The sequence below is a fragment of the Schistocerca cancellata genome, chromosome 4 (genome assembly GCF_023864275.1).
Source record: "Schistocerca cancellata isolate TAMUIC-IGC-003103 chromosome 4, iqSchCanc2.1, whole genome shotgun sequence".
NCBI lineage: Eukaryota > Metazoa > Arthropoda > Insecta > Orthoptera > Acrididae > Schistocerca > Schistocerca cancellata.
This window is the reverse complement of record NC_064629.1, coordinates 832,725,677-832,869,855: the sequence shown is the minus strand read 5'-3', so window position 1 is coordinate 832,869,855 and position 144,179 is coordinate 832,725,677. Positions and strand designations below refer to the sequence as shown.

Sequence of the window (144,179 nt, the reverse complement as noted above, 5' to 3'; positions counted from 1 at the left end):
TGGAACTCAATGTACTGAGGACAACAATCTGAGGTCAAACGAAAACAAATTTCAGGTCACATTTTGAACTGACGATCATAAACAAGTTATGGGACACGGATCGACATGACTGTGTTTTAAAATCCTGTGCTTTGTTAACTCAATTTCCAAACATAGTGAACCATTTCAGGGTTATGAGTAGTATATTCATGGCGATTCCAGCTCAAAGAGCATTTTCGAGTAAAAATTCCAGGCTTCAAACCAAGAGTCTAATTTTGCAATATTCCCAATCAAATTGTTCATAGAAACAGTGAAAACAAAATGATCAACAAAGCTGAGTAGTTTTAAAACTTAGAAAATTATAGTAAAGAAAATTTAAATTTAATTAAAAATAAAAAAAATTTAAATTTATTCAAATTCAGTAACATGAGTAAGACGATCTTTATTGATAAATAAATTTTTTTCCTCCAATGTTATTTAATTTACCATCTTCATTTGTAAGCACTTTGGTATTACGATCTGCAAGTGTAATTATATATTTATCATCTAAAAGTAATAAAATGTTGTCACCAAATTTAGTTGGTAAAATTTCAGCATTTGAAATAACGAAAGATTCATGTTTTTTTAAGTTCTGATTACTTATTGAACACTTCTGAACAACCAGAACTATAATGAAGTACACTTAATAAATTTTCAATGCTACTGTTCATGTTGATATTTATTTATACGGAAAATATTTAGTGAATGAAAAACATTTGGAGACAGTTTTAATTTTTGAAGAACCAAAGTTTTAACTTTTTATCATCTCTATTTTTCTGAAAATATTTCAAAAGGAAATGAAAACAAGATGTTAAGATCTTTATATTTTTCTTATTTTTCATTCAATTATATAATTGGAAATTTTCAGTTAGCATTCTATGTTGTGAATCATAAGCTAAATCCTTTTTTCCATACGTAATAACATAAGCAGTTGTGTCATTTAGAATGTTATCATCAAAGAATGCACATAATTTCATTGTTCTTTTTTGAGTAATTAAAATATTCATATTAATTACATAAATAGGATAATTCTGAATAAAATTAGATGGACTAACATTTACATCACTATATAATAGAGTTATTCTTTTAAAATCTTTATAAGAATCATCAGCTTTTAAGAACTTATTGGTGGCTCAAGATTCAGTAATACTTGTGGAAAAACTTCATTTCCTCCATTTTTAACATAGATAGTTTGTAATTTAAAATGATCGAATAAAGAAAATTATTTTTTCGATTAGTTTGTAAAACAACGAAAGTAAAGTCAGGCATGTCAAATTCTGTAGAATTATAATAATCAGTAATATCTAATTCAAAATTTTCTTTCCCTGTAACCAGCGAATTAAGTTGTTTGAAGTCCAAACAAAGAAATTGGAATTTTTTTATTTTTAAACGTTTCATGATCTAATTCAACTGAATATTCTGGTTTATATTTAACAAGAGGAACACGTAATTCCATACTTTGCACAACAATTTTACCTTCTTTTCAAAGTGTAGAATTATCATTATCAGTAGTCCAATGAAGAATAGAATCTTCTTGATCATTTATCAAACTTCAATTAACAATTAAAGTTAAATCACAATGAAACATAATTTCTTTATAATCTTAACCTCCGCTAAATAATTCAAAAGGATATAGAACTTTTTCCATTGTTAAGAATATGTCCTTATATGTTTAATTCATTTGAAAGGGAAGAAGTTAATCGAATTAGAGTTGAAGAAGAAATATAAGAATGTTCAATTACAGATAAAATATCGTTCCTTTTTTATTGTAATAAAATCAAATAATTTTAAAACACAATTATCAATTACTTTAATATTTGATTTAGCATCATATGCAGAAAAATCAGTTCCATCTATGTGAATAACATCAATAGTCATACAAATTTGTGAAAGAATGTTAGAACTTCAAAAATCATAATGTAGATAATGTTTTTGGATTAAGACCTGTTGGTCAATCTAAATTTGTTGGTAAATTACCTATAGAGTTCAATGGTGATAAATCAAAAAAGTGAAAAATAAGATAAAGGCACAGGTGGATTAATATACCTTTAACTAGAAAACAAATAATTGTCTAAGATTTAGGAACAGAATTTGATTCTCTTGATTTACCAAATTATGCAAGAATTTTAGTTGATTCAAATGCTGTATGTAATGAAAGTAATTCAACCAAAATGAAATCAAGTAGTGGAAATAAATATAATTATTTGATGTAAACAATTGTTAAACAATATTTTCTTACTGTATCAGAAAGAAGTTGTGGTGATTCATTTGAAAAAGTTGGTGAAGGCTAAGTAAAAAAATATTCAGAAAAACCAGTTGAATATGTCTGGATTAATGCTTGATTACCAATAATACATAGTGAAGTATAAGCTGGAAATAAAAATTATCATAATGAAAAAGTTGATCTAATTCAAATGTCAACAACTAAATGTAGTCATTTTTACTATTAATAATACTAGAGAAATTCCACATTTGATGAGAATTTTAAACTTTACCTCACATATTTTGGTAAAGTGAAAAATACAGAAAAAGATTAGTAAACACTTTGATTAGTAAATTACCATTTGAGATGCATCTTCCAGGCTATCGTATTTGTGGATCAGGAAGAAAATTATGTGAAAAAAATAGCTAGAGGAGATCAAGGGACTAATCCACTGGGTGAGGCACATAAAGAAAATGATATTTCTTATAGAAATAATAAAGTTTTAGAAAAAAGATATGAAGCAGATAAAAAACATCAGTTACCTACTAGCATGCATGCTAGTGATGCTTCTGTAGGGGGAAAAATCAGCAACTACAGTTAGAGGAAAAATGTATGGAAAACGAAAATTAAGAATGGCTTTAAATGTTGATAAAAATGGATGGGATTTATAAAAATCCTTTATTAATTTTTAACCTGCTTAAATGAATAAATTTTCAATTGATTATCCTTTCTTACCTAGTCTCAAAACAAAATCAAAATCAATGAACATAAACTCAATAATGAACAATTAAATATTATTGAATCATTTTAACTGATATTCAAAAATGAAAGAAAGAGAAAAATCTGGTGGAAATCTACTTGTTTTGTTAACTATTCCTGTTGTAAAAAAGATTGTTGAATTTCTAAAAAACAAAAAAAGGAGCAAAAGATGAAGGTGGATTTTTACCTTCATTATTTGCTGCATTTCATGATTTATCAACAACTGGTTCACTTGCTTGTGGATCAGTAGCATCTGCTAATGTAGTTGTAAACAATAAAAAAGGTGATAGAGAATTAGAAGAACAAAAATTTGGAACTGGGGAAGAAGGAATAGGAGTAAAAATAATTTCAAACCAATAATTGAAAAAGTTAATAACCTCTAATCTAATTTTGACATTGAAGAATTTGTTTAGCAATTAAAAATTGGCGTTGTTACTACTGATGTATTACCTAATGAACCAAAAAATTTAGACTGTAGAATAGGAAATTTAGATATGTCTGATAATGTTGGATTTGTTATTATAAACAGAAAGATATAAATTTTGTTTTTGATTCATATGCAGGAAATTTTCCAAAACAGCTGGTTAACTTTTTTGGAAACTTCAATGAAGTAATTTGTGGACATTACTACTTGTTTGTTTTTTAACTATAATGTATGAATTATAAGTTTAAGTGTCATTTAAATTTAATAAATGGACATTTTTGAAAAACTCAATACAGGTGTAGGAAACATAAAAAAATTTCAATCATTAGAGCTAAAAATTCAAAATGAATTAACATCAAAATATGAAGAATTTTAATCAAAAATTGAATATTTTCAGTCATCAATAGATACACAAAACAACGAAAAAATAAAACCATAATTAGGGTCGTTAGACAAAAAAATCGATTTTCAATCTTCAGTATATAAAACATTAAATGAATTATTAGACAAGTTCAGAAAATAATTTAATGCTATTTTTAAAGTAACTAGAAGTTTCATTGGTTTTAAAGGAAGAGGTGCAGATTTAAATCATACAATTGATGCAGAAGATGTAGTCTACAAATATTATTTACTGAGTGAATTATCAAATTTTGTTAGAAACCTGAATATAAAAGTATTTTAACACAGTTGAATAGTTAAATTAATGAACAGAAACTATTATATATGAATGAAGAACGATACTCACATTTACTGTTTGAAGTGCAAAAAGGTTCCTGAAACGCTTCATTCATATAGATTAACAACTAAAAATGGAAAACAAAGAAAAAATATTCTATGTGAAATTGTAAATATTTGTGAACAAGTTATTGATGAATTTTATAAACCGTTTGTAATGAATTTTAAAAGAAAAAATGTAAATAAACGATATCAATATCTATTAAGTGTCATAGATGTTTTTTTCAAAATTTGTCTGTTCAATTCCAGGCAACAATAAAACTGGTAAAAATATAATTCATTCCTACTAAAAAATTTCATGTCAAGAAAACCAAAAAATTTACAAACAGATAGTGGTAAGAACTTTATAGTAAAGAATTTCAAGGACTGTTTAAAAATCTTAACATTAATCATTATTTAAGTTTTAGTGAATTAAATCGACTGTTGTTGAATGATTTAATACCACATTGAAAGAAGAAAACGTGGATGACATTTGCTTTTAAGGAAATTATAGATAGAGTGACTTAGTTTCTAAACTAATTGATGAGTATAATAACACAAAACATTCAAAGATAAAAATGCGATCAAAAGGTGCAAATAAGGAAACTGAAAAAATCTTATTAAAAACTGTTTATCTTACAATTTTTTTAGATATTTGACCTAAATATAAAGTTGGTGATAAAGTAAGATTTAGTACATTGATAGGAATGTTTGAGAATGGATATGCAACTAATTGGTCAACAGAAATTTTTGAAATTGAAGATGTTGTTCATTTTAATCCAAACACATATAAATTGAAAGATAGAAGAAATAAAACGAAATTTTTATGAATAAGAAAAGTTAAAAACGAGATTTCTGATTGTTTCCCTCGTTGAGAATGTTTCAGATAAGAGAGGTAATAAAGTTAATTTTAAATGGTTAGGTTTCAATAATTCACACAATAGTTGCTTAAATGAGGAAAATGTATTTTTATAGCTTTTGTATATCTAAATAATTAGGATTTTTCAAAACCTCCAAATTGGAAGAATTTTAACATTTTTAAATGCTAATAACACTTTTATATATAAATGGAGATATTTGACGAAACTTTAAACATTTTTGCTATTGCATGTAATTTTTATTATGTTTATTGTTTCTTTAAAGAAGATAGAGTTATTTGATAGTCAAGTGAAGCTTAACCAAAAATATTTAATGTCAACATTATTTGAAGAATTGATATTAGGGTTGATTGAATCATATGCTTTTGACACATTTTGTTTATTAGATGCATATAAAAATTCTTATTAGTATTAATTTAAATTTGGTTATGATAAAAGTACTTGGAAATTTAGTTTTATATTTTAAGAAACATTTTTTAGATTATTTATATGTTCATACAACTATTCTTTTGAATAATTATTCAAAGTATTAAATTAGTTTTTGTTGCAAACAATCCTTAAACTCTGTTTCATTTGTTGATATAAATTTATTGAATTTGGCACATAATTAATTCTTAAAAATTGTTCTCAATTTTTATGTCTATTTCTGGTTATATCTATTTGATTTTGCACATTTTTAAATTGTGTTTCAATAACATAATATTAGTAATGAAAATCACATAATTTTAAAATAACAAAAGTTGGTCTTAAATTTTGGTCACTTAATTGGGGAACAACATATGGTAATACTGTATTTATTTCTTCATTTCTTTCGTTTGTTAAATTTGCAAGCAAGTTGTTTTCTCTTTCCTTTTATATTCAGCTTGTTTTCAAATGAGTAGTAAAGCTACTTCGTGAACCCAATCTCGAAAATTTTCTGCAAATGGTGAATGTGAACTTATAATTTGAGAATGTAAACCAGGTTCATTAATAAATTGTGTATGTGGATGAATATTTTTAGATGGTGGTGAAGTACCTACATTGAAATTATCATGTTTTACAATGTTTTACTTAATTTATGAAAAAATTAATGAGCTTTTACATTTAAACTTCATATTTAGAAAAAACTCAAATTTTATAGATAATTATCTCAGTTTTTACCGCAGTTTTTAATAGATTTGGAAATTCTAGAGTTTGGTTTGTTTGCTGTGGAAAATTCATCAAAGAATCTTTCTCACTTATCAAGAAAAGTGGACCTATAGCAACAAATGCAGCCAATTCTAAGTGAATAAATGATGAAATTTGACATGTAAAAAAAATTATTTCGTTACGTTTTTGAACTTCCACTGCTATGAGTATGAATCCTGAATCTTTCCTGGTCATCTTGACAAAGTTTTATGAATTTATTTGAAAAGTATAGACAGTGAAAATTAAAATGTCCTGTGGTCCCTCTCTTGCTATAAATTGGGGCATTTGATATCCTGCCCCATAAAATAAACAATAAATTCCAAGTGGTGATCCCCAGTTACATTTAAATAACCATTTTCTATACAATAATTTTCTAAATCTTTATAACTCAATCTATACTTTTCTTTACTATAATTATCTAAGTTCTCAAATAGTCATCCACAGCACCCTTATAGCACATCGGTATGTTGATGATATTCTATGCCCCATTTTGTTGCTCTTCATGGCAAACCATCCAGGGCTTATGTTCCAGCGAGATAATGCCCGCCCCCACACGACAAAGTTTTTGTTGTAATTCTTCATGCTTTCCCGGCGATCTGTTGACATCTTGGATATTCAGGAATCCAGTCGGATGTTCGCATCGTTCTCGCACGATATTTCAACAGCGTGCATCACTGTCTTCTTCAGGTGCTACCTGACGCTGGTCCTTGGGTCGATCGAGTACAGTATTTATGCCTGGAAGGAGCTGGGCGTTTCTCTAATCGGTCCGCGCCGGGTCGAGTGTTCCATCTGTGGTCCGCGCCGCCAGACTCGAACGCGAACATCCGGCTGGATTCCCGAATAGCCAAGATGTCAAAGTTTTTGTTGTTTGTCTTAGGGCTTGCCAAACTCTACTTTGGCCAACAAGGCCGCCTGATCTCTCCCCAATTGAGAACGTTTGGAGCATTATAGGCAGGGTCCTCCAGCCATCTCGGAATTTTTACGATCTAATTGGCCAGTTGGACAGAATTTGGCACGCTATCTCTCAGGAGGACATCCAACAACTCCATCAGTCAGCGCCAAGCCTGCTTGTATATGTGTCAGTGGTGGACCAATGCCTTACTGACTTGCTCGATTTGTGAAGTTCTCTCTGTTGAATAAGTCGTCCAGTTTTTTTCTGAAATTGTAATCATTTGTTTGTCGATTTCCGTCCCATCTGGATAACTCCTGCATGGAGAATCGTTTTTTCCGTCTTGGAAAGTGTATTATCAGGAAGAAGTGTTTCATTCTTCTTCTTATACTGGTTTTCACTAGTACTGCAGGACCAGTCTGTTGCTATGAAGTTCTGGTGATGAAGATGTTTCACCCATTCATCCATGGTGATGAATGACGACTCCACGGTAACGTGAGCAGGGAGGTGGTTTTACATTGAAATAAAAAAACATGTATAACTTAAATCTTTTTATTTATAAACTCTTACAGATTATTGGTTGTATGTACAAGTACATGATTAAAGTAGAACGTAGCTCTGTGCCTACATCTGGCATAGCTTATTCATATGTATTTGCATCTATTGATGCACTGCAGGCATTGTATAAAGTTGAGCCAGGACTTCTTCTGATGGATGCTGAGCTTGGCGTGTTAACTACATGAAAGTGGTCAATATTCTCTTATAGAACCTGTACACATGTGCCTACCAGCTTAGACATTCTTCTAGAGAATGCTGGATAGTGTGACTGGAATACATTAAGCTTTTAAATGGATACTCTTGTGTATAAGTGCACTCTCTTTTGTTAAAAAGTTTAACTGTTCAGAGAAGTCCCTTGTTGAGACTGTACAATCACCTAATGCCTCTGAGAAAGCTTGAGAAATTCATTTAACATGGCAGCAGTTTGCGTGATAGTATTGCATAGGCAAATCTATTCATCCACGGATAATATGACTTTTATATCACAATATCGAGGATTTTCGAAAGCCAGCACTGGGTAGAACTCATGACTGGACATTATTCCCACACTGAAGCATTTACTGTCGCTGGTGTTTAAAGTGGGTGAAAGCAATTGGAAACTACAGCCATAATTTTTTCTTGAGGGCATGCAACTTTACTGTATGGTTAAATGACGTTGGCATCCTCTTGGGTAGAATATTCTGGAGGTAAAATAGTCCCTCATTCAGATCTCTGGGCAGGGACTACGCAGGAGAACGACATTATCAGGAGAAACAAAACTGGCGTTCTATGGATTGTAGTGTGGAATGTCAAATCCCTTAATCAGGCAAGTAGGTTAGAAAATTTAAAAAGGTAAATGGATAGGTTAAAGGAGGAGGAGATTAGTGTTTAACATCCTATTGACAACAAGGTCATTAGAGACGGAGCACAAGCTCGGATTAAGGAAGGAAATCGGCTGTGCCCTGTCAAAGGAACCATCCCAGCATTTGACTGAAACGATTTAGGGAACTCACAGAATACCTAAATCAGGATGGCTGGAGACGGGTTTGAATGGTCATCCTCCCGAATGCGAGTCCTATGTGCTAACCACTGCGCCATCTCTCTCGGTGGATAAGTTAGATAAAGTTACATATATTGGAGTTAGTGAAGTTCGTTGGCAGGAAGAACAAGACTTCTGGTCAGGTGAATACAGGGTTATAAATACAAAATCAAGTAGGGGTAATTCAGGAGTAGGTTTAATAATGAATAAAACTATGAACAGCATAGTGAACACATTATTGTAGCCAAGACAGACATGAAACCCAGCACTAGCACAGTAGTACAAGTTTATGTGCCAACTAGCTGTGCAGATGACGAAGAGATTGACGAAATGTATGATGAGATAAAAGAAATTATTCAGATAGTTAAGGGAGACGAAAATTTAATATTTGTGAAGGACTTGAATCCAATAGTAGGAAAAGGAAGAGAAAGAAATGTACTAGGTGAATATGGACTGGGGGCAAGGGATGAAAAAGGAGGCTACCTGGTAGAGTTTTGCACAGAATATAACTTAATCATAGCAACACTTTGTTCAAAAATCATGAAAGAAGGTTGTATACGTGGAAGAGACCTGGAGACACCAGAAGGTTTCAGATGGGTAATATAATGGTAAGACAGAGAAAAAGGAACCAGATTTTAAATTGTAAGACATTTCGAGCCTGTTTCGCCAAGTCACTGGTGAATTGCTGTAAACGTTTGCGGGTGTGGATGGCATCTTGCTGGGTACCGTTCCTCATACAACCGTCGAGCTTCATGCACATTACCATCGGTTAGTCCATAAACAAAAACCATATCTCGTTCTTCAAACGAATACTGTGCCGCCATGCTTACTGTATGACTAAATCGCAGATGAAATATGTGTGCTCCGAATTGAAGCTTACGTGTGAATGCCTCTGACGTGAGGTGGAGGCTAACAGCAAGACCTATTCGACACGCGTGCGTATCACGTTGGGGCTGTGATGGGGCTAGGGACGTTTGTATGTGTAAACCACAACCATAGCGCTGCCTGTCAACCACTGAACGGCCGTTCCGAGCGTGTGGCACCAAGTTTTCGTAGTTTGAAAATTGTGCGTTGTCGACCTACACAACATTAGTAATTTTGGTTCCTACTGCTATCAGCTATCCAGGGTTCTCCATCCTACGTGTGTGTATATATAAACTGCCTTAAAAGGATCAAAACTTACTCAGCCAATCTTGCCATAGAAGTACACAGATTAATAAAACTTAGCAATCAGTAAATGAACCATATAATCTTTACTGAAAGACACTTTTTGAAACAAAAGTAAAATTCTTTATCAGGAAAATCCTAAGAAAGCTTTCTTTAAAACAGATCTTAAAACAATAAGGTTAAACAAATGTAAAACTTATGAGCTCTTATTCTCGGCTTACAATAATCAGCCGATCGAAACCATTGAGAATTTATAGCCTAGCTAGAATCTTTTGCTAATAACTACTTCAAAATACAATCGTGAAGAAACAATTTATTTCTAACTGCGCTGAGTGGCAGTTACAGAAAAATTATCGCTACTAGAATAAGTGAGCCAGCGAATGAACAGTTTAAAATAATACACTAAGCAAACCACATAATGATACACAAAGCAGTTTATCTGCCATTAAAAAAACTGACAAAATTCCTAATCAGGCAGGTGCCTTCTCCCCGCTGAATACACAAAACTTGAAGGCACAGTCACACACCGCAATATCAGGGAAACAAGTGAGCCATTTCTCCCAGAGTGAGCCAAAACTGTTCACATGCATCATTAAGCTCACCATTTCATGGACTGAAGTATTACTCATTTACCTCCAAAAAAATCTGTCAATCTTGTATTGGGAAGCATCCACAATCTACAACTAATAGAGGCAGCGCCTGTCAGTTCTGTCTGATCTGCCTGACCGCACAGAGAAACATGTCTATTCTGTTGAAGAGTCTTATTCACCAAGCATACACCACAGCTACTGTGAGCGATGTCTTCCAAGGTGCACTGTGTCGACCATCAAGTAACAACTATGTGTCCATAAGCTAGAGCGATGCTGCACAGCCTGTATTAGTTCTTCCCTCAAACAGAGACAATAGCAACTGACTAACGAGAGAAGACACTGTCTGCTAAGACCATCATAGGCAAGACACTCATGGATGGGGCACTCTGAGATTTCTCACTCAGCTGGGCCACATGCGATCCTTTATCCCAACTAATGTGAGTCAGCTGGCTACTAGTAAGGCACTGCGGTTGTCCAACCACAGATCTTTACCTATCGAGAGCAGACTAACTCAAATACTGTACATCTCTTGATGAAGTAAAAAACGAGTCAGTGAATTTTTTTAAGATTATGATTTACAAATCCCATGTATAATAAATATTATTTTGTCACATTTTTAAAATTCTTTTTCTCAGTCCTCTCATTCAAATGTGAGTTAAAAGTTTATAGAATTATGCAGCCATTGTAGCTCAGTGAGTAAGGTATCTGAACGGTTTTATATGAAAAATAGAGTAAACCCCTACCATACCCCCACCAGACTGGCTAAGCCACAGAAAAAAGATTAATAAGTATTTTATTTGTTCCTTTTGACAGTCCTCACAGTGCTTTGAGGTTATATATATATATATATATATATATATATATATATATATATATATGTGCAATTTATTTGTGTTTTCACTGGGCTTGTGTCCACAGTCCTTCCGTGTCGTGTCTGAACTGAGCATAGTTGGTAATTTAGTTCAATGGTATTAAATTAACAGCTCAACATTTTCCAAATGATTGTATGGCCCTGTATGGCGTTCAGACACGTAAGAGCAACAGAAAAATTTTACATTGAATCTGAAACTTTGGCTTTTGTGGACTTAACACTTATGGAGGTGACAGAAGTTGACTTTGACAGTGTGCGGACGCATGAACTCATACAGTATTGTATGCCATACACATGTACACTGTGCTCACACAGGTAACACACAACGTCATTGAATACAGCTTTACATATGACCACTACCAACTCATTCTGTGTAACACAATACATAATGCTCTATTTAGGTCATGTTATTTGATAACACTTGAGTGATGTAAATAAATGGAAGAGCCTCCAAATTTCACCTTGAGTGCTGACTTCCCTTGCAGTTCTATGATGAACAACTTGAAACCAAAGAAGCCGATATCTCAATGAGAAAGTGATGGGTAATACTTCATAGCCATCTGATCTTCGATGTATGGCATTGCAGGACATAGCTCGTATCTGTCCATCTCTGTAAATTAAACATTAACACCACGTTTGACATTCTCGACTTCTGTTACTACATAACAGTCAATGTCAGCTTGTATACATATATTTTTGTTACAACCCAGTACTGCGGTCACATTGTAATCAGGAGGTTGAGCGAAGTGTGAGGCTCAGTGGTTCAGTACACGCCAGAGACACCAGTGTGACACAGTGTTATATGTAAACACATTTATTGTCAAGCAAAGTTTATAAAAGTTTTAGCTTCAACTGAGCCGCAACTGCAGCCAGGAATGAACCACACATGCCATGAAGGAATGCTGATGCCTCGTCACCACAACGTGACATTGCTGCCACAGATCAGTCCCTTGACCATATGTAGAGTGGGCATCAGCAGTGGATGCAACTGGTGTAGCCCACTGGACGTGCAATGGCGACCCTGTTCAGCTCCCACCTCAGTGCTCTCGATGAACACCCTGTCTAACATTCAGGTGGAGTCTGCTGATGGTGGTCCAGGATGCTGCTTGTGCAGAAAGGCCTTGGTCATCCACCATGGATAGACCAAGACTTCAGCAGATGTTCATGTGTTGGCCATGAGGCTGTGTGGATACACCTTGACTGGTTGGTACTAAGATGGCAGCTTGTAGATCATCTGCTATGACCCAGTGGAGGAAGAGAGCTGGCCGTTCACCAGTCTTTTCATCCATGATGACCCAGCATGCAGCAGCAGCAGTCATTGGATGTGGTATGCATTGGGTTTGACTGCCCCAATATCGAAGTTAGCAAGCAGGTAGTAGGCTGACCATCTTCGAAGTGCATGTTGTGGTTTCACTAAAACTTAGGCTGTCATTCTCTCTGGTTCTTCAACATGGACAGTGGCAGCATGGCAGAATGTGCCTTGTGCCCCAAAAGCTGCGTTATTTATAAGTGATGATGATGATGTTTGGTTTGTGGGGCGCTCAACTGCGTGGTTATCAGCGCCCACACAAATTCCGAATCTTTTCTCAGTCCAATCTCGCCACTTTCATGAATGATGATGAAATGATGAGGACAACGCAATCTTTGCTCAGTCCAATCTCGCCACTTTCATGAATGATGATGAAATGATGAGGACAACACGAACATCCAGTCATCACAAAGCAGTTTATATGTGGTGATCCTTTACATATGATGCAGTGGCTCAGAGTACATGACCGTATTTGTCCCCATTCATCAGACTTGTCAGCACTCGTTGCCTCGCTGTAACAATTTCATTAATGATTCTAGGCTGTGGAGTTTGGCTTCTCTGTCAACGTCTGACTTTCTGAGGAGCTCGGCTGCATAGTTACATGGTGGTATCTCAAAGTGCCTTGCTAAGTAGTCAAGTGCGCTAACATTTCTTTATGCCCTCCTCCCAAGGTCTACTGCATTGGCAGTAAACCATGATGACAGAACAATCGACACATCAGTTCAGCTCAGCCTGCTCTGTTACAAGTTCACCTGATGGAACTTTAATAAACATTTTAAGCCCATGCAATAAAGTTATTCTGCTGTTCAGAATTCCTCCGTCACTTCAAAAAGTTTTTTCCAAATTTTGCATCTGCTTAACTTCTACACTGTCTCATACATTTAATTAAATAAATGTGCCTGATGGAAACTCTGTTTCATTAGATGGTTAGTTACATAGATTGCTTCCTTATTCTACACTATCATTCCAAAGTTGGAACCTTTTTCTACAGTTGTGCTTGGTTACTGTTATTTACAATTCTGTTACTCTATGTTGCGGTTTGTGTTAGTTAACCAATTGTCAGGTATCTAATGAGTTGGTAAGTCTGGTGGGTGTACAGTCTTATGCCTATGAGAAAAGTCAATTATGCAAATTCCTATCAGTAACATGGTGAAGCTAGTGGTTGTAGTACTTATGGTTACTATATTTTGATGTCACTTCTCCTGACAGTATTGAATATATTGCAACATTTGTCCAATGGAAAGTTTGCCCTGACAAGATGTTATCATTGTGTCTACAGAATGTATGAAATTGGGATTCAGAGTGTTATTAAACTCTCTGTCTGAACAGGTCTTGGAAGACCCTAATGGTACCGACCAACCTTTATTACCTTTATTATCAATTCTATGTCATTCACCAGCCACAGCTGGACAGACAGTGTCAAGATACAACATTATCAAAATACATGAATACAACCTTACTATGATAGTAATTTAATACTGCAAGACATATTTAAGTTATAAATTAGATTACAATAATATCACAACTATAAAATAGATACAAGTACACTCCTGGAAATGGAAAAAAGAACACATTGACACCGGTGTGTCAGACCCACCATACTTGTTCCGGACACTGCGAGAGGGCTGTACAAGCAATGATCACACGCACGGCACAGCGGACACACCAGGAACCGCGGTGTTGGCCGTCGAATGGCGCTAGCTGCGCAGCATTTGTGCACCGCCGCCGTCAGTGTCAGCCAGTTTGCCGTGGCATACGGAGCTCCATCGCAGTCTTTAACACTGGTAGCATGCCGCGACAGCGTGGACGTGAACCGTATGTGCAGTTGACGGACTTTGAGCGAGGGCGTATAGTGGGCATGCGGGAGGCCGGGTGGACGTACCGCCGAATTGCTCAACACGTGGGGCGTGAGGTCTCCACAGTACATCGATGTTGTTGCCAGTGGTCAGCGGAAGGTGCACGTGCCCGTCGACCTGGGACCAGACCGCAGCGACGCACGGATGCACGCCAAGACCGTAGGATCCTACGCAGTGCCGTAGGGGACCGCACCGCCACTTCCCAGCAAATTAGGGACACTGTTGCTCCTGGGGTATCGGCGAGGACCATTCGCAACCGTCTCCATGAAGCTGGGCTACGGTCCCACACACCGTTAGGCCGTCTTCCGCTCACGCCCCAACATCGTGCAGCCCGCCTCCAGTGGTGTCGCGACAGGCGTGAATGGAGGGACGAATGGAGACGTGTCGTCTTCAGCGATGAGAGTCGCTTCTGCCTTGGTGCCAATGATGGTCGTATGCGTGTTTGGCGCCGTGCAGGTGAGCGCCACAATCAGGACTGCATACGACCGAGGCACACAGGGCCAACACCCGGCATCATGGTGTGGGGAGCGATCTCCTACACTGGCCGTACACCACTGGTGATCGTCGAGGGGACACTGAATAGTGCACGGTACATCCAAACCGTCATCAAACCCATCGTTCTACCATTCCTAGACCGGCAAGGGAACTTGCTGTTCCAACAGGACAATGCACGTCCGCATGTATCCCGTGCCACCCAACGTGCTCTAGAAGGTGTAAGTCAACTACCCTGGCCAGGAAGATCTCCGGATCTGTCCCCCATTGAGCATGTTTGGGACTGGATGAAGCGTCGTCTCACGCGGTCTGCACGTCCAGCACGAACGCTGGTCCAACTGAGGCGCCAGGTGGAAATGGCATGGCAAGCCGTTCCACAGGACTACATCCAGCATCTCTACGATCGTCTCCATGGGAGAATAGCGGCCTGCATTGCTGTGAAAGGTGGATATACACTGTACTAGTGCCGACATTGTGCATGCTCTGTTGCCTGTGTCTATGTGCCTGTGGTTCTGTCAGTGTGATCATGTGATGTATCTGACCCCAGGAATGTGTCAATAAAGTTTCCCCTTCCTGGGACAATGAATTCACGGTGTTCTTATTTCAATTTCCATGAGTGTATATAATGAAGTTAAATATAACAGTTGCTGTTGGAGTCATGGAACTGAGCCGCAGCTCAAGTAAACACTATGCTATTACTAGAGAAGAATTCTTCAATATTGTAGAATGGTTGCTCTTTTAGCTTACACAAAACAGTAGTTTTAAACTGCTCCCATGGTAAAGACTGAATGTGATCAGGTAGAGCATTAAACAACTTTAGGGCCACCATTGGGAAGCTGTTTTGTGTCTTTGCTAATCAACACCTTGGCATGTCGATACTGTCTTTGTTGCAAGTGCTGCATTTGTGGACTTGATTTCTCTTTCTGTAAATATCATGGATTCTCTTCATGTTGAAGAGGCAGTTCAATATATACCGGCTGTAAACAGTCAGAACTCCTAACCTGGTGAAAATTGGTTTATAGTGGTCTGTTTTTTTGCTCGAAGTAATGATCCTCATTGCTTTCTTTTGCAGTAAAATCACGTTCTTGCAGCCTGAAGAATGGCTCCACAACAACAGCCCATAACTGATGTGGCTGTGGAACATTGCATAGTACACAGTTAGAAGGTACTGGTCTGGTATAATACTTTTCAGTTTCCTCAAGAGGTACAGGACCCGTGAAACACGTTTGGTGTGCTGTTGCCATGTTAATTTGGCATCAATGAGAAAGATCAGAAGTTTAACATCTGCTGCGTTACCCAGTGCTCCAGTATTGCTGAGATTGCATATCATACGCCGAGTTTTTTCTTTATTAATTTTCGCTTTGTTCAACATAAACAAGGGCTTAGCTTCGGTGAACAAGACTTCTGCTTGTTGGGCTGCCTGTTCGACATTCTCTCCTTTTGAGAACAAGGTTGTATCATCTGCAAACTGCAAGGTATGCCCATTGGAGCCTATGTCATTTACGAAGATAAGGAACAGCAGGGGCCCTATTACCGATTCCTGTGTTACACCATGCTGTAGCTTCTTCTCACCTGAATCAGCTCCTTGCACGGAGGCAATCTGTCATCTGTTTCTCAGGTAGGATCCAAGAGTTTGCAGGACAGATCCCCCTGCACCATATGGTTTCAGCTTTCTGAGCAGGGCCTTATGTGGGATACAGTCAAATGCCTAACTAAAGTCACAGAGTACTAGTGCTATAGACTCTTTGTCTTCAAAACACTGACTTATGTTTGTAACTAAGTCAAGTACTGCTGTTGTTGTTGACCTGCCTTTCCGAAAGCTGTGTTGCGCATCATAAAAGAGACTATTTCCTTCAAAGTAACTTAATAGTTGTTCTTTCATTATCGATTACATCACCTTCGCTAGTACTGGTATTATAGATATGGGCCTGTAGCTTGACACTTCATGTGGACTGCCTTTTTTGAAAACAGGCACTGTGCATGCTACTTTCAGGAAGTCTGGAAATTCCCCTGCATGGAGGCTTTTATTTATTACTACTGCTAATAGCTGTGCAATTTCACTGATCATAGTTTTTAACATAGTACAGGACATGCCATAAATGTCAGGGCTCCCTGAAGATTTGTAGCTTTTCACAATTTTTATTATTCCTTTTCGATATACTCTCTTCCACATTACCATGCTGCATTTATTCTCAAATTTCACAGCAGCTGCAGGATCTATTCCAAAGTCAGGAATTTCATCTACTGTCTTTTCAACTATTTTTATAAAATAGTCATTAAACTCATCTGAACTGCAAGAATTACAGCAAGAGGTAGGCTTTTTCCTGTGCTCATTAACGAGGTCCCATGCTGCTTTACAAGGACTGTGTGCTTCTCCAATAAATCTGGCATTGCTTTCCTTTTTTGCTTTTTTTACTTCCTTTCTGTAGATCCTTTTGGTCTGTAAATAGCTAGAGTACAGTCCATCCTTAGTATCTATATCATTTAGTATTTGGACAATACATTTTATTTTCGCTAGTCTTGGAGTATACCACCTCTTTACATTGTTAGTTTTTTGTCTACATTTTGATTTAGCATTTGAATATCTCTTGGGTTTTTTATGGGAAATGTGCATCAAATTTCACTTTAAGGATCTGGAACATGTGATTGAATACAGAATTTGGTGGCATATAATCAATTATTTGGTACCAATCTATAGAAGACTCTGTAGTTTTGAAAGCATCTAAGCTTTTCTTTGTAATAACTCTATTTCTGAATACATAATTTGAATGCCAGCTGGGAATTTGCTGTGTACTTACTGAGTTTGTCCATAACTTCATGATTACTGCATGGTGATCTGCTAGTATAGGGTCCACCACACTTACTTTGTAGTCCCAACTATTTAGGTTTGTCAAAATTATGTCAAGACAAATAGCTCCTCTTGTTAGTAGAGAGTTTCCTACAAGTAGCCCATAGCTGCTTACTAAGTTCATGAAAGCTCTTTCTTTATCATTACCTTCTCCAATATGAATGTTGAAGTCTCCACATAAAACAATTTTTGTCCCTAAGTGCACTAGGTGACACAGACAGCTTTCCAACTGGTTGAGGAAATTTTCAAACTTTCCATCTGGGGAACAGTAGACAGAAACAACAATTAAGTTTGCATCTGACAGTCCCAAAGCCGCTAATTCTAGGTCTAGATCTACACAAAATTTACTTAAGTCAATTTTATTGGCACTGAGTTTACTATTTACATACACAGCCACACCACCATGGATAGTAGTTTCTCTACACCATGCATTCACCATTTCTAAATGAATCAGTAATTCTAAAAACAACATTAGTCCAAAAAAGTAAATTTTTCAGGAGAAGCAAAAAACTGTATACAGGCTAAATAATGGACAGAAGGATAAATCCATTAATTTTAATATTGACTGTGTATGTTAGGTAAGCTTTAACAATAAAACAAAGTACTTTAAATGTAATAACTTTGCATGAACGATTTTTTTTAATTGTACGGACTTATGTTGTTATTGCAGGATGAACATTTTGGACTGACATTTTAACATCAACATTTGTTTATGTTATCAAAATTTACTTTATTGTATAAATTTAATATACAATATTACTTGTACATTGTCTAATATTGTTTTACAGAGAAATTGAAAAATATTGTTAATGTATGCACACACTGTATGGAAAGACTAAAGATATGACGATGTAAATCGTGACATTAGGAATTAAATTTCTTTTTTCACTTAACAGGACAATGAAGGATTAACACTACACTATACAGGTTATTTTATACCAAAATGTATTATGAATCATCTTCAGGAGTGTCCACAGAGGACCACTCAGTCAATTCCAGATAAAAGGCTTTGTGCTCATCGGGAATATATTGCATTAATTGTCCCACATCTTTCAGTTTTTTGACATCGATTGCAACTTTGTTATTATATGCAATTTCTGCAGGCAACTTTGGTTCTGTCTGTAATGAATGTCGCAATGAAAAGCGGTGTTTTACGAGACCATCAATATGATAGTAACAGTCAACTTTACCTGGAAGCATTTCACTATGATGGAAGCTCATAAATGAGGACACTGTGAATTTCACTTTACCGCTTTTGTCCACATTCGTCCCATAACTGTCGTCAGACAAACAGGATCGCTTATAAAATTTGGGCCACCATTTTTTGTCACCCAAAATCTCTTCCGAGGTAACAAGCTTTACATTAATATTTTGTTTTTTTGGATGATGTCACCATGCATTGAACATACTCATACAAAGAATATATTCTGTCTTTTCTTCTTATCACCCTCTTTATGGAAGCAAATGTACGATCACATGGTAAAAATGAATGGCCACGCACAGGAAAATACTGGAATACATCTTTGAATCTGCCAGAACTTACAAGGCAGTTCATTACCCTAACCACTGTGTTGTTCTTATTTTGTGCAGGACACCCATCCGAGAACAGGTGTAATTCAGTAGCACTATCAGGTATATCTGTGTTGATGTAATCAACCAAAAACGAGCATACTTCGTTAGGTCCTTTGTGGGCAGTACCTTCGTGATACATATATACCTTGGATTTGTTGCTCTTTAGGTCTGTAATACAGAATGCATTAACGTTAATTTGCCGTAAATAAAAAGCTTCCTGTACTGGGAGCTTAGGCAACTGCAGATTTTGCATATAATCGAAACACGATGCTACCACATGCTCATTTTCGGCACACTTCTCCTTAACAGCATCCATCTTTAAATAGAATTTTTTGCTTCTTCTTTTATGTACCATGAGTTCCGCTACAGCCACTCGCTTTGCAGTATCGTTCAATGATGGACTCTTAATCTTCACTGAAAGTGACTCACAGGAGCAGTAAGTATCGACTTGCGGCCGTCCAAAGCGTAAGTTAAAACGCTCATTGAAAACCCTTAAATAAATTCCATATGACACTCTGGTATGAGGATATAACTTCATGAACAGTTCGTACATCCTTTTACAGATAATTCAGGATTTAAGTAATACATTTCTTTGCTTGAATAATGTGAGATTTTCGTAGGGAATGTTTTAATATGCTCCTCAATTATCGATAGGACTTCCTGTGGTGTTGCATTGGTTGAAGCAGTACGTCCTCTACTGTCACATGGGCGAACATTATTTTTCACACAGTTACAAATTCGTCGCACACGTTCATTTGTAATGCCAAAAAGACTACAAAATGCCTTTTTGCACACTTCGACCCGCCCAGCATCTCCAGTTACCACGTGATATCGATAATTTAGTGCTCTTGGCTTAGGCTGGCCATCACTTTTCCGGGGTCTTCTGCGTACCACGTCTTCTTTTTCGATCAGCTCTGCAAGGTAACCATCTTGTGTGTTCTTACTCTCAAAATCGTGAAATTTAGTGAATATATCTATCTGTTCATGTTCAGAGATCCTCTTGAAACACAGTTTCTTACATCTGAAACATATTAATACACGAATACCAATGTCAGGAATTGTAAAAGAGTTGCAAAAAAATTATTTACGTAAAATCAGTTATTTTTATTGATAGAGTAAATTATCCATATGATATTTACGTACCATAAACCTTAGAACAGATGGGAACCTCTAAGAAGTAAAAAATACACAAACAGGAGATTAATTCACATAGCCTTTGAACTCACCCACAGTCAGGTCCTATTTTTACAGCATTAATTTCTCTTCCACTGTGATTCACGTAACCAATTCCCTTCGTTCTGGCAGCTTTTATGACATTTCTTTTATATAGTTCCGGTTGCGCACCTCTCTTCTTCGACATTGTGCATAGATAATCCAAAGAAACGTGTTCTATAAACAAAACTAAACGGCAATGTATACGCAGCTGATACAACAATGCACACAGGTAATTAGATCACAGGCGTCAGATATGCTGCCATCTGGCATGCATTATATTCACTACATGGAAAAAGATCCGAGTATGTTCGTTTGGTGCTGCCATCTGCCATTTCTTGCAATAATAACGTAAGTCCTGGACTGATGTTGTTACTGCAAAGAACACGAAAAACTGTATGCCTGTAAAAGCATTAAATTGTGTACGATAAGTGTGATTTTTACATAGATGCTGCATCTAAGTATCCTGAAGGCTTCTCTGCATATATTTAATTTTTGCCAAAAAGTGGACATGTGTTGTTTTTACAATTACCGATTCAAATATTCAATGTTTCTGTAGTATTCTGTTTGTGGTTGGGCTACCCAGTGATCACATATACAGAATACATCGGGTCTCAATTCGTCAAAAAACAGTGATAATGTATCAATTATTCCAGAATGAGATTTTCACTCTGCAGCGGAGTGTGCGCTGATATGAAACTTCCTGGCAGATTAAAACTGTGTGCCCGACCGAGACTCGAACTCGGGACCTTTGCCTTTCGCGGGCAAGTGCTCTACCAACTGAGCTACCGAAGCACGACTCACGCCCGGTACTCACAGCTTTACTTCTGCCAGTACCTCGTCTCCTACCTTCCAAACTTTACAGAAGCTCTCCTGCGAACCTTGCAGAACTAGCACTCCTGAAAGAAAGGATATTGCGGAGACATGGCTTAGCCACAGCCTGGGGGATGTTTCCAGAATGAGATTTTCACTCTGCAGCGGAGTGTGCGCTGATATGAAACTTCCTGGCAGATTAAAACTGTGTGCCCGACCGAGACTCGAACTCGGGACCTTTGCCTTTCGCGGGCAAGTGCTCTACCAACTGAGCTACTGAAGCACGACTCACGCCCGGTACTCACAGTTTCATATCAGCGCACACTCCGCTGCAGAGTGAAAATCTCATTCTGGAAACATCCCCCAGGCTGTGGCTAAGCCATGTCTCCGCAATATCCTTTCTTTCAGGAGTGCTAGTTCTGCAAGGTTCGCAGGAGAGCTTCTGTAAAGTTTGGAAGGTAGGAGACGAGGTACTGGCAGAAGTAAAGCTGTGAGTACCGGGCGTGAGTCGTGCTTCGGTAGCTCAGTTGGTAGAGCACTTGCCCGCGAAAGGCAAAGGTCCCGAGTTCGAGTCTCGGTCGGGCACACAGTTTTAATCTGCCAGGAAGTTTCATATCAGCGCACACTCCGCTGCAGAGTGAAAATCTCATTCTGGAAACATCCCCCAGGCTGTGGCTAAGCCATGTCTCCGCAATATCCTTTCTTTCAGGAGTGCTAGTTCTGCAAGGTTCGCAGGAGAGCTTCTGTAAAGTTTGGAAGGTAGGAGACGAGGTACTGGCAGAAGTAAAGCTGTGAGTACCGGGCGTGAGTCGTGCTTCGGTAGCTCAGTTGGTAGAGCACTTGCCCGCGAAAGGCAAAGGTCCCGAGTTCGAGTCTCGGTCGGGCACACAGTTTTAATCTGCCAGGAAGTTTCATATCAATTATTGTTCTGAGGCACTGAACATTTACACTCGCTATAACTAAGACAGCATTTTCTTCAATGATATCATTTCTTTTTTCACAGGAATGTTCTTGGTCTTGGGAGTTTATTGCACTAGTTCACTGGACATCCTCTAGAATAAAAAACCTTTTATCACAATGTTCTTTGGCCCTATAATGTTGTCCATTATTTTATCTTTTAGGTCGAAATCAACACCAATTTTGAAGCTAATATTTATTACCTTTGTTTCTAGTTTTTCAACTGTAAAATTGTTGTGGTTTGGGAAAGTGTTCTGTAAGAAATTAGTTACAGTTTCAGCTGTGGTGCCACCTCTTAGTTTGCTTAGGTGGAACCAGGCTTTTTTGTCACCATACAGCATTCCTTTTTCATCACCAATAACTATTATGGCTTTATTTCTGTTTTTAGTACTGGCATTCACAAAGGTTTGTATAGTAGGCCTCAAACATTGTTCACCAGATTTTCCATTTTGTAGCACACTCTTGTAAGATGTTTTGTTTTCCTTTCCTGTGTCTTCAGCGGTTTTGGCCAGGTCATTTTCTTGTTTCGCTTCAGTCGAATTTCTTAGCCTCCTCGCTTGTTTTTCCCTTCTTGCCAGTCTGTATTGGTGCCTTCCGAAGAGTTGTGATCCATCAGACTGTTTACGTCTGTATTTTGTTTGTTTTTAATGTGGGGTTGAGTTTCACTGACACACATTGTTTACATTTGAACTAGATGCCACTCTAGCAATGTTTGGGTCTTCAACGTTATTTCTCATTGGAAAATTACCACGTGAAGAATTTGTAGGCTTTTTGCTGCTGTTGTGATTGGCGATGTCATCATCACTGGACAGGTGTCATTGGATAGGGATATTGAAGGGTATGTGGCCAGCACGCCACTCTCCCGGCGGTTGTAAATTTTCGCGACCGAAGCTGCTACTTCTCAATCAAGTAGCTCCTCAATTTGCTTCGCAAGGGGTGAGGGCACCCGATTTGCGAACAGTGCTTGGCAGTACAGATGGTCACCGATCCAAGTGCTAGCCAAACCTGACAGCGCTTAACCTCAGTGATCCGATGGAAACCGGTGTTACCACTGAGGCAAGGCTGTTGCCAGGGTATTATTGAGTCAGATTTTGGGCTGGCTGTTCAGTACCTTTCCATGGCCAATGCTATGCAGACTGAGTAAACTAGAGTACTGTCATACATGTGAGTGTGGGTGGGAGGTGGAAGTTTGTCCTGTCTATCTCACATGTCGTACTGTTTACCAAGATACCACCATCAAGTAACTCGAATTTTTCCATGCCCTGAAATTTCCCTATCTTGAAATAGCTCATAATTACACTTTCTGGTGCAAAAATTAAGTGAAAGCATTTCTGTCTTCTGGAAATTTGGTCGTGGGGCTGCTACTTCTCCCTGGCACTCCATTGCCCTAGTTCTCCCTAGTAACAGTTGCTTCTCGCGTTTGTCTTTTCGTCACTCTGCACTTACCTGGTCCCTCACACACTCTTGTAGGTCACTCAGTTTTGTGAGATTGTGAGCTTCTCCATGCACCAAAACCATTAATACTTCCCACATCTTTACCTGAACCCATTTCTGCATCACTCTCAATTTTACCAGAGGAAAGTATACCATGTAACACCAACACTGTCCATTCATCTCTACCACTGGTAGTCAAACCAACATGTGATTCCCACCTCTCTTCACACACATCAAACACTTCCGTATCTCCTATGCTATCTGCAAACTAAATTCCAATACCACCATCGTTTCTCCTCTTACCACCAACCCTGGTATGTTGCCACACCTTTGTAAACAAGTAACAAAATCCATATCAGTAGTATCCTCTTGTATGTTCTGGTTCACAAGTTCAATTTTATAAAAAAGTAAAAAAATTGTTTGTTGACACTAACAATTTTTTATTTTCCATAAAATTGACCTAATTACCCAGATCATACAAAAGGATACTACTTTATTTACTAAGTACTTTACTAAGTAGAATCATTTAATAAGGTACTAAAAACACACTTATCTTACATAAGTTTTCTATTCGTGAATGCAATGTATTAAATATAATAAATTAAATATATAAAATTATTTACTTTCTGCTTTTAAAGAAAATCAAATTAATGAGAAAAATAAATTTACATTGTGAATGTGAGTAAATTAATTAAAATGTATTAGTTAACAAAGTACATTATTTTTAAAAATTTTACATTGTGAAAGTAAGTAAATTAATTAAAATGTATTAATCAACAAAAGCAAAATGTTTTAAAAATATTAAATTGTGAACTCTATATCAAGCAATTCATTATTTCTAATTTTAAGTTTCTTCACTCCTTTGTATTTCAAATTCATTTGTCCTTTTTTAATTGTTTTAAAATCAATTAATTTAGTAAATCTATATGATAAAGTAATGTTAAAATTATTGTTGAGTTCTAGACAAAGTTGTTCTCCATATCTAGTATTTAAATATTCACAGTTAGTAATATTATATAAGACATTTATCTCTAGCTCACTTATTTTTTTAATCTCTTTTGAGACACTTACATTGTTGAGCTTCTTGATTAAAGTAATTTCCATTTATATACAAAAAATTTTATGTATAAAATTTTTTTTATTAAATAACGGCCATATGGTAATGTACCTATTTTATTTTCCAAGACATACCTTTTATTGTCATGAAGACACGAAGGTTTTTTGTTTACTTGAATTGTATAGATTTCATGCTTTTCACTTTTAATTAAATTATTCTCTTTTGTTCTATATTGTTCAACAAACGATCTTTGTAATCTTCTAAACTTATTTTGTTTTTAACAACACATTTCTTAATTCCTTTAGATTTTTTCTACATGGTCAACAACATTATAAGCATACATCTTTGGTCTTAAACCACAAAATTCTTCATTTATTTTTCCATTACATTCACCTTTCATTTTACCAACAACTTTCTTGTTCACTTGTGGAATACCATATATGCTATCTGTTGGTTAATCTCTTATATCAAAGTAATCAATCATTGATTTCAGATCTTCATAGAATTCTTCAGTCTGTATATTGTAAATATACATATCTGTACCTTGATAACGTAGTTCAATACTACCTCCATATATAGGTTTCATAGCTCTGTAGTGAGAATCATATATCAATTCTTTAGACAGATCAAGTATACTAATTCCTGTATAAATAGTTTTACCAAATGTAATATTCGTATTATACATATGGATAGCCACAAGATTTTCTTTAAATATGGTTTTGCATTTAAAGTTTGGTTTCGCTACATGTTTATCACATACTTTACTATTTGAAACTAATTTTATATCTTGTCTGTTTCTTGTATTCTCCATTGATTTACCAAATACAGAATTATTCATTAATTTATAGAAGTCTTTTTCAAAATCATTTGTAGGTTTAGTTCTTAACTGTGTGTTTAGATCTATATTCTTCTTTAACCAATTAGTTCATTTAAATTTTAGAACTTTATGTATATTTGCAAGTTGCATTCCTAGAGATTGATATTGTTTAAGATTTCTATAATGTATTATATAATTATGCTTTCTATCTAAAGTAGTTATTAATTTACTTTCATTTGTACCTAGAACTAGTTTTGCTTCAGGAGCTAAGGGTAAATCTTTACGTAAATCACGTAATTCTTTTGGATATTCTACATCTACTTAAAATATATAACCACTTCCACAATTATTTGACATTTCACCTATTTTTGAACAATTAAAGTTATTTGTTTCATCCCATTGAAATCCACCATATGGTAAATATCGGCTCATAGCATAACCATATAAGTTGTTTGCATGTAGATATGTTATATAATTTGATATTTCTTTATTATTAAAATCTTTTATTATTTGATTTTACATATCTTTTACAACATTGTGCTATACCTCCTCTTACTCTTTTTTAACGATTAGAAGCATATCATAATCATGTAATAATTGAAATTTTTGTTCAGTCATCTTCAACATTGAATGTCAAGCTAAACCTGGTGCTGTAAAATACCAAGAAGGTTCTAGATCATATGCTTGCATAAATGTTTTTCAAAAATATTTTAATACATCAGCTAACAGTAGTACATCAGTTTTAAGATACAAATCATGATATTCACCAAGATTTTTCGTATTGAATTTTTCCCAAACTAATTTTGCATGTTTGCAATCTGTATCACTTATGTCACAATCATTCAATTTATGCAAAATTCTTCTTTTGATGGTAGTTGTGTTTCTTCAAATCTTTCCCTAAAATCCATGTAATCATGTGGATAAACACCTTTTCTGTTTTACTAAATTAAATACTGCTGGAGACAAACACTTTTAATATTTTTAATTGATTTTTCTTTAAATTTGTTGAAAGTTTATCAAGTAAATAAGCCATAAATCTAAATGTATCAACTAAGCTCATTTTTAATTTTTTTGTCTATTTACTAAGACTAAGGTATTTATTTTCATTACATGGTATTTATTCTATTTCTTCTTTATCATAACCAAGTTCTTTTACAAAAAGATATAAGTCATATCCAGATAAATTACACTCCTGGAAATGGAAAAAAGAACACATTGACACCGGTGTGTCAGACCCACCATACTTGCTCCGGACACTGCGAGAGGGCTGTACAAGCAATGATCACACGCACGGCACAGCGGACACACCAGGAACCGTGGTGTTGGCCGTCGAATGGCGCTAGCTGCGCAGCATTTGTGCACCGCCGCCGTCAGTGTCAGCCAGTTTGCCGTGGCATACGGAGCTCCATCGCAGTCTTTAACACTGGTAGCATGCCGCGACAGCGTGGACATGAACCGTATGTGCAGTTGACGGACTTTGAGCGAGGGCGTATAGTGGGCATGCGGGAGGCCGGGTGGACGTACCGCCGAATTGCTCAACACGTGGGGCGTGAGGTCTCCACAGTACATCGATGTTGTTGCCAGTGGTCAGCGGAAGGTGCACGTGCCCGTCGACCTGGGACCGGACCGCAGCGACGCACGGATGCACGCCAAGACCGTAGGATCCTACGCAGTGCCGTAGGGGACCGCACCGCCACTTCCCAGCAAATTAGGGACACTGTTGCTCCTGGGGTATCGGCGAGGACCATTCGCAACCGTCTCCATGAAGCTGGGCTACGGTCCCGCACACCGTTAGGCCGTCTTCCGCTCACGCCCCAACATCGTGCAGCCCGCCTCCAGTGGTGTCGCGACAGGCGTGAATGGAGGGACGAATGGAGACGTGTCGTCTTCAGCGATGAGAGTCGCTTCTGCCTTGGTGCCAATGATGGTCGTATGCGTGTTTGGCGCCGTGCAGGTGAGCGCCACAATCAGGACTGCATACGACCGAGGCACACAGGGCCAACACCCGGCATCATGGTGTGGGGAGCGATCTCCTACACTGGCCGTACACCACTGGTGATCGTCGAGGGGACACTGAATAGTGCACGGTACATCCAAACCGTCATCGAACCCATCGTTCTACCATTCCTAGACCGGCAAGGGAACTTGCTGTTCTAACAGGACAATGCACGTCCGCATGTATCCCGTGCCACCCAACGTGCTCTAGAAGGTGTAAGTCAACTACCCTGGCCAGGAAGATCTCCGGATCTGTCCCCCATTGATCATGTTTGGGACTGGATGAAGCGTCGTCTCACGCGGTCTGCACGTCCAGCACGAACGCTGGTCCAACTGAGGCACCAGGTGGAAATGGCATGGCAAGCCGTTCCACAGGACTACATCCAGCATCTCTACGATCGTCTCCATGGGAGAATAGCAGCCTGCATTGCTGCGAAAGTTGGATATACACTGTACTAGTGCCGACATTGTGCATGCTCTGTTGCCTGTGTCTATGTGCCTGTGGTTCTGTCAGTGTGATCATGTGATGTATCTGACCCTAGGAATGTGTCAATAAAGTTTCCCCTTCCTGGGACAATGAATTCACGGTGTTCTTATTTCAATTTCCAGGAGTGTATGTAAATAAATAGGTACCAACTCAGGTTGTTGTAGTTTTAAATTACAATTACTGCACAATGGAGCAATGTATTTACCAGTTAGATGATCATGAAGATGAACCTTTTTATTACTTTTTGTATAATGATATTTACACAAAGTACAAACTTTAGAATTATTATGTATTTTGTTTTCTTCAAATGTAAGTGGTTTCATTTCTTCAATTTCAGAATAGATTCTTCCAATTTCTTCAGCTTCTTGTATTATACATTAAATAAATTTTTTATGACAAATTGGTCCTTTATATACAACATTATCTCTATAATTAGTCCATCTTTAAAAGTAAACTTTCAAAATCAGCAAAAATTACAAATGGAACTCTCTGTGTGTATTGATAATTGTTAAAATATACACATCTTCCTTCACATGGCATTTCAACTTTTAGTGGTATTTAGTGAAACAATTTGGTGTATGATTGTCTATTGTGTCTTTAGTATTGAAATTTAGTAAACATAAATCACAAATAAATTTTACTTCAGCGTGTTTGTCATTTGACATGATACAAGTCTAGACAAATTTTTGTGTAGCAATAGTGTGAATTACCATCTTTCTTGAAATGAAGTAGATTTTCTGTTTTTCCTGCTGGCATTTTGTAATTTTTAGTGGATATACTTGATATTCTTCATCATCAAATGAATAAAAATTGATAGCTACATTAATTATATTTTCTATTTTTGGAATATGATCAACTACTACAGGAAACTCAATATTTTCAAGTTTTTGATCAAGATCAAGACCAACATATTTATATTTTGTTACTCTTTCAGCATTTTTATCTCCATGAAACAAAGCTGCTTTTATAGACCACAGGAAACACTTTTGATCATTATTTTTTACATTAATAGAAGCTTTCTTGTTTTTTATTACTTCAGGTAACTCAATGTAAGACGATCCTCTTAGTAGAACATATTTCTTAATTGCTAGTTGTAAACCAATAATTCTATTTAATCTCCATACTGATCCGTGTGCTTGAAAATGAGATATATTTTGTAAAATATCTTGCTTTCTTAGTTCGAATTTTTTACTATAACCTTTTACTATCAAAATAGTATAGTTTTTTGTTTGTTATGCAAATTCTTGAACTTTGCCACTTGTTTCATTTGTTTGTAGTTTATATTCTCAAAATAAATGAAAATTTATCTTTAAACCATGATGTAGTTTCAAATAGTCTTTAACAATTTAAAACTTTTTGTTTTTAATACAGTTGAGAAATAATTAGGATCAAGTATATCGATACTATTTTTAAATCTATGGTTTGTTATTATCTGCAAATGCCTTTTCAACTACATAATCTCTAATTGTATTTCTATCTTTTGCTTTCTAAAATAAATCATTATAAAAAGGAAATAACACTTTTTTAATGTTCTAGTTTTCGGTTTTACAAATACATCTGTAAGAAATGGAAATATTCTTTTTAATGGTTTATCTTATTGTTTCAAAAACACATCTTTAGAAAATGGAAATATTCTTTTTAATGGTTTATCTTATTTAGTTATGAAAAGTCTTCATTTTCAATATTATAATATGGTAACTGTTTCAGAAGATTGTCACTTAATTGAACGACATCAGATCTACGTTCAACAACAGCTGCAACAGTCTCAAATCTGCAATCAGTGACAGATGAAGCAGTATTAGAACTGCATTCAGGAGTATAATTTCCAACGATAATGGGAAGATTTCTTATAATTAATGCAATTAAATCAGTTTCATGTAAACTTGAAAATCCTCATAAATCTTTCCATTTTGCTCTTTTATTTATTACAAAAAATGCATTATATTTGTAAAAAATATTTTTTAACAAAATGATAATTATTTAATAGATATATAAGGTATATTATTTAATAGACAATAATAATTAATCAACAAGAGTATTAGTTTATTATTGAGTTTGAAAATTTGTTTTTAAACATTGGTCACTCATAAATAAATAAAAAAGAATTTGTTTATTATTTAATTTAACAATCAATTAGTTTTAAGGTACTAGTTTTAATTATTTATTTAATTGCTCAAGGTATATTATTATTTAATAAATAATAATTCATAAGGTTAAAGCTTTCTAATTCTTAATATATTCTAAATTACAGTTCTTACATTTATTTTTATGTCTATGTTTATGTGAAGGATTTATGAAAACCAATTTAAATCTTTAATCTCTTGACAACTTTTACATTTCTTTGTAAATGTAGATGTTTCTTCGTTATTCATTGTAGATGTAGATGTTTCTTCACTCTGAAGACTTGAGTGCAAAGCCCGATCAGTTACAATTTCTTCGTTATTCACTGTTAATAATATTTCCGAATGTTCTCCAGTTGGATTTCGTCGTTAGTGTTCCTTGAAATAATATTTAGCAACACTTTTTCCATATACACAGGGAATTCGATTTTTATTCTAATTTTTTACATGATATTTACTTATACATGGACTACCTACAGCTCTATAACCATCTTTCATGTTTTTCTGTATAGTAAAATTATCAATTGATTTCACCATACGACAATACTTACAAAATTTTGATTTCACAGAAGTCTCTTGTTCAAATTGCTCCATTTATAAGATTTGTGAAAAAGTAATTTTTTAACTTTTAAATTTTAATTTTAAATTAAAAATAATCATCATAATCACCATAATATGCTGCTTTATCTTGAGCATTCATCAAAGCATAAATATCAATTATAACTGTTTCTGGTACTTTATTTTTGATAATCGTTCTACAAAATGTACAATTTTCTTTTCCTTTAACCTTTTATCAATACATTCTTTGTGGAAAATATGCTTGCAGCTTGTTTTGACAAATTGATTATTATTTTTCTTACTTAAACAAATAGGACAATCATTGTCTTCAGCTTGCTTAGTTAGTTCATAAGAGTCTTTTGCTTTAGCTTGCACTTCGTTTAGGTGCTTCAGTTATAAGACATAACTTTTATTAGATTAAGCAAAATAAAAAAGAGTAATGTTCCATGAATGATTTAGTTATAACTTCAAAACAATATGTTGAATACAAACTACAAATTTATTTTTCTTTATATATGGGAACTTTTTACAAAGATCAGATAAAACACAAGGATCTTTGGATACAAAAACTACAAACATTGAATAAAATAAACAACGAAATAATTAAAATAAAAGATGAAGGATCCAAAGTAAAATTTGAGAAAAGTAGTTGATACTTTTTTCAGAAATAATAAATAAGAAACCAATTGTTTAAAAACCATTTGATTGATAAACTAATTGATTGTTAAATTAAATAGTAAAGTAATTCTTTATAAAATTACTTTTTGTTTATTTATCCAACTATTGTGTGAATTATCAAAACCTAACCCTTTAACACAAACCTTATCTCCTTTGTTTCTTAAAACTTCTTCAACTAAGTATACATCTGGATATTGCGTTTTCTGTAGTTCTTGATCATAAAAATTTCCTTTTACATCTTTTAATTTACATGTAATTGGATTAGAATGGATAACATCTTCAATATCAAAGATTTCTGTTGACCAATTAGCTGTATATCCTTTTTCAAAAATACCTTTAAGTTTACTAATTCGTACTTTATCACCTTTTTTAAATTTAGTTATTTCATTAGAAACAATGTTACTTATTTTTAAACTTTATTTCAGTAACTTCTATGGGCTTCATTCTTATTGTAGAATGTTTTGTGTTATTGTGTTCATGAATTAGATCTTTAACTAAATTTTACCATTTATAATTTCTTTGTAAAGTAAATTTCTCCCACATTTTTTCTTTAAATGTTCTGTTAAATCGTTCAACAACAGATGCTTTTAATTCTGAATAAGTTGAATATGATTAATGTTATATTTTTCATTAAAGCTTTAAATTCTTGCTTATAGAATTCTTTACCATTATCTGTTTGTAAATTATTTGGCTACCTAACTATAAAATGTTTTTGAAACGCCTCAATTACATTCTTACTTGTTTTATTTTCAATAGTAACAGCAAATGCATATTTTGAAGAAACATCAATTATTGTTAATAAATATTTATAACCCTTAATTATTTTTGAAATTCCTTTTAAATTTCCTAAATCTATCTCTACTAGATTGGCTTGCCATAAATCATCTATACCACGTAAAGTGCCCTCCACCACACACCGTTGGGTGGCTTGCGGAGTATAAATGTAGATGTAGATGTAGAGAAACAACATGTCTTCTTTTAAATTCTTTCTAATTAGTTTATGAAATTTATTAATTATATTTTTATGACTATTATTTAGCGACAGCAAAGCAGTCTTAGACTGTATCAGATCTTTACCATCAACCACTGCAGCAGTCTTAGAACTTAAATTTTTTTATGAATTTGCTCATGTTAAATTTACAAATTGTACAAATACCTTCAATTCTTTGTCTTCCGTTTTTAGTTGTTATTTTATGTGGATTATGTGTTTCAGTAAACTTTTTACACTTTAAACAATAACTGTGATCGTCTTTAAGAACTAAATGTGAATAATGATTCCTCTGAAGAGCTGAATGCAAAGCATGATTTTCCATTTTATAGATAAAAAATAAATATAGATAAAATTTTATGTAGAAAAATAATTTACATAGTTTAAATCATTTCACCAAATACAATTATATTTACATCCACAGGAACAGTTTTGACAGAATCTTTCACTCTTACAATAAAAAAATTTGATTTGTGTACCATTATTGATTGATTATTAATTATTTGTTATAGCTTAACAGCTATACTTACTGCTATATTAAAATCATAAAATTTGAAATCTCTATTTTATATTTTTACCAACAACAATAATCCTTTTACATAGGAAACCATATTCAAAATTCTATATTTTTTCACCACCTGTTATAAAAGTAAATTCAATTATTTGTTTATCATGTACTTTATCTTTAAGACAGCTTAACTCAGTTAAGTAACGAGTTAAAGCTGTTTTTGAGAAATTATCTGAAAAAGCTTTATCTACTTCTTTTTTGGTAAAATAATTATTGAACTCTCTTAGAATGCTTGTTTAATCAGATATTGTAACATAAACATTTCCTAAGTATTGTTTAGTAACAGCATCCTTTGCATCAATTGGATGATTTACATTAGCAAGTCTTCTTTCCTTAAAACAATATAGCCCTTAGCTATTTTAAAAAGTAGCATTAAATTCTTTAAGAAATTCTTTAATTACATTGGTTATCTTTGTATCTATTGATGATTAAAGCTGCATATTCATATTTTCAATTTTTTAAAAATTGAGTGTAGGTGTACTAAGTACTTCAGAACTATGTTCAGTTTGTTTAGTTAAATGTATCTTATTGCCAAAAACGTCCATTTATTAAATCTAAAATATCATTAAACTTATAATTCTCCCAAAGCAATTTTAAAACAAATAAACATAAATGACCACATATTTCGTCATTAAAATTTTGTATTCTTTCTGTATTGTAGTATAGTTCATTTTTTCCTAAATAGTTAACTAGTTGTTTTCATATATTACGCCAAATGAATCAAAAACAACTGTTTTACAGACACAGTCCAAAGACTGCTTTATTTGTCGCTCATTATTTTTATAGTAACAAATCCAATGAGTACCAGGATTATTAGATGTATCTATATTTACTATACCACATTCAATTTTAAATGGTTTATTTGTCAACTCATCAATGTATACACCATGAAAGTGTTTAATTTTTATTTCTTTAGTAAGTTCTTCTACATCAAAATTACTTAATGCATTAGGATATTTACCAATCACTTATTGAAGTTTTTTTTGCTTTCTGTAGTCCAGTTCCTGCTTTTTTCTCCATTGCTTTATTAGGTGTTTTTTGTTCATCTAATTATGTATCCGCTTTCTTCTTGTTTATAAATGCATTTGCAAATGCTGCAGATCCTCCAGCTAGTGAACCAATTGTTGCTAAATATGGTAATGCAGCTAATAATAATGGACTGAATCCACCTTCATGTTATGTTAGTCCTTTACCTTCTTTCTTTTTTGTTAAATATTCAATAATTTTTTTTACAACAGGAATACCTAATGCTAATGTAAATTTACACCAGCTTTCTTCTCTTTCTATCTTTCTTCTTTGAACATCTGTGAAAAATTGTGCAATTGCACTTAATTGTTCATTATTCAACTTTAATTTAATTGATTTTTGTTTAGTTTTGCCACTAGGTAGCTAGTATAATCAATTGTAAAGTTATTCAATTATATTGTTAAAATTTAATAAATACTTTTTACATAGTTAAAAGTGTATAACGATTTTTTATACAGATTAAAATTCTTCATCTTTCTTTCTATTTTGTTTAGCTTGTTTAAAAACTTTTTCATCATACTTTGCAAACATTTATTAATGAAGAAAAAACATTAAATTATGTTTACGTTTAATGTTTATGTATTGCTTTTGTTTTTGTTTTAATGTTTAATGTTTTTGTTTATTTTAATGTTTATGTTTAATGTTCAGTGGTTATGTTTATGTTTAACTTTGAGTTTATGTTGTTAAGAAATATTGTATATTATTTCTAAACTTACTTTCATTTGGTTTTCTAGGCATATCTATTGTGAAAAATCCAAAGTCATCATACCAACATTTACTACACATCTCTTTAAAATTACCAAACTTTAAATCTCCACCAACAAATTCATGGTAAATATGATTTAGATTTGTAACATCTTTTCTAAAAATATTTAAAAAATATAAATTATCTAACTAATTGTTTTGTTATTTTTGAATACATTTGAGCTAAAAAAGCGGTCTATACCTTTGTGCCTTCCTCTAGTAAAATAACCTCTAACAATATCTTGATTTTCTAGAATGAAGTCATGAAATACAACTAAATTTTCTTTACATTCATCTAATTGAATAATTACTTCGTTATTTTCAATAATACTAACAATACTTTTATTAAATTTATCTTCAATTTTCTTACATTGTGAACTGTGATTTTACTTTCAAAACCATTTCTTAAGAATTTACTTTATTTACTAGCGATTCATCAAGAACATTAACACATTTAATCACACTATGTGGGTAACTGATGAAATAAATTCAAACTTCTTTCAACAAATGCAAATTTTATTCCTAAAAGCCTTTTTTAATTTGCTTTAGAAACAGATTTAAAATTATAATCAGAAAGCACCTTCTATATATCAAGTTACAATTTAGTCAGAGGCAGAAAGAAGAAATTTTTGACGGTATGAGGATTCGGGCTGAGAACCTTGCCACTCCTTTTGACATGGCTGTAGTCACGACTGCTCACAACAACCTCTGAAAGACTACACTGGTGCAAATTTGCAACACGCCAGATTACTTTAAACTAAAAATTTTACCAACTCACACAAGCATATAAACTCTGCACCCCATAGGAGGGATGGAAATGGTACAAAACACTGACATTAAAAGATTAATTTGCCACTGAAGATGCAACTTGATTTTTTAAGAAACAACTCTTATGGTGGAACGGTGGCAACTTTATATACTAAAATACCCATTTAAATAAAAAACCATGAAATGCAGTCTTACATAAAATATAGAAGGTTGGCCAAACATGCTCTACATTACACATATACAAGATGATAGGGAAGATGAAAAGATATTTCAGGAATTCAGCCGTTACACTTCAATCAATAAATTTGTTAACACCGAATCCGTCAAACATGACAGAGGCAGCTATTAATGTACGGCAGACTGCCACACAGCCAGACAGACACTAACTGCCTAACAAATGCTGACAAGGGACAGACGAGCAAGCTGGGGACGAGAGACTGATCAAGAAAACAAGTAGAATATAACAAGTAAGCGAAACAACATATCACGAATCACTTAACTTCTAATAAACTGCGATGTCAGGCGAAGACCTGGCGCGGCACCCCCAAAACGCTCTCCTGAACCGTCCGCTGCCAGCCACTTCAACCGACGCAGGAAGGTGGGCCGATCTCCCGGCTCACAGCGTCGCAGCTCACAGAGGCCAGACCGATGTCCTGGGTTGGCTTCTGTTGCTCTTGTGTCGGTTGCTAAGCCACTACCCCTGGCTATACAGCGCGGCACACTGGACTGACATGGCGACCTCACATGCACCAACACTCAAGACAGACATGTCATCTTGTGTCCCAGTGCGCGACCGACCAACCAATCGATCCAACATCCAATGACCATTGCCAGAACAAACTCGAGCAGACTGGCGGCCTAACACATACTAGCTCTCTGGACGACAGACAGACACTAACTGCCCTACACTAACTCAGCTGACCAACTGACCAGACTCACCCTAGTGAGCTCATAACACCCCTTAAATGCGTGTGAACAGGCTACCTTCCCCCTTTCACACCAGAGGGAGACACCAAAGCTGTGATTGCCGCAGTGGCGCCACCGCAAGAAATGGAGGGCGACTGCTTTACACTACGCGCTGCGGCCCACTATTCAAAACAGAAAATTTTACCACGGCTCACATTGTTTTATAAGTTCTTGATACTTTGGATGATCTAAACTTTTCGAATAAATATACAAATGTTTAATTTTATTCCAATTGAACCATCCTGGAGTTAAAATATAATTATCAATCACTAATGTTGTTTTACCACAACCACTGGGTCCATTATTGCATATATTATAGAATTTGGTCGAAGCTTATCATGTTTCTTTTTAACTTTTTTCTGGAATTCTTAGTTTAGGTTCCCAATCTGTTTTGTTCATTTATAAATCATTTTTTCATTGATTAATAATTTTTTCAGCATTAAATGAGCTGCCTGATGCAGTCTAAAGACAGCTTTGGCTGTCGCCTATTTCAACTTAGTGATAAATCATCTGTATTTAGAAAACGTTTAACTGTTCCAATACATGATAATTATAGTAATGTTTCATTAGTTGGGTTTTATTCAACATTCGTAACAACAAATATTACAACAAAAAATAATAAACATTACTGTGATGGAGAAACAACAGAAATTCCTGTAGGTCAATATGGTTTGAAACATTTAAAAAAATTATGCAATTGAGAAAAACCAATAAACACTTTAAAGCAGATGAAATTTTAATCAGAGTAACTATTGAAAGTGTGTAAAATTGTACATGGAAATGGCAGACAGTATTGGAAGTTTACTTGGATTTAGTAATCAAGTTGTTCAAGCTAATGAAAAAGCTGTACCTAAAGATGTTCCTAAAATAATTCCTTTGAATTAATCAATATAAATTTCAATCTTGCTGATGGAATGTATGTAAAACATAATGATCATTTTCATAAAGAAGCTAATATTATTGCTTCATTCAGACAAAATGCAGTGTTTGTTGGACCAATAATTTATGAACCAAATTATCCTGTAAATGTTCCTATTTTTAATACAATTCAAGATTTAGAAGTTACTATAAGTGATAAAAATGATAATTTAATTGACTTTAATGATGCTAGTGTAACAGTTATTTTAGAAATATACTAATAAATTATTCCTTAATAAATAAACAATACCTAAAGCAATCTTACACTGTATCATGAATAAAATTGAAAGTTACCAGTTTTGTTCATTCCCTGTTAATGAAAAAAATGAAAATAATTTAAATGTTCCTAACAAAGATACAGAAACTGAAATAAATATTGGTGATGGTTGGCTTCATCCAAATCATGCACAATTGTACATGAATTTTAGTATTATTGGAATGATGGTACAGATTATCCAACTTATGATGGAAAATGCAATAAAAATTAATTGATAATTATGTAGCAAAACTGTTTGACTTTGTAACAATAAGGAAAGGAAACAATATATTATCTAGAATTGAACATCCCTTTATTTTATTAATAGTTTTACTACATCTTACTTCATCTGTTACTGACAAAATAAATTTATACGGACATATTCTTAATACTGGAAAAATAAATAGTAAAAGATATGAAGTACTTTATCCATTGTCAATGGTTGGTGAATTTTTAAAGATTATAAAGAAATTATGTTTGAAGGAGACTTAAATGTAGTTTTTACATGTAGTTCATCTTCTGGAGATGTAATTCTTTGTTGGTCTGATACAAATGATGCTGGTGTTGAAATAAAAGATACACTTCGCAAAGATGCTAAAATACTTATAGAATCTATGGAAATACGTGTACCAGTTGTTAAATATGAACCAAATTTTAAAAAATCCTAAAATTCCTATATCTTTCTATGAACTCCAAACAGAAGAAGTTGCTGGATTATCCGGTAAAAAAGGTTTTGAACTAGATATAACAAATTACTATAACTCTACAGAATTTGATGTGCCATATTTTGTTTTTGTTGTATTTCAGACAAATCGTAAAAACAATCAGTTAGCTGATTCATCGTTATCTGATCTAGTTAAACTACAAAATTTATATTTGAAAAATAGAAGAAATGAAATTTTTCCTCAACAAATGTGGAATATTAATCCACCAAATAATTTTCTTAAAGCATATGATGCATTTCTAGATTTTAAAAGAATTACTTTACTAAAACCAGATATTGATATTAGTCCATTTAGTTTTATAACTAATTAGCCAATTTATGTAATCAATATGACATGTAGAAAGAATTTTGTAACTACACAAAAAACAACTATGAAACTTCGTGCGACTTTTAATGATAAAATTCCAAATGACAAATTACTTATGTAATTATGTATAGTAAAAAGGATCTTACATATAATGAGAAACATAGAATGTTTACTGAAAATTTTTAATTATTCATAATTGCTTCTATATAAATGAATGAAAAACTTACAAATTTTATAAAAGTGTTAACTTCATACTTATGAAACATTTTAAGAAAGATAGCAAAAATAAAAACTGTTACTTTTGTTAACTAATACATTTTAATTAATTTACTTACATTCACAATGCAAAATTATGAAACTTCCTGGGAGATTATAACTGTGTGCTGGACCGAGACTCAAACTTGGGACCTTAGCCTTTCTCAGGCAAGTGCTCTACCAACTCAGCTACCCAAGCACGACTCACGCCCGTCCTCATAGCTTTACTTCCGCTAGTACCTCGCCTCCTACCTACCAAACTTTACAGAAGCTCTCCAGCGAACCTTGCAGAACTAGCACTCCTGAAAGAAAGGATATTACGGAGACATGGCTTAGCCACAGCCTGGGGGTTGTTTTCAGAATGAGATTTTCACTCTGCAGCGGAGTGTGCGCTGATATGAAACTTCCTGGCAGATTAAAACTGTGTGCCGGACCGACACTCGAACTCGGGACCTTTGCCTTTTGCGGGCAAGTGCTCTATCAACTTTTTTTTTGCGGGCATGTGCTCTACCAACTTTTTTGTTCATTTTTTCTCTTTTTATTTTTTGTTTTATTTAATTTTTATTTAATTTAATTTAATTAATTTATTTTTTTATTTTTAGAAGGAAGGGAAAATAAACATTTGTTCCAATTTGTAATGAGAATAGAATCAACAAAGTATGTATCATTTCCAGGCTGCCATTGCGCAATATAAGAAATGAAATATCTTCTTGAGGTTTTTTTTGCCACATAGTGAACGGAAAATTTAATGGTGCGCAAAGGACTATCACTCCATTGTCGAAGGAAGGTTGCTTCGCTGCTCTGCGAGAGAAGGAAAATGTTAAAACGAAGATGGGAAAGAAAAAATGCTTTCTGCATTGGTGCACATCTGGATATTATCTTAAAATTCCGACAAAAACTAAAGTCCCAGGAAGGAATTAGAATTCACACATACAGATCACTACAACCTCTGCTATCCGAAATATTGTATTTGAAGTATTTAACCGTTAATTATGATTTTCAGCATATTTCCAAATATCCTCCTGGACTCACAATGTTGGCTCATTTTAAAGTGTTCATTTTCTATGTAAGAATAATAGTCTAGGAAAGTAGCATGCCTATTCTGCATAATAAACGATGCTGTGTGGCCCATGATCCATGTTGCAGTGCTGTTTTTTGCTCGTGGATATCTCAGTTTTTGTGGCTGAATGATCTCTAATAGGTCTACACCACTGGGCGTCGTACGGTCTATCACCAACAATCGTTGACGAAGAAATGTTGTAATTTCTTCTGCATGCCCTCACGTGAGCCTATGAATAAGCGTATCGACTCTTCCGCATGCGTGACAGTTGGGCGTTCGGTGAAGGCCTATCTTATGTAGCTTTTCATTCGTTGCCACTTTATCGTTGACTGTTAGATACCAGTCGGCTATGACGCGTGATGGTAACATGTCATTGTGCACATTCCGCCATACTATACTCCAATGTGTATGTGGGTGTTTTTCTTCGAGGCGATTCCTGTGGTTTGTTGTCATGAGAAAGTCACAAAGTTTCCTGTTCGTCAGGCTTCCATTATCGACGATGTAGTGTCGAATGTAGCTCATTTCCATGTAGTACAGTCACACATGTCAGTAAGATAATGGAATGCCTGTGATATTAACGGGTGGGTCAAGGCTATGAGACTTCCACCGCTGAATAAGGTTTGCGATGATACTGGTCCTCCGGGTACGAAACTCCTTCCTGATGCGATTTAGGAGCAGGGTGATACATTTTTTGTGTATCTTAATGAAGTTAAGGCCACCTTTGGACGAAGGTAAGGTTAAGGTATCGAACTGAACTTTGAAAATGTGCCCCCTAAAAAGAAACCAACATAACGCTTATTGTATACTCTTGGCTACATGGTCGGAGATTGGAAGAATTTGCGCCAAATAATTTATCTTGTTCGTAATGGCTATCTCGATGGTCTTAACTTTCTGTAGTATGTTCAAGTCACGGTCGGAGTGAAGCATCAAAGCAGCACGTAATTTATTAAGCATGTGTGACGAGTTCTTCGTCAGGAATTTGTCTGGTTTGGCCTCAAAGGTAACACCGAGGTTTGTGTGATAATCCTTGACAATGCACCAGGTAACATGAGATACGTCCCCGATACCGCCTCCGATCTGCAAAACTGTGGTTTTAGTTCTATTTAGTATTGCTCCTGAAAGAAACGTAAGTTTGTAAAGGAGTTTCCATCGACAGAAGTTGTTGCGATGATGACACAGTTACGCATATATCGTCAGCATACGCAATGCATGGTATAGTGACAGACTCGACGCTAAGCCTGATCCCGCTATGCGCTAAGTTGTTCAGTAGCGGCTCTACTGCAATGGCGTACAAAATCATTAACAGAGGACATCCTTGGCGGATGGATTGCCCAATGGAAACTTCTTTTGTAAAATGGCCATTAATGAGAATCCGTGAAGAGGCGTTTGTTGTAAGTTTGCGAATTAATTCTATGAGATGAGGTCCAAATCCTAGTTTCTTCATGCTTTTAAAGAGGAAGTAATGACATACACGGTGATAAGCCTTCTCAAAATCTAGAAAGATCAGAGCGCCCTGTCCTTTGGTTTCAGCATATGAACAGATGATGTCCCTCAAATCGCAGGTAGCTGAGATTGCACTTCAGCCTTGCACTGCACTGTATTGGTAACTGCCTAAAACCTTGTACATAATGGTTTGCATCCGTAGCTTAAGCGATCTGGTGATGATTTTGAAATCGGCATTCACGAGTGTGATGGGTCGCATGTTTTCTACCTTCCTGCTGTCACCTTTTTTCGGTAAGGGCAAGATGATACCTTCCATAAATGCCTTGGGTATTACTTCCAGGTGCCAGAGTTCATTCGCTATTAGTACTTTACTAAAATGATTCTACTTAGTAAAGTAGTTAGTAAATAAAGAAGTATCCTTTTGTATGTTACGGGCAATTTTATGGAAAATAAAAAATTGTGAGTTTTAACGAGCATTTTTTTAATTTTTTTATAAAATTGAGCTAGTGAGCCAGAACATACAAAAGGATACTACTATCTCAATGCGACTTCAACCAACTCCCTCTCCCAAACAATGAAATATTCTCCAATATTCATACAGCCTACCATTTATAGCTTTTTCCACCTATTTCCCTTCCACAACAGGGCTTCTCCCTCTTCCCTCCCTCTCCATTTCGTCCCTCCCTTCCTCTCCTGACATCATGGCCCCACCATCATCCCAAACTCATCCTTTCTTTCCATCTTTCGCAATGCACACATTACTATCTATCTTTTTCTACGGGTATCAACCAACAGCTTATGAATTTATGTCCAAAACATATAAACGTTTAATATCCCCACAAGTTCTTCGCCCAGCACTAGTCCTTCAGCTTGTTATTGAAAGTGCAGTATTTCCTTTTAACAAACGTTGTCATGGCACCACTCCAATGTTAATGGCAGCCTACATATGGGGTGGTAATCTCCTTGTGTGACTACTTCTAGTTAAACGTCACTGATCAGTGGTGCAGAATGATACAGAATTTTGCAGGTAGACATTACTTGTTCTTGGAGGGCAGGTGCAAATGAAGGGATTGCATGTCCTTGGTGCACAATACAGCGGCCCTCAAGTTGCCATGGTACCCAGCAATGGGACACTCTCACATCTGAATGCTCCACAAATCCGAATACTCCACGATTTGACCAGCCAGTCAAATGGAGACTCACAATGAGGCCCTTTTGAAACTCTGTCAGGGGCTGATAACGCTGTCTCACATGAGTATGCAGCATCTCCATGTCGTTCACAGTGATCATTCAATATCTGTTGCTGTTCATACCCCTACATACCCTACCACATCTGGCAACAATACTAAACATGTACAGCACTAACGCATTCTAGTGGCCATTCTATCTGGCACAGACAACTGCAGATATAACCATTTTCAAATCTGCTGATGGTTTGCACATGTACGAAGTTACATTGATATCTGACCACGTCTTCCAAGTGCTTCACCTCTTTTTTTGTGGACAGAGCACGTAATGCGAAATTTAGGTGTCATTGCTGATATAATGAGAAATGATCAAAGAAGTCTTGTACATATAAGAAAAGGGCATAAGTAAGTGTTTTCTGTGCATCCAGGGGAAATCAAAGGTTTCAGCATTTCAGGTAAAAGTTGCAGGTGAAACCATATATTAGTTTTTCATACAAAACCCTTTCCCACATCACTGGTTAAGCACAATGCTGTAGATAGGGAATTCACCAAAAAGAATGGACAATGTGCCTAGGACTGGATACCAGGAAACTGAACAAATTGGTTTGAGCTAACAGATATGTTGTTGCAGCAGCTTAGTGGTGTTTTAGATATCGTAGCTGAGCACTGTTGCCAGCACTGCCTTCCTGTGCAGCAGAAGAGATACCAGTTCAATTGGTTGCTCTTTGGCCTAAACGTCCCAACCTCAGTTTTAGTGCAAGACCTGGGTCATGTGCTGAGTCAAGGCTTTGTAAAGTATGTCACAATTTACATTGATCATTTGCTCTGGGCAGAACGTTCTCAAATGAACACAATGAAACATAAACCAAACTGTTAAAAGCGTTTTCAGTGATTGTTATCTTGAGATAGTTGGTCTTTGGCCAAATATTAGGTTTCCACACCATGTAATCAGCTGTGATGGGATCTTGCCCTGTTCAGGAAACTCAAGGTGATACAAGATGCACAGAACTATAGACTGTCAGGTAAGTATATGTGTTCATAGAAATAGCTGGGTTCAGTTGTAAATTTTCAAGGAATCAAGGATTGAATGCCTCGCACTTATTAGTATTTACAAGAAGTAACTCCTTGTGGCAATGGGATTAGTAGCAAAATTACTGACTATCAGATTTCATTTGACACTGAGCTGAACGAGTGGCAACTACAGTGGTTGGATAAAAATATGGAAACACCTTGAGGACTGAATGCTTAATCAAAAATGTACATGACAGTCAGGCTTGCAGGTTGCGTTGTTATGTTTGACAATGAATGGCACTTGTGGAATGTCCTCAGTATGTTGCAACTGTCAGTCATGGTCAGAACAGTGTTCTCTGTAGTCATGAGTCCATTATGTGGGAGTTAATTAATTATAATGTGGGAAAATTGTGATACTGGACAGCTATACCACATTCAGTGAACGTGACAGAAGGTCAACAAAGAGAATTGTGAGAATGATAACTGCAAGAGTCACTGAAGGACTGAATGTCACATTCACGAACCTTGTCAGCGCCATAACATGAAGGAATCTCCACAAGCAGAGAATTGTAGGACGAGCTGGAATTCCAGAACCATTCCTCACTAACGCAAATGCCCTTCACAGGGGAAAACGTGGTGCTGAAGCCATAAAGTCTGGGCTATGGAAGAAAGCCATTTTGCTGAATGAGTGTTGTTGCACAATTTTTCAAACTTCTGGCCAAGTTCACGCCCCAAGCGCGAAACATGCCATGGGTTTCAAGATGATTTGGTAAGCCATATCATGGTATTCCTTGGGCACCAAAGATAACTCTGTGAGGTCACATTACTAACAAGGATTATGTGGCCATTGAGGCTGATCAGGTCCACCCATGGTACAATGCTTGTTCCCCAATGGTGATGCTGTGTTCCAAATCGACAGGGTCAATGTTGTCACAACTCGCATCGTCCACGATTGGTTTTGTGAGCGCAAATGGAAATTGTTGCACCTCCCCTGGCCACTGCAATCACCACACCTCAGTATTATTGGGCCTTCGTGGTCTGCTTTGGCGAGAAGGATGTCTAATAATGAGGAGAGTATGTTTCAAAACACAATAAATGCAACAGATACAGTTTTTCATAAAACGAGTTTTTCTATGTTCACCTAGATACATAAGATAGAGCATTGAAATTTTTACATGATTACTAGATACCACTAATATAAATAAAACATTGTAGTGAAATATATTAAATTTTAACTTTTATGACAGTATATTAATGTGATTTTTGCAGTATTTTTCAAAATTCGATAAATGCTTATAATTATTGCTGGTAACAGTTATGTTGCCTTCTTTAATTCCACGTATTTTTTCCACAACTAATTTCATATTTGCTGTAGCATTTATTATATGCCTGCATTGTTGTACAATTCATATTTTCGCATATGTTATTACATATAGCATTTTAATGTATAGTCTCTGACTATATTGAGAATACAGACAATAATAATAGAAATGCAGTGGAATACTACAATAATGACATTGATAACTGCTTTAACATAATTATTTGTCTTCTATCATTATTATCAATACTACATGAAGTGTAAAACGAATAACACGAAATGTATTGCATTTTACAGTCACATTGTTATTGTCAGGTTATCCCTCTTACATCTATACATTATTCGTTTGGGACATCTTTTTAACTCCTTTGCATCATCAGGAATTTCAAAATACTTTAGCAAGGCAGACACATCTTTCAAAACGTGGTTCAAATGGCTCTGAGCACTATGGGACTTAACATCTGAAGTCATCAGTCCCCTAGAACTTAGAACTACTTAAACCTCACTAACCTACGGACATCATACACATCCATGCCCGAGGCAGGATTCGAACCTGCGACCATAGCGGTCGCACGGTTCCATACTGAAGCGCCTAGAAGCGCTCGGCCACAACGGCCGGCAGATACATCTTTCTTCTCTTCTTTGCTTACCAGATTTTGTTTTGGTAAAAGGGTGGATGTTATTACTATTGGATGGTGTGGTTCCTTTCTTGTATGAGGTGATACAATGGCTGTTCATTTTGAATGGTAACTTGGATTTTAGCACTTTCAGTTGACTACCTTTTAGACTTCTAACAGTCCAGTCGGTGATTAGCTTTGAAAGTATCATGCTCTTCTAAAATATCATAGCATTCTTTAGGAGACAAGATGCTTTCCTTTTTTCCTGTAAAACTTCTCAGTACACCAAATACTCAGTCTGAAGGCATGTATCTATGGCCATGAACAGAGGGAAGTGACAAATATTATCGAAATGGCTGTTCATTTTGAATGGTAACTTGGATTTTAGCACTTTCAGTCGACTACCTTTTAGATTTCTAACAGTCCAGTCGGTGATTAGCTTTGAAAGTACCATGATCTTCTAAAATATCATAGAATTCTTTAGGAGACAAGACGCTTTCCTTTTTTCCTGTAAAACTTCTCAGTTCACCAAATACTCAGTCTGAAGGCATGTATCTATGGCCATGAACAGAGGGAAGTGACAAATATTATCGAATTTTGTACTCTTTTCCAAGAACGCTGTAAACATTGCCGTCATGCAACTGTTTTTATTTTGGCTGTTGCAAGAATCTGAGAATAGATGTGTAGTATTGGTGCCATTATTTTTTTTTTATTTTTTTTTTACCGAAGTTAGAAAGAAAGTCCAGTAAAGCTGAAGCAACTTGACTGCATCCTTTTGAAGACTCTGTCTCCAACCAGGTGTAGAAAATGCTTTCTTTTTTTGGTCTTTAGTATAGATCACGATGCAACGATTATGTAACTGTATTAGTCTAGATAGAAAATCTCACTGGCTGAAAGCTTTGGAATAGGCAGGTTTTGATGCCTGTCAAAGTAAATCTTAATGACAGTTGGATTGTCTTTCTTCAGTCTATAATAAAACTGCTTTGCACAAAAGTTTTGTAATCCATGTGTATCTTGTGGTTCATTCTTCTTCTGCAGACACATTTCTGCTTTTATTTCCATTGAACCAGTGCTGGAAGGTGCACTGGATGGTCATCACCGTTGTGGGCTGGCCATGCAAATCCAACGGACGTCCAGCATGTCTAGTCTGCTGATCGGCCCACATCAGTGACCAGTCCAATTACTGCTCACACTGAGGTTGACCACTCACCCGTGGTCGAGTGGGAAGTCGCCTCGGGGTGTGGTAGGCGGCAAAAGACTTCCCAAGAGGCCACACTTAAGATTAGTGTGACAAAAAGAGTCCAGCTGCTGTATGTGGCTGACACTGACCCTTTGCCAGATGCTGTTACTTGTTCTGTCTCAGAGGGAACCTCTCAGCCTGAACCATCTGAGCAATCACAGAGGGGTGGGATTATTGGTATTGATAACTCCAATCTTAGAAGCATTATGGGGCCCTATAAGGACGTGGCTGCCAAGGAGAGGAAGAAAGGCAATGTGTACTTCATGTGCACACCGGGTGGACGCATTTCAGACGTGAAAAGGAGCCTTCCGGATGCCAAGAACAGCACAGAATGCAACCAACTGTGGTGGTGGCTTATGTCGGTGCCAGTGATATGTGTCACTTTGGATCAGAAGAGATTTTCTTCGGTTTCAACCGGCTAACAGAAATGGTAAGGGCTGCCAGTCGTGCTTGCTACGTGAAAGCATAGCTCACCATTTGCAGCGTAGTCAATAGGACCGATTGTGGACCTTTGGTAAAGAGCTGAGTGGAGGGTCTGAGATAGAGGCTTAGACGGTTTTGTAACCGTGGAGGCTGCAGATTCCTCGACTTGCGCCACAGGATGGTTGGGTCTTGGGTTCTGCTGAACAGGTCAGGAGGCCACTACACGCAGCAGGCGCTGTGTGGCACGTACTGGGCGGTTTTTTGGGTTAGAAGGTCTCAGAGAAATACAAAAAGGGCTTCAGTCTCAAAGGGTGCATAGGAAGACTGTATATACAGTTGTAAATTGCCATAGCTGTGTTGGGAAAGTACCAGAGCTCCAAACGCTAATAGAAAGCACTGAAGCTCAAATCATTGTACTCACTGAAAGCTGACTGAAGCCAGAGATAAGTTGAGCTGAAACTTTTTCGAAGAACCTAACGGTGTTCCGAGAGGATAGGCTACGCCAACCATAGTTGGTGGTGGCGTGTTTTTTGCTGTTAGAAGTAGTTGATCTTGTAGCGAAATTGAAGAAGATAGTTCCTGTGAGTTAGTATGGGTAAAGATCATTCTCAGCAACTGGAATAAAATAATGATTGGATCCTTTTACCGACCTCGCAACATACATGACACAATTACTGAAAGGTTCAAAGAAAACGTGAGTTTAATTTCAAACACGTAATTGACTCATACAATTATACACTCATGCTCATAAATTAAGGATAATGCTGAAACAAAGCTCTGGTGGGCGGTTTGCGGGTTTAAATCACCTCGGGGTATGACCATGTGGTGCATCTGACCTGCGGTCGTAGCACGGTGGCGCTGGCAGCAGTCCACATATGCAGAGGCGTGTTGGTGCATGTCAGAGAATGGTGCAACGAGTAAGTGTGCAGACGTTTTCAGACGTGCTAATGGTGACTGTGTGTTAAAAATGGCTCAAAGAACACATATTGATGACGTTATGAGGGGTAGAGTACTAGGGCGACTGGAAGGTGGTCAAACACAGCATGTCGTAGCATTGGCCCTCCGTGTGCCTCAAAGTATGATCTCACGATTATGGCAACGATTCCAGAAGACAGGAAACGTGTCCAGGCGCTACAGTACGGGGCGCCCACAGTGTACAACACCACGAGAAGACCGATATCTCACCATCAGTGCTCACAGACGGCACGGAGTACTGCAGGTAGCCTTGCTCGGGACCTTACCGCAGCCACTGGAACAGTTGTCTCCAGACACAGTCTACAGACGACTGAACAGACATGGTTTATTCGTCCGGAGACCTACAAGGTGCAAGGTGCATTCCACTGACCCCTGGTCACAGGAGAGCCCGTAAAGCCTGGTGCCAAGAACACAGCACACGGTCATTGGATCAGAGGTCACAGGTTATGTTCACGGACGAGTTCAGGTTTACTCTGAACAGTGATTCTCGCTGGGTTTTCATCTGGCGTCAACCAGGAACAAGACACCAACCCCTTAATGTCCCTGAAAGGGACCTGTATGGAGGTCGTGGTTTGATGGTGTGGGGTGGGATTATGATTGGTGCACGTACACCCCTGCGTTTCTTTGACAGAGGAACTGTAACAGGTCAGGTGTATTGGGACGTCGTTTTGCACCAGTATGTCCACCTTTTCAGGGGTGCAGTGGGTACCACCTTCCGCCTGATGGGTCATAGCACACGCTCCCACCAAGCTGCCATCGTGGAGGAGTACCGCGAAACAGAAGATATAAGGTGAATGGAGTGGCCTGCCTGTTCTCCAGACCTAAACCCCATCGAGTACGTCTGGGATGCTCTCGGTCGACGTATCGCTGTACGTCTTCAAACCCCTACGGCACTTCAGGAGCTCCGACAGGCACCGGTGCAAGAATGGGAGGCTATACCCCAGCAGCTGCTCGACCGGGTACATGCGCAGGAGCCGGCCGGAGTGGCCGTACGGTTCTAGGCGCTACAGTCTGGAACCGAGCGACCGCTAAGGTCGCGGGTTCGAATCCTGCCTCGGGCATGGATGTGTGTGATGTCCTTAGGTTAGTTAGGTTTAATTAGTTCTAAGTTCTAGGCGACTGATGACCTCAGAAGTTAAGTCGCATAGTGCTCAGAGCCATTTAGCGCAGGAAACAGTGGCGTGTTGTAGCACATGTGTTTCGGGACGGTTTGCTCAACTTATCACCAATACCGTGGACTTACAGATCTGTGTCGTGTGTGTTCCCCATGTGCCTATGCTACTAGCGCCAGTTTTGTGTAGTGCCACGTTGTGTGGCACCACATTCTGCAATTATCCTTAATTTATGAGCGTGAGTGTAGATGGTGGTGACTTTAATTTACCTTCAGTATGTTAGCGAAAATACATGTTTACACGGAGGTACACATAAAACATCATCCGAAATCGTGGTAAACGCATTCTCTGATAATTATTTCGTGCAGTTAGTTCATGAGCCCACGCGAATAGTAAACGGTTGTAAACACAAACTTGACCTCTTAGCAACACATAATCCGAAACTAATAACGAGCATAAAAACGAATACAGGGGCCAGTGAAAACAGGGTTGTCGTAGCGAGACTGAATATTTTAACCCCCATATCCTCCAAAAATTAACGAAAAATATACCTATTCAAAAATGCAGATAAAAATTCACTTGACTCCTTCCAAATTAACAATGTAAGTGTAGACCAGATGTGCCTTGAATTCAGAGAAATAGTATCGACAGCAGTTGAGAGATTTATACCAAATAAATTAACAAACGAGCTGATCCTCCTTGGTACACAAAGCGGGTCAGAACACTGTTGCAGAAACAAAGAAAAAAGCATGCCAAATTTAAACGCGCGCAAAATCTCCAAGATTGCCGATCTTTTACAGAAGCTCGAAATTTAGCGCAGACATCAATGCGAGATGTTTATTATAGATTCCAAAACGAAAATTTATCTCGAAACCTGGCAGAGAATCCAAAGAGATTCTGGTCGTATGTAAACTATGCTATCGGCAAAACACATTCAATGTCTTCTCTGCGCGATAGCAATGGAAATACTATCCATGATACTGCTGCCACTGCCAAAGCAGAGTTGCCAAACACAGCCTTTCGAAATTCCTTCACCAAAGAAGACGAAGTAAGTATTCCAGAATTCGAACCAAGAACAGCTGCCCACATCAGTAACTTAAGAAGTAGATATCCTCGGAGTAGTGAAGCAACCTAAATGACTTAATAAAAGCAAGTCTTCTGGTCCTGACTGTATACCAATTATGTTCCTTTCAGAGTATAACACATATATTGTGTTCGAACATTATGAATTACATCGAAGAAAACGGTCTATTGACACAGTCAACACGGATATAGAAAACATCATTCTTGTGAGACACAACTAGATCTTTACACACATGAAGTGTTGAACGCTATTGAGAAGGGATTTCAAATGGATTCCTTATCACTAGGTTACCAAAAGGCTTTTGACACTGTACCACACATGCGGCTTATAGTGAAATTGCGAGCTTATGGAATATCGTCTCAGTTATGTGACTGGATTCATGATTTCCTGTCAGAAAGGTCAGTTTTCGTAGTAAAAGTCATCGAGTAAAACAGAAGTGATTTCTGGCGTTCCCTGAGGTAGTTCCTTATCTATCTACACGATTTAGGAGACAATCTGAGCAGCTGTCTTAGGTTGTTTGCAGATGATGCTGTCTAGTAAAGTCATCAGAAGATCAAAACAAATTTCAAAACGATTTAGAAAGAATATCTGAATGGTGCGAAAATTGGCAGTTGACCCTAACTAATGTGACGTCACCCAGTGCTAAAATGAATCCGTTAAACTTCGGTTACACAATAAATCAGTCAGACCTAAAGGCTATAAACTCAACTACATATCTAGGAATTACAATTACGAGCAATTTAAATTATGAAGAACACACAGAAAATGTTGTAAGGAGGGCAAATCAAAGACTGCGTTTTATTGGCGGAATACTTAGAAAATGTAACAGATGTACTAGAGAGACCTGCCTACACTATGCTTGTCCGTCCCCTCCTGGAGTACTGCTGTGTGGTGTGGGATCAAATAGGTTTGCCAAAGTTCATTGATTAAGTTCAAAGAAGAGCAGCACTTTTGTATTATCGCGAAATCGGGGAGAGAGTGTCACAGACATTATATGTGATTTGGGATGGACATCATTAAAACAAAGGCGTTTTGCCTTGCGGCGGGATCTTCTCACAGAATTTCAATCATCAACTTTCTTCTCTGAAAGCGAAAATATTTTGTTGACGACGACCTTCATAGGGAGAAACGATCATAATAATAAACTAAAGGCAATCGTAACTTGCACAGAAAGATATATGTGTTCGTCTTTTCCGTATGTTGTCTGAGAGTGGAATAATACAGAATTATTGTGAAGGTGGTTCGCTGAATCCGCTGCCAGACTCGGAAGAGTTATTTGAAGAATATCATGTAGCTGTAGATATAGAGGGAGGGGTGTGTGTGTGTGTTTTTCCTAAGGGACCAAACTGCTGTGGTCGTCGGTCCCTATACTTACTACTTAAACTGACTTAAACTAACTTATGCTAAGAACACCACACACACTTTTGCCTGAGGGAGGACTCGAATCTCCGGTGGGAGATGCCACGCAGTCCGTGACATGGCGCCCTAAACCACGCGGCCACTCCGGGCGGCAATATAGATGGAGGAGCATTGTTACAGCTCTAAAGTTTTACTTTCTTCACAGAACCTCTTGAACATTTTATTTACTGTGAGATCAGTAGGCAAATAACCTCTCATAGACTTCCCGCTTCCGTGGTGGCTCTCTCTGCATTTATATTTTTCTTATATCGTTCTTAATGGCAGTAGTTACCGCCTCATGATCCTTGCCTGTTCCATCGCGTCCTTTCATTTGGCAACCTTCCGCCTTCATGGATCCTGCTTGCTATATATGATAACTTATCCTTTGACACGCCAGACACTCCTTGGAAAGTAGAAGCACGAACAGGCATAACTTTACTCTTCCTGTTTCTAATGGTATCCATCACTGTCACTGGTTTCTTCCTTTTTGCATGCTCGGTCCATCACTCTACGCCAGTGGTCGTTGAACTGCGGCCCGCGGGCCGCATGCAGCACAAATCATGTTTTCGTGCGGCCTGCGACCCTCCTCGGCTTCGCACGGGTAGCGTTGGTTATATACAGGGTGTTTCAAAAATGACCGGTATATTTGAAACGGCAATAAAAACTAAACGAGCAGCGATAGAAATACACCGTTTGTTGCAATATGCTTGGAACAACAGTACATTTTCAGGCAGACAAACTTTCGAAATTACAGTAGTTACAATTTTCAACAACAGATGGCGCTGCGGTCTGGGAAACTCTATAGTACGATATTTTCCACATATCCACCATGCGTAGCAATAATATAGCGTAGTCTCTGAATGAAATTACCCGAAACCTTTGACAATGTGTCTGACGGAATGGCTTCGCATGCAGATGAGAGGTACTGCTTCAGCTGTTCAATTGTTTCTGGATTCTGGCGGTACACCTGGTCTTTCAAGTGTCCCCACAGAAAGAAGTCACAGGGGTTCATGTCTGGCGAATAGGGAGGCCAATCCACGCCGCCTCCTGTATGTTTCGGATAGCCCAAAGCAATCACACGATCATCGAAATATTCATTCAGGAAATTAAAGACGTCGGCCGTGTGATGTGGCCAGGCACCATCTTGCATAAACCACGAGGTGTTCGCAGTGTCGTCTAAGGCAGTTTGTACCGCCACAAATTCACGAAGAATGTCCAGATAGCGTGATGCAGTAATCGTTTCGGATCTGAAAAATGGGCCAATGATTCCTTTGGAAGAAATGGCGGCCCAGACCAGTACTTTTTGAGGATGCAGGGACGATGGGACTGCAACATGGGGCTTTTCGGTTCCCCATATGCGCCAGTTCTGTTTATTGACGAAGCCGTCCAGGTAAAAATAAGCTTCGTCCGTAAACCAAATGCTGCCCACATGCATATCGCCGTCATCAATCCTGTGCACTATATCGTTAGCGAATGTCTCTCGTGCAGCAATGGTAGTGGCGCTGAGGGGTTGCCGCGTTTGAATTTTGTATAGATAGAAGTGTAAACTCTGGCGCATGAGACGATACGTGGACGTTGGCGTCATTTGGACTGCAGCTGCAACATGGCGAACGGAAACCCGAGGCCGCTGTTGGATCACCTGCTGCACTAGCTGCGCGTTGCCATCTGTGGTTGCCGTACGCGGTCGCCCTACCTTTCCAGCACGTTCATCCGTCACATTCCCAGTCCATTGAAATTTTTCAAACAGATCCTTTATTGTATCGCTTTTCGGTCCTTTGGTTACATTAAACCTCCGTTGAAAACTTCGTCTTGTTGCAACAACACTGTGTTCTAGGCGGAAAATTCCAACACCAGAAAAATCCTCTGTTCTAAGGAATAAACCATGTTGTCTACAGCACACTTGCACGTTGTGAACAGCACACGCTTACAGCAGAAAGACGACGTACAGAATGGCGCACCCACAGACTGCGTTGTCTTCTATATCTTTCACATCACTTGCAGCGCCATCTGTTGTTGACAATTGTAACTACTGTAATTTCGAAAGTTTGTCCGCCTGAAAATGTACTGTTGTCCCAAGCATATTCCAACAAACGGTGTATTTCTATCGCTGCTCGTTTAGTTTTTATTGCCGTTTCAAATATACCGGTCATTTTTGAAACACCCTGTACTTGTCTGGCGTAGCGATGTTTTGTTTACGGAAACTGCGTAGAATTGTGATTAAAGTCGGGGAAGTAATTAGGTAACTGAAAACCATCCACCACATTCATTTAACATGCCAGTTGCCGGTGTTCCGCAGCGCTAAAGGTGTAAGCGGCCTGTTAGCCAACAATGTGAGTCGTGCATCAAACGTGCCGCGTGCCCACGGCCGCTCGTTTGTCGGCTGCGGGCTTGTACCACAGCCGCCTCATTGTTAGCTTTGTCGTGTCAGTGTGTCAGTCGTAAACTAAGTTTTGGTGCCCCTGATGTCCTTAGGTTAGTTAGGTTTAAGTAGTTCTAACTTCTAGGGGACTGATGACCTTAGATGTTAAGTCCCATAGTGCTCAGAGCCATTTGAGCCATTTCTCCAACAGTAGACAAATATCAGCTGAAATAAATAAGCTCACACTTTCAGAATCTACTTTTCGACGTCGTATAGAAGATATTTCAAAATATATGTTTGAGGCAGTAATTAATTAAGTCAAACTATGCAAATACTTCAGTATTGCACGTGATTCCAGTACAGATTTAGCTTCGATGGCTCAGTTTTCATTATTTGTGCGTTACTGCACAAATGATGGGGTAATAGAGGAAGATTCTTTAGCAATTATAACCATGAAAGGTCACACAAAAGGATGTGATTTTGTGGATGCAATTAAAGAATTTGTAAAAAAAAAAGACATATCTATGAGCAAATTAATATCAGTGTGTACAGATGGTTGTCCATCAATGACGGGCATCAACAATGGTTTGATAGCACTGATTAAGAAGGAATGAAATTTGCCAAATTTACTCTCCATTCACGGCTTACTGCATCAAAAAAGTATGGCATGTCAAATTTCAAATACGAAATTGAAGAATGTTATGCAAACGGTTATAAGCGTTATAAATTTCGTTCGTGCCCGTGAACTTAATCACCGAAAATTTAAAGAAATTCTGCAGGAATTGCAAGCTTGTTACATTGATGTTCTCCTACATACTGCCGTCAGATGGCTAAGCAAATTAAAAGTGCTGGAACGGTTTGTCAATTTAAAATCTGAAATTATTTTATTCTTACAACAAAGTGGCAAAAATTATCCTGAACTTGATGGTGATGAATGGTGGATACTTAGTTTTTTTTTTTTTTTTTTTTTTTTACACAATAATTCAACACACTGAACTTGGAATTACAAGGACCAAATAAGATAATTGGGCAAATGAGTAACAAAATATTTGCATTTGAAGCCAAACTGCAATTATAAATATAAATGAACTCGAAGATCTGTCTAATTTTCCAACTGTTGCTATGCTCCGATCAGGCTTAACTGTCGCCGAAACTATTTACCAAAATGTGAAAGAATATTTGGAAGCCTATTTGGAAGAAATAAAAAACATATTTGCAGATGTTGGAAATATTCGAAGCTGTTACATTCTCGTAGAGAACCCTTCGTATGTTGATCTCAAATTTTTCTGCCAATTTGGATTTCCTAAAACTAATTTGCTAAATTAAATAATCAAACTTCAGCATGATACACAGCTTAAGGCTCTGTTTATAGAACATCGTGAAACACAACAGTACACTGAATTTTGGAAATGTGTGCCTAACAATTATAAAAATTTACGAGACTGTGTACAGTTCATTTTAACACTATTTCCTTCAACTTACCTTTGTGAAGCTTCATTTTCAAAAATGAAGTATATGAAAAATAAATATCGTAATCGGTTGTCCAGTCATTTAGAAGACGCAATGAGGATTGCATGCAGCCCAGACGACGCAGATATAGACGACATAGCCAAAAAAGTTCAACACCACAAGCCACATTAATGAAAAATTATATTTTGTATTTACGTTTGTTTTGCAATCATCATGAATAAAACCCAGAGTCAATAAGAGACCTGTAGCTTTCTTATATAGCCTGTTGCATGTTCAGCGCATCTGTCCTTTTCTTATTTTTTTAATTTCTATTTTTTGAAAGTTTGAGATTAATGCAATTATAATAAAGTTTTTGTGGCCATTTGAATAATGTAATATTTTAATAATACATCTAATCTTGCATGAAAGTACTTTAAAATTAATTTCAGGAACAAGATACACTGATCCCAGATTTGTTTTTGGTAGTGGCTGAAAATTACCAATGATTCCCTTCCTTCCCTTCACCCTTCATATGCACCTGTAAGATTGTGAAACATATGTGAATTTTATTTTCACACAGATAATTAAACTGGAGTGAATTAGATGCACTGTATGCTTTTTTCCAGTTTATTGAAATTTGATCAGCAGCATTTTATGCAGTTTTCAACACTCGTAAACACTGTGAAAGTCTGTGAATGGCACATGTCATCATTGACTCGTGCTACCACAACAATTATTCCAGTCAGTCTCAACACTCGACTCCTGTGAAGACTGACTAAAAATGTAATTGTTGACAACGTGACAACTACTCGTAGGTCTCCTACGAATATATCCCTCATAATATAATAGTTGTCAAACCAGTGGACGGGTATTTAAGAATATATTTTTCCCTGTATTGCAGAATTTCAGTGTTACAAACATGGCTTATTGTTGTCAGCAGCTGCACAGTATTGTTATTTGGCGAAGGAGTTACATACATCCAACAGTTGCGAGTGGTTTGTCTCCGAAAGTACTATTTCAACAGGTTGTAATGTTTACATTTCTGAAGTACGATAAATGATATATATCCAAATCGGGTAAAGAATAAATGGTTTACAGCTCGGCTGTACCTGCCTCTTCCGTCAAATGAAAAATATACTGGAAGGATTGTAAGTATGAGCGCGTAAAGTTGTTCTATCACCTTTACAGGTGCCACTTGGTACAGCCCTGCTTGGAGCTGGATTTTCTCCCATCGGAAAATTCTTTGACCTGTATGCTGTGTTCAGAATCACAGGAATCATCATCAAGTCTCATTCCCACTTCAGTACTTCTTTGTAGGCATACACGTGAGCATCTAGTGAACACTTGACTAAAAGTAAGCTGCAGGTGTTCCGACAACAATGTAGTCTGGTCGCAATACTATTCCCACCAGTAAATATTGTTACAACAATGAGTAACATCGATTAAAGCAACCATTACACTCAATTATTGTTAACTACTTTCTGCAGAAAGAGAGCTGAGGCATCAGAGAGTAATTATGTCGCATATTGCGTAACTAAAAATGCATATATCGTGTTTTGCTAAAAATCTGGTGATATGGAGTGCTCACACAAACGCAGCAGTAGTCTACTTTTGCTTAAACTTGGTTCAGGATTGATAAAGGCCAAACATTATGTCATGACCGTGCCTACCTCAGGTTTTAAATTTTTTGAACATATCGAGTATTGAAAAAACGTTCCTTTATTGCTATCTACGTAAGTTTTTACCTGAACTTGCCACTATTTTATAGGAAGAATGGTATAAGATTGCCCTGAAAACCATAGATGACTCATATTTATCCTGATGACTGGGAAACTGTTTTGAATGCCAACGAGTTTCCTATGTTGTATTCAGCATGGTAGCATGTTTCTGTGGTGTTTCCATATTTTTGACCACTCCCTTTAGATGTATAGCAAAGAGATTGGAACTCCAGACTGACTGGCACATTCATGAACTGCTGCACACTGTGAGGAAAAGGCTCACGCTGTGTGTCTGCGAGCAGCCACAGCCCAGCCTCACAGTGTGGCAAAACATTTATCACTGTGTGTGCTGATATCAATGTGTTAAAAGACTTAGCCAGTGTCATACACATGCGCAGGGGGCTTCAAAAAGTAAATTACACATGTAAGTGGGAGGCCAAGTAACATATTGGATGCAACACTACACTTCAAAGTGACACTATTTATTAAGTCACCAATTCTCTATAAGCGATCACTGAAACGTTCTTCCAACTGTTTAATTTTTCAACGGCAGAAATTCACTTCTTGACAAAGGGACATCCGAGAACTTTCGTGCAACGTTGGAAAATCTGCAGTTGCTGTGAATCAGTTTCTTGGTTGCCTGGAGATTGTCGTCTGCGGTTGTTGATGATGATTATGGCCTTCCTACCTGGTCAGCATCAGCAATGTCTGTGCAGCCTTGGTCAAATACTTGGCTCTATTGCATCATTGCCAGACGTGAAACTGCATTTGGTCCATATACCGACAGAATTTCATGGCGAATCTGTGTGCAGATTAGATGTTTTGCGTACTTCAACTTTGCAATAAATTTCTGTTTGCCATGCCATTAAAATTGTACTCTGTGATGCACCTGGCAACTGTACTGCAGTGGAAGTGTGTCTACAGGCAACTCAGAATGTGTGTTCTCTTTTGACAGTGCACCACTCTTGTTGTGCTATTGTTTTTGCTTGTGACAAGATGTGTAATTTACTTTTTGAAGTCGCCCCTTAACTGAGGTCAAAATGTAAGTAATACTCTGCAACATATACACATTTTCGAAACGAAAACTGAGAGGAGTGAGGGCAGGGGAAGAGAGAGAGAGAGAGAGAGAGAGAGAGAGAGAGAGAGAGAGAGAGAGAGAGAGAGAGAGAGTGGTGGGAGGGGCAGAGAAGGGGGGGAGTGTCAGGGGGGAGTGTCGGGGGGGTGCGGGGGAGTGACGCAGTATAGGGGGAAAGGGGGATAAGTGGTAGAGAGGGGTGAAGGGGTAGAGAGGGGTGATGGGGTAGAGAGGGGTGAAGGGGTAGAGAGGGGTGAAGGGGTAGAGAGGGGTGAAGGGGTAGAGAGGGCGGAAGGGGTAGAGAGGGCGGAAGGGGTAGAGAGGGCGGAAGGGGTAGAGAGGGCGGAAGGGGTAGAGAGGGCGGAAGGGGTAGAGAGGGCGGAAGGGGTAGAGAGGGCGGAAGGGGTAGAGAGGGCGGAAGGGGTAGAGAGGGCGGAAGGGGTAGAGAGGGCGGAAGGGGTAGAGAGGGCGGAAGGGGTAGAGAGGGCGGAAGGGGTAGAGAGGGCGGAAGGGGTAGAGAGGGCGGAAGGGGTAGAGAGGGCGGAAGGGGTAGAGAGGGCGGAAGGGGTAGAGAGGGCGGAAGGGGTAGAGAGGGCGGAAGGGGTAGAGAGGGCGGAAGGGGTAGAGAGGGCGGAAGGGGTAGAGAGGGCGGAAGGGGTAGAGAGGGCGGAAGGGGTAGAGAGGGCGGAAGGGGTAGAGAGGGCGGAAGGGGTAGAGAGGGCGGAAGGGGTAGAGAGGGCGGAAGGGGTAGAGAGGGCGGAAGGGGTAGAGAGGGCGGAAGGGGTAGAGAGGGCGGAAGGGGTAGAGAGGGCGGAAGGGGTAGAGAGGGCGGAAGGGGTAGAGAGGGCGGAAGGGGTAGAGAGGGCGGAAGGGGTAGAGAGGGCGGAAGGGGTAGAGAGGGCGGAAGGGGTAGAGAGGGCGGAAGGGGTAGAGAGGGCGGAAGGGGTAGAGAGGGCGGAAGGGGTAGAGAGGGCGGAAGGGGTAGAGAGGGCGGAAGGGGTAGAGAGGGCGGAAGGGGTAGAGAGGGCGGAAGGGGTAGAGAGGGCGGAAGGGGTAGAGAGGGCGGAAGGGGTAGAGAGGGGGGAAGGGGTAGAGAGGGGGGAAGGGGTAGAGAGGGGGGAAGGGGTAGAGAGGGGGGAAGGGGTAGAGAGGGGGGAAGGGGTAGAGAGGGGGGAAGGGGTAGAGAGGGGGGAAGGGGTAGAGAGGGGGGAAGGGGTAGAGAGGGGGGATATTTGAAAAGGGAGAAAGAGATGGGTAGGGACAGGGAGAGAGGGGGGTAGGGACAGGGAGAGAGGGGGGTAGGGACAGGGAGAGAGGGGGGTAGGGACAGGGAGAGAGGGGGGTAGGGACAGGGAGAGAGGGGGGTAGGGACAGGGAGAGAGGGGGGTAGGGACAGGGAGAGAGGGGGGTAGGGACAGGGGGAGAGGGGGGTAGGGACAGGGGGAGAGGGGGGTAGGGACAGGGAGAGGTTTAAGGATGGGAAGAGAGAGGGGTAAGGACAGGAAGAGACAAGAGGTAGGGACAGGAAGAGACAAGAGGTAGGGACAGGAAGAGACAAGAGGTAGGGACAGGAAGAGACAAGAGGTAGGGACAGGAAGAGACAAGAGGTAGGGACAGGAAGAGACAAGGGGTAGGGGGAGAGGGGGTCTGTTTAGCCATGAGTGATGTACAGATGAAATTGAAAATGTGGAAGTTGGAACTGTGCCAGAGGAAATTGGAGAAACAAATAATGCCAAAGATGTGAATTTGAAAGGAATGCCCACAGGTAGCATGAGCTTCAATGATACCATTGATGGCATCCATCAAAAATGACAGGGTTGCAGCAGTACCACCAGACCAACATTCCATTAATGAAGCCTTAATTGCAACAAATACCAATGTCGTCATCTGTGTGTGCATTTTCGGGACAGGACCCGTTCCACTCGGATGAGAGCCTTCTATTTTCTCAAGTTAACACACTTTGAGAGCATTGGGCACTTCTGCCTCTATGGCTTGCAAACTCCCACAGTCCCATCAGGGAAACATACAGGGAAATTCGAGTTTGTTCAGTGTGTACTAATATGAACTCCATTGAAACACAGGTACCAACCTTGTACATCCACCTGGAATCTGTAATGGCTTATCATGTGCTATGTTTCTGAAGGTACTTAGCACTACACTTTGTATAGATGTCAGGGACTGATGTATATTTCAATGCCACACAGCACAGTCAAAATTATGGTTGTGGTTAACCGATAACTTAAAAGAACTTTAAATTTTTCCCCCCTTCTCACTACTCATCTTCCATTTTGTGATTATATACCTATGTAAACTAACTCATACATAATTTGGAATATGAGAACAATTATTACTTATTCTGTATATACTTGTGTTGTCCTGATACGTCCAATCTAGCATTTTAGCACCATATTTATTGCGTTTACATATTATCAAACTTTGATCAGTACTAGTAGTTTGAATTTTTTCCCCTCGCACACATTTTTGTATCACATGCAAGAGTTTCCAGCCTCTTTTTTTCTGCCAATTTGAGCAGATGTTTGTGATTGATTAGTTGCAGTTAATCTTCTTACATCAGGCTGTCATACACATATGATTAATGCAGTACAACTGGGATGTTGCAAAGTGAGTTCCATGTTTAGTATGCTGCTACTGTGCCTTTGCATTTCTTGTGTAGTTTTGTTAATGAACAGCAGTATTTCGATGTAGGCTCTTGGCAAAACACCAGATGGTTAACATGCTTAATTCAAAGTCGTTATGACTGAGTAACAATCTTTTATGCAACTAAAACTGCAGCCAATACATTAGAATATTTAGTAACTGTAAAACTGTATTCATTTTAAAGGAAGATTTAATAATCATTCCTACATTCCATATTAACAAATAAGTGCTTGAGCACACATTTTTGTACTACTAACAGGTTCAACAAACAATAGGTTTTCAAACGTATTGCATTATGCCTTGAACCAAATTCCAGTGTTCTCATTAATAGCATCGTGCAAAAATTTCATGTGATTCATTTCTGTGGCAGATCTGTGCTCTAACCTGCTCCAAAACATTCTGCATCTCACTTAATAGCTGCGAAGCTCTTGCAAAAAAATACTCTTGACCACAAGACAGGCATATGCATTCTCAGTGCAGTTCATTTGAGCAGGTTGTGGCTCCAGTCATGAACAGGACAATGCTGTTTGCATAGTCTGCCCAGTCTCGACACGTCTCGAAGGGTCAATCAGACCACGAAGGCATTGCCACTTTACATTAAGATGACTTGTCAGGACAAAATTACCCACCGAATTTATGCACACTGCATTATCACTCAAACATTCAACTGTTATCCTGAGGCACAAACCACAGATGATCTGCTTCATGGTGGTCACCTGGACACAACCAATACACTGGCTGTTGACAGTTATCTATAAATATTAGCTAGTAAGTGCCCATGTAGACTGTAACAGAACTGTACACCGTCTTTTAGTAGGTAAGCTGGAGGGCTATGTCAGCCTAGACAGTACAAAACTATTTCCAGCTGGCCAATATAGCCTCTATAGATCCATTAAAAGCGCTAAGTAGTTGGGTATAGGGATACCTGGAAAGACACTTGGATCAAATGCATCTGGCTGTCTTCACCAATAAGTACTCTGTCTGTCTGATGGCTGTGATTGTCAGAGTGTGGAGCCACCATGTAGCAAAGCCCATCAGGTGTGTAGCCCTAGAAGTCGGGCATTGAGATGGACCACATTTTTGGCTGGTATCACATATAGATACCAAACATCCTCATCACTATCATGATAAAACCCTCCAACTTACTATCCAGACTTACAGTAAACATTTTGATGAGTTCCTCTTTCAAGTAAATAACTAAAGAGTATTCTACATCGGACTAGTTTACACCATCCTCCTGATGGCAAGACTCAATGAAATGAATTTGCCTGTGGTATCTGCTGCCACGAATCCAAAAAGCAAGTGTGGGACTAGTTGAAACTTGCTGGATTTCATCTCAGACACTGGATGACATCTAGAGGGCTGCTGTCAAAGAGTGGGTCAGGAATGAGCAGCAATGTCTTGTGCGCCTTATGGGCAGCAAGTCAAGGAGGATCTAAGCACATTGCAATGCAAGGCATGGAGAAGCAACATCACAAATATGCACATGGCGCAAAGCTATTTTTGTGCAATTTACTTGTGCGCTCCTTACTTGAACATTTAAGTTAAATGACAGTGACAACTGCAAGGCAAACAACAAAGTACAGAGTATGGAAAATTTGTATATAACCAAATACAGAAAACAAATGTCTAAATTTAGTTTTCAGACTGAGACAATCTCTCTCATGACAGCCACCATATGTTACTGTTAGAGTTTTCGAACAGTTTGGTATGTCATTAAAGGTTTTGTGTGAGCATCAATTTGGTGAAGTCTTTGTCCACAAGGACGATCAATTTTGTGCAGTGGTTATACCCCTTTTGCATTCAATGAGTATTGTGCCAGGAAATAAATACTAACAGCTGTTGTGATATTCAAATTCAGCACCAGGTCTGCGTAGGAAGTAGGTTAGAACCTGTACTTTCACGGAGCTGGTACGTCCATACTGTAGCTGCCAATGCCGCTCATGAGCTAGTGAGGCTTTGTACAACTGTTTGTCATACATTTAGTATGGGGTCTCAAAATTAAGGCCATAGTACAAGATATATTTTTCCAATAATAAATCTACACCAAAACAGTACAGTCAATTATGTTGCAAATTTCACATCTTTACTATTATTTTACTTCTGTCAGATTTCATGTGGCCTGACTTAAACATGAAATTCCTGAACCAACAAGTCTCCTGTATTTACATTGTAACCAAATACTAATCGGTTACACATTTGTGATTTATGACTTCTCTTTATGGTAATACAGTATTACTTCCCTTTTACACTTTCCAGGGGATCAGAGGATTGGTGGTGTAAACAGGGGGAAATCACTTTCAAAGGTAGAAATGTTCTACAAAAACAGGCAAATGTTTAACAGTGCATACTGATATATAATAGTGTGCATAGGTCTTATTCCCAGTACTTACCTTAAATATCCAGTGGAAAAGCAACTGCTGATATTGCTCTGTCTTCTAATTCTGTTTTTCTGCTGGCCACTACATTTTGAGATAGCCTTCCTGTGGTCTGATTCTTGTGTTTTATTATATTTTACAATAAGGAAAATGGAGCTATCCATAATAGAAATGTTATATCTTTTTGAAAAACATTCAAATTTTAATAACAACTGAATATTTACAATTAAAAAAATCACAGTTGTAACATTTATTATTATCTACAAAAGAAGTCCATAACAGACACTTATTTGATATGTATTCACTCTGCTTCTCCATTTCATAAAGAGTCTCATGCATACTTTCACACTTCAACAGAAGAAAAATATCGTAGTAGTACTTCCACTGCTGCACTTGCCTGAGCACTGGTACACTCACTTCCCCTTCATCATCTTCTTTCCCATCACAGAGAGGAATTAGCTGACAATTTTTCTGCAGCTAATTCATCTACAGTTTGTTCCTCTGCAGTTATAACATTGTAGTTTAACTGTAGAAATTCATTAAAAGAGCACTTTGGCTGCAGTGTTTCCCATATAGCAGGAAGCAAGCCGCTGTCTCCTCCTCCTCCTCGGTCTGGCAGCTGACACATATCTTTAAAGAATCCTGCTTTTAAAAAACAGTTCTTTGTCGTATTCTCCTTCACAGCCTTCCATGACTTAACGATGAAATGCTATGCAAATGACTTTAAGGGGTGTTTAATTCCCAAATCCACACACTGCAGTTTGCTTGTGCAGCTAGCTGGGAAAAATTGTAACTGCACATTTCATAAGTTCATATCGATAGGATGTGCAGGACTAACCAACAAAAAGAAGTGTTTTTTTTTCCTTCTATTTTGAGCTTCCATTGTCACATCAAATGCAGCTAACTTTTCTAAAAAAGAAGTGAGGTCACCCTAGCTGTTTGGCTGACATCATATGAAGTTGGAAGTGAACCTATACTTATAAAAACAATGAAGCTTTTTTTGATTATCCTATCACAAAGGGCTGGAGCTCCTCAGTCACCAGCATTAGGCTGCTAACATCAATGTTGGCCTCAGTTTACTGTGTTTGCCACCATGGCATTCAACCCCTTTGAATGCCGAATGTTTGTTTTGGTAACACATTAAAAAAGTTCAATTTTGTAAATGTTAACTGGTTTTTGCTTCATATTTTGCAATTTAAATCTCTAATTTTTCGTTTACCCTCTGCTGGATACCATCACTGTCTACATCATTTGATTTGCTAGGGACAGTTCTATAAGAGACTTCTTCTAAAACTGTCAATCCATCCATTGGAGGCACTACAATTCTCAATGCCAACAATGTCAGCTATTTTAAGTGCTTTCTCCCTTAAAAGCACACCATCAATTGGAATACCTGCTGTCCGTGACATCTGTAATCAGCATTTCTTTACTTCCTCCAAATCGTCATATTTTAAGCAGTCATGTACTTTCACTTTTTTAGCATTTGGCCCACTTTCTGTAACACCAGATATGACATTTCCTTTTTTTTCCCAAACTGAATTCAGCATTTATACTAAAAGTTGCAATTTGTGTGCAACTGCTACTCGTGTTCCACGACATCCACTTTCTCCAAAATCTGGACCTTTTCCATAGTAAAAGATTTTCTTTCTTTTCTCTCCATTGGTCAGAAAGAACTGATAACAAAACAACAAAAATACTGAAACATATGAAGATTAACAAGAAAACGATCCAAGAAACAAGAGAGATTGTGGCAAATGAAATAAACTAATAAATCACCAATAACAACTTTTATGCTTCAACAACAAAAATAATAATCACCAAATGAGAAACTTTACCGACAAAAACGCTACAGATTCAATCAGCTATCGGCTCACGCTATGACATCACTTCCAAATTGTGCTTGGGATGCAGCATATTTATGATACCTTCAAACCATACACCCAGCTTTAGTTGTAATATATGGCACCTGAGCTTAATTTTTAATACCTACAGAAAATTGTATTTTAGTAAAATAGGCCCAAAAACGAGTTTCGTTACCTAACAATGATTTACAGTGTAGGTAGCATTATTTCAGAAATGTTGAAGTTGATGACAGTACACAAAAATAACATTTGATTAAGTTCACTTGTCAAGTGTTTGTTCGATATTTCAGCTCGGGGGCTCAGATTTTCCCAATCTTCATTAATTATATGCAGTTCAAACTACACATTTTAAAGAGAGCACTCTTACAGAGCCTGCACAAAAGCTGAAAAATTCCTTTTGCTCAACATTTTCAAGTTGAAGTCCCAGGAGTGGTGTAAACAGTGAGAAATACAAAATTTCAGAAATGTAAAATCCAGGTTATCAGTACCATTGTGAAAATTTAAAGGGATCAGGAAAAATAAATAAATTGTGTAAATGGTGGGAAAACATGAAAGTGGGTAATACTGTATTACTTCTGAAGGACAGCTCACTGAATTTGAGGGCAATAAAGATACGATACAAAGAAAAATATAAATATGCAGCTCTCCTTCCAGTAAATGTATGCTGTACATAATAACCCATTGTTCAGAGGGACAGACTGTAAATGCAAACATTTGTTGCATTTTGTAACTAACAACAATGGACAGAATAAGTAATATCAGGATATAGCAGAATGGCAAGTGTTCACTGCATGCATCCTTGGCTACTTGCCTATTTCCCCCAAGTTACCACTGGCTATGTTACCTTGGAGAATAACAGGTTTTCCTGCTGTTGAAGTATAAGTGTGTGTCATACCTTTTGCGTTACTCTCTCCAATGGATATATTTGCTGTAACACTTGTACGGCACTTGTGGAATTTAAGCAAATGACAAACTTTTTGTCTCTGATGGCACCTGATCAGTGGTTGCAGTCATGCACTACATACTGTGTACTCATTATTAAGGGAAATCCTGAAGATATGATCAGGAAGAACAACCAAAGGAGCCCTCTTACTTCAAATTGTTAGTGCATACTACATTAAAATCTTTGTGTTTAGCTATGATTTTATGAAATAAGAACTTGATATTCCTGTATATAAAGTTTGTCGAATCTGAAATAGTTATGCGCCTCTTAAGAAGCCAAGGCAAATATCTGCTCCAATATTTGAAATAAGACATACCTATCCCCCAAACTTTTGCCTAGATAAAAAAAAAAGGGTCAGCAAGAGACGTGACAATGCCTTAAAAGTGGTGTGTGAAACTTAAGGATGAAAGTAACTCTTGCCTGTGTCACTGTAAAGTAACATAGTCCAATGAACCTTGGACTATACACAGAAAGAACTGCTACAGTATAATGCAAAATGTAACTGAAAGAAATATGCAATAGATGAACAGAAATGACACTTGTGTATACAAAGACAATAATGCCACTGATACCACAGCAACTCATGATGGTCCCCTGGACATTAACAAAGATGGGACACAGTTCTTTAATTGGCTGTGATTACCTCGGACACCAAAGCATGCTCTGCAATGTACCCCCATGGTGGGAGTTCTTGCGGTAGGGTATTACATTTCTCCACCAGCATGGCTAAAAATTGCTGGAATTGCTGGATGGTCATTGGTGCAAGTGAATGTGCTTTAATACATCTCCCCAATGCATTCCTCACATGCTCAAAGCAATTTAAGTCACAGAAAGGGGCAGGCCAGTCCCTCTCATTCCAAGAGCTCTTCCACCTTTGTTGTTTGATACAGTTGTGCATTGTCATCCATAAAAATGAAGTCTTGGTTGAATACACTTCTGAAAAGACACACATGATCATCATTTCATATTTCTTTCAGTTACCTTCCGTATTATTCAGTAGGAGCTCCTTCTACATAGGGTCCAAGTTTCATCAAGATACTTGGCAGTGACATGTCATGCGAAAGTCACTTTCATCCTCAAGTTTTGTACAACAGTGCACAAGATATTTGAGAAAGGAATATAAAGAATCACAGGAAAGCTGTTATTCAGCATTCTTTCTTAGGTACCTCCAATGCATAAAAGGAGAGAGAAACCTAGCTACTCGGCCTAAGTGATGAAAAAACAAAATGGAGGTGCATACTGGTTTTAAAAATCATTACAATTGGAAAAAGATTGCAACACCCAATACTGCAATAAGTTTGCATACATTTCACAACTGGAGAATGTTTATGGACAGAAATGCAGTTTTTTTTAAGTCTCTGTCCGATATTTCAACAACATTTCTACATTTAGTTTGGGTATTCCCATACTGATTCAAAAGATCTAAACTAATTTAGAAATTATCCAGTTTCAGTTACAGTACTAGAAATAATGAGAAACATGTGCAAAAACAGTAGGTAATAAACAAAAGGAAAAGTGACAAAAAACAGCCTGAGAAATTCATCCTTCCACTATAAATTTGAGTGAAAAGTTAATAGTGTTTCAGGCTCACATGAACACTAAATTATTTGCTAATCGACAACATAATTTCATTATTGAACCTCTGTCACACAGGTTTGGATAACAGCAATTGCCACATCTGCATTACAGACCACTACGGAAAGCATTACATTCCTTTTTTTGTGGACACTAGAGGATTCTACAGCGGAAAAAGTGAGTATCACCATGTGGAAGATAACACTTGACATAATCAGTGATCACAGCCTACCAGACTTTTCTAAAGGAATAGCCACAGTCCTCCCCAGACTCCTTTCCCCAGTTGCATTATTCCCATACATCACATGGAACAATTTCTGACAAGAGTATTTGGAAATCATAGGTGGAAACATCAGCAAAAATGCAAGCGAGTGGTGCCTGGAAATGAGGTCAAACACCTAATAGTTAAAGCAACTGCTCGATACGTGCAGAACATTTACACTCTAAACGCATGCTGCCACAAATTTTCAGTTATTACTGTGTTATTTACTTCGCAGGTTCTGAATATCTGAACAGGATGTGATCATATTTCATGTCGCTACAACTTCATTGATTTCATCCTCTCTGATCCATTTGTTTATTTCAGTGCATTTAACTCAATATTTTTTTGGTAGTTTACAGTGGTATTGCATATAGTTACCCAAATTTCATTTCAATGCTTTCCTTTTAATCTAAACAGTAGATGCAATATATCACACTACAGATATGAAAATATGACGTGTGAAACTGCAGAGAACGTAATGCTCACAGAACATCATACTCACAAGATGTCTTCTAGAAACAAATGTAGATACAGGTAGGGAAAAAAGAAATCCTCAAAATGTACATACAGGTAGGGAAAAAAGAAATCCTCAAAATGTACATACAGGTAGGGAAAAAATCCTTAAAATGTACATACAGGTAGGAAAAAAAAAGAAATCCTCAAAATGTACATATTAACATGTACGAGGGAGACACTGGAGAAGTAGTTCATAAAAGCAACACAATATCTACTAAAAATTATTTTCAATTTATTTTCGTAATAGTAATTGGAAAATGTGTTCCAAATTTGACAACACAAAGGAACACAAATCCAGTTCTTAGAGATTAGTGGTGCTTGTACTCACATTTGCATGATAAAGTTTCATTCCAGCTTTTGCTTTAACAATAAACCTGTAACAGTTCCAGCTGTAGTTGCAAATAGCATATCTATCACATATTTGCACCATGTTAACTTTCCTTGCTACTTCCTATTCAGTCTATAACAAACAGGATCAGCATCCTTTCACAACTGCATATAAAATCAACTATTTACATAAAAAAATGCAAGGTTCAGTTGAACTTTAAGTGGGAGGACAAATAGTGGAAAGAAGGAAGGAAGATGATGTTTGAACATCACGTCAACCTCAAGGTCAAAGAGATAGGACAAGCTCACACTCAACTAGGATAAGGAAGGAAATCAACTTTGTCTTTTTAAAAAAAACAGATGTCTTGGCATTTGTGTTAAGCAATTTACAGAAACCACAGAAAAACAGTCTGTGTTGCTGGATGAAGTTTTGAACAATTTCTTTAGAGTACAAGTCAGGTGACACCCTTTCTTGGCTTCAATGTCCCAATCCGATATAGGTGGTAATGCTTAAATTTACTGCACTGTGCCACCTCACTTAGTATATGTATACAATGGATTGTGCAGGGGGAGGGGGAGCACCCCCTCTCCCCTTCCACACACAATAAAATGGGAAAAAGAGGAGTGCATAGTCACTTGGAAGCTACAAACATTCAATCCAAACACAGCTCTTCAAAGTAACGTCTTCCACGACTTTCTTAAATTACTCTAAGCAAATACTAACAATTTGTTGCATAAGGGTATGACTGATTCCTTTCAAAAAATCTTGAGAACATTGTATAAAAGAAGTTCCTTACGATTCTACACTTATCAGTAATTTCATACCCCTGTCCCTTTTACATGGACACAAATACAAGAAGCATTACTTCCTAACCTCGGAGAAAAAACACTGGGCTGCGAACATTCACAGTAAAACAAGCACATGCTTCTTAGTGTCAGTCTTCAGTTTTGAACACCAAACTGAGTTCAGCAAGAAATTGCGATGCTTGTTTAAAAGAGAAGTTCAAGGAGCCAAAATGATGTTTTGCATGCGAATCTTTACCTTGACAGAAGGAAGATTAGAGTTCAAAACATCCCATCCATCATTACAGACAGAGCACAAACTTGAATAGGTGAAGGAAATCAGCTACCTCCTTTTAAAGGCTTTTGCCTGAAGTAATTTTGGGAAACTACAGGAGATGTACATCTGTACAGCTGATCAAAGATTTGAACAGCCGTCCAGTATCCCATCACAATGACACATTGTTCCATTGGAAAGGTAAGTGTGTGTGGTTTCCATCGAGTGTCTGCTTCATACCATAATGCACATAGGTAGCCTTTTTCTTTTATGTATAAAATATTGCAGTGTGATTAAACTACTAAATTTCAGCAAGCAGTGCATCTTTTGCTTACATTTTAATTTATAAATTAGCCAAAATGCAACAAGAATATGTGAAGATTTCATTTCTTACACTAGATGTGCACGATCTTTTACAGTAATGAGATATGTTATAAACATAACATGATAAATAATTTAACAAGATTCTTTTAAATCACTGATGTGAAAATGCTGCTTGTATCATTTTAGTTCTATACACAAGACAGAAAAGTATTTAAAATCACTGATTCCTTAACAAAATGCATAAAAAAGTGAAAATACTTTAGTTTTCATTCTGTAACATTTTCTCCTTACAGATACAGATCTGTGATTTTTTAATATCACAACAGTCTAAAAATTGATTGGCTTTCCAAAGTACGCAGCCAGACATCCTTCTCTGAGAGCCTCTGAGCATGTCTGGAAATAGAGAAGACACAAGTGTTAATAATAATAATAATAATAATAATAATAATAATAATAATAATAATAATAACAATAATGATGATGATAATGATAATAATAATAATAACAGCAGCAGCACCACCACCTGATTACTGAACATATGGCAAAATAAAAGTGCAAAAATTAGTGCAAATAATAGCATTTTCAAAACACTATGAATGTTGATTTTACCATTTTCTATGAAAATCTTTTTCAGTGGCTTTCTAAAATAACATTCATAGTTAAAGCTAAATTTTCTCATACTTCACGTATGATTTACTATTCCTCCACACTGTTTTAGTGTTGACAAATGGCACAGCTGACAGTTTACACAGTATTGCCCATGGTGGGCTTCCACCAAATATGAGATATTTTAATTAAAATTTTAAAACCTTAATGAATATTTAAAAGGTGCAAGAAAGTGTTCTGAAAGTTGGCTACAGTTTTACGCATTCTCTACAACATGGTTTATTACCAGTATAAAAATCAGCAGTGTGTGCAACAGATGTTTCATCAATAACACAAACCACAGTGGGGGATGTACTGTATTTATTCGAATCTAAGCCGCACCTGAAAAATGAGATTCGAAATCAAGGAAAAAAAATTTTCCCTAATCTAAGCCGCACCTGAAATTTGAAACTCAAAATTCAAGAGGAGAGAAGTTTTAGACCGATCCTCCAAATCGAAACAGAGTTGGTCCATTGTAACACGAGACACAATTTAGGTCAGTACAGTTGTTGTTACAGTAGTTTCATTCGAGTTGTAAGCTTAGCAGTTAAGCTTTACCAGGTAGCCATTGCTATGCGTCAGATGCTCCATCCGTATTTATATGGGAACCCTTCCTTTTTCACGTGCTTCATCTGGTTTGAATTGATTGCTTATTTTGCTTTGATCTGATAAGTGCCGTTCTCTTTGTTATAGGCATTTACGTCACTCTAAACTAAAAATGCATTATTGTGCTGTGTCATGCATTGTTTGTCGCATTCTGATAATGAGTGTCAACGACCTGTCGCCGCTCGCGGCATGGCTTCCATTTGTGCGCACTACCGCCACTTAAAAAAAAAAAAGGGGGAATTGTCTCATTAGCGAAACAATGGCAAGAGAATATTATTTGTTGTTACTTATCCTGCTGCTTCCTTTGATAATGATCAACAAGAACCAAACAATAGACTGCGTACAATAGAAGATGTTCTGAATGAGAGTTTAGCAAAAATTTTTCTGTTTGAAAATCTTTGCAGACGCCTCTTTCGTACACTACATTCTGCATAGAAATTAGAGTCATCTTAGATTTAAAAATCTAGTCAGTTGCCGTGCTTCATTTCTGACTGTATCACTATTCAGCACAAGAATAATACAAATATAAACATGACATGATATGTATATTCTTCCACATCTGCTGTTGTCTCTCTCTAGTTTTCTAGTTTATTAGGCAGACAGGATTTAAATGAGATAGCAACAAACATGAAATAATACATGGCATAATGTTTACATTTGTATTATTCTTATGGTGAAGAGAATACTGCATGTGATTCACGATTCATAAAAGTTCCTATCAGCAACCATCTCTCGTCACAGATAGGAAAAAATTCAGAACGTAGAGGTGGCCATATTGACATACATCCCAAACAGTCTTATCAGTAGGATTTTCGTAGTAGATTTTTAGTGATGACTTCAAATGCAGAGTGTATTGTTGTCTTCAGTCCGTAGACTGGTTTGATGCAGCTCTCCATGCTTTTCTATACTGTGCAATGCAGAGTAGCAACACTTATAAAATAAGAATGAAAATAACTTAGAAATTAAACTCTGAAATTTAAATCAAAATTTTATTAGGTTTGTAATACATCTTATATGAAAGGTTTAAAATATCATTATGATTCTGAATCACTATCACTCGATTCTTTGTTGCTCATTTCTTCATACAGAGCATCGTCCTCCATACCATCCAGTGCATTGGATATTTTTTAATGCTTGTTGCACAGTCTGATTTGGAACACACTTCCATGCATCATAATTCCACTGGCACACTTGCGACAAACTTGCGCGTTTTACACGTCTTGTTGGTGTTAGTTGTCTGTTGCTTTTCGAAAGCCAGTCTGTGTACATGCGTTTAAGCTTGTCCTTAAATGGTTTAGTCAAACAGACGTCAAGTGGTTGCAGAATTGATGTCATCCCACCTGGAATTACTGCCAAGTCCATTTTGCTTTCCTCTAATTTTCATTTTACTGCAGGTGTTGTATGGCCTGCGTACGCATCTTATACCAACAGACTGTGTAAACACACGCCTAATCCATTTCAGCACCATGTCCTCCATAAAACAACCCACTTTCATTTGCTCATACAGTTACAGTTTTTGGAACTACTTCCAATTTCGGTAAAGTCTTTCGCTTGAAAACTATGAGTGGAAGTAATTTATGTCCATCTGTTGTACAAGCAAGCATGACGGACATTCGCTGTTTTTAACCCCCGATGTAAGAACACTTATGTCTTTCTTCCTTTGGCGTCAACCAAGTAATTTGACGGCATGTCAAAATATACGGGAGTTTGGTTAGCATTTCCTATCTGACCAAGAAGGTATTGCTTTTCTGTGTGCCGCCTAATTACGAAGCGCTGAAATTCCACAAGCTTTTCTTCATAACTTTTCGGCAGCTTCTGTGCAACTGAAGTTCGCCTCCTAAGTGAAAAACCCTAGCACTTCATAAACTGATCAATCCAGCTGCAACTAGCCTTAAAATTTTCAATTTTTTGCTCTCTAGCAATTTCATGTGCCTTAATTTTTAAAATTTCGGCATTCACAAGCAGGAATTTCTGACAGTGTTCCTTAACAAATTCATTTAAAATCACTTCTAGTGCATGATGTAGGCCACACTTTGGCCCACTAAATGCTTTCCTGCTACTTGAACATTAAAATAATTTGTCTCTCTGCAGTTGCCATCGCCTGACGTTGCTCTCATCAACCCCCGTATCACAGACCTGCAGCACGATTACAACTTTGTTCCGCAAAAGACGTAACTCCCCTCTTGAATTTGGCACTATAATGAAAGTGCTTCATTATGGTTCGCCAACACCAACAAGCACTTCACAAAATTCCACAAAGCAATACATGCCGCTACGTGAAATCTTAACGAGTCCCAGCGTTATCAACTCGTGCAACAATCCTAAAGCTTTGTGCATTATTGGCGTTTTTGTGTAAAGAAATTTATTGTTATTGCTACAGATATTTGGAAGGCTGCTACATTCGAAGATGAACAATACGGAATTTCTATTTACTTCGTTGGATAATGTATGAAAATGCAGTGGTCGAAACTCAGGGCGGGGAAAAAAGCTCGTCTTCTACCGGTTTTTTGTAATTTATTTACTGACGCAGAAGTTTTGGCGCAAGTATTTATCTTTGTGCCTGCACAGCATGCCTGTGTAGTGCTACATATATCTGATGGCAGAAGTTAGTTGTGGCGGCACCTACCAAAATGTTCCAGAACTTCCGCTTACTTTGCACTCTATTCTAAGTCGTAGGCGGTTTTTTGGATTACAAAAACTGGAAAAAAAGTGCAATTTAGATTCGAGTAAACATGGTATTTGTTATAGGTTTTTCAGCTGTAAACACAGAGACCACAGAACACTGCAGGTTGGAAGCGCAGTGGTATGCAACAGGGTAACTATTCGCAGGTGGAAAAGGAGGCACTGGCTGTAATTTTAGGTATTACAAAGGTTTCAAGGTTTTTTTTGTGCAGAGCAAAGTTCCTACTCATCACTGACCACAAGCCGCTGACTGAACTATGTTGTCCTCATTCTAAGCTACTGGATACTACTGCCCCCTAGTTGCAGAGATGGGCACTCTTTTTCAGTAATTATTCTTATGACATTCATTACAAGTCCACAGCCCAACATGCTAATGCAGATTCACACTGTGGTTGCCAGAAGAACCCAATCCATAGCAGGCTCTTGTTTTTGAATTGGACACTGCTGCATTTTCCTATGATGGTGTGTGAAGTCCGGAAATCATCTCCACAATCCAGATGGGGGCCAAGCATGCTCCTTCAGGTGCTGATTCAGCATGGCATTTGTTCTTCCTACCATGAGATCGACTAAATGTTTTCCAGGGAGGAACCCATGCTTGTCACAGAGGTGCAAAGCTCTTGAACAATCATCCCTCATGCATTGTGTCCTCACATTCTCCAGATGCTGCATGCATAGCAACGGAGTACATCTCTTATTAAGACTTGGGCATGGCAATATGTCCACTGGCTGGTGATCAATTGTGACACCTAACATCTTTTGCGGGTTTGCGTGGCCTGTGAACAGAATCTGGCTGCACCACTGTGTCAGCTTTGCCCTAGGCCAGTTCCAGAGTACCCTCAGGACAAAGTACATTTGACTTTGCGGGCCCTTTTTTGGGAAGTATGTGGTGGTTGGTGGTGGATGATTTTTCTTATTACCTGTATGTAGCCAAATGCTCTCCAGGTCATTGACAGCAACTACTTGCATGTTATCAGTCAATTATTCTATTGAAGGCTGCCCTGGGCACTCATATCTGATAATAGTTGGTAATTTGTGTCACGGAAGTTTGAAGATTTTTGCATTTGCAATGATATCCAGTATCTTGACTGCAGTCACATTTCACCCATCTTCACATCTAGCTTTCTGGCTACACACCGGGTGACACCAGTTAACGGGTGCAGTCTGGTGGAATGTTTGCATTGGTGCTGGTCATGCAACCTCAGATTTGTTACATTCCGAGCTGCATGCCCTGTAACATCGTGGACCACTGCATTTGCCTCACGGGGCGCCTTTAGGCCCTGTCTTTTGACCGGCCTGATGAGTAGCTGCTGAAAGTAATGGTGGGCCCTAAACACTGACATTTGTTTGTGCAGCTGATTCATCATTAAAATTAGTTACATTGATTATCCACTGGACCCATGATGATGCCGTCTCCGCACCATCTGGGCAACTAAGTTGGTCACGGCATTTTCCTGGTAGGAGGATCCCAACTGCGGCAGTGTGCACATCTGCTTTTGCCACCACTCTGCCCTCCACCATACTATGTTTGCCCACAGAATAGGGAACAGGTGGCAAACATTCCCATGACTCCAGATTCTGAACCTGTGTCGTCCTTTCTCCACTCTCACATGGACAAGTCCTCGCCCCCACCGACGCAAGTGCACCAGCCTCCACAATCTTCCACCTTTCCACAGTTGAGTCATCTGGGCCTACTTTGAAGGTAGAAATGCTGCCTGGCAGTCTTGCACCCTCTCTGGTTTTGCAATGGAGATTATAGTAGAAACCATGCCACTTTCAGCCCTACGTGCCCCCCCCCCTTTTTTTGTTTGGGAGATGGGATTTAGTGTACTTGCCAGAGGACATAGGTGAACACAGATGAGCAAGTTTTGGTGTAATACCAGAGTAGTGCAGAAAGGTATCACAGGCAGTGCGAGCAGAACCAGTCATCCAGATGCTTGTTTGCCGGCGGCAACAAGCCAGGCCATTCAATTCTTACAGTGAGATCGATTAACATAGACCTGGTTTTCACAATGGGCTACGCTCTTGGCTCTGCACACCATTTGATTCAGTCATTCGCACTGGTTGCATTTTGTGCTTTTTCTCCAGACTGACCTGCACATGACATTTATTTTTCTCTTCCAGGACCCAGCACACCGGCTTGTGTGTTGAGCACCCACTGTCAACTAAAGTAGTCATATTTGTGTCAACAGCATGGTTTCACAGCATTGTCATGCTTGTGCAGATACAAAAAAATTTTCCCAGTGCCAATCCTCTTGGTTTTCAGTTTTGTCTTCATATTTTTCTCATTTGTAGCATTTTCATGTAACGACTTCCATATAAGTGGAGCTATGCCTTTGAAGACTATCTTAGAAGCCCAATGGATTTTAATATTTAACACAAGTTCTTGCAGTACAGATGGAAACTGACTTTTTCCATAGTTTTGTTTCAGTCAACATCGTTTTCACTTATCTTCTATAGTGCTTACTACAGAATCTGAACTGACTGGGTAATACAACAGTTTCATATAAAATGAAATTTACACATAAATTATAAGAGTATAAAATGTAAGTGTTTCACTCTTGTAGTTTTAAGCTGTTATGATGTAAGGGAAACTGTGTTATGTTTGTAAAAAATAACTGGACAGCAGTCCTACATTCAAACTTAAAAGATTATTATAAAATTCTTAAAAGATTATTATATGATTGAGTTGTTATATGCAATCACTCAAACTTACTGGATGAGCATGACATGCTCTTGCAACATCCTCACAAGATGCTCCATATTCCATCGCTAATACTCCTTCATTGATTAACTCTCCAGCACCCTGCAACAAACAAGTTCGATTACATGATGTGTGTATGGACAGCTTCTGTTATTGTCAGAATGTAGTTCCACACAACAGTTTAAGTACCAGAGAAAATTAATTCTAGTGGATTACAAGTAACTTACTGGTCCTATGATATGAATACCCAATATTCTGTCTGTCGCTTTGTCTCCCAAGATCTTCACAAAGCCCTCAGTATCATTATTTGTCTTTGCTCTGCTGTTTGCAGCAAATGGAAATTTTCCAATTTTGTATTCTCTACCCTAGAACAAATAAATTTCCAATGCACATCATACAAATAATCAAATTGTAATACACTGGTTATCTTTTATGAGGCACTAGGGTTGGAATCTTTTGAAATAAAGAAAAATAGGTATAAAGGTTGTTTATCTTATCTTAGGCATACATTACCTTTAAATAGGATGTAGATATTGGTGATTGTTATGAGTAACGAAAGAACATTAACCTAATCAAGCGATGACCTGCTTACATAGTTGGTAACAACCCCGTGAGATGAACACTAGTATCAAGACAATACAGTGTGGGAAAACTTAGAAGAAACAACAGTCGCAATGGTAATCTAAATTTGAGAAGTTTTGGTGACTGCCCAAATACTGCCTATTTTTTTTTTAGATTTGAAAATAACATTATTTATAAAAATATGGCGTATCAGATACAAAACATTTTTACTACGCCCCACCAAGTAGGTACTCACATCACTTCTCAGATCCTCTTCGGTGTGACCAACCCAACCAACTTCTGGATGAGTGTAGATCACAGAAGGAATGCAGTTATAATCAATATGCACTGGGCCTCCAGCAATGCCTTCTACACACACAATGCCCTCATCTTCAGCTTTGTGAGCCAACATTGGACCATGTATAGTGTCGCCAATGGCATAAATACTGAAATACAATAATAGTTTATATTTTGCAACAATATAAAAAAATCCACTTTTGAACATAAGTATAACAATGCAGAGAGTAACATATTGTTTTAATTCTAAAACTGAGAACAATTAATAAACCTGGAGCAGTAATTGAGATTGCCTCATTTTAGTAGACTCAGAAACTATTAATCACAGTGAAAACTTAATAGTAAGATTACGTACTTTGGTATTACAGTCTGAAATCTAGAATTGACAGGAATTCTCCCCTTCTCATCCCGTTCGATCCCAATTTCTTCAAGACCCAAATTAGAAGTATATGGTCTCCTTCCGACACACACAAGCAGGACATCACATTCCAGCTGTAAAGGAAAAGAAGAATCTAAATGGAAGAACTGAGACTCAGTATGGACAGAAAGTTCTGTGGGAGCAGTGGAAATCACATTTTACTCAAACTTGGGGAGGAAAAAAATCTCAAAGAGAACAATTTCTATGCAGCAACTTTGGATTAAGATAAGCTTTCACCTTATCCAACAAGAGCACTTTTTTCCAGAAACACCAAAAAATAATCAGTATTTGTACATTACTAACAAAAAAATCACTAGTGTCAGTCAGCAAGGTTATAACATCTAGACAGCATGAATGTACTTTATCCATAAATCCTTAAACAGAATGGCAATAAAATGCTTTAGTCAAGATTTCAACAACGGAAATGTTTTGAGTTTCCATGTAACTTACTACGCTGCAGACAGAAACAGAGAGAACTCAACAACATATTTTATGAGTGCATAACTGGAGAATATGGTGACCTTTTATCATTAACTAAAGAAACTATGTACTGTTTTATCAACAATTCTGCAAGTCATGAACTATCTTTTCTGTCACCCTTTAGGAAAGCCCAAAGGCCCTGCTGTGTGTCACCATCTAGTGTCCAAGTCACATCACGTCGGTGTGTGAAAACATCAAGCCTACAAAGAATAAATGCAAATGCACACACACACACACACACACACACACACACACACACACACACAGCCCACTGTCTACTTTAAGCATGAAGCAGTCAGAGCATTAAAACCAAACTAAACACTTAATGCTGTACAGAAATTCTGAAATGCAAAATGGACTTGTAAGCACGAGAAACGAAAGAAAGTAATATTGACTTCAATGATTAGCGAACCTGCTACAGGTGCTCAAAACCAAGCAACAAACAGTATAAAATTCAGTAAATTGCTTCAGCTTCCTTTGTATGATGTCTCCACACTGTTTCCCAAAGTGTAATTAAGTAGTAAGCTGCCTCAATTTGTCTGTTTTAGTCAATGAAAATATGAAATCCTCACAGATTCTTATAGAAGCCCCAAAATTAAAAAATTCTTACATATATTGCCGCCATATTAAGCAACACACATGGGTTACAAATCCTTCATTAATTTACATGACAGCATAAAATCCCATATTATTTACATCCAGTGAACAATATGTGTTGTTCATGAGACAGGGAAACTACTACTGCAATGAATAGTTATTGATATAATTACATTTTTGCAAAATATTCTTCAAAAGTAATCACCTTCTGTACCACTGTGTTTCAGGCAGTATTTCTGCTTCTTTGAACACACAATGTCACACGTTATATTATGTGATCTTTAGAAATGCCTAGCAATTTTTCAGCATTGCTTCACATTTCACAAATTAAATGTCTTACGAGTTTCACTTTCTGTTACTGGAACTATAGTCAAGTAAGACAAGAGTGAGGCAATAAAGTGGACATGATACAGAGATCATGTTTAATTTTGCCAAACATCTTATGATTTGATTCATGGCACAAGGTTACAGACTGAATTGATGAAGCTGTGGTTTATTCATTAAAAACACTAAGTAATACTTCCCATCCCTGCAGAATATGGCATGTTTCACATTGTTCTGACTCATTTTCCTTCAATATTATAATAATGCATCACTGGTGATAGCTGAGTCCAGAAAACCAAGCCCTTCCATTAGCAGGAAGATGCAACATCTCAGTGTATCTCACTGGCACAACTAAAGGTATATGGAAGTGTATTCATGTGAGGACTGAAGTTGAACAGTACTACTTCTATGGTACAATAACTGCTCGCAATGGAAACCCTGTCACTATTACACTGAGGAGACAAAAGTCATGGGATAGCAATATGCACATACACAGATGGTGGAAGTATCGTGTACTTAAGGTACAAAAGGGCAGTGCATTGGCAGAGTTGTCATTTGTACTCAGGTGATTCATGTGAAAAGGTCTCCGATGTGATTAAAGCTGCACGACTGAACTAACAAACTCTCAACACGGAATGATAGTTGGAGCTAGACACAGGGAACATTCCATTTTGGAAATTGCTACAGAATTCAAATACTGAGATCCAAAGTGTCAATAGTGTGCTGAGAATACCACATTTCAGGCATTACCTCTCACAATGGACAACACGGTGACCAAAGGCCTTCACTTAATGACCGAGAACAGCAGTGCCTGTGTAGAGTTGTCAGTGTTAACACGCAAGCAACGCTACATAAAATAACTGGAGAAATCAATATGGGATGTATGACAAATGTATTCATTAGGACAGAGTGGTGAAATTTGGCATTAAGTGGCTATGGCAGAAGATGACCAATGCCTTTGCTAACAGCATGACATTATGAGCAGCACCTCTCCTAGGGTCATTACTATACCGGTTGGATGCTAGAGGATTGGAAAACTGTGGCCTAGTCAAATGAGTCCCAATTTCAGTTGGTAAGAGCCGATGGTAGGGTTTGAGTGTGGTTCAGACTCCACAAAGCCATAGACAAAGTTGACAACAAGTCACTATGCAAGCTGGTGGCGGCTCCTTAACAGTGGGGGGCTGTGTTTACATGGAATGGGCTGTGTCCTCTGGTCCAACTGAACTGATCATGGACTGGAAATGGTTGTGTTCGGCTACTTGTTCCCAAACAATGATGGAATTTTATGGATGACAATGGGCCATGTCAACAGGCCACGATTGTTTGCAATTGATTGAAGAACATTCAAGTCAATTTGAGTGAATGAATTGGCCACCCAGATTACAAGACATGAATCCCATCAAACATTTATAAAATGTAAGAGAGGGGTCAGGTCATGCAGAAAATCATGCACCTGCAACAGTTTAACAATTGTGGATAGCTATAAAGGCAGCATGGCTCAATATTTCTGCAGGGGACTTTCAACGACCTACTGAGTTCATGCTACAGCAAGTTGCTGCACTACTCCAGGCAAAAGGAGGTCCAACATGATATTAGGTGCTATCCCATGACTTTTGTCAACTCAGTGTATTGTCCTCTTCCATGTCCAGTCATTTTTGTAAATGCTGGCCATGTTACACTGATGTCATTGGACAAGTTGCCTCATTGATATGACCTTGATTCTACAAAAATGCAACCCTTCCCCACAAATACATCAGAGAACTCCAATCTCTATGCACATAGGAGACAAATTAACATACATCTGCATAACTCTAAATATTTTTACAGCTGCTCACATCTGCTAAGTTCTAATCACAATTTTAAAAAGTCAAGCTTTGTTTATGGTTACTTTGAAACACATGTCCAACCTTTGTGACACAAGTATTAGTGTCCCACCTTTGTGACACAAGTATTAGCTTTTAATTGCTGTTATGATGGAAAGAAAATAACTGAATTGAAAACAATTGTGCAGGTTAACCCTAAAGGAGACACAGAAGAGGAGAGGGTAACTGAAAACTGGTGTGACAAGAGAAACTGCTGGAGGAACGCAGAGACAAAAATTAACTAATTACATCTAAACCTCACAAATTAAAACAAGTGATTTTTTATCTTCCAATCAGGAGCTATCTTTGTAATTCTCAATGAGAGAGATTTGATACATTTTCACCCATTATGCACTTGATAATTTTTTAGAGGGTGGTCTGTTCTCAGCTGGATGGTGCTCTCACAATTTACTCTCGTGCAATTCATTTGAATACAGGAAGTAGTCATTCTTTTTTTTTTTTTTTTTAAAAAAAAAAAAAAAAAAGAAAAAAGATAACACCTCTACTTTCTGCAAAGGGAGAAGCCTTTCTTCTTTTCTTATACGACACTGAATATTCAAAATTAAAAAAGATTGTGGCTCTTATAAATTTCAATATTACATACAAAATACAACTTGTAACAAGTAATGGGCTTTCTGTGGCGGAACAGCTGTATACAGAAATCAGAACTTTCTCTTTCATTTAAACACTTACCTCCTCCTTTTTAGAAGAGTCTTTCACATTTTCAACACTGACTTTAATTACATTTCCCTGGACAGCAGCACCAGTAACTTTTGTTCCCAGCTTGAATTTTAGACCTTGCTTTGTCAATATCCTCTGGAACATTTTAGAAACTTCTCCATCTATTCCTGCACCACCAACAGAAGGAAGAAATTCCACAGCAGTTACCTCTGCACCCAACCTTGACCAAACAGATCCCTGAAAATAAATCGGTAATTAATGTAGACTCTGAGGTAGTGTTCAGAACATTTTTCTGAATAGCTTGAATACTTACCAACTCTAAACCAATTACACCAGCACCAATCAAGACTAATCTCTGTGGAACTTCCTTCAGAGACAATGCCCCTGTAGATGAGACAATTCTTTCTTCATCTATCTGAAAATCAAAATAAGGGATATTGGTATCCTAGTCATGGAAAACTGCATTTGGTTTTTGCAGTAATCAGATGCAATAACATGAATCTGCAAAAAAGTACTTGCAGTACTGCATCTGGTGTTAACTTAAAAGTTGCTGCTTGGCATAATGACACTAACTGCTACCATTTCAGAGCTTTAATGTGCAAGAATGTCCACCTTCTCATTTGAAATGTGGACTGTAGGAACAATATTTTCCAATACCATACACCCTGCACATCACATATTGTTTAATCATCATCAAAGGCTCCAAAGGCATAAGCTTGCACAAGTAGCGGATTTTCAAATGGTTTAATGCCATGTAGAAATTTGTGCCAGTACAAGGAGCGTACAACAAAATTCATCATCAGGTGACAGCCCACATTTAAATGAAGCAGATTTTAACTATTGATTAATCCAGTTTTGGAGACAGCCTATTATAGGCACCTTGATTTCCATACAAAATAAAAATTGCTAATATTTTATTTGTGCTATAGATTCACATTCTTTCACATGTATCTTGGGATACATTGGGCTTGTCTTCCCTTATTTATTCAAGACACTGTTCCTATACCCAATCACATAACACACATTCTCCAATCAGGCTATTTCATAGTATAGCACAAATATCCCATTTTAAGAACAAAGTGAGGTATTTAAGTAGGCAGTGGTACCACAATTAATACAAGCTATAACTCAGTAAAGTGAGCTTTCATTTACAAGCTACTCTGAAAAAAAAAGTTTAAAAATTTAATAACAATGGAAAAGTATTGCCAGAACAGATCCACTTTCAGAACAAAATAAAAGTTTTGGCATAACTAAACAATACAAAATCTGAAGCTTCGGAATAACATTTCTTCCTGTAAAGCACCATAGAAAAACTTGAGTATACGAGGGGAGGGACTGGCAAACAACTCAGAAATCGGGCCACCATGACTCATGTAAGATAACAACAGGAATTTGGGGACAGTGAAGTGACAATTGGATACACTATATTACACACTGACATTGAGGTCACTCACTTAAACAGGACTGATCCAGAACCACAGCAAAACTATGACAAGAGCGGAAATAAAAGGAATAATACACTAAAAGTAGTAACAGGCAAGTAGATGGAAAGCCATGACAGAAAAGTGAAATGAGGAATTCCAGAAATAGTGCAATAATCAGCAGTTTTGTGCTTTAGCTACAATTTTTTTTTGACTAGCAATCATGCCTTCTGTTACATTCAAGAATGATGCAAATCCGAACATAATTCTCCTAGGCACTCTGAGACAGGCAAACTTCTGATTCAAGTAGCAAGTCACACACCACAAGTATGAAATTATGTAGCATGTTGAAAAGCTTTCATAACTACATACTTTCTCTCTCGCAAAACCCCCATGACAGTTTTGCATTTACAAGTGTAGAACAGATAGCAATAAGATTTAAATTCTAAAAGGCAAAGCCACAAATCACAGGTTCAAAAATACTTAACCTGCCCATGTGTAAACACAATGAAAACTTATCAAGCATTATACTCGAGGTGTTATTTCATGGCTCATGTGTATACAGCTTGTAACAGTTGCCACGATAAAAGTAGAATGAGGCATTCAGACTAAATCTCAGCATAGTTTTATGCCCATCAATAACCAAAATAGATGATACAGAATGATAGGTACTCTTCATGAAACACAAAATCCTACAGTACTGCACAATACTGGCTATCATTCTTGATATGACTCATGTTTTGTATTATTTATTTCAGATATTGATGAGCACCAAACGGCTCTCTTTTCTTTATGCCAATGGCAAATTTTATTTTGCTACTGACATGGTTGAATGCATATGGACCATGACAAATTGCCCTCACTATAGTGCTTGAGGTACGTTTTTCTATTAACTTGAAAATGGTTTACAGCAGACATAAACTGAATGTACATAAATGTCCATTTCTCAATACATACCACCAAGCTGTGAAAAATGCAACCCAAAATGCAAAAACTGTGAAATTTTAAAGAGTTAATGCTGAGTAATGAACAAGAGTGTCAAGAATTTCTGAATATCAATTTCAATGCAAATTAGTATTGCGATTAACTTCATAAGAGTCCTTTGAGCATCCAGTAATACTATAAAGGAAAGTTTTAAAGATACTGTGAAGTCACAACAACTTAACTATGATATCTTTCAGAAGAAAAACAAAATAAACTAAAATCATTGCAGAAGTATCTTCTTGTACTATTTAATGGTGAATTTCAGGAGCTTATTGTTATGACATCGTTTGTTACAATAAGCAAGCCTCTGGATCCCCATACATTCCCCCTGACAAAGACTGTCCTCCTGGTATAGGTTGGTTGGTTTAAAGATTAAAGGGACCAAACTGCAAAGGTCATAGGGTCCCTTGGTTCATAAAAACACAGAGCACAATGAAACTATCCACCAGTCAGGCAAAGCACTAAAATAAAAATTCCGGGGGAAGAAAAGCCCCAAGGTCAATGGTAAGACAACACGGAAAACGGAGCACAGCAACAAAAACAACACATAGAAGAAAGGCAGAAGGAATTAAAACTGTACAGCAGAGGACTGTGTCTGGCTGATCACAAAAATAATAGGATGAGCCAGCCACTCTGCAACACGTTAAAACCTCCAGCCTAAAAGATTAGGGTGGAGTCGAATTACAACACAAAACTAAGTAAAATATACAGCACAAATGAGGGTGACCCAATAAAATTAAGAGGGACCTATAAAAGCCACTTGCTCGAATAAAACTTAAAACACGATCTGCCATAGAGACATTGTCACCTAAAAGAGATGATAAATCACCCAGGAGATTAAAAGTTCTCCTGACGGCGGTTAAAAGAGGACATTCCAACAATATATGGGCCACTGTCATGTTTGCACCACAGCGACAATGAGGGGGGTCCTCTCGACGCAGCAGATGACCATGTGTCAGCCAAGAGTGACCAATGCATGCGGAGCCTACACAGAACAACAGAATCCCTGCGAGAGGCCCGCATGGAGGAACCCCACACAGTCGTGGTCTCCTTTACTTGCCGCAGCTTGTTGGGTGCAGACAGAGTGCGCCATTCGTCTCACCACATCCCAAACACCCGACGGTGCAACACCTTTCGGAGATCAGTTGCCGGGAGTCCGATCTCCAGCGTCTGTTTGTGGGTAGCCTCCCTTCTGGTATACACCAGGACTTTTCTACTTTAATTTTTTTAAAAACTTTCCTTTCCTAAACTCAATCATCATCTTAATTACACTCCTTGACTCAGTACATCAAATTCCCCTGTATCTGCACCACTATCCTTCATGTTAGTTTTAGGTGTCTCTTTAGTCACACTTTAGTTTCTGATTTACTCCAGGCTACCTAAGTACCCTCTACAATTTGAAGGTTTGCCCCCCCCCCCCCCCCACCACCACCATCGTCTCACATAGGTAACTCCAGTTTTACTAACATGCATATTCTATTCTTCTAAACTGTCTGCACTTCTTCCATAAACACTTTTTCAACCTTTACTCTACCTCATTTATCACTCCTTAAATCACCTATTGTCCAGGTTCCATTTTCTGTCTATAAATCTCAATGATGGTCCTTATACCACCATTACTTTTAATGCTTTTTACTGTGCTAATTATTCTTTTTCCAGATACAACACCAGTATATTGGGATTTTACAGTTTTTTACCTTTTATCTTGACTGAAAGCTTCAATCTTTGCTTTTCACCTGTCTGCCAGTTATTTTTATAACAGTCATTCTTCTAACTTCCCTATTTATATCTTATACACACTAGCTTGCTTTTAATCACTGGACAACCACCTGAAAGAGTAATAGATAGGACACACATCACTCTAGCATATTTCACAGTAATGAAAAAGCTACAGTGGTTGAAAAAGATGAATGAAACTGAGTGCAGATGAAAGTGGTATGACTATTGATACTCACCGAATACGTCAATCCAGCCCTCTTCCCCCCCCCCTCCCCCCACCCCCTCACACACACACACACACACACACACACACACACACACACACACACACACACAGGTTTCCCATCTTATGTTCTGTAGTGATCAATGAAGCTATGAAACGAAAGGATTAGCATGTTATAAAGATCGTTCTTCAATGGGAAAAAATTGACAAAATGAACTGCTTATGCTTTTGCTGAGTGTTAGATGGAATCAGGTGAAGTTTTTCACTAACCAAGGCTATACACTTTTGACAGAAAGACTCTCTCTGTTTTGAAAATCTTCTGGATGCAATGTATGATTCTCTACGTAAAAATGCTGTGACAAGGGTTGTAAACCTATTAAAATGACACTGTTCTCAGTCATTAAAAAAGGAATGACACAGTGGTCAGATTTTGTAGGCAAACTGAATGAAAGTGACCCACAGACCTTATCTAAGGCCAATTAGGCATTGTTTGAATGAATTACAATGTTGGATGATAAGTCAGATCAAACAGTATAAAAATGGCTGGGAAACTACTACTCATATTACAGGGGGATTAACAACAACTTACAGACAATTACAACAATATATTTGGAAGTCCTCCCATGAATCATGGAATTTGCCAAGGCAAGGTTGCTTGTGTCCCTTAGCAACACAGATAACCATAGCATAGGAGCAACCACAGCAGAGGGATGTCTGGAGAGGCCACACTAATCTGTGGTTCCAGAAGAGGCAGCAGTGTTTCAATAGTTGTAGGGGCAACAGTGTCAATGATTGACTGAACTGGCTTTGTAACATTAACCAGCATGGCACTGCTGACTGTCTGAAACCAATGGCAAACTACAACAGCTATTATTACTGAGGCTATACAGCTCTACTGTATGGCTTACTGACAATAGGATCCTCTTTGCTAAAATATTCAGAGCTCTGGGGGCAGGACAGGGGCACTACTCAAAAGGTTGTTGCCAAAACGAAAAACAAGATTGGGATTCTATGGGTTGGCGCACGCTATGATATATCTCTTAATCGGATAAGTAGGCATTTGTGGTGGCAGGAAGAACAGGACTTTTGGTCCGGTCAGTGCAGAGTTATCAATGGAAAACCAAGGGGTGATGTAGGAGCATGTATAATAAGGAATAAGAAAGTATGAATGTAGATAAGCTAATATGAACAACATAATGATAGTGAACACATTATTGTAGCGAAGACGGATACAAAGGCAACACCCCCATAGTACTGCATGTTTGTGTGTCAATTAAAGCCGCAGATGATGAAGAGATTGAAATAATGTATGATGAGGTAAAAGTAATTATTCAGTTAGTTATGGAAGAGAAAATTTTAGTTGTGAGATGGGTGACTGGAATTTGATAATTGGAAAACGAAGAGAAAGGAAAATAGAATATGGACTGGTACAGTTCTGCACAGAGCATAATTTAATGATCACTAACAAAAGGTTTAAGAATCATGAAAGAAGATTGTGTAAGTGAAAAAGACCTGGACACACTCAAAGATTTTGGACTGATTATATACAGGTAACACAATTTATTAACCTGGTTTTAACATTTCCTGGGGCAGATATGGACTCTTTACTATAAAATATTGGCTATAAACTGCAGATTAAAACTGAAGAAAACACATAAAATAGATAATAGGACAAGGTGTAGTAGAAATCCTTGGCTATCACACGACATATTGAATTTAACTGATGAAAGGAGAAAATATCAAAATGAAGCAGGCAACAGATAATACAGATGTCAGAAACAAGATTATCAAAGTGCAAAATGGCTAAGCATGAATGGCTAAGCATGAATGGCTGGAGAACGCATGCAAAGCCATTGAGGTACATATAACTAGGGGAAAGACAGGTCCCACCTATAGGAAAATTAACGAGACCTTTGGAGGAAAGACAAGCAGCTGCATGAATATCAAAAGCTCAGATGGAAAACCAGTATGAAGCAGAGGAGGGAAAGCTGAAAAATGTTATACAAGGAAAATGAATGTGAAGGCAATATTACGGAAAGAGAAGAGCATGTAAGATGAAGATAAGATGGTAAATATGATAACGCAAGAAGAATTTGAGAGAGTGCTGAAATACTTAAGTTGAAAAAAGGTGGCTGCAGCAGATGACACTCCCTCAGAAATTGGGAGAGCCAGGCAAGGCAAGACAAGACAAAACTATTCCACCTGGTGTGCAAGATGTACAGGACAGGGTAAATAACCTTAGACTTAAAGTATGTAATAATTACAATTACAAAGAAATCAGACGCAGGCAGGTGTGAATATTGTGAAACTAGCAGTTTAATAAGTCATGGCTGCAAAATACTGATGCCTGATACTTTTGCCTATTTACAGAAGAATGGAAAAACTGGTAAAAGCTGACCCCAGCAAAGATCAGTTTGGATTCCAGAGAAATGTAGCAATGTCTGAGGCAATGCTGACTATTAGAAGATAAGTTAAAGAAAGGCAAACTTGTGTTAATAGCATTTGTAGACTTCGAGAAATCTTCTGACAAAGTTGCCTTGAGCTGAAGGTAGCAAGGGGTAAAATACAGGGTGTGAAAGTATACACAGAGAATCTTCTCACTATGTCATTCATTACCCCATTTTCTCACACAGTACATCCATTTTTGGAAGTCCAAGTCCAACTGAATTGCACACATGTTAAACTGACTCATTTGTGTGTTATTCCTACCCGCTTAGTGCATTCAAATACAGTGATACCAGTACTGTTTGGCTGCTGCCTTTTATGCCGCCAAGAGTTGCGAGAGTGGTTAGTCTGGTACCGAGTGCCACGGGTTTCGAATCTGCACCAGACAGCATGGACCTCTATTACCACTAAAGGTCTCTCCAGCCGTTGTGCCGTAAGCTGTGGTTGCGTGCACGCTCCTGGCCTGCGTATAACGTGAGGGCGCCACGGTGGAGCACGTGCTCCCAGCAGCTAATAGCAACGTATTGTATCAGGTATTTAAGTGCCTGCCTCTCGCTCAGCAGGCAGTCTGATATTCGCGTTAGTCTATCGACATCTCGCCTACAAACAGCGTGTTTACCTAGTTTCCGTGTCCGAGTGGACGTTGTAGATTCATGAGGTTTCGCTTGTGACCCTGTTGCTATTAGCGTGTTGTTTGTTAGGTCTTGCTCGATCGTCCGTCGTTGTTCTTGTCCGTCCTTCCCCGTTTGTTTTGTTTGTTCATCGGCCGCTCCCGTTTGGTCCCACCGCGCTTTTGTTCTCGGCAACCCCAGTTGCGATTACAACAGTTAGAGTAGGATATTCGGGGATGTGTGGTGGGGAAATTTTCAGGGAGAAAGTGCTATTCAGTGCTGGTAACTTTGCAAGCATAGAGAGCATCTGATATGGCAGAAACAATAAGTGGGAGTAGTTTACATAGATCTGCAGTAGCTCCAACAACATCTAGTGGCCAAACAAACTGAACAGCATGTAATTCAGTCACTGGTCTCCTTTGTTCATGTTTAGCATTTGACTCAGTCTGTTTTTTTGCATTGAACCATGCAGCAGTACATCATGGATAGAGAGATAGTGAGACAGTTAATAAACAAAGAAAAGTGAAATATTACTCAGGAGGTGGACAAAAATCCACACATTATGCGAGCTGATATTGTACACGAACTGAACATTCCTCCATCACCAATAAATACAACAGACAGCAAATAACAAAAATAACTGAAGCAGCATGTTTGAAAGGAGGAAACTGCAATCAGAAATAAGTGAGTGATGGTCAGTTTCCAGAATTGGAAAACTTGCAACTGAAATGGACAAAACAATCTTGTGCTTCAAATATTCCACCTGATGGTACAGTGATTTGTACTAAAGCAATATATTTAGTACGAAATTTTGGACTCATAGATTTCAAGGCATCCAACGGTTGGATTAAAAGGTTCATAAGAGACACAATCTAGCTTATAAATATGTTCAGGGCGTACCAGAAAAGGTGAACACTGACACTGTTCAGTCATGGAGAAACACTCTTCCCTCAATCATAGGAAAGTACAGACCCAATGATATTTTTAATGCAGATGAAATGGGCTTATTTTTTCACCTTCTCCCTGATAAACCTCAGGAGTTCAGAAGAGAAATATGGCACAGCAGAAAATTTCATAAAAGGAGGCTTAACTGTTTCATTATATTGTAAAAAAAATAGAACAGAAAAGTTGGTGCTGCTAATAACTGCAAAGGTGAATAGGCCACAATGTTTCAAAAAATATGCAGATGTTTCAATGTCAATATGTGTCTAATGTGAAAACACATGGGTAACAACAAATATACTCAAAACAATTCCTGTGTGCCTGGGATGCAAGGCTGAGCATTATAAATATGAAAATAATCCCATTTACAGACCAGTGTGCAGCACATCCCCAAAAACACATTATTTCTAGTAACATAAACATAGTATTTTTCCTCCCAGTTGCACATGCCACTTTCAGCCACTTGACCAAAGCATTACAAAAGGCCTGAAACAAAAATACAGGAAGACTCCTATACAGAAGAGGTTGGCTTGTTTTCATTCTACAATCAGGAAGGTTATGATCTTGGAAGGTATGCATTTTGTAAGAAGTATCTGGGATTCCTTGCACGAATGCACTATCTCACACTGCTCCAAGAAGGCTAGCTTTCATCAGATACTTGCAGAAGACACTAAGCCAGAAAATAAAGTAACTGCAGCTGAACAACAGCAGCAAATAATACGGCAAGGAGAAAATATTGACTACCACAATAACAATATTTGAGCAACCAGCAATAAAGCCAAAGAAAAATTTGGGAGACAAGATTAGGGAGAAGACAAAAAAACTCTAAGGTTTGTCAATGACATAATTCTGCTATGAGATAGAAATGGACTTGGAACATCAATTGAATGGAATGGGCAGTATCTTGAAAGGAGAATATAACACCACAAGCAAAACAGGGGTAACAGAATGCAGTCAAATTAAATCAGGTATTGCTGAAGAAACTAGATGAAGTGAGAGACTAAAAACAGCACATGAATTTTGATATTTGGGCATTAAAATAAATGATGAGGGCGAAAGTAAAAATAATCTAAAATCCAGACTGGTACACCAAGGAAAGCATTACTGAGAGAGAGAGAGAGAGAGAGAGAGAGAGAGAGAGAGAGAGGTAGGGGGGGATTTGTTAACATAACTGTTAGGTAGTCTTTTCTGGAATGTGACCTCATACGAAGTGGAAACCTGGATAAAAAGCAGTTCTGACAAGAAGAGGATAGCTTCAGAAATGTGGTGCTACAGAAGAATGTTGTTGATTAGGCAGGTAGAATGCATAACTAATGAGGAAGTACTGAACAGAATTGGGGATTCTACTTAATTTGTGGCACAACTTGACAAAGATGGAATCCGTTGATACAATATTCTGAGATAACAAGGAATCATCAAATTAAGTATTGGGAGGAAGTGTGAGGGGTAAAAATTGTAGAGTGCCACCAAGGGACAAATACAGTAAGCAGGTTTGAATGGAGGTAGGTTGCAACAGTTATGCTAGGATGAAGAGGCTTGCAAAAACTAGACTAGTGATGAAAGCTGCATCAAACCAGTCTTTGGACTGAAGACCACTGTCACTGCAACAACAACAACAACAACAACAACAACAACAAGGAAGTTTTCCTAGAGGCTGTGAAAATCATAAAGAATGAATATGCTTCCATGAGCTGTGCTGCATTCAGTGTGGCCTAGCAGTTAGTGTTGCTCGCTGTGGGTCACCAGTTCAAACCCAACCACCAGCAATTATTTGTTATTTAGTATTTCTCATTTCTAGAAGATTCTAAAAAATTCTGCTGTCTGTATACTCTAGAATATTCAGCCATAAGGCACAAGAGAAGATAAAATAATAATAAAATCACAACATATGGTGCCGACTGTTGTCAGAAAGTGTTTCACAATTGCATATAGTGAACTGACACTTCACTAGGTTATAATATTTTGTCTAGCTACAAAAACGTTGTGGTCACTAATCCCCGTACCCACCATGATACTTCCTTTATGGTCAGGATTATTTGTTGCTAGGAGGTGAAGTATGTTTTCAGAACCATTTACACTTTAAGTGGGCTCCAGAACTAGTTGTTCCAAATAATTTTTTGAGAAGCCACTTAGTAAGATTTTGAACAATGTTTTATGGCTATTGTCAGCTTTAAACATCTATTTTTGCCACCATATGAAGGACAGACTGAATTCACCACCAACTATAATTTTATGAGTGGCGTACCTATTTGAAATGAGACAAGTTTTCTTTCAGCTGTTCGGGAACTGTATTATCTGGGACAGGGGTCAGTAAAAGAAACCAATTATTAATTTATTCCCCTTGTCAGGTATAATCTCTTACAAGAACTATCTACTTCTATTTCACTACAAGGTAAACACTCCACTATCAGTGGTATTTAATCTATCCTATCTAAACATGGTTAGATCCTTTGTAAAAATTTCAGCTGAACTTATTTCTGGCTTTAATCAGCTTTCTGTACTCTTAACGATTTGAGGTTCAATGCTTTCTTTTAGTGATTGGCGAGCTCTGGTATTTTTCCAACACATCTATGACAGTCTACAACTACAATATTGACTGTTCCTATGTCTGCCCTCTTCCTGTGTTTGCCCTGCACCATTTGAAACTGAAACCTTTTCTGCACATTCCCATGACCCTCAAACTATAAAAACTGCCCAGTCGCCGCCAAACAGCCCCACTACCCATGTAGCCACTTCCTGCATGTAGTGGACTCCAGCGGAACCTGGAACTTGCCACTATCGCGCAAATTATCTAGTATTTATCATTTTTGGAAGGTTCTTGGAATTTCTGATGTTTGTATACTGTGGAATATTTGTTGTTTGCATTCTATTCTGTTTTGCATTCTCTTCCGTACATTACTGTTCTTAATAAACGTGCAAAGTGTCTTACTTCAGGGCTGATCCTGATTTCAGATTCGGATCTGATTGTGTCCAAGAGGATACATTATTTCATGATGCCAATATCAGCTCCACATAAATATATCTCAGGCATAAATACTTTGTTCTTTTTGCTGTGGTGCTGGAGCACTGTAGCCAACACAAACTGCACTGATCAGGACCTTCACTTCTCTTTTCATGTTCAACACTAAGTCACATAAAATTAACATTTAGTCTCATTTAAAGGGATCTGGTCAGTTCTGGCTGTCACTTATCTGAGTCAGTAAATATGGTTTTCTAATGTTAGTCATATCAACAAATTTTCGAATTATAGAAGTCAATGTCATGGTCACATGCTATTTTATTGAAATCAATAACCTGTTTTGACTTTGCAGTCATTATCATATCTAATAAGAGAAAATATGAAAAAACATGGATTTATATAGTAAAAAAATAAATAAGTTACCTAAAAATCAAAGCAGCGAGATGTGGACACACAATCAATACCTAAAAGGACAAAAGCAGGGAGTGCATATATACAGATTAAATAAAATTTATAATGATTGTAACTAGTTGAAAGTGTATGTATATATAAATATAGTGTACATTAGTATATGTGGAACTTAATATCTATTATACATTTCTAAAATGTGGCATAATCTGTACATTTAAATAAAGATATTAAATTTAATATATGAACAGCTGTTGATCAGCTCATTTCATGTGTGACAAGAGAATTTAATATGTTATGTAAGGTACGCTAAAACCATAAAAATAATTAAAAATTCACTTTAAGACTGTATAGATACAGTTGGATCATCAATGCATTACATGAAACATGGTGCACTGCATAACAGCTGCCACATTACCTTGTATGTGCTACCATGTGTTGTAGAACACTACATTAAAAGTAAGAGAAATTTAAAATAAGACTGAAAGGTAAGTTGAACAAACATGTAAAAAGTAAACAGTGTATAAGGATGGAATTAAAAATCAGCTACTCTGAATGTAGGAGTAGGTGGTGAAGTACATGTGACGCCAACAGTCAGATGAGCTCAGGCTGACTATCAAAGACTGTAATTCTAGATCAGGTGGTGGCACTGGCAGTTCATTGGCTTGTGTTGACACTGGTGGGGCATGAGGTGGCCACTGGAGTGAAGCATTGTTCTTATAACAAATGTGGACACAATTACAACTAGTTACTGTGCACCTAGATAGCATCCACAAGTGCTCTTTCACAGTAAATCTCTAGATGTCGAAATAGGTGCTGTGGTGGAGCTCTCATTGTTTATTTACAGTTCATGTGGTTAGTTTTTGGCTGGCACATAAATCAACTTCATCCACAAAACTGGGGAGAGCACCTTTTTGTTCTCGATGCAGACCTTTTAAATCAGATTGGATGCCATTCATAATGTGGCTATTATCATTTGTGTGTTTGCCATATGCTGTTTTGTTATTGTGTTTATAACTGTGTTCTTAATCAATTTTAGTAACTTAGCATGTGACAAACATTGAATTTTGGAATCTAATCTGATACAACCTTCACTTGTACCCAGAGCAGGTCCGAATGCTCCCATTTTGCAAATGTGTGCAGAGTCAGCCTTTAGGAGATTTATACAGTTCCTTTACAATTAAAAGTTAAATCATAAAAATGATTTTGAAAAACTGTTTCTTACTTCATGATATACTTGTGTATCAATTAAAAATGACTCATTTGTCACACGTATAGCTAAGCAGAAATATAAGGAAACTGAAATCAAACAAGGTTATAAAAAGAAAGCGACTAAGCTGTGTCTCTCATAGCACATTCTTAATGCACAAAACCCAGGTAACTGTAATGCAGTTTGCTTCAATTGTCGTCGAAGAAAGAAACAACAGAATGATGACAAAACAAGATACAATTAACTACACACACACACACACACACACACACACACACACACACACACACACACACACACTAAAAAATCAAGTTACGCAGAGAAGCCAAACGTGAAAGGTGCTCTTTATAGTTACATACAACATCCACGAAAGAGTGTTCAACTTATCAAACAATGACACAATCATTACTTAATATGAAAAGATTTAAAATATGCCAGGCCTGCTACTCCATATAGTAGTAACATTAGGAAAATCACTGCTGAAATTAACAGTTATCCCAGTGGCCAAGCTGGATGCTCATGCAAGAAACAATGTAGCTATAAAACTATAAAATGCACTCGCAAACCAAAAATCAAATTAAGCAATAAATCCAGAGGCAAAACCTTTAAAAACAAATTATTAGAACAAAACGACATTGTCACTAAAGCTGACAAAGAAAAAGTGATTGTGACTGCAAATGACACTCATGACATTTCCAAACTAGAACAGTTTTCAGTTGGTAAGCACTGACAGAAGGGTTTGAGTGTGGCTCAGATCTGAGAAAGTCGTGGACCCAAGTCGTCATCAAGGCACTGCACAAGCTGGTGGTGGCTCCATAATGGTGTGGGCTGTGTTTGCATGGAGTGGACTGTGTCCTCTTGTCCAACTGAACTGATCACCGACTGGAAATGGTTGTTATCAGCTACTTGTTCTCAAACGATGATACAGTTAGCCCAAGTTCATCCATGTGCTGATGTTAAATTGACAGCTTTACATACTCTTACAGTTAGAGTTAATGACTTTTAATTCCATATCACAATTTACTTTCTCATGTTTATATTGAAGTCACCTTGAATTCACATCTCAATTTCAAGCAAATTTTAAGTAATCTTTACTTTCGATGTAATGTCTTATACTACATGGTACTACATATAAATTTGTGTGGCAGCTGTAATGCTATGTACCGCCTTGTGATCCAACTGTATAGATGCAGCCTTCAAGCACTTTCTTTTATTATTTTAACTTTTATCTTATTCATTACATTATCTTCTTTTATCTTATGTGGAAATATAACTGAAAATAAAGAGTCATTATTTTTGTATGAAAAGGCCCTTACTTAAAAAACTTCTCTCTTATCTGCTTTTAAATATACGGATTATCTCTCAGTTTAGAAATATACAGAACATATTCAGTTCAATGTATTCTAATATAAACATTTTTTTTCTTTTGTATGTTTTTATACACATATACAGTACTTTCAACTGTCTGCAACCATTTTACTAGTGCTGATCATTGTAAACTTTATTTAGTCTATAAATATGCACTCCCTGCTCTTGTTTTTTACGTACTGACTACGTGCTGGCTTCTTGCTTCTGTAATTTTAGGTAACTTTTTCATTTTATCGCACATTTAATATCCTTTTTCTTGTTTTACAAATCTAATGTTATACTGATGTGTTTTTGTTTCTGTTTTCTCATTTTTAGAGCCGATGATGGCTGCAAAGCCAAAACCTGTTATAAATTTTAATGAAGTAGCAAGTGACTAGGGCACTGAAGTTTTATAATTTAATCTGACACATATGTCATCAGCCTTCTCAGCTGGTCCAAACAGCCTCATTCTGCCAACAAACTTTTCATTTCACATGGGTTGAAAGCAGGGTACGATTTGTGCTTTTACCAGTGGGGAGGGATGCCTTAATGGGTTAGTAGAATTATATATGTTACTTGCTTGGACCGTGGCGTTACGCATGGTTAAACAGCTATTTATAAATAGATGTTAATGCCGAAACTCACTATTCACGCGTATGCACTATCAGAAAAGCTACTCCTTGTTATATATTTAAAAGTACATTATAGGTAAAGCTTATTTACAAAATCATTTACATACAGGTATACGAGGGGAATTCAAAAAGTAGAGGAACATTTGTGAAAAGCTGTACTTATTCTGATGATAGAAAACTGAAACATATTAATAGCATTAATAGTAAGACTTATTAAAAACTTTCAGTGTTCGGCTCCACAAATTTAAATTATATGTAAAGTTTTACTCCAGTGCGTGGGAAATAAACATTCCAGATTGGGATGCATAAACTAAAACCAGAGGAGGGGATGGTATGATACAGAGGGGGGAAAATCCCCCCCCCCCCCCCCCCCCCCCCCATCTCCCCCTGCAAATCGCACACTGGTTGAAAGTCAGTCTAACACAAACAAGAAACAGATACAGAAATAAAGAAGCTTGTACATTCTTCAAGGTGTTAGGTACTGCACTTTCACAAATATTGGTTGTAGCATCCTCATGACTTGCAGATTAAAAATAACAATAATAATAATAATAATAATAATAATAATAATAATCACAAACCAATTTTTCAATACTGTCTTTACCACATAAATTTATTACATGCAGCCACCCGTGTAATGGAGGCAAAATTAAATACACAGGCTCAACGCACTTCAGCAATCTACAATCACTAATGAAACACTGCAGCTCACGTAAAATGTTCAGTTTGTCAACAGGTCTGAAATTGACTTTTTATACTTATGACTATTATCACTTTATGGCAAGAGGAGTTAACACAGGAAGTTGCCTGCCAAACTGGTGTACATCACAGACGCCATTCAAACATTCTATTGCTAATGTGACAAACTACATGCATCGATCTGCCTAGCAGAGGTCATCTGTGGCCAACCACCCAGCTGACGACTTGTAATTATGAATCCCCACCGAGCGAGGTGGCGCAGTGGTTAGCACACTGGACTCGCATTCGGGAGGACGACGGTTCAATCCCGTCTCCAGCCATTCCGATTTAGGTCTTCCGTGATTTCCCTAAATCGTTTCAGGCAAATGCCGGGATGGTTCCTTTGAAAGGGCACGGCCAATTTCCTTCCCCATCCTTCCCTAACCCGAGCTTGTGCTCCGTCTCTAATGACCTCGTTGTCGACGGGACGTTAAAAAACACTAACCTAACCTATGAATCCCCAGCACCATGCTGCATGAGGAAGGTGGGCAAATGAACACCTGGACTGGAACTTTATCAATGATTTGTGTCATTTTAACTAATTAATACAGGATTTTTTCAATGGCTGATTATTTCTGTTGGGTGTGGGAGTGGCCAGATAACAATACATACCTGGGGCATGCAGTCCCATGGCTTCACTGGGGGGAGGGGGGGGAGGGGGTGAGCTAGCCATTTTGTGGCTGGTGGCTGCTCTTGTGTATTGGTAGCAGATGCCTGTCATTGCTATTGAGAGTAATTTCAGGACTATGCAATAATGGGACAGAATCCTCTAACCTAATGTTGAGTTCTACCGTGACACTTCAGAGGTGGATTCATCTTTCCAGATAACACATGGAGCACACTGAATTCATCCTGTGAACACTTCCAGGAGGCTGGATGTAATACGTTACAGGAATCACCCTTACAGGCTGAATAAATTTAGGGGTCACCTCCTGAGTGAGACAGACTGTAGCAGCAGTGACTATTCCACCTTGCTATCAGCACACCAAGGAGGAACTAAACACATTACAGTGCATCGTGTGACAATACAGGATTACATGTTACCTAGCAGGAGATTTGGATTTCAGAGATATGCATTTTCAAACAAATCACAAAAATAGTGACGTTCTCAGCTACAAAACTACAAAATTACCTCTGTTACTAATCACTCTGTGATTCATTGCCAAATAACACAATGTCTGACAGGTAGCAAAGCAAATTTTAAATCTAATCTGATATCAGTTCTTCTGGACAATTTCTCCTGTTCCATAACAAATATTTAAATAAATACTGTTGGGCATGTAGTACAGTAGAAATCACATTTTGGCAAAATGTAAGCTTCCTTTAAATTTAATTGAAGGTTCCACATATAATCGATCTTTGATGCTGTTTAGTCATTATTTTCACTTAACAGCATGGTGGTGTTTGAAGGTACAACAGAGCACTCAGCTTCTTGGTAAATTTATAATGCTGTTATTACAGCATGTGTATCTGATTTCTCTTTCTATGCTGTAGGGCACACACATTGCAATATGTCTTTTATAATATATTGGAATTTAAGAAGTTTTGTTTCTTCACATAGATATCCCGAAACTAATATTTTCTACGTGCAAGTTTTTACTTCACATCTTAAGTTCTGTCTGGAACCTCTCAACCAATGTCACCACACAGCCTGAAGGAGACATATTCCTTCCCTATAGCTAATAATATTGACACACATGGAACAGTTTGTTGCCCATCATACAGTTAGGAGTTGTTCAGATAATGGCACATGCCAGATGAAACACCAGGACCCTGCTATTCTTCCTCTATGAAATGTCAGGTTTACAATTACAGCTGAACAGCTTTTAGTTCGTAGTGGTGCACTGCCTTTAGTAGAGTAGCAGCAGCGGCAGCATATCATCATCATCATCAACAACAACCTACAAAACTTTACGATATTGTTGCCTAAATGACAGGTGCACGCTTTACAGTATGTATCAATTACCATTACTTATACTGTTCTCAAAAATACTTACATTTATTCCTGGAAATGGAGTCACTTCTGATCCTGTTGCAATAATTATATTTTTGGCTTTCACAATTTCTGTTGAGTTGTCCGCTTTTATCACAGTAACTTCATTTTGTCCAGTTATTTTCCCATGCCCACTCAGTAACTGAACCTGGAAAGCCAAGCTTTCACAAGTCAGTTAAGACACTGGGTACATTAAAATTTTAAGAGAAAACATTTCTGCAAATTTTGAATTATTTTATGCTATAAATATGACCTACATACCTTGTTTTGCTTGAATAAGTGAGCAATACCTCCTGTTAGAGCTTTCACAGCAGTACTCTTAGCTTCCATCATTTTTGGTAAATTCAGTTTCAAGTTAGATACTGGAAGTAAAAGATGTAAAACATAAGAAAAGCATGAAATATAATGTAGCCTAACTGATATTCTGCAGTAACTTGTACAATAATCCCCTACATTTGACTATATAGAAGAATATTGTAGTGATAAAAAGTAATTACTTGTACTCTCACGTTTTTTTTTTTTTTTTTTCAGATTCTTTTCATTAACACATTTAACAATATTGGTTTCATAAAATTATGATGAATGAGGAGAATATTAAAAAAATAAACACCTCTGAAAGACAGGAGGTAGAAAACAACTTTTACATGGGAAAACTGACAAAATGACAGTAAAATTAAAACTAAATGATTCAGTGTTCCACCACAGACGAAGAACCGTGTACGAAGTACAAAAATGCTGATACTATAAATTTACACTGAAGAACCAAAGAAACTGGTACACCTGCCTAATATTGTGTAGGACCCCACGAGCACGCAGAGGTGCCACAACACGATGTGGCATGGACTTGATTAATGTCTGAGATAGTGCTGGAGGGAACTGAACCATGAATCCTCCAGAGCTGTCCATAAATCTGTACGAGTGCAAGGCATCCCAAATGTGCTCAATAATGTTCACGTCTGGGGAGTTTGGTGGCCAGTGGAAGTTTTTAAACTCAGAAGTATGTGAAGTGTTGCATTGTTGGGGGTTGTTTGGGGGAAGAGACCAAACAGCGAGGTCATCGGTCTCATCAGATTTAGCGAAGGACGGGGAAGGAAGGCGGCCGTGCCCTTTCAAAGGAACAATCCCGGCATTTGCCTGGAGCAATTTAGGGAAATCACGGAAAACCTAGATCAGGATGGCTGGACGCGGGATTGAACCGTCGTCCTCCCGAATGCGAGTCCTGTTGCATTGTCCTGCCGGAATTGTCCAAATCTGTCAGAATGCACAATGGACATGAATGGATGCAGGTGATCAGACAGGATGGTTCAAATGGCTCTGAGCACTATGGGACTTAACATCTTAGGTCATCAGTCCGCTAGAACTTAGAACTACTTAAACCTAAATAACCTAAGGACATCACACACATCCATGCCCGAGGCAGGATTCGAACGTGCAACCGCAGCAGCAGCGCAGTTCCGGACTGAAGGGCCTAGAACCACTTGGCCACAGCGGCCGGCTCAGACAGGATGCTTACGTGTCATCTGTCAGAGTTGTATCTACACATACCAGGGGACCCATTTCACTCCAACTGCACATGCCTCACACCATTACAGAGCTTCCACCAGCTAGAACAGTCCCCTGCTGACATGAGATTGCCTCCATACCTGTACACGTCCATCTGCTCCACACAATTTGAAACGAGACTAGTCTTCCCCAGAAGCATGTTTCAGTCATCAACAATCCAATGTCGGTGTTGACGGGCCTAGGTGAGGCGTAAAGCTTTGTGTCGTACAGTTATCGAGGGTACACGAGCGAGCCTTCGGCTACAAATGCCCATATCAATGATGTTGAATGGTTCACACGCTGACACTTGCTGATGGCCCAACATTGAAATCTGCAGCAAACTTGCAGAGGTATTGCACTTCTGTCACATTGAATGATCCTCTTCAGTTGTCATTGGTCCCATTCTTGCAGGATCTTTTTTGGCTGCAGTGACGTCGGAGATTTGATGTTTTACTGGATTCCTGATAGCCATGATACGCTCGTGAAATGGTCATACGGGAAAATCTCTACTGCATTACTACCTCGGAAGTGCTGAGTCCCATCGCTCATGCGCCAACTAGAACGCCACCTTCAAACTCACTTAAATCTTGGTAAACTGTCATTGTAGCAGCAGTAACCGATCTAACCAACTGTGCCAGACACTTTTTGTCTTATATAGGTGTTGCCGACCGTAGAACCGTATTCCGCCTGTTTATGTATCTCTGTATTTGAATATGCATGCCTTTGGCACTTCAGAGAATATGACTTGCTAAAACAGTGATCTGCTGTTTACTGGGTTAGGAAACACTGTAACGTCTCGGTAACCTTTCCAGACAGGCAACTTCAGTGTGGTCATAATGTGAGCCTCCTGGAGGGCTTTTCCAGGGAAGAGATTCCAGCAGTATCAGTGCTGATCTCAGTGGATCAAAGAAGGGTGCACATTCACATTTCTATTGTTCCACCATATAGCAGCCACTTATCACATGGTAAATAGAGCACAAAACCAGTGTCAGCTGGAACCATCCTAAACTATTTGCTGGATTCTATGCTATGCATGTGGGGGCCATTCACTTTGCTTCCTTTCACATTTTATAACCATGTAGCTTGCTTCTTAAGGTGTAGTGAAATACAGGAAGGGAAAAACTCTAAGTTTTATGTTTAGTAATGAGAACAGATCCTGCATTGGCCTCTGACTTTCATTTAAGTATGTGGCATGGACACAGAGTACAGAAACCATCATACTGCATGTGACAACTTTCGGCATCAACCAACACCTCTCTAATATATTTACTGACACCAATGGTCACAAGATCTATCACTAACTTACCACCTGTAATGCATTATGGGGTGGCATTTGGTACAGTCTAGTCTGCATTCTCGACAAATTGTAACAGTAGGTGGCAGTAGGGCGGATAACTATCACCAACCACACACAATTATGAATACACACAGTATGTGAACCAAACTTCATTCAGGGCCTTCGTTTCAGTGTGTGCATTTTTCCACTGTCATATATGTTCCTTTCTCCCTTAGAGACAGATTATTGGAGAATAAAAGTATACCTATACATCGATGATGATGGGATTACAAAACAGTATCATGTCATTCACCTTAAGTGATCATGGGAAGAAATGAAAAGCCTAATCATGAAAACAAGCAAGGTATTTTAATATTTCTCCTGTCACATATGAGGCCATTGTAGTGTTGCATCATCACATCACATCACATCACATCACTGTTAAGTACCTACAAACAATGACTGTATCCATGTTTTTTTTTCTCTTTTTGCTAAACATGTGGAAGCTTCTGTCAGTGTACCACACATCACAAAAGAACAAGTTTTTTGTCAGACAGATGCTCACTGTAGGTACTGGTGCAATTGCACCTTATTTTTTAAGTTGTACCATAATTTATTATATTGTGCAGAAGGAAAAAAGGGAAGATTAGGGTTCAACATCTTGTTGACAATGGAGTTATTAGAGGTCAAGCTTAGTTAAGACAGGACCAGAACGGAAAACAGTAATGTCCTAAAGGAACCATTACAGCATTCAACTTAATCTCATTAACAGAAAATCAAAGTCCGGATTATCAAATGGGAATTTGAGCCCCTCTCTACTGAAATACAAGTCCAATGCCTTAATCTCTGTACTGCCTCACTTCATGCATGCAGATGAAAACTATTTTTGGGTCACTGTAGTGATATTACGGCCATCCATAGTAATGAAACTACTCTGTCATACAAGATAAATACAGTAGAACCTTACTAATCCATTCACTATGGGACCTGGAGCAGGGTCGGAATGCAAAAATGGTCAGATTATCAGAGGAATATTTTTGTTTCCCATAACATCAGAGTGCAGTACAGCACAGCACAACTTTAATGTTCAACTGGAAATACTATCCAAAGTATTGTTTTGTGTTAAAACAGTAACAAAATTAAAACAAAAAATTCACATGCTAAAATTAACACGAAAGTGTAATGTACAGTAATGTACTATTACTGTGAGTGAAAGTTTATCATCTCTACATACCTTATTGCAGTACTGCAATTGATTTGCATGTAACTGTTTAAAACATGAAAAGATCAAATGGAAAAAAGTTCTCATTTTAAGCAGGGTGAAAAAAATTGCAATGTCCTTATGCTCAGCAGACAACAGCTTTGATTTTGCCTCAATGTCCTGCCTTCTTAATCCACAAGACGTTTATTGCGGCAAACCTAGAAAACTGTTCGATGTATTGAAGGGCTATATCAAATGTATTTCTAGCACCTGTATGTGATACTCGAGTCGTAGGTTCATTGTCTTTGGTGTCATCACCCTTTCGTTCATTCTCATTGGTTGTTTCAGTTATAGCGTCAATGAGTTGGTTGTCAGTTAATTCTGCTTTTGTTGTGCAGTCAGCATCAGCTGTAATGCTCCATTCACTCAATGTCCACTTGCGAAGACAGCATCGCAAGTTTACATTTAACTGGTGGTCACTAATTTATAAAAGAATGTAAACACGATAAGACCTATTGATCGACTTAGAAACAAGTTATTTCATACTAAACGTGATCAAACTATCACACCTAGCAACAGTCAACTGTCTTACTGATCCATATCACAAACGATGAGCGATCTAAAAGTCCTATCCTGACTGTAGCAGCGGCCTTTGTAGGTAAACACACAGGAAATGGGATAGTCGGACTCAGTGGGCAGTTAGACCATCTCAGGTCAGATCAGCAAAGTTCTACTGTATGTGAGGATTTTGTGCCACCACAAGACTATGTAACTTACGAGAGATCTCAACTTGTGTTTCTGTTCTGTCAGCCCTTTATCATTTAAATTTTGTGTAATTTCATTTGTGAAATGAATAACTGCATGTTCTGTGGAGATATTCTTATGAAATCCAAATTGAGTGTGACTAAGTATTTTATTTTGGGAGGTATGTGTGTGTTTCTTGCATGCACAAGCTTTTCCAGTACGTACGATGTGGTGGTAAGTATTAAGACAAATTACCAAATTATTAATATCTGTCTCACTACTTTGCTTCTAAAGGAGACTGACAATAGGATATTTCATTCAGTCCATCTGGATGTAACCCCTATGATAAGTTATGTATTGCACACATGACTGAATGTGTTACAGATGTGTGACCTTGCTGCTAGCATGTATTGTACTGCTTTATCCCTTTAACAGTCTATGACAATTTACCGAGTTTCTTCACGGAAGTTATTGTTTTTAATTTTAGTATCTCAATTATTAATGTCAGAAATGTTTAATCACTTTTCTTAAGACAGCAGAACTATTCTTTGTAATAAATCAGTGCTTTTTTTCAGTCTGCTTGTCCTAACCAATTTATACAATTACCTTTCTTTTGTATGTACTATTTTGATTCCTTTTGTAATGCAAGGTTTTTCTGTCTTATTAGTGTTCTCTTGCAGATAGAAACCCATCTATAAATACATGAAATTTGGGATGGACATTGTCACATTATATATGTGTAGTCAGCTTCCTGCAATGCTACATTGAAGTTTCCTCTGGTCTGCTTATTAGTGACTGTTTTCCACAATACCACTTTATTGTAATCAGGTAAGTTATTTAGTATGATTAGATGTGCATCATGGATAGGAAGGTCATTCACTGAGAGAGAAATATTTACACCATACCTACAAGTATGTTGTCTTTCAGTGTACTTCTATCCTATGTAATTATGATATGAAAATTAACAACAAAACATGGGTTATAAGTGTTAAGAAACATATCCAAATAATTTATTTTATCTGACTCTTTCAGGATACCTCCACACATGATCATTTGCTTTATTTTGTCCACAACAAATCTGTCTAAGAATATTTGATAGTTTCTTAGAGGGGATCTATATACTGTAATATTTACAAATGACTTTTCCAGTAACAGTAATTCACAAGCACAGGCTTCCAACTGTTGACTTCAAGTTGAAACTACAGCTATAAATGGATTTGAACTTAATGTTATTTTTAACACATGACAACATCTGATTTCTCAGTATTTTGCACAGAAATGAGCTGCTAATTTATAGTCCTGGACGTTTAACATACGGACTCCTGAATGTACATGGAACTCTCGCAGGCATATTACATTAACTTTGTTTCTTAGTCCTCTCAAATGCTAATACATCACAGTAAACTTAATTAAAAAAGTTTCTTCTGGGTGCACACTACAGTTTTCTGGACTTTTTCCAAACTAGTATGTCTGAATGAGGTATTTACACAAAAAAGGCTGACCTCTCACACTTGTAATCACAGGAATTCTATCACTGGTGATGTCATCCCCTTATGTTCTCAGCCAGTTGCTGCTATCGAGAGATGGGGATATAGAAGACATGGCTTAGAACTAACAAGGAGTTGAAGACAAATCATTTCAGCTAATCTTTCTCCCTCCTGTTACGGCGGAGACCATGTCTGCTGTATGCTTCATCTCCCAATAACAGCAACTAGCATGGAACCAAAGTGAGTCCCACCCTAAGTCAGCAGGAATCCTGTCAGTTGTTTTACAATGAAACTTTCTGGCAGATCAAAACTGTGTGCTGTACCGAGACTTGAACTTGTGATCTCCACCTTTTTCTGCAAGTTTCATATCAGTGTACACACTGATGCAGAGTGAAAATTTCATTCTGGATCTTTCACAATACTTATGATCTGGTACCCATATCCTAGTTTTTCTTGCAACTGTTGGCCTACATCCCTCACATGAGTGCTCTACCTACGTTTCCTTCTTTGCACTGATCAACCTGATCTCCTTTTTCTACTAAATTAAGTTTTCATCCATTCTCTCTTATTCTTACTGACTGTCTGCTGCACTTTTACTTTCTTCTACAGCTGAATAAGGCTCCTCCCTTTCAACATGTCTGTACTTTACTAATGGTAACAGAGCTATCTGAACTAACCCCTTTTTGCTCCTCCCCATTACATGTTTCAATACATCCCTTACTCACTCAACTTCTCTAATTCAGTTTTTGCAGCCTCAATGTCCGCCTAAAGGGTACAAATCACCACCTCTTGAATCATGAAGATGAACGAGTTAACTGGTGGTGACATCCAACTGTGATTTAGTCTTGTTTTTTATCTTACTTCACTTAAGCCTGTATCTTGGGTTACTTTTGTGTATGCCTCATAATATGATTTAATTAAGTGTATGCATCATAGGGAGATTTAATTAAGTTTTCATGGTTTGTGAAATCTGTATATAAATATAAAGGAAATAATGTATGTTTTCACTACATCCATACAATGGAAATTATCTACAGATGAGTGATTCAATAAATGTATTCAAAGGAAGTTCCACATGAATCCTCTACCATGACACACCATGTATAGGAAAAGTTTCCACCAGTCAGTGATTAATTCAATAGAATGTGACTGTCTAGTAACTGGTTTCATGAAATACTTCTCACCATACACTTTTCAATAGCAACATGCACAAAATATTCTTTAATTTTTTCACTGATGTTAACTGTGTACATTATATTTTAAAACTTTTGTAATTCAAATGAATCCACAATGGTTGTTATGGACAAAACTTGTCTTAGCAAATGACAGATTTTTACATATACACGCTGCTGTTGGTGAAGTAGTTCTTTTTAATTACATTTACAAACAATGAAATAAAAAAAAAAAAAAAAAATTACCTTCTACTCCTCTCTTCGCTAAGTCGCCTGAATGAGCCATGTGATAGTAGTGTGAATTGTTTAACAAAGCTTTGGAAGGAATACAACCAACATTCAGGCATGTTCCTCCTAATGTATCATTCTTCTCAACACATACGGTCTGAAACAAAGGAATAAGTGAAACTTCAAACATATATATGAAAAACATAGCTGTAGATATGTAATATGAAAGATCTACAGTGAGAAACAGAAGATTTTAAAACCATAAGTTTCCTTTGTCTACAGATGGTGAACAGTGACAAGATTTTACAGACCTTTCAAATGAGTATACAAAAAAAGCCACCAGGAAAGACAAAAAAAGAAAGAGAGAGAGAGAGAGAGAGAGAGAGAGAGAGAGAGAGAGAGAGAGAAAAGGGATTTACAATGAAGTACAACATAAATGAATATAAAGCCTGACAAATTAGGGTGAATGTAATGAAGGACAGTTGATGAATAATTCACAATAACTAACTGCATATTGTGCTCTTTATTTCAGCCTGTTTCACCATATACATGGTCTGTATCTTTCTTCTCACTAGAAGCACTTCACGGCTTTGCAATTGATGATGTTCTCTACAGTACAATTAGTTAGTACCCACAATTTTCTCTTAGGTTTCCGCTAAATTCATGGGTTTTACCACATACTTTGGTTTTTCATATTCCCTTTCTATTAATTCTTTCTTTTCGTTTTTCACCAACACTTTTATTCTTTCTTACTTGCTCTCTCTCTCTCTCTCTCTCTCTCTCTCTCTCTCTCTCTCTCTCTCCCTCCCCCCTCCCCTACCAGTAAGTTTTCCACTTTTTACTTTTTTCCTAATGTGCCATTTTATTTGGGCTTTTTCTTTTGACACTTCTGCATTTAGGTATCTTTTATAACATTTATGTCAAGTGTCTTCTTCCTTTTACTAATTTCTCTGCCATACCAAAGGTAAAATTTCAGGATTCTTAATCTCTGCTTCAGCAAGCACTGGTTCCAAAACCTTAAACTCTTAGACCACCAGCACAGACAACTGTTTCATCCTTAAAAGTAATTTCCATGTAAGATGTAATCACAAGCACAAAATACACAACAAGAAAGAAAAAAAGAGAAGGTTGCGAAGAAGTTTTGAAGAGAAGAGCACAAGACTTAATGCAAAATGGCTCTAATCACTAGTGCTGAATAGTGCAATACATATAAAAAATTTATGTAGTGTATCATCCTCTTGTTTACATGGGATGTATAACTGTCACTGATATTCATTCGAACATTGTTTTCAAATGGTGAGACACACATTCACTAATAAGTTTTTGAACACCTTGTAACAGTTTCAGAGATTCATGACTATTTCTGTCAACAGTCAAAATATTCTGGATTACACATACGTTTTTTCCACCCTCACTACAAAAACAACAGAAAAAATTTAACAATATTGTAGAAAAGGAAAGTACATAATGACATCAGAGCTATTTTGCTTAACTGTCATTCCATGTTCCACTTGCCTCTAGACCAGGGCATGCCAAAAGTCACGCGTGCAGCATGTGCGGGCCAAAACGTTACCTGTCACTTGGCTTTGCTCGATTCTTCATTAGCATTTTGCGATTGGCACAAAACTCTGAGTTCTGCAGAATCGTGGTGTCAGTGTTGTTTATCCTTTGTTATTTGTCCTTGACATGAAGGACATTCACAGGTCCTGTGGCAGTTTGCACAGAAAACGGCAGTCTACTTATCTATTATCCCAAGCCATTAAAATAAATGCAATCAACAGAGATGAGAATTCTCAATTTGCACAAGTGACGGGTACTGCTTATTTGTTACAAAATGACATTATAGTACCATGCAGAAGGAATTTAAACTTTTAGAAGACTATGAAAGAGCAAAAAACCATACATGGTGCACTTGAAGAAACTAGTGGTACGAAAAATTTCTGAAGTTGCACCAGTTATTCATTTTTCAGTTGCAACAGTTTTCAAAGGAAATGAATGAAGAGTACAGAGACTTCATACATTACTGCAAAGTACATTGGTTAAGTCAAGGGGCAAGCCTGAAATTATTATTTGACTTAAATCTTGCCATTGTTGAACTTATGAAGGAAAAAGAAATGCAAGAATGAAAATTGGGAAATCCAGAACAGATTGCAGACTTCGTATTTTAAGTGCACTTTACTGCGCACTGCCCACAGTAAGACATTGCAAGGTAACTTCTTTTTGATTTGATGATGATGCATTTAAAAAGAAAATTGTGTTGTAGAAGGAACGCAGTCTGACAAAGACAATCCAGTTCCCTAATCTCACTAGCGTTAAAGAAAGCGCAAGGGGCGAAGATTTCATAGTGGCCTTGCAAGAATGACGATGATAGTCTTATGAAGACTTTGAGGACACTGTCAATCTTACAACTGTTGTTGCTGTAGTTTTTATTGGTACTGTTGTCTACAAAGCAACTTATGCATAAGACATTGAACAAGTCAAGTTATAAATATACAGCTGAAAGTCATTTATAGGCATATGTATTTAAGGTTGCAATACTACACTTTATACATGATGATGATGTCCCATACTCCAAGGAGCATAGGGGTCGATGCAGGAAACCCGCATCGCTGTACTAGGCAAGGTCCTAGCAGAGGTGGTTTGCCATTGCCTTCCTCCGACCGTAATGAGGATGAACAATGATGATGAAGATGACACAACAACACCCAGTCATCTCGAGGCAGGGAAAATCCCTGAACCTGCCAGGAATTGAACCCAGGACCCCGTGTGCAACAAGCGAGAATGCTACCACAAGACCACGAGCTGCAGACATAAGTATTTATATGATGCACACTTCATAAATTTAAATATTCTTCAATGAATAAAAGCAGTGATGCTGTAAATACGAGGTGCATTCAACTTCTAAGGCCTCCGATTTTTTTTCTAATTAACTACTCACTCGAAATCAATGAAACTGGCATTACTTCTCAACGTAATCGCCCTGCAGACGTACACATTTTTCACAATGCTGACGCCATGATTCCATGGCAGCGGCGAAGGCTTCTTTAGGAGTCTGTTTTGACCACTGGAAAATCACTGAGGCAATAGCAGCACAGCTGGTGAATGTGTGGCCATGGAGAGTGTCTTTCATTGTTGGAAAAAGCCAAAAGTCACTAGGAGCCAGGTCAGGCGAGTAGGGAGCATGAGGAATCACTCCAAAGTTGTTATCAGAAAGAAACTGTTGTGTAACGTTAGCTCAATGTGCGGGTGCGTTATCTTGGTGAAACAGCACACGCGCAGCCCTTCCCGGATGTTTTTGTTGCAGTGCAGGAAGGAATTTGTTCTTCAAAACATTCTCGTAGGATGCACCTGTTACCGTAGTGCCCTTTGGAACACAATGGGTAAGGATTATGCCCTCGCTGTCCCAGAACATGGACACCAGCATTTTTTCAGCACTGGCGGTTACCCGAAATTTTTTTGGTGGCGGTGAATCTGTGTGCTTCCACTGAGCTAACTGGCGCTTTCTTTCTGGATTGAAAAATGGCATCCACGTCTCATCCATTGTCACAACCGAAGAAAAGAAAGTCCCATTCATGCTGTCGTTGCGTGTCAACATTGCTTGGCAACGTGCCACAAGGGCAGCCATGTGGTCGTCCGTCAGCATTCGTGACACCCACCTGGATGACACTTTTCGCATTTTCAGGTCGTCCTGCAGGATTGTGCGCACAGAACCCACAGAAATGCCAACTCTGGCGGCGATCTGTTCAACAGTCATTCGGCGATCCCCCAAAACAATTCTCTCCACTTTCTCGATCATGTCGTCAGACCAGCTCGTGCGAGCCCAAGGTTGTTTCGGTTTGTTGTCACATGATGTTCTACCTTCATTAAACTGTCGCACTCACGAACGCACTTTCGACACATCCATAACTCCATCACCACGTCTCCTTCAACTGTCGAATTTCAATTGGTTTCACACCACGCAAATTCAGAAAACGAATGATTGCACGCTGTTCAAGTAAGGAAAACATCGCCATTTTAAGTATTTAAAACAGTTCTCATTCTCACCGCTGGCAGTAAAATTCCATCTGCCGTACGGTGCTGCCATCTCTGGGATGTATTGACAATGAACGCGGCCTCATTTTAAAACAATGTGCATGTTTCTATCTCTTTCCAGTCTGGAGAAAAAAAATCGGAGGCCTTAGAACTTGAATGCACCTCATGTGACTTTAAGAGATTTTCCGAAGGTATTGACCTCAGTAATAGCTTTTATGTTTTCAAGGAGTTTGTTATAAAGCTTAACTCCCATGTGAAAAGGACCTTTTTAGCACAGAGCTGTGGCGATTTGGGTCATATGTAAGTTTCTATTTTGTCTGGTAAAGTGATTGTGTATACCACAGTTATTTTGCAGTCTGCAGTGCTTATCTATTACATTTATTTTAAAGAATAAAAGGGTTTCCACAATGTATACACATGGTAATGGTGGAATACCTGATTTCTTAAACAGAGGTTTACAAAGTCTCTAGGCTTGCAGCCAAGCAAGAGTCTAATGGCCCTTTTTTTGTTTAAAAAAGTGCTGTTAGCCGTTTTAGAGTTTCCCCAGAAGGATACCCCATATCTAAGACGAGAATGAAAGCAGGTGTGATATTCATTCATTACTGTTTTCTCACTACAGCACGATTTTAGTGAGCAAAGAAGGTAACATGTTTTGTTCAGTTCTGCATTGAGATATTGAATATGCTTATTCCCTTTGATGTTGCTCAGCAGTCAGTCCTAAGAATTTGGTTTCAGTACTGCTACCAACTTGTTCGACATTGATAGAGACCTGTAGTAGTTCCATCTGCTTTTATTTCTTCATTTGTTGTCCTTGGTGTCGATGTACTGGCTGAAAAATGGGTTGCGAATTCCAACACCGACTACTGTGAATAATGTAGCCAACTGGTGCACAGTTGCGTTTCACAGTACCTTTATATCACTTTTCACAACCCCCTAATAATATAGTGGTATATGTGGCCAGTGCACTATCGTTTTAAGTTCCAATACGCCTCATTAATAGTTAGCAGGCGAACCATCCACATACTGCTACAATAGTTTACTGTTGAATGTCTACGAGCAGTAAAAGCCTAACCTCAAGTTTCACAGTTCTTGAAGAATAATCAGGTACATATGGAGAAGACACTGTCACTATTTTTACACACAGTCTAATTGTTTAACACTTATTCCACAGTTAATTTGAAGCACTATTATTGTTCTAATCAGCACAGGTTACTCGTCTGAAACTCTGCCATGGACTGACTTCCTGTGACCAAAAATCGGGCCCTTATATATCCTCACAATAATAGGTTCTGAAACTACACGTTATTCGAAGTTTAACTACAGGAATTACAATTAAAACTTAACTCATTAAATTAAATTAATACATCAAAAAATTTGTTCCTTTTAACAGTTTCTACAAGAGTTAGGCCGAATTATTTGTTTAAATCATGAAATTAACAACTATCGTTAGACAAACAATATTTTTGACAAAATTTAATTACTTTGGCATTAATTAAGGGCTGGCTTTGCTAACACATTTTCGAGTAGAGCCAAATATATACTTTAAGATTACTAGCATTTCATCTTCTAAATGTTTATAACTATTACAGAATTTATATTTGTTTATACATCAACAACAGAATTTAAGTTGCTGATTTCACCCTATATCAAAAGATACGAACTAGGAATAGTCAAAACAAATTAGAAAAGCAATTACATACATAAAAATAAGCATAGAATTTGATCTGGCGTTATATGCTTTACAATATTAAAAAATAAAGAGAACTAAGAATGTCTATGTTCATTAAGACTGTCAAAATTTATGGGGAGCCATTTGAGAATATTGTTTCAGAGGGAAAAACATCTGTGACATACTGATCCCACTTGTAAGAAGAAGAATGAATTATCATGCACCACTACTTTGAATTATGGAAGCTACTTTCCTCAGAAACCGTATAATTCAATGTCACATGACCACAAAAGAGTAAACTTAATATTATACACTAAATTTTACCTTCATGCCCAGCTGAGCTGATTTTATGGCTGCCACATAGCCACCCGGCCCTGACCCAATAACTGCAACATCTGCTTCATGGGATGCCGCATATTGTCGCTGTTGTATGCAAGTTAACAGGGGGCTGATGTTTGGAGCACGTTGTACATTTGAAGGCTGAAAAAATACATTGTCAAAATTTACAATGCAGATCTTCAGTAACACAAGAATATAAATAAATAATATTATAACTGGTGATTTAGAGATATCAATCAATACAAATATATGAAAAAATGGCGTTAGTAAGCAATGTGATACCTCACTGATGACACCACTAACACTAGAGATTCAAGCCTGAAGGAATGACCAATGGATGACATCACTGACACCATGAGAACATTAGCAATAATACAACCTGACAAATTACAGCGAACTTACTGGAATAAGGTGTTATGGAAAGGAATGTTGTTATTAATGCCTTCAAACATGCCAAAATTTGAAATCAGATCACTATGGGTAGACTTATCAACAGCAAGCTTGGAGTGTGAAGTATGTAATTATGTAAAGAAAAAGACTTTCATGGGATTACCAAAAGTTGTGATTCCACCCATCTACTTCGACCCATGGCATCATCTAGATGGCAGACAGCTCTATTTGTTGCACATACAATATGGCAAACATGACGCCACTCGTTACAACCACAAACAAACAGGAAAAATATTAAACTACACCAATAAAATGAAACTAACGGGACAACCATGGGAAGGGTGGGAGAAACTAAATACATGACAATAACACCACTAACAGTGATATTAACCCAAAACTCAAGCACATGAAACTCAACATTCAAAAAACACTGGGAAACAATGGTATCATAAATTTTGCTTGACCTCTATGGTTCAAATGAAGTCTGTGGTGTGCTAATTTTATAGTTACCATTGATGCAACAACAATTGCTGCATTAAGGAGTGGAACCTCAATACCAGGAACCCACACACAACTCCAAAACCAGATACCACAAATTTCATTTGACCTATATGGCAGCTACCTGATGCCTGCAGGGAAAAATGAACAATGCATGCAAATTGTCACATCTCTTATCCAAACCTTCACTCACCCTATCTATCTAAAATGAAGCCCACAGGACAACACAGCAAAACTCACACATCTAATACAAAAACAAAGCCCAACCAATAATGGTAAACTAATATCAATGATACCTACCAACTACAGACAACCAATTATCAAACACAAATATGAAACCTCAAAATTAATGAGATCTTCCATCACTACCAATTCCGACAAAAAACAAAACAAAATTGTCTGCAAAGAGCCCAAATAACTTTAGGAACTTTGTCATAGACACCATATCTTTACCCATTGCAATAAGCAATTACCACATATAGAGGAATGTTCAATACGAGTCAGCAACATACAAAATGTGACAAATGCAGTAAACAATATATCACAATTAAGTGCCTGGAAGAGGGTTCATTGAACCCTGTTCAAGTTATTTCTCTACCATTCCATTCTTGAACAGCACGTGGGAAAAACGAACGCTTAAATCCTTCTGTGCAAGCTTCGATTTCTTCTTCGCTATGTAGGTGGCTGCCAACAAAATATTTTCACACTATGAGGAAAAAACTGGTGACTGAAATTTCATGAAAACATGCTGCCGCACCGAAAAATGTCTGTTTTAATGATTGCCATCCCAATTCATGTATGATATCTGTGGCACTCTCTCCCCTATTTTCTGAATTTTTTGAACATCCTCCGTCGATCCTATGTGATGTAGATCCCACGCAGCACAGCAATACTCCAGAAGAGGATGTACAAGCATAGTGTAGACAGTCTCTCTCTAGTAGACCTGTTGCATTTTCTCAATGTTCTGCCAGTAAATTGTAGTCTCTGGTTTACTTCACCCACAACATTATCTATGTGATTGTTCCAATTTAAGTTATTCATAACCATAATACCTAAGTATTCAGTTGAATTTACAGCCTTTAGATTTGTGTGATTTATCATTTAGCTGAAATTTAACGGCTTCCTTTTAGTTCTCATGAGGGTGACTTCACACTTTTCTTTATTTAGAGTCAATTGCCACTTTCCGCATCATACAGGTATCTTGTCAAAATCATTTTGTAATTTGTTTTGATCATCTGATGATTTTATAGGACAGTAAATGACAGCATATTCAGCAAACAATCTAAGAGGGCTACTCATATTGTCTCTTAATCATTTATATAGGTCATGAACAGCAGAGCACCTATGACACTTCCTTTGGGAACGGCAGATATTACTTCTGTTTTACTTGATTACTTTCTGTCAATTAGTATGAACTGTGTGACCTTTCTGATAGGAAACCATAAAACCAGTTGACAACTGAGATGACAATCCATATGTATGCAATTTGACTAGAAATAACTTGAGGTACGATGTCAAAAGCCTTCTCAAAGTCTAAAAATTTGGAATAAATTTGACACCTCCTGTCAACACTCATTACTTTATCAGAATAAAGAGCTACTTGTGTTTCACAAGAACTATATTTTCTGAATCCTTGTTAGTTGTTTGTCAATAAACCGTTTTCTTCGAGATAACCCAATGTTATACACAGTCTATGTTCCAAAATCTTACTGCAAATCGACATATGGGTCTGTAATTTAGTGGATTATTCCCATTTCCCTTCTCGAGTACTTGTGTTGACTTGTGCAACTTTCCAGTCTTTGGGTAGAAATCTTTAAATGAGCGATCAGTTGTATATGACTGCTAAATATGAAGTTATTGTATTGGCACACTCAGAGGAATGTGACTGGTATACAATCAGAACTGGAGGCCTTTTCTTTCTTAAGTGATTTAAGCAGCTTTGCTACATCAAGGATATCTATTTCTAAGTTGCTCATGTCGGCAGTTGTTGGTTCAAATACTGGAACATTTACTCAGTCTTTTTTTGGTAAAAAAGCTGTATTTAGTAACTCTGCTTAGTGGCACTATCATCAATAACATCACCATTGTTATCAAGCATTGAAAGTACTGATTGTGTGTTTCTGCTGGTTTAATCTACATACGACCCAAATCTCTTTGGATTTTCTGCCATATTTTGAGACAGAGTTTCATTGTGGAAAGTATAAGAAGCATCTCACACTTAAGTTTTCACTACACTGAGTTCCTGTAAAATGTTATCAATCTTGGGGGTTTTTCAATCTCTTACAATTGGCATGCTTTTTTCGTTGCTTTTACAGCGGTGTTCTGAACTGTTTAGTGCACCTTTGGGGATTAGTACCATCTCTCATTCGTTTATTTGGTATACACTGATCACCCAGAACATTATGACCAACGACCTACTATTGATATAAATCCATCCAGGCGATAACAGAGTCACCTGGTAAGGAATGACTGCTTGCCAGATACATGCATGGTGCATGCAGTGTCAGTAAGCTTGCTGTCCCTGGGTAGAATGGGGAAGGCATGTGACCAGAGTTTGACCAAAGGCACACTGAGATGGCCCGGAGACTCAGCATGAGCATTTCTAAAACAGCACGACTTGTTGGGCATTCAAGGAGTGCCGTGATGTCTTCAACATGTGGCAAAACCAAGTTGAAACCATGTCCAGGTGTTGTGGGATTGCATGGCCACTCATTACAGATGTATGACATCATCGGCTGGGAAGACTAGTAATACAAGTGGTGAACTGTGGCGGAACTAACATCAGACTTTAATTCTGGGCAGAGTACAAGTGTGTGTGAATGCTCAGTGCACCGAACACTCCCAACGATAAGCCTCTGCAGCCAAAGACCCATGTATGTGCCAATGTTAACACCACGACATCGGCAACTATGACTGAATCGGGCATGTGACTATCAGCACTGGATGTTGGCACAGTAGCAGAGCATTGGGTGGTCTGATGAAACCCAATACTTCCTTCATCATGCTGATGGGAGGGTGCAAATCTGTCTTCTTCCAGGGGAACAGCCTCATGTTACCTGCACTGCAGGATGAAGACAGGCTGGTGGCAGTTCCAATATGCTTTGGGGAACATTCACATTGGCATCCTTGGGTCCAGTGGAACTTGTGCAAGACAACATGACAGCCAAGGAGTATGATACATTGGTTGCAGACCACATACACCCCTTCATGACTATCACATTTTCCAAAAGCAGTGGCATTTTTCAACAAGATAATGCGCCATGTCACAAGGTCATGGGTGTGATGGAGTGGTTCGAGGGGCACAGTGGCAGTTTCAGTTGATGTGTTGGCCCCCAAAATTGCCAGATTTGAACCTGATCAAACATAACTTAGATATAATTGAACGTGGCATCAGAGCTCGTCACCTCCTCCCCGGAATTTACAGGCATTAGGTGATTGTGTGTGCATATGTGGTGCCTACTCCGCCCAATGACCTCCAAAGCCTTATTGCCCAAAGATTAGGTAGGTATTCGTCTCTCAACAGCTGTCGATACTACTACTTTGAATTTAAACCACATCTGGTCTATCCTTACACATTCAGATTGGAAGGAGTGGAGGCTGTTTCTTAGGGAGACATCAAGTGGATTTTTACCTGCTTTTTTTAAACAGATGTATTTTATGTTTTTATGATGTGTTTGAACGTTATGGTATTCAGTCTCGCTACAACCACCTTGCGTACACCAATCCCTGTATTCATCATGATGCTCCCTGTATTCATCATGATGCTCCCTATAGAGTCAAGATTATTTGTTGCTTAGAGGTCACCCATGTTTTCACAAACATTTACACTTCGAGCAGTCTGCACCAATGTTCAAAATAATTTTCTGAGCACATTTAGAACCATTCTAGATGACATTTTATGTCTACATCAGACCTTAAACATGTATTTTCACCAACATATCAAGGGAAGATTGAAGATACCACCAACAACTATAATAGTATGATTAGGGTGCCTATCAGAAATGAGATTCAAGTTTTCCTTGCACTGTTCAGCAACTATCATGTAGCTCGAAAGGGGGGGGGGGGTTGTCAGTAAAATTAATCAATTATTAATTTATTCCAGTTGTCAAGTATATCGTTTGCTCATAGTAATTCATGCATGGCTCCTGGTAACTAGGGTCATGATATTGCCAATTTTTTCACACATGCTAAGGTACAGACCAGTCTGTCACCATAACTAGTTTTTGTACTATCACATCCTGTCGCTTTGCCAGCTCACAAACTGTTACAGCTTCCAACCTATCCTACACCTCAGGCTAACCTACAGATCAGTGTGTCACCACAGCCAGTTTTATTTTGTTATTGCTTTCAAATGTGTTAAGCTTCACCAGCCGACAACATAACTGTGAATATGTGCACCAAAAGGTGACATGACAGCAGCCGTTCACATTGCATCACTGACCAAAGCCAACAAACCTTATCTAACATGCTTCTTCATCTGCAATGACCTGCTCTTAAATTTCTGTGTTGTATCCATTACTGGCAAAAGAAGAGAAACACTGTTAAATTCCTGAACATAAGAAACACAGCACTAATAATATCAAACACACGTACAAATCCATCACCTGCTATAGGCAAAATCAAAGTAACTAACCAGCACAGCAACACTCTTATAATGACCTCCTCACACACTCTACCATAAAATGACTCACTAAGATACCTAACAACTTTTAAAGAAACATTCAACACAAGAGAATGCCAACAAATACCACAAAATAATATCTGCAAACATGTCCTGACTAACACTGTGCACGAAGACGTGAAAACACAGTAGTTACATCATGAGTCAAATCAGAGGGGCTGAATCGCACATTCATTGACTTAAGCCACCACCCACAAGAACTGAACAATATATTGTAAACGGAACACATCAGCACAATCTACAACTGAAACATATGAATATAAACATTGAAGACATCTATGCAACACGTATCATCAGACTTCAATGAATATATCATTGGCCAACTTAGTTTGCTAGAACCACAAATTGCACATTTTACCCAGCATTTACTTCATATAATTTTACAGTAATATAAGAGGTTCACATTTGTATGAGAAATGTACAACTCTGCCAGAGTGTGTTTTAAAGCACTGCCCCTGTATCTGTCCAAACACAATAACAAATGTTTTTTTCCTTATACACAAAATAAGAAACTGCTTATGCTATGGCAAGTGGTACCTTGTAACACTCTTTTAGTCATATCTGTGTCCCCTTTACTTTAGCACTTGTGTACCACACTTTCATAATGAATGAGAGCTTTAAGGAAAGTGAAATGAGTTAAATTACACATTAACTAGCAGTAGCAGCCACCACATGCAGCTACTGTTTAGTATTCCAACAACAAATTATGACTAGTGTTACTCTACTCACGTTGATATAAAAAAGAGAAGCAGTACTACGAAAAAAACCCTACTCTTCCTCTTACAGCACACAGCTGTAGCTTTTATCTAATGCTCCATACTTAGCATTTATGAATATTTTCAACATGAAATCTGGGTAGGACCAGCATTATTGTAATTCTCTTACAGTCTCCTTTAATTAAACTAGTGACTAGTTTTGAACTAACAATGCTTGGTTAGGTGTCAATCAGTTCACACCCAAGTAACTCACATGACACACAGTCACAGGGGAGCCGGACCAGTTTCGCAATGCAGACATTTCATGAAGTGCAGTGAACTACCATAAACATATTTTTTTTTCCAACTACATATACTACTACAGTTGTCTATATACTGAAGAAGTAAAGAAACCAGTCACAGACTTTAGCAACAGAATACAGAACATATTTATAAACTCTAGACAGTAACACAGAAGTTATTTTTACTTCTACTATTGTGTTTGCAAATTTCAGTGTTAATCCTGAAGTTCTTGACATGTTCGTAAGAATCTCAGGGACCCTTACATGGATTCTGCAATGTACCACTCACCTTTTTCATTACCATTACTGTTAAATTTTAGCATTAATCCCCCCTCCCCGAACAAATTCACTCTGTAATTCTTTTCATAATGTGTGTAAGACCTCAAGTGTGGAAACGTTACTGTGATGGTTTGAAGAAACCCTGGGATCTGTCTTTCACAATAATGAGACCAAATTCTAAACAGGACTATAGGGGGGAGGGGGGACATTCGACATCTCTCATTGTATTTATATACAATGACAAAAAGTTTAACAATTCCACTGATACTGACATGTTATTCCGCTTCTGCATTTATAAAACAAGAGCCGCATAACAACAATGATACTCTCACTTGCCTTCTGAGAACACAGTATATTCACATTTAGCATTAAATTCATTTCACTTTAAAAAACTTGAAGCTATCCTCAAACACTGACCAGCAGTAACTGCTGATTTGGCTGCAGCTACCAATGTAAATAATACATGGCTACACATTTACTTCTTTATCTAATTTGATCACTTAATGTCAGTCCAGCACTAATTCTACTCTGACATATGTAAAACATGATCAAATCAGTCTGGTTACAATTTCTGCAATACACAGTCCATTTATACACATGTAATTAAACCAGGTTTTTTGTTGTTTCATTAACCAACCACTGCAAGTACTATTTTCCTTGGCATTATAATGAGCAATGCCAAAGGCTATAAAATTTATCATTGCTCTTAAGAAATTCAGAAATCAGTATGCAGCTCTAATTGTGGACTGTGCCAAAGGGAGGTTGTGATCACCAATAAAATGACAGCTAATGTGTGTTGCTCATGGTTAACAAAATTCATGTCAAGCATTTCTATCCTTTCAAACGAAACATGGCATAAACATACCATGTTCACCAAAAGCAGGTGTGCACCCTGCAAATGGTGAAAGGCTGAGGACGTAACATCGGACATTTGAATATAAATTCAATTCAAAAGAGCCAAACCTTGAATAACATTAAAAAAGACTGAAGTTTATTATGTACATAGTTTCTCTTCAATAGCAGACACCATCCGCAAAAATGATAAATTACAAGAGACACAAAAAAGGCTCGAGTTATGAAACGAGGCAGTACCATTATAGGACATCACAACAAGGGCCGATGCAGCCTCATAATGCCTCTTTAAACTGGCAAGTCAGCCACAATTTATTACTATGCAATAATGACACTTTTGCAGATTCTGCAACAGGAACATACAAATAACATTAGAACTGCTATGAGCTTGAAAGTAATAATCTTTCTCTAGTGCATTTGTGATATAATTCTTATACGGAAAATGTCTGTTTAACAACAGTTTACTGTTGTCTTCTATAGGAGTAAAAATGTACGATTTGACAAACAGTAAGTCACGTAAGGACTACCCGACTAATTCGTCACTAGTCACTATTAAATGTAGGGTCACCATGTTAAGAAAATAGTATCTTTTACAGGAGATTCAATCGTATGGAAAACATAGGTCACTATATTTTCCCGAGAATACTGTCGGACATTACTGAGTTCTTCAAACTGAAGTAATCTGTTATGCTACTTCAGAGGAGGCTACTTAGGTTCTATGGCATCCCATAGGTTGGCTGAACGGTTAATACCTAAAACGTCTCTTATCCATTCAGCTGAACACATGTAAGTTTGTTCTGTATATATCTCAAATGTGTACACTCTACGAAATTGCTGCGGTAGGAGCTGTATAGTGAACATTTAAGATTTTCTGCTAAAGTGGGACTGTGTCTTTAAATCGATTTCACTCGGTATTTAGGAACATATTGAATATTTCTTCGCAGTTCTGAGATGTTGTCAGTAACGTGAAATAACACTCACAAACCTTTAACGAAGTCAATCTATACAGGGCACCTAAACTCATTATTTCTGCTGTCTCCTTCAAAGGTGTTATCAGGGCCCTGAAAACGGAAATGAAACCCTTTATTAAATTTTTATTCTTGCCAGTTACACACCCGAAAGCAAGAAATTTTAAAATCCTTAAACAAAACTAAAACTATACACATATTAAATACCACCTCTCTAACCTTCTCACCTTGTTCCACCCGGTCAGAGATTTCATAACCAAGCAAGACGCATATCGATGGTCTCATTTTAATTTCATGGATCGACGCTTTCCTTAGTTTCGAGATATTAACATTATTTATAAACCGCACATATTTCTAATCACAGATAACATTAGCTAATTTTTAATTCACCCGTAGATTATTTACAAGAACGTCATTAGTCGGCAATTTTTTTTGAATAGGAGAATGTCTTTAATCGCATATCTTGCTGATGGTGTTACCCATTTCTATGTATTTGGACTGATTTATTTAATAACATAGAACCGTATGTTTCACTGCTGAACTCCATCACGGTTTGTTGTGCTGTTCTTGTTTTAATACTGTTTTTTGTCCAAAGTGTTTTGAAGCTTTTCATGTTGTATATTAATGACCTTGCAGACATTATTACTAATAACCTTAACCGATCTGCTGAGTCATACAAAAATATCTACACGTAGATATAGAGCCTGTGATAATTCACGTCGTCATTCGTTATATACGTTCAATATCCCCTTCTTCCAGGATTGGTCACATGACTGATGAGTAAAGACCGGTCCACATGCAACAAACTGTCTGTGCAAAAATTTGCTCATACCACATCTGCGCAGACACATAGTTGCGAACAGGAGATTTGTGCAGATATGAGATGTGCGCATACCTGGACGTAGGAGTTAGAGGTCTGCACGAAATCGCTCAAATTTGTGGGTCCAAATCACATCTGCAGAGACACGCTGGAGCGCGTGAACAGAAGAGCGTTGCAGATCTGGCGGTAAAACGTGTCTGAGTCAGGTGACTGTTAAGTCAGGTGTTACTCGACAATGTGCAGGGTGAATTTTAGAATCGCAGATACACGTCAATGTTGTCGATAGTTCATTGCCGAATTTATCGGAATAAATAGGAATCATACATGTTTGTGGAAAACTAAAAACAAGGAATACAGGAATAGGTATAAGAAGGCAGCTGCTTCTACTTCTTCAGGTAGTTACAGATAAAAATAAGAAACTATGAAAAAACTAGTCAATGGTGTAAAGCCACCCAGCTATGTACAAATAAAACAAACACGGAGGAAACGTTGTTTAATCTAAATGCACAAAAAGAAGAGAATCAAAGCTTCAAACAGTTGGGCCACGTAACAGATTAAAGACTATCATGGTTTGAATATATAAAATATCTGACTGGTCGACTTACATATGTGATTTCTAAGATATTCAAACAACAAAAAATGTTTTGTTCTCTGCTACTATGCATTCTTTCAGTCAAAGCTGCAGTATGGAGTAATGTTATGGTGAAATTCACCAGGTACAAACTGTATTTTCAGATGGCAGAAAAAAGTGGTCAAATAAATTCAGGGATATGGTCCTAGAATATCTTGTAAGAAACACTTCAGTCATTTCAGTATCACGACTCTCCCAAGTCTTTATATGTACAACTGCTTAATAAATGTAAAAGAAAATACACAGAAATTTATTCCAAGAGTGAATGTACATAGGCTCAGTAGCAGAAATAGCTGCATACCAGACATAACATTAAAGGCTGTCACTATATCTGCATCTACATCAATACTCTGCAAACCACCGTGAGGTGCATGGCAGAGGGTATGTCCGATTGTTCCAGTTATTTGGCGTTCTTGTTGTTCCAGTCATGAATGGACTGTGGAAAAAAAAGATTGTTTGAATGCCTCTGTGCATTCAATAATTATTCTAATTTTATCCTCACGATCCCTATGTGAGCGATACATAGGGGATATAGTATATCCCTAGAGTAAATATTTAAACCAGTTCTTGAAACTTTGTTAATAGACTTTCTTGGGATAGTTTAGTCTGTTTTCAAGAGTCTGCCAGTGCTGTTCCTTCAGTATCTCTGTGACACTCTCCCACAGATCAAACAAACCTGTGATCATTTGTGCTGCCCTTCTCTGTACACATTCAATAGCTCCCATTAGTTCTATCTGGTATGGGTCCCACACACTTGGGCAATATTCTAGGATGGGTGGCACAAGTGATTTGTAAGCAACCACTTTTGTACACTGATTGCACTTCACAGTATTCTATCAATAAACCGAAGTCTACGAGCTGCTTTACCCACAACAGAACATATGTGATCGTTCCATTTCATATCCCTACAAAGTGTTACACCTAGGTTTTTGTATAAGTTGGCCGACTGGCTGATACATGATAGCCACAAACATGTAAGTCTGAAGATGTATAATAAACAGCTATAATCAATAAAAACTCTCACACTAAATAAATTTAAGGTAGTATTAAAGATATTGTTTAAAATATGGCATATTATTCAGTGGAGAATACCTTCAAATTAACACGAAGGACATATCTAATGAGAGAGAAAACCCTTATTACTAGTAAATAGGAGTATCATAGTTGTGTAACCATTGTGTACACACTTTCTCATTCATATAAAATATACAGGGTGGGCCACTGATAGTGACCGGGCCAAATATCTCACGAAATAAGCATCAAACGAAAAAACTACAAAGAACGAAACTCGTCTAGCTTGAAGGAGGAAACCAAATAGTGCTATGGTTGGCCTGCTAGATGGCGCTGCCATAGGTCTAATGGATATCAACTACGTTTTTTAAAATAGGAGCCCCCATTTTTTATTACATATCCGTGTAGTACGTAAAGAAATGTGAATGTTTTAGTTGGACCACTTTTTAACTCTGTGATTGATGACGCTATAATAGTCACAAACGTATAAGTGCGTGGTATCATGTAACATTCCACCAGTGCGGACGGTATTTGCTTCGTGATACATTACCCGTGTTAAAATGGACCATTTACCAATTGCGGAAAAGGTCGATATCGTGTTGAGGCATGGCTATTGTGATCAAAATGCCCAACGGGCGTGTGCTATGTATGCTGCTCGGTATCCTGGACGGCATCTTCCAAGTGTCCGGACCATTCACCGGATAGTTATGTTATTTAAGGAAACAGCAGGTGTTCAGCCACATGTGAAACGTCAACCACGACCTGCAACAAATGATGATGCCCAAGTAGGTGTTTTAGCTGCTGTCACGGCTAATCAGCACATCAGTAGCAGACAAACTGCGCGAGAATCGGGAACCTCAAAAACGTTGGTGTTGAGAATGCTACATCAACATTGATTGCACCCGTACCATATTTCTATGCACCAGGAATTGCATGTCGACGACTCTGAACGTCGTGTACAGTTCTGCCACTGGGCACAAGAGATTCTTTGCACGCGTTCTATTTAGCGACGAAGCGTCATTCAGCAACAGCGGTAACGTAAACCGGCATAATATGCACTACTGGGCAACGTAAAATCCACGATGGATGCGACAAGTGAAACATCAGCGTCCATGGCGGGTTAACGTATGGTGCAGCATTATGTGAGGAAGGATAATTGTCCCCCATTTTATCGATGGCAATCTAAATGGTGCAATGTATGGTGATTTCCTACATAATGTTCTACCGATGTTACTAAAAGATGTTTCACTGCATGACAGAACGGCGATGTACTTCCAACATGATGGATGTCCAGCCCATAGCTCGCATGCGGTTGAAGCGGTATTGAATAGCATATTTGACGACAGGTGGATTGGTCATCGAAGCACCATACCATGGCCCGCACGTACACTGGACCTGACGTCCCTGGATTTCTTTCTGTGGGGAAAGTTGAAGGATATTTGCTGTCGTGATCCACAGACAACAGCTGACAACATGTGTCAGTGCATTGTCAATGCATGTGCGAACATTACGGAAGGCGAACTACTCGCTGTTGAGAGGAATGTCGTTACACGTATTGCCAAATGCATTGGGGTTGACAGACATCAACTTGAGCATTTATGGCAATAATGTGGTATTTACAGGTTATCACGCTGTAACAGCATGCGTTCTCAGAAATAAGTTCACATAGGTACATGTATCACATTGGAACGACCGAAATAAAATGTTCAAATGTACCTATGTTCTGTATTTTAATTTCAAAAACCTACCTGTTACCAAGTGTTCCTCTAAAATTGTGAGCCATATGTTTGTGACTATTACAGCGCCATCTACCACAAAGCGAAAAAAGTGGTCCAACTAAAATATTCATATTTCTTTACGTACTACACAAGTATGTAATAAATAATGGGGGTTCCTATTTAAAAAAACGCAGTTGATATCCATTTGACCTATGGCAGCACCATCTAGCGGGCCAACCATAGCACCATCTGGTTTCCCGCTTCAAGCTAGACAAGTTTCGTTTTTTGTAGTTTTTCAAAAAAATGCTTGAAATGGCTCTGAGCACTATGGAACTTAAATTCTGAGGTCATCAGTCCCCTAGAACTTAGAACTACTTAAACCTAACTAACCTAATGACACCACACACATCCATGCCCAAGGCAAGATTCGAACCTGCTACCATAGCGGTCGTGTGGTTCCAGACTGCAGCGCCTAGAACCGCTCGGTCACTCTGGCCGGCTGTAGTTTTTTCGTCTGACGCTTATTTCGTGGGATATTTGGCCCGGTCAAGATCAGTGGACCACCCTGTAGTTATACATATACGTAATATGAAACTGGGAGAACGTCTGTGTACTACTGTAATTAATATACAAATATACAATGGAAAAGATGATGTATTTATTTATGTATGATTGTGTGGATATGCAATGAGATATCTCTTTCAAGGGCTGTGATTATCGATGTTAACCACTTATTTTAGGACGACTGGTGGCCGAATAGTGCAACAGTTCTCATTGTGAGTCACGCAGTTAGTTGAGAGAGTTCTCTCTAAATGGCATTGGATATTACGAATTTAGCTTTGCTGTTGTCAGTAAATTTGCATTTTGTTTGTTGGCTAGTAGCAAATGTTGGGTTGTTTTTGGGGAAGGAGACCAGACAGCGAGCTCATCGGTCTCATTGGATTAGGGAAGGATGGGGATGGAAATTGGCCATGCCCTTTCAAAGGAACCATCCTGGCATTTACCTGGAACGATTTAGGGAAATCACGGAAAACCTAAATAAGGATGGCCGGATGCGGGATTGAACCGTCAGCTAGTAGCAGTCTTTCATAGTTGGTGGTGTACATTTTGAAGATCAAATTTGGCACATATATATTACTTTTATTTTCAAGTAAGTATTTTCATATATATATATGTAGTTCATGTTAATGAACTTCAGCGCAGTAGTTATGTGAAACAAGTTAACTGATTTCATGTTTGTGTTGCTTCAATGTTGGTTGGTGCTGCTATCGATTGCGCATCTGGGATACAACTTTCATCCAGTATGGCTAGATGACAATGAAAATCGAAAACTTATTGTTGAGGATCTTCCATCAGACTCAGATAGTGGCCTCACATGTGAACCTGAATGTGGTAATATTATATTATAATGTTCTAAAGAAAGCAGCAATGAATCAGATGATAATTTGCAGAACATAAAATTGAAAGGCAGAAACCCAATGAATCAGTACTCAAGGGACAAGCCTGTGAAAAGAGCCTATAAAACAGGATTCTGTGTGATGAATCTGCATATAATTTGAAGTTCCAAATTTATACTGGAAAATTAGCTAAAGAGAAATCTAAAATGGGACTCCATACATGGTTAGTGACAGATTTTCATGGATAATTTGTTCAGTTCTTATAACCGCTTTAGCTCTCCAAAAGCCTAGAAGACGTTTGCAGTTGGAACTGTGAACCCTACATGCAAAACCAAAAGAAGAAAAAAGGATGAAACGAGGGGACTTTGACAGCAATCATGGTGTATAATTTCACAAGTGGATGGACAAACTAGTTGTGCACTTGATCTCCACTAAGCATGATCCAAGTGCCACCACAAATGTGAATATGCAGGAAACAGATGGATCAACTACTGTAGTGCATGTCCCCATGTAATGGGTGACTATAACAGGAGCATAAATTTTGTTGTTTCTGATCATCTAAAAGGTGAGTATGGCTGTGATCACAAAAACAGAAAATGGTTGCATAGGCTTTTTTTCACTTTATTGATATGTGTGTAGCGAATGTATTTGTCATCCACAACGAAACTCAGATGGAACAATTTGTGAATAAAGAGTTCCAACGGAAAGTGTACAAAGGACTGCAAGCCAAAGTGATTGTCTGCAACAGTAACAAAGTAATGAATGGAAGAGTGTAACTCTCAGTAAACGTAAACCACATTCGGAGGAACAAATCACACTGGTAGGTAGTACACACTATACAAAACAGGTCACATTCAGAATATGTGCAGTAAGCAGCACACATGAACATCTTGTTAGAACATTGTGGATGCACTGAATATTTAATGAGTCTTTGTCTAAAATAATGTCATTTTGAGCTCGTATGTAAACGATTTTCCTTGAACTCCATTTGATTTTACCTCTCAAAATTTGTCAACAAATATATAACTAGTGAGTATTATCAGCAGTGATTAACAAAGATAGCCAGAGTTTAATTGTCTATAATTAAAGAAATAAGGAAAATATTGTAAAATTGTGCAACAATAAATTGTTTTATTTATTAAGAAGTTTTATAATTTGGATAAATCACATGTTTTTGTTTAAAAATGTTTCTTCCTATCAAACAGATATACTAGAATGTAAATTATATAATGAGAATCATCAATTTGTAAATGTCTTAAGAACTGTATGTACTCAATAGATGAAGCCATCTGAATGATATACATGCTGACGGGTTAATAAATAAACATATAAACACCTAATAAAAAATTATGAGTGGTTAATCCTATGGCACACAGGGAAATTGAATATAATAAAAAAAGTCGTTGTTGACTGTTAACCACAAAAAGCTAACCAAAGTATCGAAATCTATTCGATCTGGTGCCAGGGGATTGCTAGTATACTTTCACTCAGTACTGTCACTGTCATACACCAAATCTAATGTGAGTTGGGACACTGAGCAAAAAGAAAAAAAGAGTGGGTCCTATTTGTTCTAAAGAAAGATGCAGTCAGAATATCGTGTTAAACAGGTAATGGAAGATCTTGGAACAGTGCCTTCTGGGATATAGTTATTATTACACTTCTTTTACTTCCTAATGTAATATGTGGCTCATGGCAAGAGTGGTTTAGAGGTGAACTGCAGAATTGACTATCACAATACTGCAAGTAAAACTTCCCATATATGCCATGAATCTCTGTAGAGAGTTCAGAATGGAATTTATATTCTGGTGCAAAAGTTGTGGTAGATTTCAGGCAAGGAATTGAAAATCTCGACTTATAAACAAATTGAACTACAGCTCATTGGCCACATATACAACTTTTAAGAATATACTGTGCCTCAAACATATCTAAACCTGAAAAATGTGATCTGTAACATAACAGAATTGGGGTACAGTATTTAACTTACCTTCATGAAATTATTCTTAGGGAGAGCATAAACAGCTCACGTCTGTTTGGTATGATCCTCAGATAATTACGCCAGTTGTCAAGTCTCCCTGCAACATTTGAAGTAAATCTAGGTGCAACAACTGCCTTTGCTTAAGCTGTCATTGTGTAGATAATTTTGATCTGTCTTTGCGTTTCTGCCATTTTATTCTTTGCAACATACAGTGAAGTAGTAAAGGAGTTTTGCTATTTGGGGAGCAAAATAACTGATGATGGTCGAAGTAGAGACGATATAAAATGTAGACTGGCAATGGCAAGGAAAGCGTTTCTGAAGAAGAGAAATTTGTTAACATCGAGTACAGATTTAAGTGTTAGGAAGTCGTTTCTGAAAGTATTTGTATGGAGTGTAGCCATGTATGGAAGTGAAACATGGACGATAAATACACTCCTGGAAATTGAAATAAGAACACCGTGAATTCATTGTCCCAGGAAGGGGAAACTTTATTGACACATTCCTGCGGTCAGATACATCACATGATCACACTGACAGAACCACAGGCACATAGACACAGGCAACAGAGCATGCACAATGTCGGCACTAGTACAGTGTATATCCACCTTTCGCAGCAATGCAGGCTGCTATTCTCCCATGGAGACGATCGTAGAGATGCTGGATGTAGTCCTGTGGAACGGCTTGCCATGCCATTTCCACCTGGCGCCTCAGTTGGACCAGCGTTCGTGCTGGACGTGCAGACCGCGTGAGACGACGCTTCATCCAGTCCCAAACATGCTCAATGGGGGACAGATCCGGAGATCTTGCTGGCCAGGGTAGTTGACTTACACCTTCTAGAGTACGTTGGGTGGCACGGGATACATGCGGACGTGCATTGTCCTGTTGGAACAGCAAGTTCCCTTGCCGGTCTAGGAATGGTAGAACGATGGGTTCGATGATGGTTTGGATGTACCGTGCACTATTCAGTGTCCCCTCGATGATCACCAGTGGTGTACGGCCAGTGTAGGAGATCGCTCCCCACACCATGATGCCAGGTGTTGGCTCTGTGTGCCTCGGTCGTATGCAGTCCTGATTGTGGCGCTCACCTGCACGGCGCCAAACACGCATACGACCATCATTGGCACCAAGGCAGAAGCGACTCTCATCGCTGAAGACGACAGGTCTCCATTCGTCCCTCCATTCGTGCCTGTCGCGACACCACTGGAGGCGGGCTGCACGATGTTGGGGCGTGAGCGGAAGACGGCCTAACGGTGTGCGGGACCGTAGCCCAGCTTCATGGAGACGGTTGCGAATGGTCCTCGCCGATACCCCAGGAGCAACAGTGTCCCTAATTTGCTGGGAAGTGGCGGTGCGGTCCCCTACGGCACTGCGTAGGATCCTACGGTCTTGGCGTGCATCCGTGCGTCGCTGCGGTCCGGTCCCAGGTTGACGGGCACGTGCACCTTCCGCCGACTACTGGCGACAACATCGATGTACTGTGGAGACCTCACGCCCCACGTGTTGAGCAATTCGGCGGTACGTCCACCCGGCCTCCCGCATGCCCACTATACGCCCTCGCTCAAAGTCCGTCAACTACACATACGGTTCACGTTCACACTGTCGCGGCATGCTACCAGTGTTAAAGACTGCGATGGAGCTCCGTATGCCACGGCAAACTGGCTGACACTGACGGCGGCGGTGCACAAATGCTGCGCAGCTAGCGCCATTCGACGGCCAACACCGCGGTTCCTGGTGTGTCCACTGTGCCGTGCGTGTGATCATTGCTTGTACAGCCCTCTCGCAGTGTCCGGAGCAAGTATGGTGGGTCTGACACAGCGGTGTCAATGTGTTCTTTTTTCCATTTCCAGGAGTGTAGTTTAGACAAGAAGAGAATAGAAGCTTTCGAAATGTCGTGCTACAGAAGAATGCTGAAGATTAGATGGGTAGATCACATAACTAATGAGGAAGTATTGAATAGGATTGGGGAGAAGAGAAGTTTGTGGCACAACTTGACAAGAAGAAGGGATCGGTTGGTAGGACATGTTCTGAGGCATCAAGGGATCACCAATTTAGTATTGGAGGGCAGTGTGGAGGGTAAAAATCGTAGAGGGAGACCAAGAGATGAATACACTAAGCAGATTCAGAAGGATGTAGGTTACAGTAGGTACTGGGAGATGAAGAAGCTTGCACAGGATAGAGTAGCATGGAGAGCTGCATCAAACCAGTCTCAGGACTGAAGACCACAACAACAACAACGGTGTGAACACAGGCCATAATACAATTTCCACCACTTCTGTATAAATGAAATAAGCTCTGAGGTTACTGTGTGAGAATTAATAATAATAATATTATTATTAAGCCCTATCGCTTCTTCAGCTATCTCCACTATTCGTTGACAGAGTATGATTTAGTTTTCACCACTTATTTTATCGCATTTCTGGAGGACTTGTGAAGTCCACAGGTCCGTAATTATCTCCTTCAAGGATTTGTTCTTTTATAACATGCAATAAGAGTTATCTGTGGTGTGAACTCAAGAAAATCCTGCAGAAGCCTGTTTAGGGAACAATGGATACTAACTACTGCTTTCCAATATATTTATTGCTTAATGAAATTTGTCATTAAAAATAAATCACTTTTTCAAACCAACAGCTCAATTAATTAAATCAGTACTAGAAATAAGGATAATTTTCACAAGGATTTAAAGACACTTACTCTTGTACAAAAAGGTGTGCAGTATTGAGGAACACACATTTTCAATAGCTTTCCAGCAGCCATAAAAAGCTTAACAACCAATGAAATTCAGTTTAAGAGAACACTAAAGGATTTATTGGTGGCCAACTCCTTCTACTCAGTATACCAATTTCTTAGTAGAACCAATTTATTTCTATTACATGTTTATTACCTTATAAATAAAGAAAACATTTTTTAATTTTAAATTCAGTGCATTAATGTGATCTCAGTAAATGAGTGTTTGTAAAATGATTCTTTCATATAGCATTCATTTTAAAAAATGACAATCATTCCACTTGGGACCTGTGGAAGGTACATTAGCTTATTTATTTCAGTTATAAATATTTGTCATGTATTAGCGTTTTTCTGACATGTTCTACATCTTGGAGGACCTTCTCACTATGGATCAATTGGAATGAAAGTAAATATAATTCAATCTAATCTAATTTGTAATGTCTTATTTCTAATTTCTTATTCAGCTAATGCCTTGGGGACTCTGTACTGATGCCAGGGTTCCGTTCTGGTGATACCTATTTCTCAGATGTGATATATGACATGTGTGAGTTGGTATAATTTCTCACGAATTTTTGTGAACCTGAGTTTCGTAATTTCTACGATAGATCTCATACTGAGCTCCTCATGCAGTGCCTGGATTTGTGTGAATTATGAAGCCCTAGGTAACCACTGAATGACTTTTTAATTGTAATACCCAGATGTGCTGTATTTGGGTCTTGCTAGCAACGCCCATGATGTGCTCCCATTAAGGATTTTTGATAGTACAGTTGCTTTGTAGTGTCTAACTTCGGTTGGGATGCTACTCTCCCTACTGTGGAGTAGTGACATCCAATCCTTTCACATGCCAGAGACTTTGTTTTACGCTTTGCACATGTTTCTGAAAAAGTTCCTGATCTAGTGTGACTCCCAAATGCTTGACAGTTGTTTTCGTTTTCTAAATAAAAACAACTTTTTTCTTCCTGCAATGTATTTTATTAAAGCCAGACGTGTTTCGCCTTTTACTTTAAGGCATCTTCAGTGGAATCTAGAATGATACAGTTTTGTTTTCATATGCGATATTTACAGATTATAAAACATTTCATGTGTTGTTTTATACATAAATAAGTGATGACTTACAGTTCGTCGCGTTTTTGACTGATATCTGCGTTTCTTGTCATCTGGTCACATGCTGGATGTCATACTATAACTTCACTTACGAAACATGAACATGTTTTCATGTTATGAACTTTTTTATTCACAAATTTCACATGTTTGTGCTAATTGGTGTGGAGCACTATTAGTCTTCTGTCACTAGTGGTAGATATTTTACTGAAAACTGGACGGTGTGTTCACTTTATGACTCTTCCTGTTTGGTTTGTTTATGTATGTGTTATTAACCTAACAAGGTATATACTGAAACTAACATCTGTTCATTTCTGTTCTTTTTTTTGTGTGTGTGTGTGTGTGTGTGTGTGTGTGTGTGTGTGTGAGGGAAAGGGGTGAGGAAGTTATTCAGGGCGAGTTGTAGAGCTGTCAGAGAGTGGTTGAAAGTTTTGGTGTTCAGCTGTTTTGAGTTTTGGTTTAAATGCTTTGTGGAGGGGTTCATGGGCTAGTGAATAGAAAGGGGTTGGGTAGTAGTACTATTATGATAATAATCTTCTGTGGAAGTGTTACTCTATTATTTTATCCTCTAGTGTAAACAGTGGGTTGTCTGTCATGTGTACTTGACCATTCCACAAGGGTTTGCTTTTCTGCTAGTTTTTCTGCATGTGTTATTTTACTTGCAGGCTTAGGAGGTGTTTTGTATTGTTGATTCTAATTATTTTCATTTCTTCTTCTCTAGAAATTTACTATAAACTGACATCATTTCCCAATCCTCGAACCACCCATGCTGACAAACGTAAGCAGCACTTTGAACATGTTACATAATCTCAACACAGTGACACTCAACATGAAAACTACCAAAAAAGAACTTGACATGATAATGGGCATATCCAAAAACAAATGTTACAACAACAACATATTCACAAAGCTAAACAACAAAATTAATAGAAAATAAAAGCAGAAAACACAAATCCACAGAGAACTACATGACAGAACCAAACACTCAGTTGTACCATACCAGTTACACAGAATAATGTTACAAATGTTACAAATGCCTGGCAACATACAAATAAATTCCACTTAATAATCTATCTCATCCTTCCAATAGCAGTTTTTCCACTTGAGCTTGCAGCCATATTCGAGTCTATTTCATGATAAAATATTAAATAACGTACATGTATGTATAAAATTCCATCTTATAAATGTAGTAGAGGGCAAGTAATTTAGTAAACTCATGTCATACAATTAGGGCTGTTGCTAGACGTTTTTCCGCCCTAGGTGAGAACGGAAAAATAATGTCCCCATTTTTTTATTACCATCAAACTCAACAAATATCCTCAATTTCTTATCCTTTCTCCTCAGTTTTTGAAATTTCCCAAAGTAATTGAAATAAGAAGAATGTGCTGAACATGTTAAATTAGAACTCAGTTGAATATATCAGCTCAACCAAATCTGGCACTGATTACCTGTTTTATTTAATTGCAAGAAGGTAGACTAATAAAGGTGTGGAACTATTTTCTGCTGTGAATGAATTTTTCCTTGAATTTAGAAGTTGCTATACTGATGGTAGATATGCTGAAGCATCAAAATAAGTCATCTGGATAGTCATGGTGTTATTCCGTTTTTATTTTAATTGAAATATTCTTAGAATGAGGAATAAAGCTCGTCTCTTCCAGCATTCACTTTCTTGTTATTTAGATAAATAAATGACTCCTTGTTTTCATTTTATATTGAATGTTCTATAGCATTTATTAGCCATCCCAGCTGATGCAGTGATCCAAGCGATTTACAGTTGATTATTCGTTCGAGATGGGTCTGGGTTCGAATCTCAGTGGGGCATGCACTGGCTCTTCTCTCCCCTGGAGCACTGGTCCTAAGTTAGGGACAGACAACTGCTTATAGCCCATCTAGCTGCTCATGGTGGTCATTAAACCCTAAGTAAAAAAAAGAAAATTTTTTTAAATACGTTTTTTTCATTAAACTGTTCCTTCAAAGATAGTGGACTACATCTACATCTACATCCATACTCCGCATGCCATCTGACGGAGGGTACCTTGAGTACCTCTATTGTTTCTCCCTTCTATTCCAGTCTCATATTATTCGTGGAATATTCTTTTTCCTCTACAATAAAGTTTTAGCTTCAGGTATTTTCCTTGTACAGAATCACAATTACATTTCACTACATAATTAAAATATAGCTTTGTGCCGGCCGGAGTGGCCGAGTGGCTCTAGGCGCTACAGTCTGGAACCGCGCGACCGCTACGGTCGCAGGTTCGAATCCTTCCTTGGGCATGGATGTGAGTGATGTCCTTAGGTTAGTTAGGTTTAAGTAGTTCTAAGTTAAGTCCCATAGTGCTCAGAGCCATTTGAACCATTTTTTTATAGCTTTGCTTTTATGTACTGCCCCATATGAGTAACATTTAAAATTTATCTGAAATAATTCTCTTAATGACAGTACTTTATTCTTATTTTATACTTATTTCACATGATATAGTTCATATGTTCTTTGTTAATGTATAGCTTTACTATAATACGCCAGACGTTGTCCTCAATTATGCCCTCACCTTGAAAAGTAATTGTCTTGAATTTTGCATCGAAATTGAAAACAAAATTTCATTTAGGCTTCAATTTCGTGTTCAAAAATCTTGTCACCTTATATTAAACGCGTTAACTGTATTTATATTTTAACACTGATGTTAGTAATTTTGTAACATAAGGGTATTTGGAATGCACAACATATTCTGCATGGTATAATTTTTGGATTTCAACATTAAGTTTTACTGAAACGTGAGACATTAAGAACTAATACTTCGAAATAAAACATTGTATCATCCACACAGATGCTAGAAAGCTTAAATACACTAGATATAAAAGAACCTGTATTCTTCAGTAAACTATATAAAGAATAAAACACGTCAACCACTTAGTAACTAAATAAGTCCTGTTTATGGCATTTTATGTTGTTTTTCAATTTCTCTCTTCTGACTTCAATAGTGTTTTACATTCTTTGTCTTAATCCAGTGGAACCTTCTTTGCTGTTATTTTCGCAAAGTCTGTAATAAGATCTCTAATGTCACGCTAGTTAGCCATATCTTTTTCTGCTGAAATTATGGTTAGTTCCACGAGTCTCCCTTGACTCATAGAACTGTCCAGATAGGTTTTTATTAATTTGAGTTTCGAAAAATTCCTCTCCAAACTTGGTATTGATACCAGTAAAGCAAAAAGGATACAAAGAGCTGCAACCAAGGTAGGAAACCTATTTTCCAACTGGTTTTGGTGCAGATAGTGCAGCGTATATTCAGGTTTCGTACTTTTTGCTGTCCAATGTCTTGTTCCTGAGAGTTCAGAGCAGAGAGCTGCTGCAGCAGTATCATTTAGAAAAGATAGGGTTTCTCCAGGGCTGTTATTGGTTAGAGTTGTTTGCAATTTGAGGCACAAATCTATGACTTCTTTCGAAGTTTTCATATTGCGGTACTTATATTTTATATAAAATCAAATAATCTTGCAATTTCATTCAACTGTGTGAATCGGTCTTTTACAAAACTTAATTGCCATGTCCAATATGGAAAAGAAGTTATTTACTCTGATCTTCTCTGTGGGTGTAGCGATGGGCTCATCCTATGATCCGAAAGTGACCACTTTCATTTATTCATACATTCGTTGTATGACATAAAAACAAGTCTTTACGTTCTGCAAAAGATGAAGCAGCATCATTGACCACAAGGTTCAGGGTGTGGAAAGTGTGATGGACATAGAAGGCACACAGATTAATATCCACAATTTCCTTCTGCAGTCCAATATCGTTGCCCTTCATATTGCTCATATTATCATAGCCCTCACCTCACAGGTCTTCAATTGACAATAAACAGCTTATGAACTGACTGATCAGAATATGGCTCATCGATTTAACAGTGGTATTGGTGAGACATACAGCTCCCAATAAGTGTTCCTTTATTTTCACAAGGCTGCTTTCTTGGGATCCTTCATCAAAAGACTGACTTGGATCAGTTTATTTTGAATTATGTTGCTTAAATAGTGAGCATGTCTTCTGTGTTTTTTGTACTGTCCTGAGACGTTCATTCATAATGGGATCAAAGAACGCAAGAAGTTCCACAATTTTTAGGAAACTGCCATTGTCATGAGCATCAAATTTATCACTGATGCTGCAGAATGCAAACTTGTATGCACCTAAAACACTTCCAACTGGTATTACCTGCTGTAAGATCTGAAGCCGTAACTTCTGTTCTTCTTCAACCTTTTTTGAATTAACACTACAGTTATCTCATGTTTTAGACTCGTATACAGGCCCTTCCAGTTATACCAGTCGATAATATGTACAACACTCTTTTTGTGTGAAGACATAATCGCTGATATGTTACGCTAATCGTTGTATCCCTTCTGAGTGAGACATATACTTGAGTTTCTGCCAGACTCCTTCCAGTAAAAACAGAAATCTTTACCAATTGACATGAATACTGGAGGTATTCACAGTAAACCTCTTCTTTATTTGGCAGTTTTCTTTTACATTCTACAGCCGAAAACTTCCTTTTCTTTTATAACCTAAATGAAATTTTTTTTTAGTTGTCTTGGCCCATTTTCAACCAACAGAGTTCTCAATTTTTCGCGACTTATTGGTAAGTCTTCTCAGGAAGCAGGATCTGAGTATTCTATTTTGATGCTATCTTCAGTTATTTTCAGGCATTTACTTCGATCACTGTCTTCATCTTCAAGGCTATACTTTGCAATATCCACTACAAAGTGGTCTCCTTGCTCTTGGCTGTTAACTTCTATGTCTGTGTCTGGTAGACCTATGTCGTCATCTTTTTGTAAGATTGAAGTTGATGCCTCAACAGTTTCAGAACTCTTTGGAAGACGTAGATTTTTGCAACAGGACCCTTCAATTTGGACTGTTCTGTTTCTCTATTGGCTTTTCTTCTATACTGAGCACCTGAGAGTTTATCCCATCTGCCATTTTTGATCCTTTCAACCTGAAAATATATAGGACATTAATAATTCTGAATATTGCAAGGAATACCCCATATGTAAATTACATTAGAAAATTATAATAACATTGTTACAGAATAATGTAAGAAACTAGTAACATTAATGGAAATGATCAGGGTCAGACTGGCATATTAACACAAGGGGGCCTGCAGAAAATGTGAACCATGCAAGGGGTTAGGAGCAGCTATTGCCAGCACGGGCCAATGAAGGCGACATTTTTTTAAAATTTCAGTTTAATTTTCTTACTTTTACCATATTTTCAAAGTCTAATTGTGTGATGAAGAAAAAGGTATACAGTTAGGGCTTGGGGCAAACATAGCAAAGAATTCTTACATTCTTATTTTAATGCATGTAATAGTTCAGTTAAAACTTTAATGTAAATTGTAATTTGATGATTAAATTATAAAGTGTGCCCAACTCATTTCTATGATGTTATCACACCTGGCCAATTTTATTGAAACTTGACTAATCAATCAACAACTTTATCAAATTTTTGGATGAAGTGGCAAACTCATTTACAACTTTATCATGAAACATAACATCAATGTCAATAATATCTGTTTCACCGTTCAAGATTATGAATCCTTCTAAGAATTCTTGTTCTAACAGTGCATGAAGCCTAGTTCCTATACACTTCAAAGCAGAAAATGTCTTTTCACATGTTGCTTGAGTAAATGCAACCATCAACAAAGTGGAATATGTAAAACAGAAATTCTAGTATCCACTAATGTGTAAATGATGCTGAGACAACAGCTTGCAAGCACAAGGTGCACAATTTCTACAATTATGTCTCATCAATAAACAACTTATGACATTCTCTTCCTGCTTAATATTTGCGTATATGCCAAATTTTAAGAAAATGACAGTAAATTTGTTTGAGAAAAGACAGTGTACTTTTCCCCTTGCTGTGAGTCTCAGGCATTCAGAGACAGACTTATACAGACAGACAAAATGATTCAGATGGCTCTGAGCACTATGAGACTTCACATCTGAGATCATCAGTCCCCTAGAACTTAGAACTCCTTAAACTTAACAAACCTAAGGACATCACACACATCCATGCCCTAGGCAGGATTCGAATCTGTGACTGTGGCAGTCGCGCAGTTCCAGACTGAAGGTGCTAGAACCACTCGGCCACTGCGGCCAGCTACAAACAGACATCAACTAATTTTTATGTATGGGTGTGATGAATTGCACTTAAATGTTACTCTCTTTAGACATGTTGAAAGATAAGTACAAAACCTAGCTTGTGAATACATGATCGATTATCCACAAGAAATAATAGTAGAACTAAAAATGTCAACAGAACCACCCAATACAGCTCACGCTTGGCAAGTAATCTGCAGAGATAAAAACAAGGAGGGGGACTGAAGGAGGTATGTTATCAAGTCACAACATGGTTGCAAGCTGGAGCACGTGCCCTGCTCCACCGCCTGACAGAGATGAATGGAGGTCATATTTGTTCCTGTTTTGTACTCAGAAGTGGCTGCTTTAGTTTTGAGGTAGGTAGATGCAATGTGTTTACTGTTGTTGAATTAAGTAAAGACTTATTAAGTAACTATTCTGTATGCTTTTGAAAAACAATTCGGTGTTTTTCCTATTTTTGATTTTTTCTCTTTTCTCTCTGTTTTTTCGCTGTTTGATTTGAAATTAATCTTTTTCTATCTTTCGCCACCCCTAAAATTTAGCCACTCTAAGGCAGCTGCCTAGTCTTGCCTAATGATAGAATTGGTCCTGACCATACAGTTCAGACTACTGACTTACTGCTTCAGTTAATCTATCGCCATTCACTGTAGAACTATAAATTGTAACGAAAGAAATAAGGAAATCTATCAGGTTATAACAAATAACAAAAATAGCGAATAACGAAGACTTAGAATAACAACTGATATCAACAACAAAAAGCACAATGGAACGAAGTATGGAGATGAATGCAGGGCTATGTGTCAGGAGGAAATGAGCTTCCAGGTCACGTGATCAAGAACGAATGATGACATCAACTACCAAAACTTTCTTCTTGAGAAATCTTGATGGTGCTGTGAAGCGGTTGTGAGTGTCGATGCTCCATTTGAAATGCATTGCAGAAAGTTTTGATGCGACATGATGTGAGGGCCAGTGTGAATTGGCTTTTAGATGGGGGTGACGTAGATAAAAATATGAATTTTACACTATTACACATATACACTGTCGGAAATGAAGTAAGTCACTTGGAAAGATGACGTCAGTTTTGATCCGATGATGGTATACACCACCTGGGGGATAGTACATTTAGTGATGATGGTTTCAGCGTCATCCACCAACAGAAAGCGTAGTGGCATAGCTACTAAAGCACCATCTGTGTCTACACTTTAACATAGAATACTCATAGCCAGGAGGCTCAATGTGGCGCAAATGTGTGTAGCAAACAGGCAACCATGTCACACAGCCAACTTAGCGAGTTTTAAGGGGACCAGACTGTGGCCGTTCGGGTGGCAGGATGGACCTTTCGGAGAGTTGTCACACAAGGTGGACGTTCTGCATCAGGTGTGCATGAATGCTTGTATCAGTTGTCATGTGAACATTCTCTAACCTGTAGATGAGTTTCTGGACATCCACGCAGCACAGACACATGTTAGGATCATCATATAGTAATGGTAGCATTGGCAGATTCATTGGCAGATTGTACAGCTACCACAGTGCAGATAAAAGTGCATGTGAGCCCAAAGACGTCCATCAGTTATTAGCAGTGGGACTATTGGCACACATAGCGCCAGACTGTATTCCACTCTCGCCATGGACTTCAGCAATGAAATCAGATTCTGTTTGCATGCAAGTGATGGTCGTTTGCAGGTACAGTGTAGACCTGTTGACTGCTGTCTCATAGAGTGCATTGATCCAAGACACACTGACCCTGCACTAGTCCTTATAGTCTGTGGTGTGATTAACTACAACCCTAGTTCACCTTTGATGTTTCTTGAGGGGATGCTAACTAGTGCTTGATACATATAAAATGCTGTTGGACCCATTGTTTTGCCAGTCTTGCAATAAGAAGGTTAAGTCCTCTAATGACTTGATTGTTATGAATATCAGCCAGCTACATGGCTCTTTAAATTCTTTTCATTTTATAAATCACTCATGCTGAGCCCATTTCGAAACATAGTCATCATGAGTTGTTCTTTAATTTCATAAGTAAGTGACAGTCTTAAGATAATCGCTTGTAACTATGATTAGAAAAGTTATAACACATTCATGTGTTATTTTTACCCTACATGCAATATCGTTGCTACCATGTCCTGTCTTTTTTTTGTTTTTAGAATTATAAGTTCCTCCTTAGATGTGAGTTGGAAACGTATATCTGAATTTAATTGGCTTTTATGTACGCTATTTTTTTCTGGACAGCTTGTATGACAGTGGATCACCAATGTTACATGTTTACATAGTTAACTTTTTAAGTAAGTGATGTGTGGAAATAAGGTTTTTTATTATTTTTATAGGTTTGGTTCTAATTATGTTTTTGCCTAGAATTCGTTTCAGTTCTGGCATAGATTTTTACGTTAAATTTTTATTTTTTGTAATAATTTTGTTATTGTCTATAATTTGTAATGTATTCTTGGTGTTATATCTTTGTTGTATACTCTTCATGGTACCACTGTTACTATGGAAACATATTATTTAGTTCTTGTATGCTATTTGTATCTAATGTTGAAGTTTCTACTGGTTTGTCCTATTTAGAATTTGTGGCATGTGTTACATGAAATTCTGTACACGTGGGAGTTGTTGTGTATGGGAATTTTCCAGCTACCATTGTGGATTTTGTGTTTGGGGTTGTGTAAGTTTTGATTCTTATATAGATCAAGCCCAGCGTTTCAAAATTTTATGTAACAGATGCCACAATTTCTGCATAGGACAAAACGGTAGAAACTTCAACATTAGATATAAAGAGCACACCAGAGAAAGTGAAAAGAACCCATCCACGTTTTTACATGTACAAACATAAAAACACGACATGAAACCTGTAAAAGAAACACTAGAAATCCTTTGTATTATGCAACAGGGCGCAGTCATTAACATCCTTGAGGGAATAGAGATATATTCACATGCATACAGAACCCCACAAATATGCTGAATGAATAAACATAACTAAAACAAGAAAACTTTATTCACATTATAAAGCAAGAAAAATAGTAAATCAAAGACACTAAATACACACATCAAAAATAGTTTTACATCAGCCCGGTTCCAAGAACTCTTGGAGATAGACATTGACCATGGATATTGTATCACAGACACAGTCCCTTTGACTGTTCAGAGATCTCACTAAACCCGCCCAAAGATGTAAACAACCATGCATGAGCATTGCCTATTAGACGGAGGGGCTTCAACAGCTGGTCATTTACAGTCATTCCACCAGGAAGGAGGTACATGGCTCTTGTTGTCTGTAGTTCAGCCATGCCTAGACGGTCAATACCGCGTTTCGATCGCGTCTGCATTGTTACTTGGTGCAGGAAGGGCTCTCAACAAGGGAAGTGTCCAGGCATCTCAGAGTGAACCAAAGCGATGTTGTTCGGACATGGAGGAGATACAGAGAGACAGGGACTGTCGATGACATGCCTCGCTCAGGCCGCCCAAGGGATACTACTGCAGTGGATGACCGGTACCTACGGATTATGGCTTGGAGGAACCCTGACAGCAACGCCATCATGTTGATTAATGCTTTTCGTGCAGACACAGGACGTCGTGTTGCGACACAAACTGTGCGCAATAGGCTGCATGAGGCCCAACTTCACTCCCGACGTCCATGGCGAGGTCCATCTTTGTAACCACGATATCATGCAGTGTGGTGCAGATGGGCCCAACAACATGCTGAATGGACCGCTCAGGATTGGTATCACGTTCTCTTCACTGACAAGTGTCGCATATGCCTTCAATCTGACAATTGTCGGAGATGTGTTTGGAGGCAACCCGGTCAGCCTGAATGCCTTAGACACATTGTCCAGCGAGTGCATCAAGGTGGAGGTTCCCTGCTGTTTTGGGGTGGCATTATGCGGGGCCAACATATGCTGTTGGTGGTCATGGAAGGCACTGTGACGGCTGTACGATATGTGAATGCCATCCTCCAACCGATAGTGCAATGATATCGGCAGAATACTGGCGAGGCATTCGTCTACATGGACGACAATCCGCGTCCCCATCGTTCACATCTTGTGAATGACTTCCTTCAGGATAACGGCATCCCTCGACTAGAGTGGCCAGCATGTTCTCCAGACATGAATAGTAGAGCAACCTTCGTGTCCCACCACTCTGCATTGTTGCCAAACTTATTCAAGATGGCGGCACTGACGTCATCCAAGATGGTGGCATGTAGACTCGGCAACAGTGCATGACGTAATCCAAGATGGCGGATTTTGGCGGGAAAATAGGCCACTAACGTAACCCTCCATAAAAATCCCGAAAAGTTTGAATTTTGGCGGGAAAATAGGCCAATTGGGCTATGTCCACTAACCTAACCCTCCAGAAAAAATGGCTGAAAATTGAAATTCGAACAGGATAATATCTGCAAAACAGCACTTCTCATTATTATTCATTATCATCTATTATCATTCATTATTATTTATTATTATTTATATCATGCACATGTGTATGC

The 144,179-nt window shown here is 38.0% G+C and overlaps 2 protein-coding genes and 1 long non-coding RNA gene across 5 annotated transcripts; 2 read left to right on the top strand and 1 right to left on the bottom strand.

Annotated features, from left to right (window-relative positions):
* Positions 1 to 54,870: 54,870 nt before the first annotated feature.
* On the top strand, positions 54,871 to 55,849 carry LOC126184462 (SCAN domain-containing protein 3-like). The gene is made up of 3 exons (XM_049926852.1): positions 54,871 to 55,145; positions 55,270 to 55,459; positions 55,550 to 55,849. Exons 1-3 carry the CDS (start codon positions 54,871 to 54,873, stop codon positions 55,847 to 55,849), a joined length of 765 nt encoding a protein of 254 aa, XP_049782809.1.
* Positions 55,850 to 66,634: 10,785 nt separating this feature from the next.
* Positions 66,635 to 69,313, top strand: LOC126184902 (uncharacterized). Its single transcript, XR_007536902.1, has 2 exons — positions 66,635 to 68,698; positions 68,735 to 69,313. It is a non-coding gene; the product is annotated as an uncharacterized LOC126184902 (long non-coding RNA).
* On the bottom strand, positions 68,855 to 122,474 carry LOC126184901 (dihydrolipoyl dehydrogenase, mitochondrial-like). 3 transcript variants are annotated; one of them, XM_049927548.1, is made up of 13 exons: positions 122,421 to 122,474; positions 122,211 to 122,286; positions 113,514 to 113,669; positions 107,507 to 107,645; positions 100,100 to 100,200; positions 99,843 to 99,986; positions 82,520 to 82,621; positions 82,219 to 82,443; positions 78,200 to 78,336; positions 77,804 to 77,993; positions 77,214 to 77,351; positions 76,999 to 77,088; positions 68,855 to 70,745 (listed from the first exon to the last, which is right to left on the bottom strand). In XM_049927548.1, exons 2-13 carry the CDS (start codon positions 122,247 to 122,249, stop codon positions 70,680 to 70,682), a joined length of 1,527 nt encoding a protein of 508 aa, XP_049783505.1. In that variant the 5' UTR covers positions 122,250 to 122,286; positions 122,421 to 122,474; the 3' UTR covers positions 68,855 to 70,679. The 3 variants fall into 3 exon arrangements, with proteins under 3 accessions (XP_049783505.1, XP_049783507.1, XP_049783506.1); XM_049927550.1 differs by having other exon boundaries at positions 122,413 to 122,441; XM_049927549.1 differs by having other exon boundaries at positions 122,404 to 122,439.
* Positions 122,475 to 144,179: the final 21,705 nt, after the last annotated feature.

Excerpts from the sequence above, each read along its gene's own strand:
- LOC126184462 (XM_049926852.1), top strand. The coding sequence starts at position 54,871 with ATGGCATGTCAAATTTCAAATACGAAATTGAAGAATGTTATGCAAACG. Across the intron at positions 55,146-55,269 it reads GAACTTGATGGTGATGAATG|CCAAACTGCAATTATAAATA; the intron begins GTGGATACTTAG and ends TTGCATTTGAAG. Across the intron at positions 55,460-55,549 it reads TTCGAAGCTGTTACATTCTC|CATGATACACAGCTTAAGGC; the intron begins GTAGAGAACCCT and ends ATCAAACTTCAG.
- LOC126184901 (XM_049927548.1), bottom strand. The coding sequence starts at position 122,249 with ATGAGTTTAGGTGCCCTGTATAGATTGACTTCGTTAAAG. Across the intron at positions 113,670-122,210 it reads ATAGATTGACTTCGTTAAAG|CCTTCAAATGTACAACGTGC; the intron begins GTTTGTGAGTGT and ends GTATTTTTTCAG. Across the intron at positions 77,994-78,199 it reads TTTCAGACTGTAATACCAAA|TATTTATGCCATTGGCGACA; the intron begins GTACGTAATCTT and ends ATTGTATTTCAG.